Source organism: Canis lupus, chromosome 9 (genome assembly GCF_003254725.2).
Source record: "Canis lupus dingo isolate Sandy chromosome 9, ASM325472v2, whole genome shotgun sequence".
In the NCBI taxonomy this organism is placed as follows: Eukaryota; Metazoa; Chordata; class Mammalia; order Carnivora; family Canidae; genus Canis; species Canis lupus.
Genome location: NC_064251.1, coordinates 49,959,776 through 50,091,796, shown reverse-complemented (window position 1 = coordinate 50,091,796; position 132,021 = coordinate 49,959,776). Strand labels below are relative to the sequence as shown.

At 59.3% G+C, this 132,021-nt stretch overlaps 12 protein-coding genes, 1 long non-coding RNA gene and 2 other non-coding genes across 51 annotated transcripts; 7 read left to right on the top strand and 8 right to left on the bottom strand.

The window, feature by feature from the left end:
* Window positions 1-2,318: 2,318 nt before the first annotated feature.
* On the top strand, window positions 2,319-10,512 carry DIPK1B (divergent protein kinase domain 1B). 3 transcript variants are annotated; one of them, XM_025475841.3, is made up of 5 exons: window positions 2,319-2,471; window positions 5,583-5,717; window positions 8,219-8,326; window positions 8,470-8,646; window positions 9,206-10,512. In XM_025475841.3, the coding sequence occupies exons 1-5, from the start codon at window positions 2,409-2,411 to the stop codon at window positions 10,013-10,015; spliced, it is 1,293 nt and encodes a 430-aa protein (XP_025331626.1). In that variant the 5' UTR covers window positions 2,319-2,408; the 3' UTR covers window positions 10,016-10,512. The 3 variants fall into 3 exon arrangements, with proteins under 3 accessions (XP_025331626.1, XP_025331625.1, XP_048970274.1); XM_025475840.3 differs by having other exon boundaries at window positions 8,449-8,646; XM_049114317.1 differs by having other exon boundaries at window positions 2,366-2,471; window positions 5,568-5,717; window positions 8,449-8,646.
* A 1,224-nt stretch (window positions 10,513-11,736) lies between these two features.
* Window positions 11,737-14,980, bottom strand: LOC112677453 (uncharacterized). 2 transcript variants are annotated; one of them, XR_003147036.3, is made up of 4 exons: window positions 14,853-14,980; window positions 14,402-14,463; window positions 13,524-13,588; window positions 11,737-12,788 (listed from the first exon to the last, which is right to left on the bottom strand). It is a non-coding gene; the product is annotated as an uncharacterized LOC112677453 (long non-coding RNA). The 2 variants fall into 2 exon arrangements; XR_003147037.3 differs by having other exon boundaries at window positions 14,871-14,978.
* LOC112677755 (small nucleolar RNA SNORA43) lies at window positions 13,296-13,431 on the bottom strand. Its single transcript, XR_003147187.1, has one exon. It is a non-coding gene; the product is annotated as a small nucleolar RNA SNORA43 (small nucleolar RNA).
* On the bottom strand, window positions 14,176-14,308 carry LOC112677758 (small nucleolar RNA SNORA17). The gene has a single exon (XR_003147190.1). It is a non-coding gene; the product is annotated as a small nucleolar RNA SNORA17 (small nucleolar RNA).
* Window positions 14,981-33,909: 18,929 nt separating the features above from the next.
* LCN10 (lipocalin 10) lies at window positions 33,910-39,908 on the bottom strand. 6 transcript variants are annotated; one of them, XM_025475844.3, is made up of 6 exons: window positions 39,564-39,908; window positions 38,809-38,948; window positions 38,327-38,476; window positions 38,114-38,221; window positions 37,215-37,313; window positions 33,910-36,918 (listed from the first exon to the last, which is right to left on the bottom strand). In XM_025475844.3, exons 1-5 carry the CDS (start codon window positions 39,906-39,908, stop codon window positions 37,259-37,261), a joined length of 798 nt encoding a protein of 265 aa, XP_025331629.3. In that variant the 3' UTR covers window positions 33,910-36,918; window positions 37,215-37,258. The 6 variants fall into 6 exon arrangements, with proteins under 6 accessions (XP_025331629.3, XP_025331628.3, XP_025331631.3 ...); XM_025475843.3 differs by having other exon boundaries at window positions 38,114-38,178; XM_025475846.3 differs by having other exon boundaries at window positions 38,406-38,476.
* Window positions 39,909-40,901: 993 nt separating this feature from the next.
* Window positions 40,902-46,121, bottom strand: LCN6 (lipocalin 6). 3 transcript variants are annotated; one of them, XM_025475850.3, is made up of 6 exons: window positions 45,700-46,121; window positions 45,381-45,520; window positions 42,089-42,159; window positions 41,584-41,694; window positions 41,350-41,451; window positions 40,902-41,063 (listed from the first exon to the last, which is right to left on the bottom strand). In XM_025475850.3, the coding sequence occupies exons 1-6, from the start codon at window positions 45,817-45,819 to the stop codon at window positions 41,029-41,031; spliced, it is 579 nt and encodes a 192-aa protein (XP_025331635.1). In that variant the 5' UTR covers window positions 45,820-46,121; the 3' UTR covers window positions 40,902-41,028. The 3 variants fall into 3 exon arrangements, with proteins under 3 accessions (XP_025331635.1, XP_025331634.3, XP_048970273.1); XM_025475849.3 differs by having other exon boundaries at window positions 40,902-41,225; window positions 45,700-46,118; XM_049114316.1 differs by having other exon boundaries at window positions 40,902-41,451; window positions 45,700-46,118.
* A 4,719-nt stretch (window positions 46,122-50,840) lies between these two features.
* On the bottom strand, window positions 50,841-56,575 carry LCN8 (lipocalin 8). Of its 11 annotated transcripts, XR_007413068.1 has the most exons (8): window positions 55,289-56,575; window positions 54,397-54,527; window positions 53,889-53,959; window positions 53,508-53,612; window positions 53,326-53,415; window positions 53,200-53,225; window positions 51,544-51,752; window positions 50,842-51,151 (listed from the first exon to the last, which is right to left on the bottom strand). XR_007413068.1 is itself a non-coding variant. In XM_049114297.1 (7 exons), exons 1-7 carry the CDS (start codon window positions 55,580-55,582, stop codon window positions 51,669-51,671), a joined length of 801 nt encoding a protein of 266 aa, XP_048970254.1. In that variant the 5' UTR covers window positions 55,583-56,575; the 3' UTR covers window positions 50,841-51,668. The 11 variants fall into 11 exon arrangements, 10 of the variants coding, with proteins under 10 accessions (XP_048970254.1, XP_048970260.1, XP_048970256.1 ...); XM_049114297.1 differs by having other exon boundaries at window positions 50,841-51,752; XM_049114303.1 differs by having other exon boundaries at window positions 50,841-51,752; window positions 54,740-55,432.
* A 1,212-nt stretch (window positions 56,576-57,787) lies between these two features.
* On the bottom strand, window positions 57,788-79,909 carry LCN15 (lipocalin 15). 12 transcript variants are annotated; one of them, XM_049114314.1, is made up of 8 exons: window positions 79,697-79,909; window positions 74,915-74,969; window positions 60,551-60,683; window positions 60,402-60,472; window positions 60,075-60,185; window positions 59,166-59,330; window positions 58,834-58,902; window positions 57,788-57,915 (listed from the first exon to the last, which is right to left on the bottom strand). In XM_049114314.1, the coding sequence occupies exons 3-7, from the start codon at window positions 60,661-60,663 to the stop codon at window positions 58,868-58,870; spliced, it is 495 nt and encodes a 164-aa protein (XP_048970271.1). In that variant the 5' UTR covers window positions 60,664-60,683; window positions 74,915-74,969; window positions 79,697-79,909; the 3' UTR covers window positions 57,788-57,915; window positions 58,834-58,867. The 12 variants fall into 12 exon arrangements, with proteins under 12 accessions (XP_048970271.1, XP_048970270.1, XP_048970269.1 ...); XM_049114313.1 differs by lacking the exon at window positions 74,915-74,969 and having other exon boundaries at window positions 60,551-60,690; window positions 79,697-79,908; XM_049114312.1 differs by lacking the exons at window positions 74,915-74,969; window positions 79,697-79,909 and adding an exon at window positions 63,378-64,206 and having other exon boundaries at window positions 60,551-60,690.
* On the top strand, window positions 67,368-69,130 carry TMEM141 (transmembrane protein 141). 3 transcript variants are annotated; one of them, XM_025475866.3, is made up of 5 exons: window positions 67,368-67,455; window positions 67,737-67,803; window positions 67,962-68,045; window positions 68,290-68,397; window positions 68,680-69,130. In XM_025475866.3, exons 1-5 carry the CDS (start codon window positions 67,402-67,404, stop codon window positions 68,691-68,693), a joined length of 327 nt encoding a protein of 108 aa, XP_025331651.2. In that variant the 5' UTR covers window positions 67,368-67,401; the 3' UTR covers window positions 68,694-69,130. The 3 variants fall into 3 exon arrangements, with proteins under 3 accessions (XP_025331651.2, XP_025331652.2, XP_025331650.2); XM_025475867.2 differs by having other exon boundaries at window positions 67,962-68,081; window positions 68,371-68,397; XM_025475865.2 differs by having other exon boundaries at window positions 67,962-68,081.
* Window positions 71,623-78,830, top strand: CCDC183 (coiled-coil domain containing 183). Its single transcript, XM_049113791.1, is given in 15 exon segments — window positions 71,623-71,802; window positions 72,055-72,101; window positions 72,268-72,369; window positions 72,549-72,576; window positions 72,765-72,841; window positions 74,389-74,511; window positions 75,731-75,815; window positions 75,818-75,858; window positions 75,954-76,008; window positions 76,508-76,608; window positions 77,173-77,333; window positions 77,527-77,695; window positions 77,781-77,891; window positions 77,974-78,068; window positions 78,647-78,830. Coding segments are annotated over 15 exon segments (1,389 nt in total). The 5' UTR covers window positions 71,623-71,723; the 3' UTR covers window positions 78,762-78,830.
* Window positions 79,169-101,163, top strand: RABL6 (RAB, member RAS oncogene family like 6). The gene is made up of 15 exons (XM_025475852.3): window positions 79,169-79,495; window positions 88,083-88,217; window positions 89,732-89,779; window positions 91,155-91,207; window positions 91,836-91,927; window positions 94,011-94,151; window positions 94,510-94,615; window positions 96,215-96,318; window positions 97,729-98,033; window positions 98,226-98,376; window positions 99,033-99,248; window positions 99,319-99,556; window positions 99,742-99,913; window positions 100,342-100,397; window positions 100,478-101,163. The coding sequence occupies exons 1-15, from the start codon at window positions 79,366-79,368 to the stop codon at window positions 100,676-100,678; spliced, it is 2,148 nt and encodes a 715-aa protein (XP_025331637.1). The 5' UTR covers window positions 79,169-79,365; the 3' UTR covers window positions 100,679-101,163.
* A 1,265-nt stretch (window positions 101,164-102,428) lies between these two features.
* AJM1 (apical junction component 1 homolog) lies at window positions 102,429-108,698 on the top strand. Of its 3 annotated transcripts, none has more exons than XM_025475868.3 (3): window positions 102,429-102,582; window positions 104,156-104,239; window positions 104,315-108,698. In XM_025475868.3, exon 3 carries the CDS (start codon window positions 104,374-104,376, stop codon window positions 107,299-107,301), a length of 2,928 nt encoding a protein of 975 aa, XP_025331653.1. In that variant the 5' UTR covers window positions 102,429-102,582; window positions 104,156-104,239; window positions 104,315-104,373; the 3' UTR covers window positions 107,302-108,698. The 3 variants fall into 3 exon arrangements, with proteins under 3 accessions (XP_025331653.1, XP_025331655.1, XP_025331654.1); XM_025475870.3 differs by lacking the exon at window positions 102,429-102,582 and adding an exon at window positions 102,776-103,060; XM_025475869.3 differs by lacking the exon at window positions 102,429-102,582 and adding an exon at window positions 102,776-103,060 and having other exon boundaries at window positions 104,156-108,698.
* Window positions 108,699-109,248: 550 nt separating this feature from the next.
* Window positions 109,249-110,732, top strand: PHPT1 (phosphohistidine phosphatase 1). 2 transcript variants are annotated; one of them, XM_025475874.3, is made up of 3 exons: window positions 109,249-109,494; window positions 109,888-110,012; window positions 110,515-110,732. In XM_025475874.3, exons 1-3 carry the CDS (start codon window positions 109,335-109,337, stop codon window positions 110,605-110,607), a joined length of 378 nt encoding a protein of 125 aa, XP_025331659.1. In that variant the 5' UTR covers window positions 109,249-109,334; the 3' UTR covers window positions 110,608-110,732. The 2 variants fall into 2 exon arrangements, with proteins under 2 accessions (XP_025331659.1, XP_025331658.1); XM_025475873.3 differs by having other exon boundaries at window positions 109,288-109,494; window positions 109,761-110,012.
* A 122-nt stretch (window positions 110,733-110,854) lies between these two features.
* MAMDC4 (MAM domain containing 4) lies at window positions 110,855-119,561 on the top strand. The gene is made up of 28 exons (XM_025475875.2): window positions 110,855-112,624; window positions 112,695-112,868; window positions 112,946-113,071; window positions 113,191-113,321; window positions 113,405-113,489; window positions 113,646-113,771; window positions 113,874-114,008; window positions 114,081-114,169; window positions 114,246-114,419; window positions 114,707-114,791; window positions 114,874-115,053; window positions 115,142-115,270; window positions 115,403-115,534; window positions 115,626-115,747; window positions 115,830-115,938; window positions 116,070-116,186; window positions 116,314-116,448; window positions 116,560-116,696; window positions 116,774-116,993; window positions 117,062-117,199; window positions 117,285-117,403; window positions 117,486-117,576; window positions 117,784-117,930; window positions 118,068-118,202; window positions 118,298-118,425; window positions 118,500-118,608; window positions 119,072-119,250; window positions 119,380-119,561. The coding sequence occupies exons 1-28, from the start codon at window positions 112,222-112,224 to the stop codon at window positions 119,419-119,421; spliced, it is 3,897 nt and encodes a 1,298-aa protein (XP_025331660.1). The 5' UTR covers window positions 110,855-112,221; the 3' UTR covers window positions 119,422-119,561.
* A 1,024-nt stretch (window positions 119,562-120,585) lies between these two features.
* EDF1 (endothelial differentiation related factor 1) lies at window positions 120,586-124,004 on the bottom strand. Its single transcript, XM_025475871.3, has 5 exons — window positions 123,807-124,004; window positions 122,463-122,514; window positions 121,963-122,123; window positions 121,589-121,682; window positions 120,586-121,004 (listed from the first exon to the last, which is right to left on the bottom strand). Exons 1-5 carry the CDS (start codon window positions 123,882-123,884, stop codon window positions 120,943-120,945), a joined length of 447 nt encoding a protein of 148 aa, XP_025331656.1. The 5' UTR covers window positions 123,885-124,004; the 3' UTR covers window positions 120,586-120,942.
* Between the last annotated feature and the right edge of the window lie 8,017 nt (window positions 124,005-132,021).

Sequence of the window (132,021 nt, the reverse complement as noted above, 5' to 3'; positions counted from 1 at the left end):
GACCACTTGGTTGAGGACACTGAGGGGCTGAGGGTGAGCCACATGGTCTCAAGTGTAGGGTATAGTGGGTCTCAGTTTTATAAAATGCTTGGGTCCTTTATTGTACCTGATCTGTGTCAGTCAGTGCCCCGTCAGGTGACAGAGACTGCGTGGCAATGCGCACAGTAGAGTTTACACGACAGAGGCATGGCCTAAAGAGCAAACCCCCACGAGGGCTGAGCCAGAGCCCCCTGGCCCCAGGCTGGGCCGCAGTGGCGGAGAGGTCACCATGGTGCCTGCAGAATCGCTGGGAATCTGCCCAGTGGGACTTCCTGAAAACCAGTGTCCAGGCTGCTGGGGGAAGGCTGCTTGAAGCGTGGTGACCCGCAGGAAGCACTGATAGCATCACACAGGAGTTCACCTTTCAACAAATTTGCCAGAGTAACTAGACATCCATGTGCAAAAAGCCCACCAAAGAAAAATCCCTAAACACAAAACCAAAACCCGAAATGCCACCTTGCCCTGCATCCCGCACGGTTTAGAAAAGTTACCTTCGACCAGAATCATGGGCCTGCGTGCAAAACCCAAGACAGTAGCCCGCCCCTCACCCACATGGGACCTGTTCTAAGACCCCCAGCGGCCACCTGAAACCACAGACAGTGTTGACCCCATATAGGCTGTGTTTTCTCCATGACATGCATGCCTGTGACCCAGCTCATAAACTAGGCGGACAACAGCAGTGACAATAATGTAATAAAAAGGGCAGCCCCGGTGGTGCAGCAGTTTAGTGCCGCCTGCATCCCAGGGCGTGATCCTGGAGACCTGGGATCGAGTCCCACGTCAGGCTCCTGCATGGAGCCTGCTTCTCCCTCCTCCTGTGTCTCTGCCTCTCTCTCTCTCTCTGTCTATCACAAATAAATAAATACATCTTTTAAAAAAATAATGTAATAAAAATAGATTGCCGGTAATGGCATGCTGCACCAAAGTTACATGGCTGTGGTCTTGCTCTCCTGCTGTCACGCCGCCCTGTGCTCACCCCCGTGGGACACCATGAGAGGTGAGGTGCCCGCTGGACGAGAGGCAGGAGGCAGGGGTGCAGGCGAGGAGTGCTGCGGGCGCTGCTGCTGGCCTGAGCATCCGGCAGGAGGAAGGCCATCTCCTTCCAGGACCACGGCCATGGTGGCGAGTGAGACCACAGGGACACGGGGACACTGCTGTACCAAAGTCTCTAGAGGGAAACACCCAAGATGTTTGTGCAGCTGGGCTCCACAGATTTCTCCGATGCCACTGGTGAGAAACACACAAACCACAACAGGAAAAAGTGGGTCATGGGCTTGGTCAACATTAGGAGCTTGTGCTCTTTGAAGGAGACACTCCTGGCGAATCACCTGTTTGATAAGGTAGCAGCTTCCAGAAGACACAGAGAACTCCCCACAGTGAATACGAGGACACAAACATTAGCGAAGAGAAGATGGGAAAAAATATTAAATGGTCTTAGCAAAGAAGATAAATGTGTTTTAACATCGTCAGTGGATAGGGAAATGCACGCCGCGGCACCGGCACCGCCACAGCTCACAGCGACATCGGCAGGTGACACCAGCTCACGGGTCAGCGAGCCGCCCGGCGCGTCCGAGTGGAGGGAAAACCCACCCTCACACAAATCCCCTGCGAAAGCTCAGGGCCGCCGCGCCCCCCGCCGCCCCACGGCCGCCTGCGAACGCGCACGGGGCGGCGCGCGGCTCCACCGGGACCAGGTACGGGATTTCCGGCCTCCGCCGGTCAAGGGCCGGACCCCGAGGCGCCCCTGCTGCATTGGTTCCCGGCACGCGGGGCAACGACCAGCGCGGGGGCTGCAGGGCTCCACGCGGGAGGGCGCGGAGGGAGCGGCGGCTGCAGGGCCACGCAGCGACAAATGTGCGCCCCCCGCGTTCCGGGAAACAGGGGCGAGACCCGCCGCTCCTCGGCCTGGGACCCACACGTGGACCCCCGCTCCTGCTCCCCCTGCCGTGGGGCTCGGGCTGGGCGTCCGCGAGGAGGGCCCCGCAGCCAAAGCCCCCCGCTCCCAAGGCCGCCCCTCCCCCACGCCCGCCGCGCTGCCTCCGCCCCTCCCCTCCTCCTCCCGGAGCCCCTCCCCTCCTCCTCGCCGGGGCCCTCCGCCGCTCCCCTCCCCCGCCCCCCGCCTCCCTCCCGGTGCCCCTCCCCTCCCCCGCCCCTGCCCCTCTCCTGCGCCCCCGCCCCCGCCCGGGCCGGCCGGCAGAGTGCGCCCTCGCGTGGTCGTGGACGTGGACGTGGTCGTGGTCGTGGTCGTGGACGCGGGCGCGGGCGCGGGCGCGCGGGGAGGCGGCGGCGGAGGGCAGCCGTTGCGGGCCGGCCCGCGGGGCTGGGGCTGAGGCCGAGCCGAGCCGGGCCCGCGCACGCCGGGGCCCACCATGCGGCGGCTGCGGCGCCTGGCGCACCTGGTGCTCTTCTGTCCCTTCTCCAAGGGCCTGCAGGTAGGCGTCCGTCCCCGGGGTCTGCCGCGGGTCGCGGGGCTCCTACGCGCTGCGCTGCGGGGCCCGGGGCGGCTGCGGGGCTGCGAGGGCTGGGAGCGGCGCCGATGGGCGGGCGGAGGGGCGGCGGATGCTGCGGGGGCCGCCCTCCCCCGGGCTGGACCCTCCCGCAGGCCCGGAAACCACGCCGTGGCCATCAGTCTCCTCTTTCCTCACTTGAAAGAGGGAAGGTTTGTGTTTGTGTTATGGAAAACTTGGGCCACCTAGAAACGCTCTCCGGAGGACATAACGTCCCCCCTGGGTCATCTCCCAGCCAGCCCGAGTCCAGGGGTGTGCCCTGACCCCACCCTGACCTTGGACATGTCCCTGTCCAGCCTGGGGCCCGCTGTCTGCCCCGGGAGACCCCGCTGAGAAGCCTGTCACTTCTGCTTTGGGTGCTCCTAGGCAGGCCCACCCTGTGACCGAGATGCCCACACCTGGCCTCCCCAGGCTGTCTCAGGGCCCAGCCAATAGGGTCCCTGGAAGGGTGATGGTGCCCTTGGGTGCCAGCGGCCTGAATGTCCTCAGCTACCCTGTGCGGAAAAACCTCAGAGCCAGGAAACATTGGGGTTTGGTGTGGGACACCCTCCTTGACCACCTAGGACCTCGGGGTACATCCTGGTCTTGGCCCAGCCCTTGACCATGTGGGAGCTGAGGTGTCCAAAGGCCCACCCCTAGGCCAGGAAGTCGGGTGTGTACCGCCCCCTCCAGGGGCCTTGACCACGTTGCTGCAGGGATGGGGGGAGGGGGGAGAGCTTGAGCTTGACCTAGGACCCAGGATGCCCTGGTTCCCTGTGCCCTGCGGAGGCCCCACCCACTTGCTGTTGTCAGGTCCCATTCAGAGCCTCAGTTTCCCTCCTGGGCTGGAGGTGAGGTTGGTGCCATCGTGCTGGCCCGAGGCTAATGTGGCTATGACTGACCTGGTCAGTGGCTACATCAGGAACCAGGGCCAGGTGGGCCTGGGGAGCAGTTGCATGGGACGCTCCGCACTGAGGACGAGGGACTCCCGGGCTCCCTCAATGGGGGAGCCAGGCCCCCCGGGGGGTGGGGGGGAGGCAGGCAGGGGCTGCTCTTGGAGGAAGTAGGTATCTAAGATCAGGATGTTGGGTCAGTGGGAGCCTGCCAATGGGGACTGTGTCCTGGGAGAGCCTCAGGGGGTCTGGCTGGGGTGTGGCTAGTGTGTGGGAGGGCCCACTGCCACTTTGTGAGCTCCCAGTCCAGCGCTGCTCCAGCCTGCCCTCCTCTTGGCTGGGAGCCCCCAACCCCCTGGGGCCAGTCTCAGGGCCCCCTCAGGGCCAAAAGCCACACACACACACACCGGCCGCCACCTTGCAGAGCATTGTTCTGCCCACTGGAAGTCTTCTGACCTTGTCCTGCCGAAACAACACCCCTAGCTCCCCAGCCCCCCACCCACTGTTTCTCTGCTTTCCTGTTTTTCATTTTGAACAAATCTGACGGAAGCAGATGTGGTGGCCGGGACAAGTGGGCCCTAGGCCCAGCCTCTTGGCCTGCACAGGGCACCCCAGCCTACTGCTCCTTGGCCACTGAGGCTCCAAGCATGCCCTGTGGCTCTTGGGGTCCTCCTGCCGCAGCCCCCCCCGGAGGGCCGCAGTGCGAATGGGTGCCATGGAAGCAGGAGGTGAGGCCCCTGCCTCTCCTGAAGGAACGTGAAAATGGCCATAGCCCCCGTGCTGGGCCCAGGGGCCCCTACCTACCCCGTGTTCACCAGAGAGCTGGTGGCCCCATCTCTCAGAGCCAGCCAGGACCCAGAACTAGCAGGCCCAGCACTGTGGCCCAGTGGGGCACATAGGAGTTGGCCGGGTAGCTGGGGCACATAGCACCCCCCCATGCGGGTAGGGGCCTCCTGCTTTCTGGCGCTGGGGTCCAGCCACCTTGACCAGAACACTGGTGACCCTGTGCCCTCAGCTGGCTGCTCCTGGACAGCAGTCCCGGTGGCCTGTGGTTTGCCTGTAGCTTGGGGGCAGGGTGGGAAGGGAGAGGGTGCCCCTGGAACCCGGGTTTGGGAGCTGGGTGGGAGGCCACACCCTCAGTGCACCTGCTGCAGGTGGGTCTGGGCCCCTGGCCCCTGTGACTCTGCTCATCTGCTGGGGAACCTGGCGGAGGGCTGAGCCCGCAGAGACGCTGTCCCAGCCCACCGCAGACATGGGGGCAGTACTCTGGCAGTGGGGCTGGGGCTTGTCTCATTTATTCTTTGTTGCGGGAAAATACACATAACTTAAAATTTACTGTCTCAGGGGCGTCAGCGCACTCACACTGTCATGCATCTGTTCCCTCTGTCCCTGTTCTATTTCCCAGACTGGACTCTGTCCCTGTGACACACACACCCCCCACCCCCATGTCTGTGAGTCTGACTCCTCAGGAGCCTCCTGGGAGCGAGTCCTTCAGGGCTGGTCCCCCTGCACCAGGTTCACCTTCCTCGGCACTGTGTCCCCCAGGTCCATCCGCATTGTGGCAGGTGCCGGGATTTCTTCCTATTAAACAGTGAATGATTTTCCGTGCTATGGATGGACCCTGTTCACCTGCCAGTGGTCCCTTGGGTTGGCCCTTCTTTGGCTCTGGGGACAATGCCCATGGGGGTACAGTCCTGTATGGGCAGCAGGGCTGCTGAGGCCTGCCCTCCACACCAGCGGCCTCCATGCCTCTACCTGGGTCCCCGACGCTGGCCCCGCATCAGCCAGGACTCCCCACCCATCAGAGGACAGCGCGCACGGGGTGGTGGGAGGTGGTGGTGATGTTCCAGCTTGACCTTGTGCAGAGGTTAAAGGTCATCATGAAATGAGAGCAAGATGGGAGAAAAATCTCTGAAAAATACTTTTACTCATCGAAATAGAGTTGCCAATTCTGTGTCCTCCTTCCTTTTGAGGTTTATTTTTGCCTGCGCTGAGATGTAAGTCTGGGAGGACCAGGCATCTGCCCCCACCCCAGAGTGGGCGCATGGAGGGTGGAGGGTGATGGAGTGGAGCAGGGTGTTGGCCCTGGGAGAGGAAGGCTGGGAAGGCTGGGGGACCCACGCACCCCGGGTTTGGTGCATCCTCACAGGCCTCTCTCCTGCAGGGCCGGCTCCCGGGCCTCAGGGTCAAGTACGTCTTCCTGGTCTGGCTGGGCATCTTCGTGGGCAGCTGGATGGTGTATGTGCACTACTCATCCTACGCGGAGCTCTGCCGTGGGCGTGTGTGTCAGGTGGTCATCGTAAGTGTCGCCGGGGGCCGGCCTTGGGCTGACGCGGAGCAGTGAGCCCCGGGCCTCCTTCCCACCTAGTGCTGGCCACTCCGAGGTGGCCCTGGATCCTCAGAGGCGCCAGCATGGTGGACTTTTGAGATGGACCTGATGGCACTGGGTGTAGGAGAGGCTAGGGAGTGGCAGGGAGGCAGGGGGACAGTGGGGAGGCCGCTGTGGGTGGGAAGGAGGGTGTGAGCTGGTGGCTGGAATGTTCCAAGATGCCTGGGGGGAGGACTTTTAGCAGGGAGACCGTTAGTGGCCTTGAGCGCCCCTCCCAGAGTTAAGGATCGGATGCAGTGCCAGAGTCTCAGCCTGTGGCCTCAGAGCAGGCCACTCGTGAGTGCATGCAAGTCCATGGGTGTGCATGTGGGGGAGTGGGTGCGATGAGCCCAAGTGCTCATACACGTGAAGGCACATGGGCTCACGTTTGCACCCCTGGTGGTCACACTGACTCAGGCTGAGGGGACAGGACCACAGTGGCCCTGGGGGCCCCAGCAAGCCCCAGACTCCTCTGACCCAGCTCTGCGCCCTGCCTGGCCTCCCGGCGATCTGAGGGCCTAGGCTCTGCTGCCCCAGGACAGGCCTAGAGGGCCTGCAGGAGCCACCCTCTCCACGTCACCGCAGCCTGGAGCTGCTCCCCGCCGTAAACTGAAGGGGGCCCCATGTCCCAGCTTGGCAGGCCTGCTCTGGCCAAGTTTGGTGGGGTTAGAGTGGGGGCCTGGGGACCCCCGTGACAGGATTTGCAAGAGGCCGAGAGGGGTCTAGTCCCGACTGTTGGCTGCATACCTCCCCGGGGCCCAGTTAGCACCCAGTGCCCAGATGCAGGACCCACACTGGGGGAGAGGCCTCTCTGCCTCCCCCATGATGGTGGCCTCCAGGGGCCAGGCCTGAGCTGGGCACTGGAACTCAGCTCTGCCCTCAATGTCCTGGGGTCTGGGGTTTGTGTAGGGCAGACGGGGGCATCTGGCAGGGGAGGCCTTGCTGTGTGGACTGCTCAGGGTGAGGGTGGTGCTGGGGCAGCCAAGGGCCCTGAGAGGTGGGGGAGGGTTGTAGTGAGCTCTGGGGCTGGGGTGCACTGCAGGCATGAGGGCGGCAGCTGGGGGGGGGCGGGGCGCTTAGGGATGCAGGGAACAGCCGCTGGAGGCTCAGCAGGGGATTCTGAGACCCACGAAACTTGGCTAAGGCTGTCTCCCTGGGTTGCCCCTGGGCTGTGGGGGCACCCTCCCCTTTTCTGAGGAGATCTGCCTGCCTCGTGGGGGTTCCACAGCGTGTCCAAAAGCAACCAGGGTCATGGGGCAGGTTCTTGCGGGCTCTGAGGCTTTGGCAGGTATGCAGCCTCCTGTAGATGGGGAACAGGCTGGGAGGCAGGGCCCTGTGCCCCCAGCCTGATGGGCTGGAAGTGCCCTGAGGTCATGGGGCAGTCTGCCCCCTCAGCCCCCAGGGAGCCTCTCCCCAGCCTGGAGGTCAGTGTGGCCAGGAGGCTCCTTCCCTGGCCCTGGGGGGGAGGGTTGCTGGGCACAAGCGTTTTCCTGGCTGCCCACCCAGAAGGCCCTGTGCTGCTGGGGCCCAGAGCCCACTGCTGGCAGGGGGATGATTTTTCCGTGTTTCCTTTACCATCTGGGTGAGCAGCCAGCGATTGCACACCACAGCTGACGCCTCCTTCTCAGGCCTCTGGTTCTGTCCCAGGCCTGCCCTCCATCCTCCCCACACTGCGGTGGCGCCCTGCTCTGCCTCCTCCTGTCCTCCTCGTCCTCCCCACTCCTCCCTGTGCTTGCTTCCCTCTCCTTCCTCCCAGCCAGGCTCTGTGAGGGCCGGATTCCATGGCAACGGTGATGCACTTCCAGGAATGCACCCCACCAGCTCCAAGCTGCAGATGCTGGACTCCCATCCCCCCAGGGTGCCCCCACCTTCCTGCTTGGGTCAGCCCAGACCTGCAGGGCAGCCACAGCGGAGCCCAGCCTGGTTCTGGCTGCAAGCAGCTCCCACTCACAGGGCATCTAGCTAATGAGGTGGCCTGGGGGGCGGGCGGGCGGGCGGCTTGCGTGAGGGACAGCCCCAGGCCCAGAACCTGGGGGTGGGGGGAGCCCCACCACAGACTCTGCTAGTAGCCCCCTCCCATCACCCTGGGGCAGGGGCAGGGCCCCATCATGTCCAGCTCTGCTGCTCCCACTTCCTGCCACAGGGGAGAGCCCACCTTGAGGGATGGTGGGGATGGGTGGTAAGAGTGGCTGTGACTCTGCGAGGGGCTGGCAAACAAAGCCTCCTGCCAGCGGGGTGAGGTGCCCAGGCCCTCCGCGTGGCTCAGGTGTGGCCACAGAGAGCTGAGCCAAGTGGAGCAGCTGAAGAACCAGGGGCAGCTGACATGTGTGATGGGGTCACAACTTGCCCCGCACCCCAGAGGACTCAGAGCCAGCCAGGGGAGGGGCCCCTCCTCCTCAGGCCACGTCCTGGTGTCTTCCTCCCATCTCCAGTGTGACCAGTACCACAAGGGCATCATCTCTGGCTCCATCTGCCAGGACCTGTGCAACCTGCACAAGGTGGAGTGGAGGACGTGCCTGTCGTCTGTCCCGGGCCAGCAGGTAAGCCCAGCAGGCTCTGGCCGGGCTCAGCCCCGGGGCCCTGCTGGGAGGCCCTCCTGCCCTTTGCCTGGGGGCCCGGGGCTCAGACACAAGGTGCAGCGGGAGGGGACGTCTGCTCGGAGGACCCCTGTGGCCCCATCCAGGTGTACAGCGGGCTGTGGCAGGGCAAGGAGGTGACCATTAAGTGTGGCATCGAGGAGGGCCTGGACCCCAAGGCCAGGTCAGACCCGGCCCCCCGGCAGGAGCTGGTGCTGTTCGACAAGCCCACTCGGGGCACCTCGATTAAGGAGTTCCGAGAGATGACCCTCAGCTTCCTCAAGGTCAGTGGGCTCCTGGGGGCCGTGTGGAGTTCAGGGCAGGGGGAGTCAGAGCCCCCAGCCAGGCATGTGGCTGGACCCCAGCTCCGGGCAGACCCTTGCTCAGGGGGGCACCCATTGGGTACAGAGGGCCCCCCTCCGCCCAGGGGGCATCTGTGTGGGGAGAGCCAGGAGCTGTGTGTGCACAGGAGGCTGGGATTGGCGGGAGCACCTTCACCTCTGTGCTCCCCAGCTCCAAATCTCAGTGCAGATGCCGGGACCCAGAGCCCCGGGAGCAGCTCCTGGAGAAGTGAGGGGGCACCAGTGGTCAGCAAGGGCTTCCAGGGGACGGCAAGGGTAGCTTTGCACAGCCCTGAGAAGTCCCCTCCCTCTGTGTACTGGAGGTGGGCTCTCCCCAGCTGGCAGATGTGCTGGGAATCATGGGTGCCCCCCCCCCCCCCTTCAGTGATCATCCCAGGGTCTGAGCCAGCTCCGTCAGGGAGGGCGTCCTGCTACCTTAGAGACCTGCCACCAGGTCAAGCCTGCTGGCCCTCATTCGGGCTCCTTTTGTTCTCAATGCTAGGCGACCCTGGGAGACCTGCCGTCCCTGCCTGCACTGGTCGGCCAGGTGCTGCTCATGGCCGACTTCAACAAGGACAGCCGTGTGTCCCTGGCCGAGGCCAAGTCGGTGTGGGCCCTGCTGCAGCGGAACGAGTTCCTGCTACTACTGTCCCTCCAGGAGGAGCACGCATCCAGGCTGCTGGGTTCCTGTGGGGACCTCTATGTCACCGAGGGGGTACCACATGGCTCCTGGCATGGGGCCGCCCTGCCGCCCCTGCTGCACACGCTGCTGCCACCTGCCCTGCACTCAGCCCTGCAGCGGTGGCTGGGGCCCGCGTGGCCATGGAGGGCCAAAGTCGCCATCGGCCTGCTGGAGTTCGTGGAGGAGCTCTTCCACGGCGCCTACGGGACCTTCTACATGTGCGAGACCACACTGGCCAACGTGGGCTATACGGCCCAGTATGACTTCAGGATGGCTGACCTGCAGCAGGTGGCCCCTGAGGCGGCCGTGCGCCGCTTCCTGCAGGGCCGCCGCTGTGAGCACAGCAGGGACTGCACTTACGGCCGGGACTGCCGGGCCCCCTGCGACAAGCTCATGAGACAGTGCAAGGACGACCTCATCCAGCCCAACCTGGCCAAGGTTTGTGAGCTGCTGCGGGACTACCTGCTGCCCGGCGCCCCTGCCGACCTGCGCCAGGAGCTGGGCAAGCAGCTGCGCACCTGCACCACGCTCAGCGGGCTGGCCAGCCAGGTGGAGGCGCACCACTCTCTGGTGCTGAGCCACCTGAAGACCTTGCTCTGGAAAGAGATCTCCAACACCAAGTACTCCTGATGGATGAGGACCCCCACCCCTGGGGCCGCCTGCTCCAACCCCAAGTACTCCTGATGGATGAGGACCCACACCCTGCTCCAACCTCAAGTACTCCTGATGGACAAGCGCCCCCATCCTGCTCCTCTCCCTCCCAGGGGGCTGCCTGGGCCCTGGAGAGCTACCCTTGCTCTTGGTGCCCCCGTCTTCACTCTGCCTTCCAGCCAAGGACAGGAACACAGGAGCTGGAGGCCTGGCCTGCTCCAGCATCCCGAGGCAGTTCCTGTGACCCTCCTGCAACAAGCCAGGGAAGCCCTGTGTAGTCCCCCCTCACCCTCGTTCCCCAGCTTCAGATGCCAAGAACCCTGACAGAGGGCCTGCAGAGCTGGACCAGGAGAGGCTAGAAGGGGATAGGGGGCAGGAGGGAGCACGTGGAGCCTGACCAAAGGGCTGGCTGAAGGGCTCCCCCTGGGCTTTGTTACTTTGAAGAACCTGACATGTAAATAAACAGCTGTTCTGAGGCTGGAGTTCTCTCATGCCACGTTGGGGCCCTGGCTTGACACCCACCATCCATGGCCTACGGGGCTCAAACGTGGGAGCTGCCCTCGCCCAAGCTGGATGGAATGCAGCACAGTCCTTTGGGTTCACTGGAGAAGCGTCAGCAGGCATCCCTTACGGTCTCTCCTAGATCCCCATTCTGGGGGGCGGGAGGGGAGTGATGGGATGCCAGACACTGAAATGTCCCACTCCTGCTGAAGACCAGCCCCCATGCCTGGTAGTGGCAGGGTTCACGAGGAAGGTAGCAGATGGAGGCAGCTGTAGGTGAATTAAGACCCAGGTGTCCTGGTAACAAGAGGCGGGGCCAGCTCACTCTTTACAGAACCCCCTCCTGCAGGCCAGCTGCACACAACACAGCCTCAGCGTGAGCAGACTTCAGGGAAAGACTAGATGGAAACCTCATTATCCAGGAAAGAGTCAAGCATTTGCCCTCCCCCCTGCACCAGGGGAAGCTGCAGGAGCCCGATGCCCTTTTCCTTGGCAGGTGCCCTGCATTGAGGATGTGCAGGCTGTGACCTGCTGGGTGAAGGGGGCACAAGGCACCCCCATGGGGTCAACAGGTGGCTCCCTCTGCTTCCATTCTGCAAAGTGGAAACCCTGGAATCGTTTTGATGAAAGGTAAGGTTTCTAAACCTCCACAAAGTAGTCACAGGTCTTATTACTTCTCCATCCCAGATCTGGGGAGGCTCGGGGACCTGGGGGAGGAGCAGTGTCCCCATCCTGGGCCATGGGGGGAGGGGGGAGCAGAGGCCACTGATTTTTGCAGGCTTAACTCAAAGTGGTTCTTTAAAAACGCCTGGGAAAGGCAACATGGGAACCTGGAGCAGACACTCTCTGCATGTACTTCCCTGAATGTCATAGACTTGGGACCAGAGGGGCTTTCCTACCTGCATCCACAGGTGCATGCATGGACATGCACACACATGGTGTCCTGTTTGGGCCTCAGCTAATCAGTGTAAGGAAAAGCCAAGTTAAGACAATTTTTTTATTTTTATTTATTTATGATAGTCACACAGAGAGAGAGAGAGGCAGAGACACAGGCAGAGGGAGAAGCAGGATCCATGCACCAGGAGCCCGACGTGGGATTTGATCCTGGGTCTCCAGGATTGCGCCCTGGGCCAAAGGCAGGCGCCAAACCGCTGCACCACCCAGGGATCCCAAGTTAAGACAATTTATTCAAGACCAAGTTTTCAAGTTTTGCCGAGAGAAACACTTTTATTGAAAAAATCATTCAACCCTTCAGCTTACCTTAAAACTCATCCTACATACATCTTTTTCCCCAACTAGATTTTTCTTCCTTGTGGGGTAGGGGAGGAATAATCCAAATATAGCACAAAAAAGTTTAGAATTGTGGCTCCTGGGACGCCTGGGTGGCTCATTGGTTGGGCATCTGCCTTCGGCCTAGGGCGTGATCCTGGAGTCCTGGGATCGGGTCCCGCATTGGGCTCTGCATGGAGCCTGCTTCTCCCTTTGCCTATGTCTCTGCTTCTGTGTCTCTCTGTGCCTCTCATTAATAAATAAAATCATAAAAAAAAAAAAAGGAATTGGGGCTCCTGGGCGGCTCAGTCGGTGGAGCGTCCAACTCTTGGTCTTAGCTCGGGTCTTGTTGTCAGGGTCATGGATCAAGCCCTGTGTCAGGCTCCCCACAGGCTGTGGACTCTGCTTCAGATGCTCCCTCCCTGTCCCCCAGCCCCACCCAGCTTGTGCTCTGCTTGTGAAGATCTTACTTCCCCCTTGAACACAATGGCTGGATTAAGAACCAAGACCCTGCAGGGAAGATCCTCCTCATCCTCAGCCCCCGACACAAGGTGCACACAGGACACATGAAGGCCTGGCACCTCCAAGCTGGGGTGTGCCCTGTCCCTGAGGCAACTGAGAGCAGAGCCAGGGCCACACTGGCCACTGGGGGGTGCCTCTGCAAATCATCACTGCATCAGAAGCAAAGGCACAGACGCCCCATTTGTCTGGACCCCTTCCCTAAGCCTTAGCCTGCTTGGATTTCCTGGAGTCCGAACAGTCTCTACTAAGCCCTTCTCTTAAGGGTTCCTGTTGCGTGGGCCCCAACAGAGCCATCTCATGGGGGCAAACTCCAGCTGAGCACACTCAACTGCTTTTCAACGTTTTGCAAAAATGCCTTAAAAAAAAAAAAAAAAGCAACACATATTACTCTTATTCACCTGAAATCAGTGGGTCTCTCAGCCCCAGTCTTGTGTACTCATCCCGGTGTTGGGCTCTCCACCTGCAAGGAGGCAGGACAGCCCCAGTCATATCCCTCCACTCACCAGCATCCTGGTTTGGACCATGGCTTACTGGGCTCCACACAGGCCTGACCTTTACAAAGCCAGGTGCGGCCCTCTGGCCTCCCTCCCATCCCCAGCCTGACGAGACATCCTCTCCTCTCAAAGGGTCCTTAAAGCAGGGGTCTGGAGGCACAGGGAGGGACAACAGGCCACTCATAGCAGCTCTCAGCCAGGGATGCACAACACACTTGCCCAAGGACTTCCAGAAAGCCCTCTGCAGACAGACCTACAGAGGGACTGTTTTCAGGAAAGAAACCTCCTCCCGGTCAATCCCACTGTGCCAAAAGCTCATATACATGCATGGTGCACTCAATTCCCATAAAGGGTCTCTTTACAGACAAATCAGAAAAAGCGTTTGGTGCCAGGCTCCACATTCCCAGGCAGAAGCCCAGGGTAGGTGTGCCTGCCGAGCGCACGTAGTAGCAACCGCGTCCACGGCAGCTGAGGCATGTTTGGCTACAAACCATTCTTAGTGCCCACTGTTCTGAGCACTGAGCGTAGAAATAGCCACTTCCTCTTTGCCCTGACATCCCAGGTGCAGCAAAGCAGCTGTATCTGTGGTGCTAGTAGGTCCAGCACCTGCAGGGCAGCCAGTCCCTCCCACCTTCCCACCTGGCTAGGTCCAGGAATATGGCCTCCCCCCAGGGGGGAGCTAGCCTCATTTCTCCTCTTACCTTCTTCTGGATGGTGCTGGTCATTTATTCTGGCCCCCTTCACAGGCTAGCTATCACCTTCCTTCCTGTAACAGTAATAAAAATGCTTAGGCCCAAATCAGAGTAGAATACAAGCTGGCTGTCATTGTTATTGTTAACCCAACCAGGGGCCAGTAAACCACCTCTGCAGGATTCTGAAGAACCTGACCGGCTGGCCAGGCAGGTGGCAGAAGTTAACTATGAATAGCGTCCTTTACCTTTTCTGCCATCACCTTGCAGAGCCCTGGCAGACAGCCCAAAGTGGAGGTCATGGACCTGGACAGCCAGCGCTGGCACCCGGAAGTAGCTTAGTGGCTGATGCACCTGGGATGGCTTTTCTTAGGGACTCCCACACCCTCTCAACCTGAGCTTCTTTAATCTGAATTAATTTGAACTTTACTGGATTGTTAGGTTGTGGTGTTCACTTAACCCCAAAAAGAAAATATCAGGCGCCATCGTTTGTTTCATCCACTGTGACAAATATGTATAACTGAGATGTTCGGCAAGTCAGACCACCTGCACTCTGAGGGACCCACGTCCCCATCGGGGGCTACCCAAGAACTAGGCCAATCCAAGGGCTTTTACACGGTGGCCTGAGGCTGCCAGCAAACAGGCACCACCAGATGCACTGTCAAGTGTCAGACTATTAATCATCCAGACGTTCACCAGCTGAACACTGGGCGTAGATAAGCCTCTCTTCTTTCTGCCACCCAATGACACAAATGTGACACAGATGCAGCCACACCTGCAACGCCTCTGGGGGCAGTGGAGACGAAGGACCACCTACCTACCCCATTGCAGGAGATGGCACAGAAAGCGCTGAAGTTGCAAACAACAGTTAGTTAGTTGTTGACACTAACCTGTCAACTCACCCGAGATCCCAGGACGCTCTTCCAGGCCGGGTTTCCAGCAGGAAAGCTCCCTAGAGGAAAAAAAGAAACGGACCCTCTTCAGAAACCCGACACGTGCGCAAAGGAGCTCTGCACCCACACGGCTCTGCTGCGTTTGCAACCCCAAGACCCTGCCACCTGGGCCGTGTATTCCCAGAATACACCGGGCCGTTCAACTCCCACCGCCAACCCGGCTTGGCGCGCGCAACACCGGGGTCAGGGGCGCGGGTCCCGCCTGACGTGCCAGCCGCTGGGGCCGGTGCACACACTCCAGCCGGCAGCGCCCGCACCTCTGCGGCAGGCGGCGCGGCCAGGGAGGGACCCAGGCACCGCGGCACGCGGACGCCGCCCTACGTTTGGCCACAACGCACGAAATAACGACCGGGCCGCCTTTCCAAACAAAAGTACAGCAACTCCTCACCCCCGAGCGCGGACTCACGGAAAGCCGGGCCCTGCGCGCCAAACCTCGGCTAGCGAGCCGCTGCCTGAGGGGAGCCGGGCCCGCGCACCCTCCAGCAGGCACCGCCGCCCCGCCGCCGCGAGAAAGGGCGCACACCCACGCGTCGCGCCTTTTATAGCGCGTACGGCGGCCCGCGAGGGTCAGACGATACCGCCCCGAGCCCCCCGCTGCGGCGCCCTCTAGCGGGCCCTCCCGGCGTTGACGCGGCAGGCCCCGCAGGCCCTGCAGGCGGCGTCGGGGGCGGGAGCGAGGACCCCTCCCACGCCGGGGCAGCCCGGCCCCGCAGGCTGGGCTCCTCCTCCCCCAGGGCTGGACGCGGCAAAATGGAAATCGCAGTGACCCTACATCCGTGAGCGGCCGAACCGCCCGAGCCAGTCTACGCAAGGCACACCGAACAGCGCCAGGCACGCCAGCGCTCGACCCTGCCTCCCCAGGTTCCCGCCCTGCACCCCACGAGCGTCCCTGAAGCGGGCGCCACCTCCTTACTCCTGGCAGCAGGGCGTCTGGCTATGGGATCTCCCGGTGCACCGCCCGAAGCCCCTCGGGAAGACCCCTGCAGGGTCTTGACCCTCACCCACCCAGGACAGGTCTCCCGCTGACGGGAGGATCACCTTCACCGGCCAGCCCCTGGGGCAGGGTCTGGGAGGACCCGCCTGGATTCATTAGCCCCCTGCTGCTTCCCACCAGCTAACCGGTTACCTGCTCACCTGGGCAGGTGGGGGTGACGTCATGCATCCGCCTTATCTCGTAAGCTCCCGCTGCGGGGGGGCTTCCATGAAGAGCTCCACAGCATTCTCAGTGATGAGCATCTTCTGCCCTAGGGGCAAAGTGGGGCGTCCCGAGGTACACCCACACCTGCCTCCCTCTGCAGTCTAGCTGTTGGGGCTGAAGGCTCTGCTGCCTGTGACCTTTCCCTGCAGTACTGGGCAGTACTGGGCAGGTGGGCTGCTCTCCCCTTGCAGGTGCGCTGCACACTGGAGGAGCAATAGTAGTCTGGCTTCCCTGGGACAGGCCAGGCTGGTTTGAGGAAGGAAGGACACCCACCCCCATTTACCCAACAACTTGGAGGAAGCAAAATCCCAGAGGAAACAGCTAGACCTTTGCAGACATAATGCTGGGGGAAAAAAAAAAAGAGGAATGTCACACTCTGGTCTTCAAAGCAGCTGGCCACATGGTTGGACTAGGTAATGATGGCATGGACAGTGGGAGGCAGGTGCTCATTGCTCTTCTTGACCTGCTGGGACCACATTTAGCCCAGGCAGCTGTAGGGCACTACCTTCTGGAACAGGTCCTGTGGGTCAGGGCGAGTGTCCCCAGGCCCTGCCACACCTCAGGGCTCAGCATCCGCAGCCTCCCAGTTTCAGGGAGGGTCCCTGGTTAGAACTCCAGCTCAGGAAGCTGAGGATGTGGCCCAAGCTTATGGGAATCCCTGGGTTTGCTCTCGCCCACTGAGAAAACCCAGCACAGGATGACCAGGCCCCCAGACTGAAAGAAATGGAAATAACATCTCACTTCCTCCAAGCACCAGAAGGCAGCTCACACCTGCTCACCTGGAGGGGGCATCGTCCACCCATCTTCACAGGCCCTTTGCTCCACGCCCCTGTGCAGCTGCACTCTTCCTGTGGCCACAAAACATAGCATTGTTTTTCTCACCCGTAGAGTCTGGTGCACATCAGTGGTCTAATAAGTGCTGTGGCTGCAGAGCCTCTTGGGCAAATGGGGCAGGTGACCAGCGCTGGCCCCATAGGGTTTCCTTTTTTTTTTTTTTTTTTTTTTTTAATTTTTATTTATTTATGATAGTCACAGAGAGAGAGAGAAGCAGAGACATAGGCAGAGGGAGAAGCAGGCTCCATGCACTGGGAGCCCGACGTGGGATTCGATCCCGGGTCTCCAGGATCGCGCCCTGGGCCAAAGGCAGGCGCCAAACCGCTGCGCCACCCAGGGATCCCAGCCCATAGGGTTTCCTTTGCCAGAGTCCCTCCCTGGGAGCTCCCATCTCTGACACATATTCCCCGTGTCCTCCCCTCCCCTTGCTCGTGCGTGTGTTGGTCTCTGTCCCTGTGGACCCCATGGAGGTGGAGCAGTGTTTGCACAGAGGTTTGTGAAAACTTTCTCTGGCCTTGGGTTGTGACAATGCTTCTGCCCTCTGTGGAGTGTCTTCCAGCTTTCTGCATTTCCCTTGTGTCTGTGTTGGCCACAGGGAGAACCCACCGTTTCCTGCCTGGGGTCTGGCTGTGGGGTCCCAGAAAGATGGGGTCTCGACCACTAGAGTGTGCCCATATTTACTTAAGGGGCCTCTGTTATGACACCTCCTCTTTCATCCATCATGGATTTCAATACTGAATAAAGGAAATTCTGTGTTAAATAAACACACACAAATGGATCCCTTTGAAATATGTGAGCAGACACAAAGGCACCTACTGTGGGATTCCACTCACAGGAAACATCCAGAACACATAATGGGACAGAGAGAGAGAGAGCAACTTAGGGATTTCCAGAGCCTGGGCTGGGGGAGAAATGGGTTGGGAAGGCTTCTGGGTCAGGGTGTCCTTTGGGGACTGAGATGTTCTACAGCAAAGTTCTGTGATGTGGTGGCACAGTTGCGGGAACACACTTCATACTTATGATTTGTTCAATTGAAAAGAAGTAATTTTATTTAAAAGAAATAGTATATGCCACACAGAATGTGTAAAGATAGAAAGACAGTGAACAGATACCAGAAAGAAAGACCACAGGGGGAGGGGATGACATGTGGGCGGTGGGTCGAGGTCAAGTGATGGACCGAAGGGTGATTGTACAAGGAGGTCTCCTCGAAGGCCTGTGGGCTCCAGGTGTGTCTCTGGGAGCCCTGCAGGAACAGTAGGAGGGGCAGGGGCAGGAGTAGGGTCCCTGTCAAGACCAGGGGCAGGGGCAGGATACATGTCAGGACCAGGGGCAGAAGCAAAGTCATTGTCAGGAGGAGGCGCAAGGCCAGGAGTTGGGACAAGGGCCAGCCCTGGAGCAGGAGCAATAACAGGTCCAGGGTCAGTGTCAGGAGCAGGACCAGGAGCAAGGTCATTGTCAGGAGCAGGAACAGGGTCAGTGTCAGTACCAGGGGCACAGGTAGGAGCAGGAGTAGGGGCAGGGTCAGTGTGGGGAGCAAGGTCAAGAGCAGGGGTAGAAGCAGGTTCATTATCAGGAGCAGGGGCAGAAGAACAGTCAGTGTCACAAACAGGGGCAGGGGCAGAGTCATTGTCAGGAGATGGGGAAGGAGCAAGGTCATTGTCGGGAGCAGGGGCAAGAGCAGGAGTATTAGCAGGGGCAGTGTCAGGAACAGGGACAGGAGCAGGGACATGACCCAGGTTAGGGTCAGGAGTACAAGCAGGAGCAAGTTCAGTGTCAGGAGCAGAGTCAAAAGGAAAGTCAGTGTCAGGAGCAGGAGCACCAGCAGGGGCAGCAGCAGGAGCAGGTGCAGGACTAAGGTCATTTTCAAGATCAGGAGCAGGGACAGGATCAGGACCAAATTCAGTGTTTAGAGCAGGGGCAGGCACAGCGGCAGAAGCAAGGTCATCATCAGGGGCAGGGGTAAGTGTAGGGTCAGGAGCAGAGGCAAGAGCAGGATCATGGTCACAATCAGGGGAAGGATCAGGAGCAGGTGAAGGGACAGGGTCAGTGTTAGGAGCAGGAGTAGATTCAGGACAAGAAACAGTAGTGGGTGTTGGAGCAGGAACAGGAGCAGCAGCTGGGTCAGGAGCAGTTTCCGGAGCAGGGGCAGGATCACTGGCAGCCGCTGGGGCAGGAGCAGGGGACAGAGCAGGAGGTGGTGTGGGGGCAGGAACACTGGTAGTGGCTGAGGCAAGGGCAGCAGCGGGGTCAGGAGCTGGAGCAGAGTCAGGAGCTGGAACACAGTCAGGAGCAGGGTCAGGGTCAGGAGCTAGAGCAGGGTCAGGAGCTGGAGCAGGGTCAGGAGCAGGGTCAGGGTCAGGAGCTGGAGCAGGGTCAGTCAGGAGCTGGAGAAGGGCCTGGGGCAGGAGAAGATGCCAACTCCCCCTGCTTGGGATACAGCTCCTCTTCCTCGTGTGGCTGCTCTCCAAGCACCCCTGTCAGGTCACCTTCTGCTCCAGGGCCCCTGCAGGAGTCTCTGTGGACACCCCCTCTCCCCCCAGAGCTGCGGATGCAGGAACAGCCTCTGTAAGGGGCCCTCCGGCTGCAGGGGGACCATCCTTGGGCTCTGTAGGGGTGCGGGCTCCCACCCCTGCTCCTGGCTGCTCTACATCTGTAACTGGGGCCGTGGGAGAGGGCTCTGAGGGTTCCCCTTGTGAGAGGAGAGAGGCCCTCCCACCATGCCTGCCTCTCCATGAGCCCCTGTAGGGACAGACCCAGCTGAGGGCCTCCCAGAGGGGCCGCAGCCAGGAAGGAACACCCCCCCCAGGGCATCTCCCTGACGACTGTCCCCCAGCTGGGTGTCTGAGCCCAGTCTTGGCTCCTGGCCCCACCTCAGCCTCTGGGGTTCCTCCCTGTGGGGCCCAGCACCCACACCTGCCCAGACACCCCGCCCAGCTTCTCATACTCGTTCTCTGTGGGCCATGGCTCCTCGGTCGTCCCTGGTCCTAGAGACCCTGGTGCAGTCCCTCCAGCCCAGAGTCTGTGGTGGCCCTGCTGGGCTGCGGGGCACGGCTGCCCCTCTCCAGAGACATGGGGAGGGTGTCCCCTGGCCTCTCACCTCTGGCCTTTACGGTGCTCTGCAAGGACAGGGACCAGCAGCCACCCAGAGGCCTCACAGCCCCGCCCGGCCCTCCTCCCTGTGCTCCTGCCCACTCCCCCTGCTGCTCCCAGGCCACACACAGACCTGGGTGTGCACAGCCCTGCACCCAGGACGCAGCGACCCATCCCTGCAGGGCCGGGGTCAGCCCTGGGCAGAAAGACACCGCCCCCACACCCCATCCCACCAGCCAGCCTGGACCTGGGGAGTGAACAGCACCTGCCCACCAGGTTCTGACCCCTCATCAGCCTGCACCTCCTCAGGGAGGGCCCACCCCACATGACCCCTTCCCCACTCCCACATGCATCCTCTGGGAGGGGACCGGGGCTGCATAGATGGGAACAGAGCGGTATAGGGCTGGGCGGGATGGCCCTGGGGTCCCAGTGTTACCTTTCCACCCTTCCTGCCAAATGGATCCCTGACAGGACCCCTCCCATGAAAGGCACTGCTGGCAGGGCGCGCTGTCCTCAGCCTGTGGCCTCCAGACGTAGAGAAGCAGCAGGAAAGCATGCTGTTGGTTTGAGGATCTCCAACCAACTGAGCGGGTAGGGGGCTGTGTCCGAATGCGGGTGCCTGGTTACTCAGATTCCAAATCTCAGGGGACTGTATGGTCAGGGAAGTAAAGTCACTATGGCCTGGGGTCCCCTCACCTGACTTCCTCCTCACACAGAAGCCCTCCCCCCTCCGCCCCAGGGAGTTCCACGGTGGGGGCCGGAGCAGGATCCAGCTCAAAAGGTGGCTCTGACCGGAAAACTGGCAAGAGAGCTGAGACTGGAGCTACCTCAATCTCTGGGCTGGCGCAAGCATCATGTAGGACCAGGCTCCAGCTGCCGGGCAGGTGCCAGAGCTGAATCCACCTCCAGAGTTGATCTAGACCTGGGTCTGCACTTGGATATAACTCTTGAACCCAGGAACAGCCTCCTTCCCAGCCTGTTTTATGGAGGCAAAACTAGGGAGAGCGACAGGCAAGGCTACATGGGGACAATACCTAACAGGGGTGTTCAGACCAAGGATCCCGCATCCCCTACACCACAGACCCTGCCTGGTTCAGTCCTGAGCTCCCGTTAGGGACATCTGTGTGTCCCACCACCCCAGCAGCTGCTCCCACCTGAGCGAGACACTTGCCAGGCACCCTATGCCCCTCTGACCTCTGGTCGGGGCAGGCCCACGGGGGTGGGGACAGTGCTTCCTCACTGCTCTGCCCACAGCCTCAGAACAGTGCCTGGAAGGTAATAGCACCTGACATGTTATACTCATGTGACCCCCCAGCAGCCCAGGGATGCAGGGGGGTGGGGAGGGTGTCCCCAGGTGGGAGATCTGGGCATATTCTCCTGTTCATCCATCCACACCTGTGCCCGCACCAGCACCCATGTCTGTCCCTGGGAGATGAGGTGCACCCCAGACCCCTACCTGCCCTCGGGGCTACAGCCTGACCTACGGGTCAGCATCTCACCCACAGTCAGCAAGCAGGGGAGAGAGAGCTAGAGCATCTCCAGCACCAGACGTTGCATGAGCTGTGGAGCGGAGCCAGCTCTGGCGGGAGCTACGATCTAGAACCATCTGACACCCAGAACTTGCACCAGAGCTAGACTCGTACTATCTGTGGAGCCAGCTCTAGAGCCTGAGCCAGTGCCATCCACACGCGAGAGCCCCTCTGGCTCAAGCACATGGACCAGCTACACGGTTACAAAAACCCCTGACCAGAGCTTCAGAGGGAAGGCCGCCTCCACCCCCACTTCTCCCTCCCATGCTGCCCCAGTGCCAGAGTTAGGGGCAGCCTGAGAACGAGAAGTAATTCTAGCACCAGCTCTAGCCCTGCTCTGGAGGCTGTGGGCTTTTCTTTGAGAAGCCACATGGACCTGCAATTAAGTTGGTGATGTTCTCTCCTCTTGCTGCCTCAGCACCACCTCCAGATGGAGACCAGGCCACTGTACCAGCGCTGGTGAACAACCCCCCCCAGCCCGATGCAGCTGCAGAAGCAGCTACGGAACCAGAGCCCGCTCCAGAGCTAGAGGCGCTTCCATCTCCTGCCCTAGCACCTTCCTCAGGAGCTCCAGAGCCTGAGCCAAGTGTGCACCAGGGTTAGGAGGCCAGCTGCACCTACAGCCAGCGTCTGCCTCAGCCCCCAGGGAGACCTGGAGCAGGCACGGGAGCGCTTGCCACCCGGTGAGCTACAGCAGGTTCTTGTACCAGCAGCAGAGCGAGTGCACCTCCACCTACAAAGCCAGAGCCGCTGTGAGCACCTGCTCTTGGCACCAACTAAGGACTCATGTCCACCCTGGCACCTGCCGTAGAGCTAGAGGTGGGCAGGCTACGGATACAGGGCCTCCAGTGGACACTTGGGCCAGCTCCAGAGCAACAGCCATCTCTCCACTGGTTCCTGCACCAAATCTGGCATCAATGTCAGAGTAAGAGTTAGCTGAGGACTAGTCATTTCTAGAAGCAGCTTGTGCACGACTACCTGTAACAAAACCAGCCCCAGCCCCAGCCCCAGCCCCAGCTCCAGCCCCACTCCCAGCTCCAGCTCCAGCCCCAGCCCCAGCTCCAGCCCCACCCCCAGCCCCAGCCCCAGCCCCAGCCCCAGCTCTAGCTCTAGCCCCAGCCCCAGCCTCAGCCCCAGCCCCAGCTCCAGCTCCACCCCCAGCTCCAGCTCCAGCCCCAGTCCCAGCCCCAGCCCCAGCCCCAGCCCCAGCTCCAGCTCCACCCCCAGCCCCAGCCCCAGCCCCAGCCCTAGCCCCAGCTCCAGCTCCAGCTCCACCCCCAGCCCCAGCCCCAGCTCCAGCCCCAGCCCCAGCCCCAGCCCTAGTCCCAGCTCCAGCTCCAGCTCAGGCACAGGTCCTGAGCCGGGTCCACGGCCAGAGCCAGGGGCATCCCCAGCATCAGCCGCAGCTCCAGCTCCAATGCTAGACCCATCCTCGCCCAATGCCACGCATCACCTCTCTGGAGAGGGAGCAATGGTTTTTCTTCTACATGTTTCATGATTTCTCTATTTAATCACAAACATTTAGATTCAATAGAAATTAACCTTTCATCCCATCAAGCCGTACCATGGAGGCATTAACTCCGTCCTGTACTCTGCTCCCCTGTCACCGCCAGCTGGTCCCTGTCGTCTCCATCACCCCAACGGGACCCTGTACCCACGAAGCAGTCATCCTCAATCTCCTTCCTTACCCCCTGACAAAGACTACTCTGCTCCCAGTTCCGTGCACTTCCCTCACCAGGCCCGCAGCCCCCTCCTCAGCACCACTCTGCCTCACCTCCCTCGGAACTGAAGATCCAGACAATGTCAATGTGCTCTATGCCATGAACTCTACGACCAGAGTCACTATGTCTTGAGAAGCCAATCTTCACCGAAGGGGTGGACAAACCCTGGAGCCAACTCTCCCCTCCCCACCTGAAGCAGAAGGGACCTGAGAGTGCATACAGAAATTTGTAATTGGTCCCCAGAGCTGGCCAGTTCCAGGGCCACCCTCCCCACGGTCTGGCTGGCTGGCTGGGTAGCTAAACCCCTACAGACAGGAGTGACATAGACCAGCCAGGCACGTTTACCTCACCTGCCGGGTCAGATCACCCCCAGGAATAGCATCAGGCTGGGCCCGTCCAGCTGCTGGGCATGATGCCTCACTCCCAACTGGCTGACCTGGCCTTCTGTGGTCCACACAGCCTCGGGTGACTGCTGGTCGGGGATCTAAGGAGTTGCTGTCCTTCCCCGAGAGCACTGCCCGTGGGCACAGAGCCCTGCCAGCTCACTGACTGCCCACTCCACTCTTCCCTCAACCTTCCTGCTTATGGGTCCCCGGTCTGTGCCTTTGGGAACCCCAGAGCACCCACAGCCCCAGTTGGCCTGACCACTGCAGAATTCAACCTTCCCTGCATCCTCCAGGCCCTCACACAGCATCCAGGGCCTGGGCCAGGGACAAGGCCAGCTCCCACTCACAAGGCCTGGAGTAGCTCAGGTGGGACCCAGACCTCAGCACTGGGGACACTGCCACTCCATGACCTCCCCTAACTCCAACGTGGAGGAGATCGGCATGAGCTGTGACCCAGAGGTCCCAGATGGCCAGGAAAAGTGGCTGACTGTCCCATTCCTTCTCCCTGATAGCCCTTCCGAGTACCAGGGATCCCCCCTCACCTGCACAGAAGGGGCCAGGAAATCCCAGCTCCTAAATGGAGCTTCTAGAACCCCTGGAGCTGGACCCCAGCCTGGAGTGCCCTGCAGGATCCAGAGAATCTACTGATCATACCTATCCCCCACCCCAGTGTCTGCCTCCTCATCATCTCTGATGATTTTTGGCACAACCGCGCCAACACAGCTCCTCCTCCTCTTGAGCCACCACCATGTCCCTGGTGGCCACATGCACCCTGCAAACACTCTGTCCCAGGAGTCTGCAACCACAGCTCCTCTTTGCAGCTCTCCATCCAGCACAGAGGCAACATTGCATTGTTCATGTGACTCCAGTTGGAAACCATGGTAACCTGTACCCCATGGGTGAGGAGTCCCCGTGAGGCCTTCCCCTCTCAGTACAGGACTCTTCTGAAAGGCTTCCTGTGAAGGACCTAATAGGACCTCCTGGCAGCATGCCCATCCCCAGGCAGAGGGAGGCCTTAGCACCCTGCTCTGCACAGGAGGAGAGTGCGGCAGGACTCACCTAGAGCTAGAACTGGCTCTGAAACAGATTGCAGACTTACAGACAGAGCCGGGTTGGGAGGAGGAGTCAGCTGCACCATGGCTCTAGCTTGAGCCCCAAGCTTACAGCCCTTGCCCATGTTCCAGCAGTTGTCCCACCAGCTCCAGCAGACAGGTGTCCTGGGACAAGCTCTGAAGGAGATAAAGCTCCAGCAGCTGCTCTCACACAAACTGGACAGGAAAACCTCGTACCACATCAAACACGATTGCTAGAAAGAGAGGCATTTTTATCACCGACTCCTGTGAAAGCTCCAGAGATACTTCTCTAGCTTGAGATCTAGAGCTAGAGCCAGCTCAGGTCAGAGTCAGGTCCAGAACTACCTGTGGCACCAGATCCCAGCTGGAGCCTGGCAAGTTCCAGAGCCAACACCAGCTGCACATGATGCTCTAGATCCTACACACAAGTCAGCAGTAGGTCAAGAGCCTCCACCATCAGCATCTCCAGACCTACAGATGCTCCGTCACCAATTCTAGCATCAGTGCTGCTGCAGCTCTAGAGCTACCACCAGCTCCTTCACCATCGCCAGAGCTAGAGCAGGTGCAAGACCCAGAGCTAGACCCAGCTCCAAATCCAGGTGCAGCATCACCTCCTGACACACAGGCAGATCTGGCACCCACTGCAGACCTAGAGCAACTGGGCTCTGAACTGCAAGACCAAGTCTGGCACCAGCTCCAGAGCTGGAGCGAGCTCCAGCCTCACCTCCGGGACCAGTGGAGGAGATACAACCAGGGCCAATTCAGATACCAGAGTCTTCCTGTCTGCTCTGGGGAAGGCACTTTTTCTTTTCTTTTGGCTTTTTTTTTTCTTTCCGTGATTACATGTGTGTTATATTTCAAAATTAATATAAAAGAAACTTTCTTTTTAAACATTTCAAAATATTCAATTCACTGATATTACCTACATTTCCCATGCTGTGCAGCATCGCCACTATCCAGTTACAGAACATGTCATCGCCCCAGAGAGATACCTTCCACCCACTAAGCAGTCAGGCACTGGCCATTGCCCACTGCCCCTGCTCCCTGGCGACCACTAATCTGGCACCTACCCTCTATGAATTTTCCTATGCGGAGGGTCATACAGTATGTGGTATTTTGCCTCTAGTCTCTGCCACTGGGTATCATGTTTTCCAAGTTCACCCACATGATACCGGGTATGAGCACTTCATTCCCGTCATGGCTGAACGAATTCCATTGTGTGAATGTGCCACGTTGTGTTTATCCGTTCACCTGAGGATGGATGTGGGCGCCGTTTGCATTATTCAGGGATTGTGATGAGTGCTGCTATGACTGCCTCTGTGCAGGCTTTTGTTAGGGTGCCTGTATTCAATTCTCTTGGTTAGATAATGAGTGGAATGGGGTCCAATGATGACATTACAGTTAATGTCTGAAGGATATGCCACACCTTAACCATTTCCCATCTCCCCCAGCAATGTGTGAGGGCTCCTATATCCCCAAATCCTCTCCAACACTTGTTATTTCTGCTTATTCAGTATAATCCCCTCGGCATCAAAAGGTATGTCATTGTGGTGTTGGCTGCATTTCCCCACTACCTAGTGATGATCATCTTCCCATGTGCTTACTGGACTGTCTAACTACCTATTTGGGAGAAATGTCTAGTATTTTCAAGGAGGTTGTTTGTGTTCTTAATTTGTAGGAGATCTTTCTATATTCTAGATGCAAGACCCTTATCAGATTGAGGACTTGCAAATAGTTCCTACCACTCTTTGGGTTTCTTTACATTCTCCTTTGATTTATTAGGAACACCATTGCCAAATCCAAGATTTGCCCCTAAATGATCTTAGTTGACTTCTGGAGTGTTAAGAGTTTTCAGGGATCCCTGGGTGGCGCAGCGGTTTAGCGCCTGCCTTTGGCCCAGGGCGTGATCCTGGAGACCCGGGATCGAATCCCACGTCGGGCTCCCGGTGCATGGAGCCTGCTTCTCCCTCTGCCTGTGTCTCTGCCTCTCTCTCTCTCTGTGTGACTATCATAAATAAATAAAAATTTAAAAAAAAAAAAAAAAAGAGTTTTCACTCTTTTTATTATTATTATTATTATTATTATTATTATTCATGAGAGACAGAGAGAGAGAGAGAGAGAGAGAGAGAGAGAGAGGCAGAACACAGGCAGAGGGAGAAGCAGGCTCCATGCAGGGAGGCCGACATGGGACTCTATCCTGGGTCTCCAGGATCACCCCCTGGGCCAAAGGCGGCACTAAACCACTGAGCCACCCGGGCTGCCCAGTTTTCACTCTTAAAGTTAGTTCTTTGATCCTTTTGGAGTGAATTGTTTTATATGGTGTAAGACAGTGCTCTGACTTTACTCTTTTGTATGTAGATATCTGGTTTCCCAACACCATTTGTTTGGGACCCTGTTTTTGTCTCAATGAAGGATCTTGGTATTCATGTTGGGAAACACCCGACCATACATGTACCTACTCCCTGATTCTCACTGGTATTCTATTGACCCACAAGTGTTGGTCTTCTCTGCTCATATCTTGTGGATCATGTTTAATCTCCTATAGAGATTTTTAAACTCTTAGTATTTTTGCATATAAAATCATGTCATATATATATAAACACACTTTTCCTTCTTCATTTCCATTTGGGAGCTTTTAGTAATTCATCTTGTATAATTACTCTGAATAAATTCCATGACAATATTGAAATGAAGTGGTAGAAGTGGACATGCTTGACTTATTCCAGAGCTTAAGGAGAAAACTTTCAGTCTTTCACACTGAGAATGATATACATATGAGTTTTTTCATCACTAATCTTTATCCTACTTTTTAAAAGATTATTTATTTATTTATTTATTTATTTGAGACAGTGCCCACTTGTGTAGGGGGAGGTACAGATGGAGAGAATCTCCAAGCAGACTCCCCTCTGAGGGCAGAGCCCAATGGGGCCTCGCTATCAACACCCATGAGATCATAACCTGAGCCCACACTGAGAATCAGATGCTCAATCTCCTGTGCCCCCCACGTGTTCATCCTTTATTGTATTTGTATCTTCTATTTCGACTTTCTTGACAGCACCTTTCATGAAGGTGTCATGAAGGTGTCATGACCTGTCATGAAGGTGTCAAAGCTTATCCTACATTAATTTATCCTGTTTCTTACTAATGTAGCCTAGGACACTAATTAGCTATGTGGAACAGCCTTTGCATTCCAGGCCTAAATCACACTTGGTCATGATGTAGAGTCCTGTCAATGTGCTGCTTGATTCTGTTTGCTAGAATCCTGTTGGGGATTTTTGCATCTCTCTTCATAATAGATTTTGGGCTGCCATTGTCCTTACTCTTAAGGTCCTTGTCAGTCTTTGGAATCAGGATGATGCTGGCATTCTAGGGTGACCTGGAATATTCCCTCCTCTTGTATTCTTTGCAGAATTTCAGAAACATGGGTATTATGTCTTCTTCAAATATATGGGACACATCACCATGGAAAGCATCAAGTCCTGGGATTTACTTTGTTGGGAAGTTCTCAAGACTGCTTCAGTCTATGTAGTTCTTATAGGTCTACTCAGGTTTTCCATTTCTTCTGGAGTCAGTTTTGGTAGTTTGTGTGCTTCTTGAATTATCTGCTTCACCTCAGTGAGCCATGGAAAATGGAAACCCAAAAGCACCCATTCACCCATGGTGTCTGATCCATGCAAAATCAGCCCTTCAGTTCTGCCACCAGACCCCCAACACAGCACCCAAGACCTGAACGAGCCCTCACTCCAAGTCCTGTGGTCAGCTCAGATGCAGCCCCCACCTAGGCAGCAGGGACATTGCCTGCCTCAACCATCTTCCCCAGCCTGATGCAGAGGAGTAGATCAATATGGGCTTGCCCCAGGGTCCCTCAATGGCCAGGAAAAGAAGATGGCTGTCCCATCCTTTCTCCAGGACAGACAGCCCTTCCTGGGACCTGGGTCCCCAATCCACACCCACAAGGGGCCAAGAAGACACAGTCTCTAGAAGCCTCTGAGCTAGATGCTGGCAGGGGGTGACCTGCACAATCCAGAGTTTCCACTGACCTTTCCTTTCCTTGATTTCCAGAGTTGACCTCCCAGTTACCTCTGGAAACCGCAGGCACCAGCTAAGCTTCACGCAGCACCTCGTCCTCCTCAGCTTTCACCACACTCCTGGCAGCTTCAGGCTCACAGGAGCTCTGTGTCTTGGGATCTGCATCCATGGCTCCTCGCTGCAGCTCTGCATACAGCAGGTAGGCGATGATCCCTGAACCGTGTCAGCCCTACTGTGAAGATCGGCAAAAGGTACAAGAGCATCCTGGTGAACTGGCAGGTGGGGAGTCCCTCCGGTAGCCTCACTCAGGCCTCTCTGAGTACTGGTCTCACTGGAGCTGCTACTCTGACCAGAAACCATCTCTGGATCTTCCAAGCAGAATGTTCAGGGCTGGACAGAGGCAGAAGACCACATGGACACCACTCTGCACAAGAGGAAACTGAGGCAGCCACCTCATCCCTGGCTGGGGCTTGGTGATCCATGGTTGAGTGGGGGCAATAACATGCCCACCAAGCTCCCTCCACATCTAGGAGGAGTGGCTCTGGTAAGACTGTTCAAATTGTGTTCCCTGGGCCTCCAAACCTGCAATGACTCCCGACTCCTCACCCAGCCTCCAGAAAGTCCAGCATGATCTGGTGCAGACACGTTCCCCAGTGGGCACCCCACTCCAGCCTCCCTAGGGCTTCCTCTCCCAGGAAGCCCACTAAGCCCTTGCCCCTCAGAGCCCCCTGCCCCACTGCTTGACCCCATGGCCCCCTCCAGGATAGCCTGACCTGCAAACCTGGGCTCAAGGGCACTTCTCAGGCCTCTGGGCAAGCTCAGGCTTTAGGTCAGATTGCTCTGGGTTCACACCCCCAGCAGGACCATGACACAGCCCTGTTGACCGGGAAGCTCCCGTGGTAGCTCCTGGGATCTCCGCTTCCTAGTTTGAAAATGGAGTCAGTGGGGCACCTGGGAGCTCAGTGGTTAAGCATCTGCCTTTGGCTCAGGGCCCCAGGGTCCTGGGATCGGGTCCCACATCGGGCTCCCCACAGGAGCCTGCTTCTCCCTCTGCCTGTGTCTCTGCCTCTGTGTGGGTCTCTCATGAATAAATAAAATCTTTACAAAAAAAGAAAGAAAGAAGAAAGAAGAAAGAAAAGAAAGAAAAAAGAAAGAAAGAAAGAAAGAAAGAAAGAGAAAGAGAGAGAGAGAGAAAGAAGAAAGAAAGAAAGAAAGAAAGAAAGAAAGAAAGAAAGAAAGAAAAGAAAAGAAAGAAAAGAAAAGAAAGAAAAGAAAAGAAAAGAAAAGAAAGAAAAGAAAAGAAAAGAAAAGAAAAGAGAAAAGAAAAGAAAAGAAAAGAAAAGAAAATAAAATGGAACCAGTGACTCGGACCTCAGGAGGGTGTGCTGGGGACTAAAGCAGGGAGATGAAGGTGTCTGAAGTATTGGACTGTGGGACGCTTGGGGGCTGCCAGGAACAGGGGAAGGGATGTAGAGGAGGAAAAGGCAGCCTGACCTTCTCCCCGCCCAGACTGGAGGCCACCTCCACCTCCTCCGCCCCTGACCCATCCACGCAACCAGATGAACCCTGGAGTGGCACGTGGGGCCAGGACGGCAGGTGGGGGGCATTTCCTGTCTCTCTGTCCCCAGGTCTCCATGTCCACTCAGGCCAGCGGCCCTGCCTGGCAGGACTGGAGGTGGCCCCGCCTAGAGGATGTGAGGGTCACCGAGCAGGCCAGGGAGACAGGGACACGCGGGACCAACCTTTCTGCGACCCCTTGGTGGTGCGCGTGCCCGCTGCGAGGTGAGGTCCCGTGCACGCGCTTTCTGCTGGTCCGCATGCGCCTGCGCAGGATCCACCGGTCTCCTACCCCTCCTGCGGTGGGTCGGACAACAGCGTCCAACCAGAGTGCTCTGCGTCAAACCCTCCAAAAGGTGGGAGCTGCCTGGATACGCTGAGGCGGAGCCCGCTTAGGAAGTTCCTCCTCCAGCCCTTCCTGGGACAATGGGAACCTGAGGCCAGGGGAGGGGGGACTGGCCTGGGACCCACTGGTGAGCAGGGGCTGGAGGAGCAGGAGGGTCCTCTTCCTAGGCCAGGACTTCACCTTTGGGGGGAAGGGAGGGGAGATGGTCCTGTGGGAACCAGAGCCCCTAAGGTCCTGGAGAACCCTGTGCATCACTCCACGTGGGACCCTTCCCCTGGGGCATGCCCTCCCCCACCCCCTGGGCACAAACACACGACCCTGTGCAAGGGCGCCCACACCCCCACATGAACTAGCCCCCCAGGTGGGGTCAGAGGAGGCCCCCTGGAGGTGACAAGGGGGAAAGATGGAAGAGTTTGTGGAGGCAGCTGGACTGTGGGGTGAGGGCACTGACTCCTGAGAACCTGCCTGGACCGTAGCATGGGGAGGGGAGACATGCCAGGCTGAGGGCCAATGGGGCCCCAGGGTGCCCAAAGGGCACACGGTTCCCCACCTTCTAGAGTCAGCCCCGTACCTACCCCATGCACTTGGCTGGAGATGCTCCCGTGAAATACCTGCTCTCATGCTGTATCCCGAGGTCCCAACGATGTGGTCTCAGGAAAGCCTCAGTGAGAGCCTTTCCTGCACCACAGACTTTGGGTCAGGGTGCACCCCAGACCCTCTGGCCATGTGCCTGGAGGGACCCAGAGGTGTCAGTCCATCCAGACACCACTGTGATCCGACGGAGCAGCCCCAGCTCCCTCCTCCTGTGCATGTCCACGTGTGTGTGTGTGTGTGTGTGTGTGTGTGTAAGGGAAGGTCCTGGGGTGGGCTCACCCCCAACAGGAGCAGGCTGACGAGAGGTCAGAGGCCTGGTAGGGGCTCATGTTTACTCCCAGGTCAAGGCAGGCTGGGTGGAAGGGGTGGGCTGGGTGGCATCCTTCTCCCCAGGGTTGGTCCCAAGCCTATAGGTGTATCTGGCTGCATCCCAGGTGAGGGCTGTCCACACACCAGGCTGTGTCTCAGGTGGAAACAACAGTCGGGGTGGGCAGCAGAGCAGTGACTATAGCCGGGCAGGAATATGACATTGGGGGGCCCGGGGCTGCTCCCCGTCTTTGCAGAGCCCCATGGAAGAACCTGGGAGGAGGCTGGTCAACGGGACCATGATTCTCCTACTGCAGGTGTGGGGCAGGTGCACCATGACCCCAGGAAGGGCCGGAGCAAGGTCAGGGTGAGGGTGGGCATGAGGGGTCCCCAGAACTGGGCCTAGGGAGGGCCAGGGAGGGGCTCCTGCCCCCAGGTCATTCAGGAGACTGACTCCCTGGGGTTCCCCAAGGGCTTTGCCCCTCATGTGGCCTGACCTCAACCCAAGGAGTCTGGGCCACTCCCTCCGTCCACCCCTACCCTCCCCACTCCGGTCCAGCCCCAGCCCTGACCAGGTACAAATCACTCTTCACGGGATTCCTGGGTGGTGCAGCGGTTTGGCGCCTGCCTTTGGCCCAGGGTGCGATCCTGGAGACCCGGGATCGAGTCCCACGTCGGGCTCCCGGTGCATGGAGCTTGCTTCTCCCTCTGCCTGTGTCTCTGCCTCTCTCTCTCTGTCTCTGTGTGTGTGTGTGTGACTATCACAAATAAATTTTTAAAAAAATTTAAATCACTCTTCACATACGTGTAAGGATGATCCGAATCAATTGTTCACACACTGTTGCTCTTCAGGAGGCAACGGGAATATTTTACAGCTTCTCTGCTGTGAACTGTCCCTTCTGTGTCCACAGCTTGGCCCCGTTGTGAAAATGAGTCAGCCCTGCACATGGATGAGGACAGAGGGTGTGGACAGTCAGTGCTGCCACCCTGGGAGCTGCCGGAGCCCAGGAAATGACCTTTCCTGGGACATCTGTCCCTGTGCACCTCCCAATGAAGCCATCCTCCTGGGTTTCCTGCACCTGCTGCCTAAAAAGGTGAGCAGGACCCTTGACCCCACAGCAGCTCCCCACCCACCTCCTGGCTGTGAGTCTCGGGATGGCACTTGCCCTCTGAGCCTTAGGTGTCTCGTGTGGACCCCGTGTGCCATGAAGGCTGAGCCCACACGTGGAGTTGTGGTTGGGCCTTTGGGACAGGTCCCCACAGTGCTGACCCTGTGGCCGCCCATGGACAGGGGTGCCTGGAGAGGAAGTGATTCCTCTCTGCCCTGGAGAAGTTCTCTGCCTCAAGGCCCTGGGTCCTGTGTCCTCCCCTGACCCACCCCTGGGGCCACCTGCTCACATATGGGCCTTAAACTTCAGTCCCCCTGTGGCACGTGGGGACTGGACCGGGGGTGCTGCAGTCCCCGAGTCCAGTGTCAGAGAGAAGAGGAGACCCAATGTGCCCCAAAGGGAGTTAGGCAGCTGTCGGTGCAGGGATGGGGTGCCGAGGGGCCGTGAAGTGCAGGAACCAGTGGAGAGATGGCTGTTGCTCTGGAGCTGGCCCAAGTGTCCACTGGAGGCCCTGTATCCGTAGCCTGCCCACCTCTAGCTCTACGGCAGGTGCCAGGGTGGACATGAGTCCTTAGTTGGTGCCAAGAGCAGGTGCTCACAGCGGCTCTGGCTTTGTAGGTGGAGGTGCACTCGCTCTGCTGCTGGTACAAGAACCTGCTGTAGCTCACCGGGTGGCAAGCGCTCCTGTGCCTGCGCCAGGTCTCCCTGTGGGGCTGAGGAGACGCTGGCTGTAGGTGCAGCTGGCCTCCTAACCCTGGTGCACACTTGGCTCAGGCTCTGGAGCTCCTGAGGAAGGCGCTAGGGCAGGAGATGGAAGCACCTCTAGCTCTGGAGCGGGCTCTGGTTCCGTAGCTGCTTCTGCAGCTGCATCGGGCTGGGGGGGGGGGGGGGTTCACCAGCGCTGGTACAGTGGCCTGGTCTCCATCTGTAGGTGGTGCTGAGGCAGCAAGAGGAGAGAACATCACCAACCTGGCTGCCTCTCCATGTGCCCTCTCTAGGAAAACCCCCTCAGCCTTCCCCGGCAGCGCTAGGGCTGGTTCTAGAATTGGCTCTCCATCTTGGGCTGGCTCTTACTCTGGCAATGGTGCCAGAATGGGTGGGAGAACTGGTGGGGGAGATGGTTTTGGCTCTGCAATTAAGGTCAGAGCTTCTTTTACCTTTGAGGGGGTCCGGGATAAGCTGGAGAGGCTGCATTCTCTGAGGTGAAATAACGGTGTCTTTGAGCTAATTCCATAGCTGCCTAGAGCCCAGAGTTGGTGCAAGTTCTGGTGCTTTAGATTGTTCTAAACCATAGCTGACAACAGCGCTGGCTCCGCTCCACAGCTCATGCAAAGTCTGGTGCTGGAGATGCTCTAGCTCTCTCTCCTGTACTTGCTGACTGTGGGTGAGATGCTGACCCGTAGGTCAGGCTGTAGCCCTGAGGGCAGGGAGGGGGTCTGGGGTGCACCTCTTCTCCCAGGGGCAGACACGTTGCTGCTGCGGGCACAGGTGGGTGGATGGATGAGCACAAGGAACAGAGAGAGGAAGGAGCTGAGGGTTTCCAAGGACTGGGCTGGGGAAGAAATGGGCAGGGAGCGCTTCTGGGTCAGGGTATACTTTGGGGACTGAGATATTCCGGAACAATGTTCTGTGATGTGGTGGCACAGCGTTGTGAATGTACTTAATGCTCATGATTTCCTTAATTAAAAACACCAAATTTTATTTAAAACAAATAATGTATACTGTATAAGACGTGAAAAAATAAAATAACTTTAAATGTACCAGAGAGAAAACATAAAGGAGGACGCGATGAAACATTCTGTCCAGGCCTAGGGGTGGGGCTTTCCCTGCACAGTTTCAGGCTCTCCCCGCACAGGTGCCAGCTCTCCCTGCACAGGTGCCAACTCTCCCTGCACAGGTGGCGGCTCTTCTTGTACAGGTGGCTGCGCAGACATAGACCATAGCTCAGAGGGGCCTGGGTCTGCTCTGGGGTCCAGGCAAAGCCCGCTCCTCCTGATTGTGTCCCAGCCCCACAGGAAGGTTGAAAAGAATGGAGTCACACCTTGTCCCTTGGGGACACACACATCCAGGGGCCCCCAGTAGGTTTAAGTTCAGGTCTCGGGGCTTTGTCTGCGCCTATGTGCTGGGCAGTCCCCACCGTGGCTCCCAGCATTCCGAGTCCTCAGGGACATCCCTGTGGAATCCCATCCCCTCCAGGGTGGATGGTCTGGGGGACTGGGCTCTAATTGAGGGAATAGGGCCGGGTGATGGGATGTCATTTCCAGGCTGATTGAGGAATATCTGTGATGTCTCCTGGTTCCCTCTCTCCTGTGTTCATTCTTTGTCTCTGACTCTGAGTGTCTGTGTGTCTCTGATCCAGTGCTCTGGAGAAGCGAGACCAGATAGTATGACCTGCCCTGGGAGACCCCAAGTGCAAAAAACCTACAGAGGGTCCAGGCTAACAGACAGAAAAGTCTTGAGACCCCCACTGAAACCCAAATCTTGCCAATAGCAGGTGGGTGCTCTCAGAGACAGACCCTGCCCCAGTCGAACCTGAGTGGAGGCTGCAACCCCGGCCTCCTGGGGGCCCTGGAGGCAGAGGCTCCCAGCTGAGCTGAGCCGGGATTCTGCTCGTGAGTACTGAGTTAGGCTCATGTGTTTGTGTGGACTCTGGAGGACTTGCGGCATGCCACAGTCAGTTCTCGAGCTGTGCAAAAGAGCACCTAGGGTGTGGAGACCCTGTCCCTCAGGGGGCTGATAGCCAAGCTCTAATAAGGAAATCTCTAGAAAGGGGCTGTGGCCTCAGGAACTGTGGCTTCTGGCAGCTGGAAAGAAAGGGACTGGCATCCACAGAAAGCCCAGTGCTTCAAAGAGCAATGTTGACAACAGCACTGAAGGAAACGTGCATGGTTCCGAAGGGCTTGCCCTGCACAGGCGTGCCCCCCAGTGCCTGCCCCCGAAGCGCTAAAAGCCACCTGAGTGGAAAGTCGGGGGAGGAGGGTCTCAGAGGGCGGAGCTTGAGAACAACAGACCGGGAGCCACTCAGGCTGCAAGCTTCAGGGAGCTCTCCTGTAGGAACCAGGCCCCCAGGCTGCCTCCACCGGACCCCAGAGCCGCTGTGGGGGTGACCGCCCTGCACCCCACACTGTGTGGTCTAGGGAGGCCTCTGTAGGTCACAGACCCCAGATGGCATCCTACTGCCCCCCATTAGATGGTATGAGGGGCCCCGGGGTGGAGGTGCATGAGGACCCCTGGCCTGAGCAGGGTGGTGCCCCCTGGGGGACTGGGCACAATGCTGTATACGTGGGTTCAGGGCAGAGCTTGTCACAGCCAGGAGCCTACAGTCTGTCCCACTAAGGATGCGCAGGACATCTCCCAGCCTCTTCAGGACTTCGGGTCTGGCTCTGCGACCTGCTTTGCTCAGCAACTGAAGCAGAAATGCCCATGTGCCTGTGCCGAGCCCTGCAGGCCGCTGTGCCCTCAGCGCTGTTGTGTCACATGCAAGACGCGGCCGTCCTCAGGGGCAGTGGGTGCAGGCAGTGGGCGGGGGCAGCAGAGCCCTCCGAACCAGTCACCTCCTGCCAACCCCAAAACGTCTGAGTGAGCTCTGTGAAGAACCACCCCGCTCCCCACAGTACCCCGCCAGCCCATGAGCCCACGCTGACCCCAGATGGGAAAGCCAGATACGTTTCTGCTGGTTCCCAGCACAGGGTCCCGTGGGTGGCGGTGCCCTGGTGACAGCAATCTGATTCAATCCTGTTTCCTCTGTGGGTGGCCCTAACCGCGCCTGGTGACTCCCGATGCCCAGCTCCTGCCTCGTTCTGTCTTCTGGGCACCAGCTCCCCCATGGGCTCCAGCTCTATCCTCCAGCCTGCACCCGGTGCTCCCTCTCCTCACCTGAACCGCCCGTGGCCTGCCTTCCTTCCCCCACGCCTCACCCCTCTCTGCGGCCTTCCAAAACCAGTTGTTTCCCCTCTCAGGGAGGCCCTGCTCCCGCAGCCCCACCAAACTTACTTCTCTGCCACTTCTTCACCCCTCCTTTGAGCGTCCCTTCCCCCGAGAAGCCCTCCCTGACCTCTCCTGCCCCTTCTGGAGTGAGTCAGACCAGCCACTGTTTTGTTTGTCCAGACACGCTTCTCTGCAGTCTTGTGTGCAGGCAGCTGCATGCCTGTCCTGGAAGGCGTCAGCTCCCTGGAGCGGTGGCACCTATTTTGCTGACAGCCCTCTCCCCAGCAGCTGGCAATGTCAGTCCTGTCGCAGGCACTTATGAACGTTTGGCGAATAAGTGAGTGACTTCCTGAGAAAGTACAGGATGTCAGGGGCACGGGGACTGGCGGCGCAGGCTCACTACAGAGAAGGCACGTGGATGGAGGACACTGGACCAGCCGTGCTCTATTTCGCAGCCAGTAAGGGTGGCAGCCTCTTTCCACCATGTAATCTGGGAGCATGAGCACAGCTGTCCCCGCTCAGCACCTGCCCCCCATCCCTGTCTCTTGATGATCATAAAGGATCCCTTTGGAGCTGACTTCACCCCCTCAATGGCCTGGGGTCATCAAATGCGTGTGAAGAAGCTGGTGGACGTGAGGACCTGCAGTCTTGGTCAGTGATCCCGAAGTCTAGAGGGCCCAACAATGACGCCCTGACGGAAAGGGCGAGTGGACGGCTTGATGGTGCTCAGGGCCGGATGGTGTGCGCACAGGAGGCTGCAGGAGGGAGACAGGTCCTGGGGGGCTGCTCTGCGGGGCCAGGCTGCTCACAGCAGGCCTTGGCTCTTCCTGGCATTGCAGGTGTGGGTTCAGGGCTCTGCAGAGGGCACAGCCGGGCAGCCACGGGGGCCAGACCAGGGGGAGTGCCTAGGGCAGGGACGGTGATGGGGGAGCTCCCCCGTGGGGCACACCTGTCACCCTCCCCCCTCTGCCCCGAGAGTCCACTCTCAGGGGATGCATGGATGCCATGTGCGGTGTAGACCCACACAGAAGGACTCGTGGCTGCATGTTACCGTCTTTTGGGAGGACAGTCACACCATTTGCAAGCTCCAGAATCTCACATATGTCTACGAATTTTTTCATGCTCGGGAAGCTGGACATGCTCTGCCTGCCTGCAGTTGGGGAGTAGAATCCTGATGTCAGAAGTCATAGCTCCGAGCCACAGGCACTTGCAGTGCCCCCCCCCCCCCGCCCTGCCCCGAGCTGGCAGGGCAGGGAAGCAAGGATGCTGCAGGGGAGGCAGCAGCGGGACCCATGGGGAGGTGTCCTCTTGCCCCCTCCCTGCTCACACGGCCCCTCCGCTGTGCTGCCTCCTCCCCCAACCCCTCCCTGGACAGACCCTCGTGGCTGCCCCTTGCCCTCCACCTCCTGTCCCTGCTCCCCGATCCTGCCTTCAGCCTGGGATGTGGAGGGGCTCTGTCTCCATGCGGGTGGCCAGTCCCACTCTTGGTCTCTCACCCCCTGGGCTCCTCCTCTGCACTGGCCTCCCCCACTTACCCCTGCTGTGGCCCTGCCTATGTGGTCTCCCCACAGGACCCTGCTTGCTGCCACCTCCCACTTAAACCCCTGCCCAGCCCCGCCATCTGCGTGCACCACAAGGGCCATGCCCCCAGCTGCTGGGAGTGACAGCGGGAGGTGTCAGGGCCTTGGGAGGTGTGTGGGGTCAGCGGGGTGCCCTGATGGGATTTGTGTGCTTGTAGGAAGAGGAAGAGAGCAGGGCGCTCTCCCCGACTCCACACAGTGAGAGGGCAGCCGTCTGTCCACCGATCAGGCTCACTGAGCTGTGAGAATCCATGTCCCTTGTGGGCGCTGCACGGCCTGTGGCACTGCGATGCAGAGCTCCCCTCCTGCCCCTCCGCTGAGCTGGTCGCTCCTCTGTCCCCCATGACCCCGATGTCACTGCTGGACTCACTGAAGAACAGCAGGGTCCTGGAGGCGTGGCCAGCTCGGCCCAGGCGCACGTAGACCACACCAGAGCTGTAGTCGGTAGACAGCACGTGGAAGCCCTCCACCCCCTTCACTGGCCAGGAGAGAAGCACAGGGCCGCCCCTCAGGCCTACATGGGGCCGACCCCCCACCCCACCCCCAGGCCAAGGCTCCTGGGCCCCGTGGGTCCCCCACCCACCTTCCAGGGGTCTGTGGCCATGAGGCTGTGGACGCTCCCACCCTGGTCACCTCTCCGTGCCCCAGGCTGTCATACGCACAGGTGTTCCTGAACATGGCCTTTTTCCTATCTTTCCGCAGAATTACCGTGTGTGCCTGGCACCCCTGTGACCTAGGGGGCAGGCAGGAGCCCTTTGTTGCCTCTTTTTGTGGAACGTTCCAGCTTGGATCAGGGCCAGTCCCCCCAGCTTAGGAAACCCTCCAAACACCCTCTGTCCACCAGGGACCCCGTGTACTGTGCTGGCCTCTCCCAAAATCAGGCCTTGAATTTTAGGGGCAGGACAGGGTTCAGGGCAGCAGGGACCATCCCCATTAGATTTCCAGATGACCCTGGGTCTGCCCCGCCCCGCACTCCCTCCCCCTGTTGGATGGGGAGATGGCCCAGGCTGTTTGTATCCAAGGCTCTGTGAGGGCTGCGCCAAGCACCCTGTCCCGTCTGCTCACCGGCTGAAAGCCAGCACCACCCTCAGCTGGCCGGCTTTGTGGACCTTCACCAAGGATGCCCCAAGCTTCCTCCGCTCTCTGCCTGGCAAGAATCCCTGGTCATCAGAGGCGACAGCCAGAATGTACCAGAAGCCTGAAAACTGTGGAGAGCATGCTGGGGAAGCTGTCCCTTCCCAAGCCCCCAGCCAGGCCCCCAGGAGCCCAGGGCACAGGGGCCCTGGCTGCTCACCCAGGCCTAGGCAGGCAGATGACACACTGGCCAGGGCCCTGGGGGCTGGGCTGTGGACACTGTGTGCTCTAACTTCCTTCCAGCTCGGCCCTGCAGCGCTGTCCCCCTGACTCCTTGCCACAAACCCACAGTCCCTGGCACCCCCGCAGTCCACTCAGCCGGATCTTCGGCCGCCCTCACCAGAACCTTCCAGCCACTGGTGATCTTTTTATTCCAGAACAGGCTCTGCTCATTCTACCTCTGCCTACCTGGCATCTCCAGGTGCCCCCAGGCTGCATCTGCCTGGGGCCCTCTGCCCGACCCATCCTGTAGGGCCATCAGCTCCCTGGGTGAGGCCAGGGTGACAGACCCACTGGGCTGGCCAAGGCCTGTGCCAGAAACTCCTGCCAGCCTCGAGGTACTGCCCACCATCCCAGGATAGCCTTTTAAAGATTGTCAGAGAGTGATCTTCCAGCTGGCACACATGCTGCGTCCCAGCCCCGATGGCCATGGTGTCTGGCTTGGAGACGACGGGCACAAGGCTCACCTTGTTCCAGTTGAGGATGTGGGACTCCCTGGGCAGCTGCTCCTGTGGCTGGGAACCTGTCGCCAGCACAAGGGCCGAGAGCAGCCCGGACAGCAGGCTCCCAGGCCCCATCTTCACCCTCCTTCCTCGGCCACTGGGGCACTGAGTATAAATCTCCCCACCCACTGACCCTGAGCCCGCCGTGGGTGTCCAGCCAACCCAGAGCCTTGCACCAGCCTGTGGTGAGCCAATTGGAGGGACAGGGGCTTTGGACCCGTTTCTGGCCCAGGTGCTCAGCCTGCCCAGTGCTGCCAAGGTCACCCCCCAGGGCCTCGGGGCACCATGAGAGACCCCTGGGCCTCCCATCCTAGCCCCTGGAAGAGAGGCCCATGGCCAGGGAGTGTCACTGTGAGTCACTTCACAGGGATCCTTTTCTTTTTAAAAAAAAAAAAATATTTTATTTATTCATGAGAGACACAGAGGCAGGGACACAGGCAGAGGGAGAAGCAGGCTCCATTCAGGGAGCCTGATGTGGGACTCGATCCCAGGACTCCAAGATCACGCCCTGGGCTGAAGGCAGATGCTAAACTGCTGAGCGACCCAGGGATCCCCCACAGGGATCCTTGGATGTGAGGAGCAGGAGCACGTAAAGACAAGGCTCGGATGGCGCCAGCACCAACCAGGGCTGTCCTCCCCCTGACCTGAGCGGGTGCTGATTACAGGCCACTGAGCGTGCATGTGTGTGCGTGTGCACACGTGTGTGCATGTGTGCATGCGTGTGTATGCGTGTGTGCAAGCACACATTCTAATGTATGTACACGCCCACCCCCTCCCCAGGCACCGCACCTCTCCTATGGCCGGACTTCTGCCAGGACTTGAGGCAGGGCCCCACCAGACCACAGGAGGACCTAGGGCTCAGGTCTTCGGGAATCATGCCCCGTACCCTTGCTCCAAAGCCTCAGGCTGGGACAGCCGTGCTCTGTGCCCTGGACACCGGGGCCCCCCAGCCAAGCTCCCTGGTGGGCACCATGCCCACTTCCATCAGCCTGCACCTGTCCAAACTCCACAGGGTGTGCTCTGACTCAGATCATCCTCCTGTCAGCCCAGGGACTGCAGCAACTTCCGTGAGGAGCGGCTGTCCCCAGCCCAGGCCCCACTCCTGAGTCCCCCAAAGGGACTCTGTTGAGGGACACAAGCACAGCACAGCCACCCTGCCTCAGAGCTGGCTCTGCACCACGTGTCCCGCCATCAGTGGGCCTACCCCACCCATCCTCCTCGGTCTGCACCGACTGGAGCCCCAAGAGGGCAGTGCCCCAGCTGACACTGCTGTCCACCCTTGGCACACAGGAGAGAGGCATCTGCAGGGGTTTGTGGAGTCACTTTATTGGGAAATGCAGTGAGAGTCCCTGGCGGAAGTCTGCCCCACACCCAACACCCAGGCGGCCGAGCAAGGAGGCCAGCGCCCAGCCAGCCTCACCAGAACGCGTCAGGCACGGGCCTCCCAGGACTTCGAAGCACTCACTGAAAACCAAGAAGAGCACTGGGGGACCCTAAGTTCTCCCCCGAGGGGTGTCTGCCCCCACCCAGGTCCCCTTCAAGGCTGCAGAGCTCGGGGGGAGGGGGTGGGATCTGGGTGATGCTCAGGAAAGCGGCTTACCTGGAAGACCTTGTGCACACAGGTGACTAGGGGGCAAGAGAAGCCGTGAGGATGTTTGGGCCTCGCCTGGCACCCCCAGCACCTGGGACGGGGTCTGTCCACAGCCTCCCCTGATAGGATGCTGGCCCCTAAGCATTGGGCGACACTCACGGTCCCGCTGCAGAGACGCCTGCTGCTGGGACAGGAAGCCCAGGCCCCAGCTCCACCTGGTGAAGAGGCCCATGGCCTCCTGGCTGGCCAGTTCTGTCCGGCCTGCGGGACAGAAGGGGAGCTCTCGCCACATGTGCCCCCATGCCCCAGCCACCCCCCCTGCCACCTGAGGCTCTGGAGCCCCTCTCCGCCCTGAACCCTGGGGGATGTGGCTGCCCGTGGTCTCCGCCTTACTGTACAGCTCCACGGTGCTGAAGGCCTCGTCTTTGAACTCCAGCTGGGTGAACACGATGGCATAATCCCTGAAGTTGGTGCCCAGCACACGGTAGTCCAGAATGCCTAGGGCTGGGGAACACGTACCCCCGAGGGCAGCACCTGATCTCACCAGAGCGCCATCCAGCAGAGCACTCCCGGGCATTGTCCCCTGGTCCCCAGAGCCAGCTCACCGGGACCTCAGGGACAGGTGGCCGGCGGGCGAGTGCCTCACACCCCTAGTCCTGTCCCACCTCAGAGGGAGGCCCGGGGTCCCAGCTGGGCACGCTAGGTCGAGGCCTCCATCCTCAATATCAGGCTCAAACCTCTGACCAAATGAGTCCTTTCACTTCCTCGAGGAAGTCTGAGGGAGGGACTTGCCCGCTGCCCTTCCCACAGTACCCCTGCGGCAGAACGCATCAGGGACGGCCAAGGAGGCAAGCGCATCCCCACGGCCTGCGTGAGCCCATGGGCGCTGGCTCCTTACCGGGGTTCTCAAACACCCATCCCGAGTTCTGTCTGAGCAGCTCCACCACGTTCACGTCACACCTCTCCAGCCTGGGAAACACATCGCCCACACTCAGGACCGGGAGCCGCAAGGGCACTGCCGCTGGGACCTGGAAGCCTTGTCTCACGAATCCAGCCTAGGCTGAGAGTGAGCACGACAGCCCTGCACAGTGCGAATCGCGCCCTTCCACCTCCCAGGAGGCCTCCCACACCGTGGCCACAGGAACCGCACAGAAAGGGGCCTCAGACAGACACAGGGTCGCCTGCAATTTGGAGCAGAGACGCAGCCTCCAAAGGGGCCAATGTTCCCCTCCAAAGGGGCCAATGTCCCCCTGAGCAGTCAGTCCATCAAGTGAACAAACGCAGCAGAGATGGTCCTCGCTCACCAAGATGAGCAGACGCCAAAGTTCCTGCAGCAAACACGGTGAGGGTAGCTGGGAATTCTACAAGGAGGAGAAGGGGCGAGAGCCTGCCAATCAACTGACACGGAGCCACATAAAGTTGTGGCAGGTGAAACAAGGTTTTGGCAAATAAATAGACTGATCACAGGAACGAATACAAAGTCCAAAAATAGAGACCTCTGGATGGCGCAGGCTGCTAAGTGTCCGACTTGTAGTTTGGGCTCAGGAGAGGATCTGTGGTTGTGAGATGGGGCGTCAGGCTCCCTGCTTAGCGCAGTCAGCTGGAGACTCTCCCTCTGCCCCTCCCACTAGTGCTCTCTCCCTCTCTCCCTCTCTTTTTTTTTTTTTTTTCTCTCTCCCTCTCTTGAATAAATCTCTAAAAAAAAAAAAAAGAAACACCTAGGGACGCCTGGGAGGCTCAGCGGTTGAACGGCTGCCTTCAGCTCAGAGCGTGAGCCTGGGGTCCTGGGATCGAGTTCCCATCGGGGTCCCTGCAGGGAGCCTGCTTCTCCTTCTGCCTGTGTCTCTGCCTCTCTCTGTGTGTCTCTCATGAATAAATAAAATATTTTAAAAAGAAAGAAAATCCAAAAATAAAGCAAAAAGCCTGAGTCAGTGGAGGACAGGGCAATTCGATACATGATATATGATAGTTGGGTAGTAATCTGAAAAAAATGAAGCTGGTCCTCCCTTCTTCCCAAACGCGGCAAGGATGCCAGTAGCCCAGGGAGTGGGAAGCAGTTTCCTACCTGACAGGATCACAAAAGCCAGGACCCTGTGTACATCTCTATGCAAAAATGGAAAGAAACCCTTCAGGTACATTAAAAACAAAAATAAGACAGACAAAAAAAAAAGCAACATCCTCAATATTATAAGAAAAATGACAAACTGGGAAATATATTAGCGACTATGTTCGTTCGGCACAGAAAAGTGGTGAACCTCCCTAATACTTAAGGGTTCTTACAGACCAGTAGAAACACACCCAAGGGGAAAATATGCTGACAGGCCTGGCGTTGGAGGAAGCAGGAGAGGCATTTTGGCATGCATGGCAACCGTTGTCACTCCTGCTGTTGCAGGAGCACATGAAGCTGACCCAGCCATCTGCAGCCCAACAGTTGACAAGGAGCAAGAGTGAGAGAATGCAGGGTGGGGGGGGCACAGGCACGGGTCTGGGGACTGGTCACATGGGACGTGGAGCCACGGCAGCTCCTGCAGACCTATGCTTCTGGCGGACCCTGCAGAGGCAAAGGCACTGGGCCTGCCTCCCACACTGTGTCTCCAGCTACAGAAGGTTGGGGAGCGCCAGGGTCTGTGCAACAGCAGGGCCATGGTGGAGGCCAACACAGCTGTGTAAGGAGCAGCGCGCCTCACTGGGTGGGATCCCCCTGCAGGGTGCCCAGGGGGAGTGAAGGGAAAGTCTCAGACATAGACTAGCACACCCAGTCCACGGCAGCATCACTTACAAAACCATGCAACCATGTAGCCCGTCCACACCATGGAATGTAAGTCAGCCTTAAAGGAATCCCTGCACCTGCCACAACTCAGATGGACCTGGGGGACACGGTGCTGAGGGAGGTGAGCCCAGCGCAGGGGGACCAGCCCTGAAGGACCCACTCTCAGGAGGCCCCCGAGGAGTCGGACCCACAGATGCAGGGAGGAGAGGGCTGGGGCCTGGGGAAGGAGAGGGACGGGAGGGGGGATGGGTGGGGGGATAGTGTTCAGTGGGGGCAGAGGCTCCATCTGGGAAGGTGGACCGTCCTGGGGTCCACGGAGGGGCCACTGCAGGGCAGTGTGAGTGTGCTGATGCCCCTGACCTGTGCCCTTAAAAGTGGTTGCCATGGCAATCTCCACAGTGTTTATCTTACTATACATTTTTTAAAAGTTTAATAAAATAGAATAAAATTTGAAATGTCTTCTTTTTTTTAAGATTTTATTTATTTATTCGGGAGAGACAGAGAGAGGCAGAGACACAGATAGAGGAGAAGCAGGCTCCATGGAGGAAGCCCGATGCAGGACTCGATCCCGGGACTCCAGGATCACGCCCTGGGCCAAAGGCAGGCGCCAAACCGCTGAGCCACCCAGGGATCCCCCAAAATTTGAAATGTCTTAAAAGAGAGCAGAGCCTCTGTTCATGGCTACAGACCAATCCCAGCACCCATGATGCACAGCTCCATGACACACGTGTGCTGGCACATGCCTACCCATGTGTGAGGAGCCACTAGGCATCACAAATGCTTGTCACCTATGTGGAGGACCCCCCCACCCTGTATGCCCCTGGGACCCTGATTTCTGAGTCATGCAAATTTACTTCCTGTCCTAAGACCAACAGACGAAATTCAACCATAAAACACAAGAGGCCCCCTTAGCAGGCGTCCCTCCTTAGAAATAACTGGCAAGAAAAATAGCTTCATCTTTCCTCCACCTTCCAAATCCTCCTTGTTTTCCTGTTGATAGAACCCTGTGTTTTCAGTGGCCTTGCACAGGGCTTGAGGCTCTCCAGATGCCCAGTTTCTGTGTTTGGAAGCCTGATTCTACCAGCCTTACTGGGACACAACCAGGCATGTGGGTTTGGGACCACCATCATGGCCCATGTGACCGAGCTCACCCAACACAGTAGAGCTGCCATCATACCCCAGACCCTCTCTGTCCTTGCTCGTCCCATGGCCAGGCCTGGCCCAGGTGTACCCGGGGCACCCACCTCCTGCGGGAATGGGAGGGAGGGCCCCCAGGGGCCCCAAAGAACCAGTGGCTCTTAAGTACCACGAACCAACGCGTGAGCCCTCTGTAAGCAGTAGCTGCAGAGGGGCTTGTCCCAGGAGGCCTCTCCCACTTGGCACCAGTCCCACCCAGACACAGGGCGCACACCTCACTCACCTGTGCCTAGAGGACAGCAATTTCAGGTTGTTTTCTGGAGTAAGGGACACAACGACGCCCTCAATGTTCTTCGTGGCCTTCTCCAATGCAAAGCCCTTTTCACCTGAGGCCACGGCCAGAATATACCAGGACCCCAGAAGCTGGTGGAGGAGGGGCAGGTGGCGGCATTGTCCCTCCAGCCCTTCCGGCATCCTCTCTCCATCTGGAAGCCCAGGGCCCCTTCCTCAGGCTAGCCTGTCCCCCCCATAGCCAGTGCGGGTCCAAGCCAGCACTGGGAGGGTAACCCAGAGGCCCTGTGGCTCCACAGAAGAGCTGTTACCTGCTTAGGGTCCAGCCTTCCCAACCACACTGCCCGGGTCCTAGGCAATGAGACCAAAGCCACAAAAGCAGTCAGCAGGACACCCCTCATCCTCCCAGAGATGTTCATACCAGCACACATGCCTCAGGGCCAGGGGTATGCATTCCCTCCAGCCCCTGAAAACTTATTTATACATCTTTGAATGGGTCACTGTGGGCGGCCACTAACCACCAGGACAGCATTCTGGCCTCTCTTCTTGCAAAGTGGGATTACCCAAGGGCGGGTGGCATTATTATTCAGTGGTGGCCTCTGTGTCCTGCCCAGATGTGCCAGAGAATGGGGAGTGGGCCACTGGGGAACGTGTGCCAAGCTTGTTCTTGGTCAATGCTGCCATGCCAGTCCCTGTTTCTGTCTGCTTCCTTCCATTGGAACCTTCTGAAATGAGCACCCTAATCCCAGTCATACCACCTCATCTCCTCCCCTAGGGAGTCAACACCCTCCCTTGCTTAGTCTAGGAAGGCCAGAGACCCTGGTCTTTAACCCTTGCTGGCTGTAGGCCAAGGCCAAGTCTGAGGGGAGGCACAGACAGTTCTTCCAGTAGCTGCAGTTTGGATCTCTTGCTTCAAACATTAAAATTTTTTTTTAAAGAAGGAAAGAAAGAAACAAACAAACAAAAAATTTAAAGCTCCTACTCCCTCCTGACTCACTCATTATTCTGCTCTGCTAGCCTTGGCCTCCTGCTCCCACACAGTCAACACCCAGCCCAGAATGTTCTGTTCCTTCCACTGGTCCACCCCCATTGGCCTGAACTTGCCCACTCTCTGGCCAGCCTTGGCCCTGCTGCCTCCCACCTCTGTACTCCATGACCCCAGCCAGGCCCCTCAGGAGCTGCACATCCCCCGGGGTCCCATGGAGCTCTGTATGGACCTGGGTCATCTGAGCCCCTTGATAGGATCTACCTGAGCCCCTGAAGCCCAAGAGGAGGTGGCTAGGAGGATCCTTTACTGGGAAATTGGAGGGACTGGTGGTGGAAATGTGTAGACCACATTTCCAGACCCCTTTGCCAGTTGCTTCCAGGGGTTCTATCAACAAAAAACAAGGAAGATTTGGAAGGTGGAGGAAATATGAAGCCATTTTTCTTGCCAGGTCTTTCTAAGGAGGGATGCCTGCTAAGCCACCACTCCAACCTCTGCTTGGGAGATGAGTTTAGGGGTGAAAAAAGTAAACCAGTCCTTGCACAAATGTGCAACCAAACTTTCCACTACCCCGGGGTGGCCTGGGAAGTCTCAGGTTTGTTTTTGTTTTGTTTTGGGATTTTTTTTTATAGATTTTATTTATTTATTCATGAGAGACACAGAGAGAGAGAGGCAGAGACACAGGTAGAGAGAGAAGCAGGCTCCATGCAGGGAGCCAGATGCAGGACTTGATCCGGGACTCCAGAATCACACCTTGGGCTGAAGGCAGGTGTTCAGCCACTGAGTCATCCAGGCATCCCAGTCTCAGGTCTTGAGCACAGATTAGGGTGGCCCCTGACTACCAGCTTCCCCAATGCCAAGCAGAAGATGAAATACAAGGACAAAAATATCATCCTACTCTTCAAATTAATCCTGTTGACCATGTTTTTGTCATGTACAGTTTCCTGACATGACATTCGAGGAGACTAAGATGAATGGAGAGAAACATAGCTGAAGAAAGAGATAATAGAAGCAGATCCATAAATGCTCCCTGCATTAGAATTGCAAGGTAGGCTCTCCTAGTCCGCTGGGGCTGATATCACAGGAAAACACACACTGGGTGGCTTATAAACAACAGACATTTATTTCTCACAGTTCTAGAGGCTGGAAGGTCCAGTCAGGGTGCTAGCAGGGTCAGCAGGGGCCTCTTGTGGATCACAGACTTCTCAGTGTACTCATGGTAGAAGAGGTAGCGGAGCTCAGTGAGGTCTCTTTCATAAGGGCACTGACTCCATTCATGGGGGCTCCACCCTCATGACCTAGTCACCTTCCAAAGGCCCACTTCCCAATGCCATTATATTGGGGGGTTAAGATGTCAACCTGAATGTTGAGGGTAGACACACATCAAGACCACATAGGTTGTGAAAATAGCAGGATTGCCTTGCTTAACAAGTTGACGGCCACATTTGAAATTATACTTTCACAGTTCTCATAATACAGCTGGAAACCATAAGTGGTATAGACAAAAGACATCTGTGTAACCCAAAATAATCTTACACATTGCAGATTTGAGGGGTACCTGGGCGTCTCAGTTGGTTAAGCATCTGCCTTTGGCTCAGGTCATGATCTCAGGATCCTGGGATCGAGTCCCGAGCAAGTCAGGTTTCTTGCTCAGCAAGGAGTCTGCTTCTCCCTCTACCTGACACTTGCCCTGCTTGTGCTCTCCCTCTCTCTCTTTCTCTTTCTCTCTCTCTCTTTCCCCATGTCAAATAAATAAATAAAATCTTTAAAAATAAATAAATCTTAAAAAAAAAAGATGGCAATTGAGGAAAAATATGTATACAGCAGGCTCTCATGAGCCAGAATGAACAGACTGCACTGCAAAGGAGACATCTTAAATCCTGGGAAAAAATAGATTTTTATAAATAAATGCTGTCAGGACAACTGGATATCCATTTGGAAGAAGATTAAAGTGAAGCACATTCACCACATGTGTGAGAGTAAACATCAAATAGATCAGAGATCTGAATGTTAAACCTGGAAATGGGACCATATGAGTAATAAAAGAAATCATTGGTGAATTTCTCCATAATGTGGATATAGGGAAAGGCTTTCTAATTGCACCAGAGTTCACTCCTGAAGGTGGGACCACTAGGAGGCAAGTGTATTCACAAATAAGGGGTTCATGGCAGGAGTTTGATCTCACGTCGCTGTAGGAACTCATTTTACAGGCCCTGTAAAGCTCTTGCCTTCTGGAAATTCTGGGAAATCTCATGCAGCCTAAGGAAAATCAAACCACTACAAACCCATAGGCCCTACTAACTATTCATCAAAATCCAGATGTAACAAAAGAAAGTACTGATAAAAACTAACTATATTTTTAAACTTTTTATAGCAAAAATAAAGCCATTAATAAAGTCAAAAGAGGAATGATACATCTGGAGAAAGTATTTCTAACATATACAGTGTGTAAGGGATAACAGTCATAATCTATAAGAAAGTTTTTTAAATTAAGAGGAAAAAAGGCCAAAACCCATCAGAAACATAGACAACATAACCAGACAATTCACACAAAAAAGTTAAAGTGACCCCTAAACAAATGAAAGATGTTTGTTATAAATCGCATCCCCCCGCCAAATTTGTATTCTGAAGTTCTGACCCCAGAACCTCAGAATGCAACTCCATTTGGACATGGAGCCTTTTTAAAAAATATTCCTTTTTTAAAAATATTTTATTTATTTATTCATGATAGACATAGAGAGAGAGAGAGAGAAGCAGAGACACAGGCAAAGGGAGAAGCAGGCTCCATGCCGGGAGCCTGACGCAGGACTCGATTCCAGGACTCCAGGATTGCGCCCTGGGCCAAAGGCAGGCACTAAACTGCTGAGCCACCCAGGGATCCCCTGGACATGGAGCCTTTAAAGAGGCAATTAGGTCAAAATGAAGTCATTCGGGTTACATATACCTGGAGTCCTTGTCAGAAGAGATTAAGGGACAGGGACACACACAGGGATGACAATGGAGACCGGATGAGAAGATGGCCATCCACAACAGGCCAAGGAGAGAGGCCTTGGGAGGAACCAGCCCGGCTACACCTGGATCTCAGACTCATGCCTCTGGAGTTGAGAGGGAACACACCTCTGGTGTTGAAGTCTATGATACTTTGTGATGGGAAGGGGCAGGGGGAGAGAGAGAGAATCTCCAGCAGGCTCAATCTCCCACTGAGTGCAGAGCCGGACATCCCTGAGGTCGTGACCCAAGCCAAGATCAAGAGTCATGTGCTTCACAGACTGAGCCCCCAGGTGCCCCTGATGTATGTGACCTTGACTTTGGGATCATGGTAACCCATTACTCCCCCATAAACAAGTGGGATGCAGCCGTGTTATAAGGCAACGACGCAACCACATGAAGGGGGCCACAGAATCAGCCCTAGGAACCTTGGGCAGAGGACTTCTATCCTATTCTCAGGCCGAAGTGTAAGGGGCTATAAATCCCGGCTTCTGCCTTTCTAAGACTTGCTTTCAGTGCGCTCGGGGCCGGGTAGGAGCAGAATGGTTTCCCAGGGCTGGAGAGGGGCAAGTGGAAGGGTGGCTCTCTCTGCTGAGAAGGCTCCACATCATCACACCCCGGGAGAAGCCACACTGAGTGTACCAGGCATCCAGACCATGGTGTCCCAGGACCGTTCTCTACAGAAAGGAGCCAGACCCCTTGGAGATGACCCCAGGGCTGAGTCACAACGAACCTAACAGGAGCTCAGGGGGATTCTGGTGCCAGAGAGCAAACGTGTGTTTGCAGAATCAGGGAAATGGGTCAAAAAGACTTGGGGGCCATCCTGAAGGAAACCCTGCTGGACAAATTCAGACAGGTTTGTGCATCAGGATAGAGGATGGCAATACATGATGAGTTGTGGAAGGAAGGGAGGAAGGGAGGAAGGAAGGGAGAGTGAGAGAGGAGGGGAGGGAGGGAGGGAGGAAGGGCACCAGAGTTGCACAAGAGACAGTAAACACGTGCAGGAGGAGGGAAGGCTCCTGGAGGAGGAGGACAGAGGATGCTGGCCGGCTGCGCTGAGCCTGTGTCCCACTCTCCCAGTGTCCCTGCAGTCCTGAGCTCCCGTGGACCTGAGTGGGTGTTACCTGTGACATCGCTCATCCCAAGGACTGCACTAGCGCTTCCTTCTTGCACTGCACAAACTCTAGGGACAAATTTCTCTGCACTCTGATCTGTGTAAAAATAGCTTTATTTCCTAGAACGAGAGTTGGTTTCCGAGACAGCTCCCCCACCCCCACCCCCCGCTTCAGCCTGTGAGGTCGACTTCCGACTTCCATGGCCCAGGCCGGGCGCTCAGGTCTCCGCAGCCTCAGAGATGTGCTTCATCGAGGTGGGCATACTTTGGCAACTATCTCTTCCGATATTTTTCCACCTCATCTTCGCTGCCTTCTGTGGCTAGGACAAGGCTACACGCCTGGCCTTGCCCCCACCCCCCCGCCCCCACCCCAGCCATTCTCTGCTCCCCTCCAAGGCTCCGACATCTGTGTTGATTCGTCCAGGGTCACAGCCACGACCTCTGCCACCTGCAGCGTGCCAAACCCATCCAGGAGAGCCCTGGCTCGGTGCCCCGCAGCACTAGCTCCCCACCAGCTCTCTTCACAGCCTCTGCGTTGGCCCCATTCGTTGCCCTATCTGTTCTCCCATGAGTCCTCTGGCTGTCAGCGGGCGTGTAGTTCTGCCATTTCCCAGCATGTCCAGCGGCTTGGGCACTTGTGTTGTCTGGCAGAGGCCCTGGATGCCGCTGTCATCCTCTGAATGGGGTTGGCTTTTGTCAGGGACTGAATGGTGTCCCCAGGAATGCCTCACTGGAGCCTTAACCCCAACTGTGCTGTGTCTGGAGGTGGGGCCTCTCGGGCAGGTTGGAACCTGCTAGGACAGGCACCCTCCTAAGAGGAGGGGGGCACAGCCAGCTCTCCCTGGCAGTGGAGCTGAGGCCATGTGAGACACAGCGGGAAGGCCACCTGCAGCTGCAGGCAGGAGGGGCCTCTCACCAGAGACCACCCCAATGTGGGGCTTCCGGTGTCCAGATGCGCAAGGAATAAACCCCTGACGGCTCAGTGCCATGACTGGCCCGGGGACTTGGTGACTGCTGCCCAAGCCCAGGAGCACGACCCCACAGCAAGTCCACCTGCAGGCTCCTCACCTCACACTTGTTGCAAGCTTCGTCCAGAAAGATCCATGGAACATCCAAATTGTCCGCCAAGCACCCTGAAGCTGCCAGAATGCAGCTTCCAGATGTCACTCCTATGGGTCTTGTGGGAACACTGCTCAGGATTCAATCCAGCAGGTCCCAGGCAGGTTCCCCACTCCAGGCCTCGCTCTGGGCTGGTCTGCACGGCAGTCGCTGGACCCCTGAGTGACAATGGGGTTTCTGTGCTCTTGTGGGGTAGGTCTTCACCAGGCCCCCAGAACTGCTTGACCTCAGGCACCACTCTCCAGCCTCACCCACAAGGCAGCTGCTCCCCGCAAGCCTTGTCCTCCCAGCTGTGCCCAGTGTCATGGGCTCACGCTCACCCCACATGCCCTGCCCTGACCAGGCCACCCTGTCTGCCTCCGGTCTTAGCCCCCACTGATGGAAGAAAATGGGCTGATGAGATAGTCAGTGCACATTATGGGGTGACAGCGTGCGGAATGACCCTGAAAAGACTGAGCTAACCATGCAGGGGTGGGTGGGAGAAAGCCGGTGGTGGAGAGAAGAACAGCCATGACCAGGGGGCCTTGGACATGATAACCAAGGATTTGAGGTTGGGGCAGCAGGGAGCCGTGCAAGAATGTAGGCAGAAGGGCAACATGACCCTCTTTCACCTGGGAGACCTAACCAAAGCTCTACTCGAGGGCACCGGGCCTGGTGCGCTCAGGCTCAGGGAGCAGGGGGTAGCCGGCACCATGACTCTGGGGCCCACGCACCTGGGGGCCTGGCCTTGGGCTCTGAGCAGGGCAGGCTGGGTATGACCCTCAAGTGGGAAGGACAGAGAGGGCACAGGGCTCTCCCCCTGCATCTGACTGTGTGGGCCCCGGGCCCCCAAGGGAAGGAGCCCTGCCTGGCCACAGCACCCCCAGCTCAGCCCTCTCTGGGAGAAGTTCCAGCCAGGGATGGGGTGGGAATGGCTCCCGTTCACCAGCAATGCACACAGTGAGCACAGGCCACCAGGGCGTCGGGGTCACTATCACTTTCAGGGCAGTAGTGCAACCCCCCCACAGCCTCATCTGTCACCCCTCAGGCCCCGCTCCCCCAAGAAAGACACTCGGGCAGTGGGTTTGGCAGTGGGGTTTATTCAGAGCAGGTGCAAGCAGCCCCTGGGGGGGGGGGCGGAGCATCCTGGCCTGGGGTCCTCTAGATCAGCTCCTGGGACACAGAAGGGCAGGGCCTCAGGGCAGCGCCTGGCCTTCAGAGGCCCCTAAGGGCTGTGCTTAGGCGCATGGGTGGACCCGGCGTCCTAGCAGCAGAACCGTGAGCACAGCCTCCCTAGGCCTCAGTTTCTCCACATGCAAGGTAGGGTCACAGCCCCACATCTCGGGACCATGTTGTGGGGGGGATCATGCAGGGGATGTACCAGCATCCCCTGGGACACGGGGAACCAGTGCCTCCCTGCCCCCACCTGGGGGGGTGCTGGCGCCCATGGGACAGAAGGGGGGGTCCCTCGAGGGCCCAGCCTCCCCTGTCCCTCTCTCAGCCCCCAAGGGCCCTCTCGCAGCCTGATGTCAGCACCCTGGAGGCCCAGGGTCCCGAGTGCTCCGGGGCCCCGTCAGGCCGGGAGACCCCAGCTTGCGAAGCTCAGCAGACTAGGGCAAGGCTCACCTCCTTCAGGAGTTTGGCGCACCTCCCTGCGGGGCGGGGTGGGGGGTGGTCAGGTGCTGCAGGACAGGCCCCTTCCCACCTCGGGGGGGCCCCCACCCGACGCCCCCCAGGAGGCCTGGGGCTCACCGTGCCGGGCTACCAGGTAAAGCCCCGTGTCTGCGGTCAGCTCCCGGAACCTCCAGAAGCCTGGCCCATTCTCGTCCTCGAGGCTGCGGGCTGTGGGGGGGCGCAGGAGCGCTGAGCTGGGCTGTCCCAAGGAGGGCAGTGGCACGCCCCACCCCCCACCTCCCACCCCAGCCCGAGCTTACTGAAGTACTTGAGCACACGGAAGTCCTTGCCTTGCCAGTGGAGGGACAACCGCAAAATGGCATACTGCTCGTAGTCCGTATCTACCACTTGGATCTCCCTGTGGCCTGGGGAGTAAGTGGGAGGGAGGGACATGCCCCCCTGCAGGCTGTGGGGCCTGCCCCCTCCTTTCCCGGTGTCTGGACCCTCCCATCATGTGAGGCAAGGGAAAACAGCAGCCCTTGAAGGCCACCCCACCTTGTGCTGAGAGAATGGGAGCATCTGGGGCATAAGGAGGGGTACAGGGAACTGCACGGGAAACGGTGCAGAAAGATAGCAAAGCCAGTGTAGTGGGCACGCAGAGCTGGGGGCTGTAACTGTAGCAACAGGGCAACGGTTCTTACCAGGGAAGACGAATGTCCCCGACATGTCTATCTCTGAGCCCACTATGTTTTCTGTCTCACAACTTCCTGAGCTGAAAGCCAGTGAAGCACTCATCAGGGCAACGCCAGCCGGCATTCCTCCTGCCAGGCTCATCCCAGGGGTACAGAGAGAGGGAGGCCTCCGGCAGCAGGTCTGTGCCCAGGGGAGCCTGGGCTGGGACGAGGCGGGGGTTTGCAGAGCTGGGGCCAGGCCAGCCTCTCCCTCAGGGGCTCTGACCTCCTAAGAGCCAGCCACACAGGCCCATGTTTCCTTCCTATAAGTTCATGGGGCTTTATCAAAACTCCATGCTCATCTTTGGGAGATGTAGGTGTCAGGGCAGATGTCTGCAAGCTGCCAGGGGGACTGGGGGCTGAGGTCTCGGGGTTTGGACACAGGGACGACTGACACCATGTGGATCCACAGCTGCAGTTGGCGCGGCCAGTCCCTGGCACTTGGCCTCGCGCATCTGTCCCTGCCGTGGCCCCGTACCTGTAATATGCAGCCTTCACCAGCAGTTCGTGCCCGCTCAAGGTCAGGAACAAGGCTTCCAGCCTCTTTGGGGTCTTCAGTGCCAGGTTTTGGCTGGAGGCCACACCAACTTCCCTCCAGAATCCTGCAATCTAGAGAGAGAAGCCAGAGCCCCGTCCAGGAAGGCAAGCCCCCCAGGGTCCCTGAGCAGGACACTGCTGGTCTCTGAAAGGACAGCAAGCAGCGGTCATCACCCTTCTGAGGAGTCCCTTCAGCCCACCAAACAGCAGCACCCCATCCTTGGGGCCAGGACGCCGGGGGCATCCATGGTCAGAGCCTGAGAGAGGGAGTAGCAGCCAGCGACCTGTGTCACCCGCAGGAGGCGGTGGCTTCGTCCCCCACACTGGGAGCTGGGGTGGGAAGGTCCTGCCTTCAGAAACCTCCCGGAACCTGGGCTGCCGTCTGAAACGTGGAAACCGATCATTTGGCAAGAGGAAAGAACGCACGTCCCCAGTGCATGTCACCTCCAAGCCTTCGGAGGTGCTTCTGGCTTGGCCACTAGAACAGACCTGGCAAAGAAGGACCTCGGGCAAAGAAGCATCTAGATGGGAACCAGAGACCAGATGAGCCCCACCCCAGGAGAGCGGCCACACCGGAGCAAGTGCAGCAGGAAGTTCCCCGCACGGAGCCTCACGTGCCTGTTACTACCAGAGCTCCCGGGGCGGGGACCCCACTGACCCAGGAGCAGGAGGTGGCCACACTGAGCCCCGGTCCCGGGATGCTGGAAGACCACCTGGCCCACCCATAGGAGACCCTCAGGAGGGCTCTGACCCTGCCGGTCCCTGGGCGCTTGCTCTCACACCTGCTTTCAAGGGGAGGGCTGACCCGGGTGGTTCCTGGGGCCCTCAGCCACCTGCTCTGTCCAGGCTGAACCGGGTGGGTCCTGGGGCCCCTGCTGTATCTGCTCTGGAATTGGCTGGGGGTTGGAGGGACCGGGTCCTGAGTCGCTAGACCTCCCCACGTCGGAAAGAAAAGCCACCTTCTGCAGATCCAGGTCCAGCATGGCTGTCTCCCCCTGCACCGTGACAAGGCCCAGGATGGCACTCAGCAGCCCAGCCTCCATCACTGCTCCCCTGGCCTCTGCTCCTCCAGCACCAGGTTTATATTGGGAAAGCAAGCCCATTGCGCAAGAAGCTGAGGATGTCATCAGCACACGTGGCTGAGAGCACTCAGAGGAATAGCCCTGTGCCCAGGCACTGCACAGGCCCAGTGATATCCACAGCCACTAGGCTGGGGTTGGCCTGCACTGGAGCAGTGGTGCCACCACCTTCCTGGCCCCAGACGACACCTGACACCTGCAGTGGGGCAACCAGAGGACCTGAGAGGTGGAGCCCCACACACACACACCGTGGGACGGCTGGGGACACAGCTCCCACCCTGTGGGGGCCAACAGACGGACACGCCACACCCAGGCCCCACAGGCTCAGAACACCTTCCCCACAGGGTGCACAGTGGTTTTCAGGCTTTCTCCAGCCAGTCTTGGCCCAGACGAGGAAAGGCTCTGGGAGGGTGGGGGGTAGGAGGGTGGCTGGCTGAGGCAGCACGGACCTGGGGGGACCCACCCTCCTGTTGGGGGAAATGAAGGAGGGTCTCCTTTCCCTGGGCGCACCCCCGTGGAGGAGGCGCAGGGGCCGGGTTAGGGGGAGCTGCGGGAGATGGAGGTGGGGGCCACAGCGATCACCGGAGAGCTACCTTCCCGCAGTTCCTGTCCTTGCCCACTATGACAACATCCACTCCCAGGCCAGGCCCCCTGCCCATCCACCCTGGACACACTCAGGCCTTGGCGCACAGCCAGGTATGACCCACCCCCAGAAGAATGGCCTGAGAGAGACCCTGTCTTGCCAACCCACCCAGCCGATGAGCATAGCCAGGACACAAGCCAGTGTGGAGGGATGCCAGAGCCACCCCTTCCCCAGCTGTGTACCCTGCCACTCGATTTTATCCCTGAGGACAAGCATGGCAAGTAAAAGAGGAGCCGGCCTTCATGGGCAGCAGCCTGGGCCTCCTAGCTGCATGATTCAGACCAAGCTGCATGCCTGGGTTTCCCGGCTACAATGGCCACAAAGCAGAGGGACAGGCGCCATGTGGCCGGGGGGCCCAAGGGCGCCCAAAGCAATGTCTGTGCAGATCAACATCCTTGGTTCTTGACAGGTGACAGGCAGCCTCCCCAGCTTCAGCGCCAGGAAAGCCCACCCTGGAATGGCTCCAGACCTGGTCAGCTGAAGGGGAGGCCCCCCCACTAGGGGGACTGGCTGCCTTGGTTCCTGCCACTGCATTGTCTCCCACAAAGGCTGCCCAGTTTAGGGTCAGGCAGGTGTGGAAAGGTCCAGCTAGGACGGGGCAGCCCAGAGGTGGCCGGCCCAGCAGAGCCCGAGGGGGCTACCACACAGTCAGAGCGGCGGAGGCTCCAAGGAGGCTGAGGACTGGCTGACATGGGCCCCAGCCTGGTGCCAGCCCAGGCTGCAGAGAGGGCCCCCGGGGATGCGCTCAGCCAGGCAGGAGACAGAGGACAGGAAGTGTGGGGGGCAGGACGAGCACAGATGCCCCTCAGCGGGTCTGCTGCCTGCCCCTGGCTTCAACCCATGAGCAATGAAGCAGGACCCCACTCCCTTCCTGCCCGCCCCACGCCTGGCCCACGCCCGGCCCTTTGAAGCACAACCTGTCGGGACAAGACAAGAGCGCTGGCGGCCGTGCATCCAGGAGGGCTGTCTTGTACCCCCTCATGTCACAGGGGGTCAGCATGGAGCCCAGGCCCTGGAGCCTGACCACTGGCTGGAGCCTCAACCTGGACCTGTGCTGGGCAAGTCATTGACCTCTCTGTGCCTCAGCTTCCCGGGTAAGGCAGGCAGCAGGCTCCCTGTGTGTGTCCTGGGGTCCATGGTAGAACAACTGGGCCAGGCCAGCTGCAAGGGTTCCCAGGGCTCTGGCCACGACCATGACCCCATTCCAGGCCTCACCGAGGTCTTTCTGGCATGCACAAGCTCAAGGTCACCCCGCGGCAGGAGGGAACGCCCCAACAAGTCCAGTGTCGCAGTCCCCACTCTAGTGCGCCTCCGGCTCTTGCAGGCAGGGGTCTGTGCGTGCCAGAAGGAGCCCCAGCAGCAAGGCACCCTGGCTCCCTGGAGGTGCTATGACCGCATGGGGGCCGGGCCAGGTACATCAGACAGAGTACCACCCCTTGTAGGTACCAGGCTGAACTGGAACTTCCTGGCCCCTCAAGCCAGGCAGTGCCCAGGGCTCAGTATCCCCTGCACACCCACTACCCTGCCTCAGTTTCCCCAGGAGCCCTGGCTCAAGACGGGGCTCGCCGTGCCCTCTCCAAGAGCCTCTGCAAAGAGGTGAGGAGCCTCTCGACTGCAGAATATGTTTATTGAAAGGAAAGGGGGGCCCAAGGATGGGGAGGACGGAGTTACCCCAGGCATAGGGGGGACGCTGGGTCCAGAGAAGTCAGGGCGATGAGGCCTGCTGCTCCAGCTCCCTCTGCGCAGGTAGGAAAGGCACAGTAACCCCAGGTATCCCCAGTCCACAGCACCCCTCGGCCACTGCCAGCTGGACCCACGCATGGCAAGGTGCCCCATGCCTCTCTTGCTCGAGGGCCAGCAACAAGGGGCTGGCATGGCCAGAAAGTGCCAGAGGGGCCCCAGAACCACAAGACCCCCAGACTCAGCACCTGAGAGGTGGTCTGCTTGGGGCACGTTCCCTTGAAAGCTGGGGTGAGGCACACAGCTAGAGGATGGGCTCACCCTGCCTGAAGGTAAGCCACCCCGAGGGTGCTGCCCCAAACCCACCTCTCCTCCTACCCACAACCGTGTGTGTGCTGGGGGCTAGCCGTGTCCTCCAGATCCGCTGGGCAAATAGCCAGGACGGCCAGGGAGAGTGGAACAACAGTGGGGAAGCCAGATGCGCGCACTGCACAAGCATGCAGGCCTGCCGGTAGGGGCACCGGCTGTCCCTGACTGGGTGGCTGCCTTGTCACTGCTGTTCTGTAGCGTTTTACATAGGCTCCCAAATGATTCACTGTGAACTTGGTCAGGGGCCAGACAGTCCCCAAGAGTCCACCTGCTTCCACATCCCAAGGGCTCCCGGGGGCTCCAGCCCTGTGACAGCAGTGACCTGAGAGGTGGCAGGTCCTGCCTCATGGGACCCTGTGGGGGAAACCAAGGCCCAGACACCCCAGGGGGTGAGCCAGAAGCCGTGGTAATTTGTTAAGGCAGCCCTAGGAAATCAGAGGAGACTTCCTGGAAGAGGTAACATGGAAGCTGAGGCCTGAATCATGAAAGTGAATGGCCGGGCAGCTGGGTAGGGGGTGTGGGCAGTGGGATCTGTACATGCAGAGCTGGAGCTGCCCACACAGGCCCAGGAGCACAGGACAGAGGAGTCGCCTTGTCTCCCTCCTACCTGGGAGGAAGGCCAAGGTGGGTATCTGGATGGGTCAGGAAGCCTCCTTGCCTGCAGAGGAGCACACATCTGCGGGAAGGAACACGGTTCATGAGAGGCTGAGCTGCCTGGCACTGCCCACCCTCCCTGCAGCCCCACTCTGGATGCCCTGGGCCCCCAAACAGCCCCACCCACTCAAAGACTCTCCCTTCTGGGCCTAAAACCTCGTCCTTAGTGCATGCTGGGGGGAAGGAGGTGGGCCTGCCAACCTACCCTAATAAGACAAGGCCACATCCTGCCGTGCACCCCCCGGGGGAGCAGGAAGGGCCTGGGGCAGGCCTTGGTCCACACACCTGACTTGGGCAGCATGACCATCATGTCATCGGGGAGCCCCACGGTGGGGTAGAAGTCCTGGAAGGCCTTTGTGGCTTGGGGACTTGCTTCCTGGGTCCGGCCTGAGGCACAGCAGGGCCCCTGTGAGCTCCGTGGCTCACAGTGGTGAGGGGAGGGGAGGTCTCCTGTGGCTCATAGAGGGGAGGGGAGGAGGGTGGAGGTCTCCTGTAGTTCACAGAGGGGAGGGAAGGAGGGTAGAGGTTTCCTGTGGTTCACAGAGGTAAGGGGAGAGGAGGAGGGTGGAAGTCTTCTGTGGCTCACAGACGGGAGGAGAGGGGAGAGGAGGTCTCCTGGTCTCAGTGCTCCTCCTTGAAAGTTGACATCAGGTCTACCATCCAAGATTGGGGAGGCTGTGCACTGCATAAAAGTGCCTGCCTGGCTGAGGGACCAAGGCGACTAGAAGGCACCGAAAAGGGGTGTCCTTTCCTAGGTCATAACCAGGTGTCTGGGAAGTTGGGATGACCTCGCTGTTCCCCAGGGTCACATCCCCCCGGGCCCCATAGCCCTCAGGCTCCCAACACCAGCCTCCAGCCCTCACCCCGACCCCATCTGCCAAGGTTCAGAAATGAAGGCAAAATAGGATCTCAGCCCCCACTGAGCTCTCAGGTAGGGGAGGATGGATCCCCACCCTCAAAAGTTCAGGCCAGGCCCTCAGTGTCCCTCGAGTTAAGTCCTACCCAGGCAAAGATTGGGGTTCCTGCCACCCCCTCCCGGTCCTTCTTGGCTTGAACTTAGGGGTGATGGTGGGGGAGGTGGGTTCTAAAGGGGTGGGGCCCGGGGGAGACAGGGAGGGTGTCCAGTGAGGCCTGGCCGGGGCAGAGAGGGGTGTCTGGTGGGCCCAGTAGGGAAGGTGGGCAGCGGGGCCTCACTGTAGAGCTGGACCATGGTGCTGAGCGCCCCCTCCAGCTCCTTATAGATGTAGAGCACAGCAAAGGTGTCATAGTCTGTGTCTGCCACACGCACGTCCAGGTAGCCCAGGGCTGTGGAGGCAGTGGCCAGTGGCCTGGAGAAGCACGCAGGGCCCAGGCGCAGCCCCCCCCCGCCCCCACAGCCGCCCCTACCTTGGGGGAAGAGGGAGGAGGAGGGCAGGGGAGGGCAGGAGCCGGGGATGGGGCTGGTCCCAGGCAGGAGGCTGCCCCAGGTCACCCTGCAGAGAAGCTGTCAGGGGTCCCTTGAGGTGGGTGGGCGGGACCTACCTGGGACTCTGAAGTGCCCCTCAGAGCCCACCCTCAGGTACTCAGCATCCAGCTGGTGACAGCCGTCAGCCCTGGGGGGACAAACCCAGTGCTTGCCCTCGGCTGCTTGCCTGGACCCCTGTCCCTGCCACCCGGCCTGGCCCACTCACCGAGGGAACTCCATGTGGACACTGAGGTTGCCCCCTGGCATGGCCCTGATAGTCCTGCTAGACATGAGCAAGTGGTCCTTCTTGCCCAGGAAGACCTTGCAGTCGGAGACCATGGAGACCACGTACCAAAGACCTGAGAACTGCAAGGCAGATCTATGGCCGGCTTTGCCCAGCACCCTGGGCCCCAAAGCCACATGACCATACAGGCTTGTCTGGAACCACACAGCCGAGGGTCCCCCAGTGCCCAGCTCTTGGCATGAGCCCCTGTTCTTCCACCTTCCCCAGGCGGGTTGCATGACCTCAGTCCCCCCAAATGTGAAGTGGGTCAATGACTACCCTGCAGGGTTGGTCAGCAGTGAACAGAGAGGGAGTCCTGGGGCTCTCAGACAAGGCACAGGGCAAGGGCCCGTGGGCTTGGCCCTCCACCTGCCCACAGCACAGTGCAGGGGTCACTGTTACCTTTTTGGCATCAAAATCTGGCTGTACCAGGACCTCAGCCCAAGCCCCGGACAGCCAGAGCAGCACCAGGACCTGGCCCAGCAGAACACACCTCATCGCCATGCCGTCCTCCACCCGACACCTAATCTGAGCCTGGGATGCCGGCTTTATAGCACAGCCCAGCTGGGCTTAGGCTGGAGCAGTCGGCAGCCAAAGGCACGTGGCCCTGGAAACTCTGGCCCCTTTGTCCATTGTCTGACACAGTCACTCGAGATCCCCCACCAGCCCCAGGGGTCATTTCCTGGAGGGCTCCAGAGAGGCGGACTCACACCTCTCACCTCTCCCAATCTCGTCTGAGCATCTGTCCCCCAGACCCGCCAGCCAGTCACCGAGGACCAAGCAGGGACCTGGTCTTGGCCTCCAGCCACCTCCACACTGGCTGGGGCTCGGGGCCCAGGGTGTGTAAGGCTGTTCTACCAGCAGGCCCCCACTCAGGGTCTGGGTCCCCAAAGTCCTCACTTGCTCCTACCCATGCAGGAGTGAAGTCACCATTGGCCAGCCCAGCGGTGACAGAGGCCTGGGTACGTCTGCCTCTAGACCCCGCTGCCCCCCAGAGGGTGGAGCTGAGCTGCCACTTAGGGTGGATTATGGTGTCACACCACCTTATCAACAGTTGCATAAGCAAGTGGGGGAGGGTGTCGCCAGGATGGCGCCACAGACTGGTGGGGGCTCCCTGGCAAGGCCTCCACAGTGACCTCCCGTGTGCACCAGACTCCACTTGAGAAGCACCTCGTGGCTTCCGGGTGCACCACTGATGGGGCAAGCGTCCGGGGAAGGGCAGTGCTGCTCAGTGCTCCAGACTGGAAGGGCCTATGGGGTCAGAGAAAGACCGTCCTCCCCCAGCTCGTCCCCCAGTGGGGGGGTGGGGGGCAGAGGGCTTCTGAGAGCTGCCTTCTCTGGGTTTCAGGAGATGCCAGCTCTTGCCAGCTCGAGGCCAGGCCCCAGGGTCACTGCGGAGAACATGTTGAAAATCTTCCCTTGAAAACATCTACAAAACAGGCATCTGATAAAGGACTTAAATCCTGAATCTATAACGAACTCTCAAGATACAATGATAAGAAAAACAAGCAACTCTAGTTAAAAAAAAAAAAAACAGGCAAAAGATTTGGAAAACCACCTCACCAAAGACATCCAGGTGGAAAATAAGCACGTGAGCCCTGTGTGTGAGTGCGGGTACACGCCGGGGGACAGCAGTCTGGGACTGCTTACAGCTCTAGAGCCGCCCATACCCGCTGCGGGCTGGCTCGGGTTTGGTGGATCCTCAGAAAGGGCAACATCCCTGTCCTAGGACAATCTGACAACCGCACACCTCGGTATTGACACGGGAACATTTGCCAACACCTGCATGTGGATGTTCGGGGGCTTTATTCACAACCAGCGAAAGGCCGAAGCCCCAGAGCATCTCCTGTGACCAGGTGGCTGGACGGTGCCTCCATGGCAGGAGGAGCCGAAAAGAAACCGTCCACCTGGGGAGGTGCGCTCACTCAGATCCCAGGTACACCTCCGAGTGAAAGAAGCCTTTCCGGGAAGACCCCAGTGAGGACTCCTTCCTAGGACCTCCCAGAATAGGTCCCTACAAAGCTGCTTGGGGGTGGCAGGGTGGGGGTGCAGGCATGGCAGCCCGCAGAGGGGCACGCAGACCCCTTTGGAGCCAGGACAGTGGTGGCCACATGTCTGCGTCCATCTACACCCACAGAGCTGTATGGCAGAGTGAGTTCTGCTGGGTGTAAATTCTACCTTGTTGTTTTACACGCATATATATGAGCTACAGATACATGTAAGATCTTCCCCCAAACGTACGGGTGAGGGACAGGAAGGCCAGAGGGGTGCCGAGGTCCCCCTGCCCCAAGGCCAGAGCTCCACAGAAAGTGTGGGGCCAGGAGACACGCGGACGGCAGCCACAGGCCTTCTGGGCCAGGCTGAAGCATCCACCCTTCCCAGGGTCAGTGAGGGCCAAGGGACTGACTGCCGCAGCCTATGGACCCCTCAGGAGCCTCCGAGGTGAGGGGAGCCAGCCAGCCCACGTCCCTGGAAGGGTCTACAATGCAGCGCAGCCACTTTCTTACTCTGTCCACACAGTGGGCAGAGCAAACCTTAGGGAGCATAAACCTGGTGTATCCCTGCTTAAAATTCTCCAGAGTCATCATGGCACCAAGAGTGAAAACCAGGCCCCAGCCCCCAGCACCCCCAGCCCCTAGCCTTGCCCCCAGCCCCTAGCCCACCCACCCTGTGACCCTTCCAGCACCAGCCCTGGAGCCAGCCTTTCCCTGCGCAGCTTGTGGCCTCTGCCTCCTCCACAGCCCTCCTCAGACCCCAGCCTACACCCCACCTCTGGCCTCTTTCCTCCAAGCTCTGAGCTTAATCCATATTTTCCTCTGTGGTGACTTTCTGTCCTTGCTCCACACTATATATGCCATGGACTTGGTGACAATGAGAGCAGCAGGTGGCCTATCAGCTTCTGACTCCCCAGCTCTGGCCCCAGAAGGTGCTCAGTTCATAGCTGCACATAAAGAGCATGAAGTCACATAGCCCATCACTGAGGCTGCAGCACAGGGTGCATGATGGCATCAGCCTGCCCGGTCTTTGGCTACAGTGGGCACTCAGGCCACAGCCTCACCCCTGTCACCCCCAGAGTCCAGCACGGGGGTGGTTGCCAGGGCCTCCGGTGCTCCTGCTGGTCCCTGCCGCTTGGGGGCTCTGTGGCGGGGCTCCCCACATGCCTACAGAGCCAGGGAGGCCTGAGGTGGGGCATCTGGCTCACAGGCAGCATGGCGCTCCTGGGACTGCAGGTGGGCTCTGCTGCAGAGTGGCCTCGACGCGGCTGCCAACACAGGATAAACACAGGAACAAGGGCTGGCCGGCGCCAGGCCGCAGACGAATGGGGGAGAGAGACCTGTCTGGGAGGCTGCCTCCTCTAGGAATCCACGGAACCGGTGCAGAACAGGCAAGTCCTCAACCAAAGGGAGGTCAGGGCTGCCGGAGCTTTAGGGCTCCCAGACAGCAGACATCATTGTCGCTGGAGGTTGATCCTGGTCGTCCCTGCCCTCTAGGGAGACGAGGTGCACAAAGGAGCAGATCCCCCTGCCCCAGGGCCACGGGCTGCGTGGCATCCAGCGAAGGCCACCCTGGCCCTCCTAAGCAGCTCTTCACTCAGGGCTACCCCAAGGGGCTCAGCCACTTTCCCCCGAAAGCTCTGAGAGCAGGTCCCCAAGCAGGCTGAGCCCTGTGCCCTGTCTGCCCCGCCAGGGCTGGTCCACCCTCAGGTGTGAAAAGAAGCAGGGAAGGTGAGCTCCCCAAAGCTGAGGCCACGCCCTGGTCTTTTCTTGCCCTGCAAACATCCTCTCCACCTCCAAGGGCCAGGCCAAATCGAGCAGAGATGCCCTGAGGGGTGCCCCCCACTTGTGGGTGGAGGAACAGGCCCTGCAGACGGTCAAGGAAGGCCATGGCCATGACAAGGCCACCTCCTCCCCTCCCAGAGGGAAGCAGGGCCGGCAAGCTCTTCCCCTGCGGGGTTTGTGGAGGGGTGGGCTCCTCATGTCCAGCTGAAAGCCTCTCCATCCAGCTGAAGCACAACTGCCCAGGACGAAGGAACCAGAGCTCCTCCAAGCACCCTCACCTGCTCCTGCCCTTGTGTCCAGCTCAGGGCAGCAGTCACTGTCATCCAGGCACCAGCACTGGTGGGCAAGTGGGTCCTGGCTGACTGCCCTGCCTCTTCCCCTCCCAGCACCACACTGTGAAGACTAAGGGGCACAGGTGTGGAGAGCTGCCCCCTCGCCCCACGGCCCCTCTGGTCTGCCCTGGGGTTTGAGCCCCGAGAGGAGGAAGGCCGCAACTCGGGGCTGGTTGGAGCTCGTACCCGCAGCTCAGACCCAACACTTCCCCTTGGAGGTTCTTGTTCCATCCCGCTCACCAGCCCGCAGGGCTGCCCCAGTTCCCACTCGCTTGGTTCCCTACCTCCCCACTAACCCAGGAGCCCCAACATCCTTCAGTAAACTCTCTTGGCTGTGGTTGGTCAGGGCTGCTGACCATCTCCCCCAGGCCCAGCCCAGCCAGGTTCCTGCTCCCACAGTACTTCTTAATCCCAGACCACTGTCCTCAGGGGAAGAGAAAGAATCTCAGGGCTTTCGAGTCTCCACCCTGCTGACCACAGAAAGAGCCCAAACAGTGTGGATGATGTCAAGGGCCCCTGGGCCTCCTGCCCAGTTGGGCTCTGCCCCAGGGAGCCCCAGCAGGAGCTGGGAGGGGAATTGAGGTTGCTGTGTGCTGGCCAGGTCCCCCCTGTGGTCCCCGGGACCTCACCTGCACACAGTGCCCCTCTACATACTGGAACCAGTCCCTCCTCCACGCTGTGACCTGGGGTGCTCTGCTCGGCTGCTCTGAGCTCTAGCCTCCTGCCCTGGCCCTCAGAGTCTCCTATGCTCACCCTCATCTGGGTAAACACACTGTGTACTTTCTCTTAACTTGCCTGTGTCCTCCATGTCCCTCCAGGAAATGGATCAGGGCTGGGCACATCTGCAGGGCTTCAGGAGGGGTCCTGCCCCCACCCTCACCTGGAACCACCTGGAATCTAAACCAGGCAGCTGCCCTCAGTGCTCCTGTCCCTCAGTTATCATCCGTACCCTAGTTACAGGCTGTGGGCCACCCAGGGACCCTGCCCCAGCTTTCAGCTTCAGTATACAGGGTGTGGCTCCTGGGGTGGGGTGTCATGCATTTGAAGGCAGGCCTGAGAGCCCTCAGCCATGTGGACACCTGCAGGGCTCAGGGGGTGGCCTTAACCACCCAGGACCACACTTCCTGCCTCCAATCAGCCTCTGCTTCAGGCCTTGGGAATCCTCCCATTTGTTGGGGCTCCTTTGCTGGGGCAGCCACACTAAGGATGGGAATGAGAAGAGGGAGGAGGAAAAGTGGGGCAGGGGAGGGGAGGGGTGGAGGGAAGGGAAAGGAAGGAAGGAGGAGAGAGGGAGGGGGAGAGGAGGGGGAAGGGAATGCTACCCTCAGCACTTAACCTGGGCCAGCAGGGCAGGCCCGTGTCCAACTGCGTGTGATGACTGTGATTCTCCGAAGGACCCCAGATGGGAGTGGAAGGGAGGGGGGTGTTGCATGTTGGAGAAGGGCAGGAGCACACAGACTGGCTGAGGTGGAGTGTCTGCACTTTCTTGGACCCCCTTCTCACGGGGAGAAACTGAGTTGTGAGGAATGGGTGGTGCACTCTCCAGGACAGGGCATGGCCAGGCCAGGCAGGTGCAGGCTGATCCGCCATTAGTGATAGGCTCCTGTGGGGGACCCAGACACACTGGGAAACGGGGTGGCCTACTCTCTGCACCATCATGCCCTCCTCTGCCTCTTCCCTTCCTGGGCCCTGGGCCCACCTGCTCACACACTATCTAGGAGGTGGCCTGCGGGAGGCAGGTAGTTGGGAAGACAGAAGCAGTTCTTCCAGCACATGGAGCGTGGCAGCACAGGACAGCCTTCCTGGGGCGCAGGCACCAGTGAAGGTAGTGGGCCTGGGGGCTGATGGTCAGCAGCCCTGACCAGGACTAGGTGGCCATCTCCCAAGTTGACCCCAGCTCTGCTGGCCTGCAGGGGAGCCAGCGACAGGAAGGATCATCGTCCAGGCCCACCAGGGGGAGATGGGCACTGCCTCTCCCACAGGAGATCCACCCTCTGCAACTTACCGGGAGGGCTGGGGCTCAGGACAGCCCCTCCCACATCCTTCTCCATAAAATAATGTCTCCAGTCCTTGTTAGTCAGACTTGTCTGCGGTTTTGCTTTGGCTTGCACATTATAATTGCAATTCTCTGCAATTCCTCAATAAACTCATATTTGCTGGTAAAATAACTTTTATTTTTAAGGTCAACATGACCATTTAGTGACAAGCCAGAGCCTCAAAGGAGGTATCTGGCCCCTCCCAGAATGCCCAACCTTGCCCCCACCGAGGAAATGTGCCCAGGCCTGGCCTCATCCTCAGGCCAGCAGGTAGCTGGGTCCTCCACTGTGTCTGGGAGCACAGGTGAGTTATTCCTGTCCCCGATCCGCAGGGGATCCGTCTCTGAAGCCATGACCTGCCACCTAAACTGCTGTCCACTGTCCCCCAGGATACCTGGCCAGGACCCAGCCTCATTCCCCTTCTACTGCAAAGGCCATCTGGGTCGCATCTCCCAGACGACCCACCATCACGCAGACCCTCCACGTTTACCTCTCTCTCTCAGGCCCCAGCCCCGCCCCTCCCGCCTGCGTGGCCCCGCCCCACCGCCCAGGCTCCGCCCCCCGCCCGCCCTGCCCTTCAGCTCAGGCCCCGCCCCTCCGCCCGTCTGCGCAGGCTCCTCCCGCCTGCTCTTCTGGACCCGCCAGCCATGGTGAACCTGGGCCTGTCCCGGGTGGACGACACCGTGGCCGCCAAGCACCCGGTGAGAAGGCCGACCTGGGACGCGGGCCCCGGACCTCAGAAGCTGACCTGAGCGGGGCGGGTGGGGGCTCGGTGGGGGGATGCCCTCGTCAGGGAGGAGGGACCGGACAGGGATGGCGGGGACCCTCCTTGTTAGAGGGATCGATCAGGGCAACCAGGGTGGAAGCAGGTGGGATGTGTCCAAGCCCCCAGGCCTCACGACGAGTGGTCCCCTCCCCGAAGGAGGGCCAGGAGGGCCTGTGAAAGCGGAGGGAGGGGACTGAGCCTCACCCCCGCATCCAGGGTCTGGAGGAGTACGCCGCGTGCCAGTCCGAGGCCTTCGTAAAGGGCATTTTCACCTTTATCACAGGTAGGCTGGCGGGTTTGGGGAGACCGCACCCGCCTGGGACCCCTGACCCCCAACAGGCGGTGTCAGTGGGCCATCCTCAGACTCAGATGCTGGGAGCCTGCCCGGTGCTGGGTCACTCACCCGCCCATAGGGCTGATGGGGACCTTGACTCTCGGCAGGCACAGGTGCAGCCGTCGGCCTGCAGATGCTTATTCAGAGGAGGTTTCCGTACCCCTTCCAGTGGCACGTGCTAGTGGCCGTGGGTGGGTACTCCAGGGCTGCTGCCAGAGGGGATGCAGGTCTGCTGGGGGTGGGAGGCTGTGGTCTGGCCCCTCCCGACCTCCTGGGATGTGGTCCCAGTTCTGGGGGGGGGTGGGGAAGTCCTGCCAAGCCCACCACCACCACCTGCCAGGAAGAAGCCTGTGCCCAGGTCCCCATCCCCTGAGAAGTCCAGAGACCCAGGCCCACCCCCCACACCACCCGCCACCCCCCCACCCCACTCCCCAGTCACAGGCTCAATGGCCAGCTACTGGGTGACCCGAGTGGAGTCGCACAGATGCAGCAATCTCTGGCTCTTCCTGGAAACAGGGCAGCTCCCCAAGGACGGGGGCACAGGTGAGAGGCCAGGGCAGCGGGAATCAGAACCCGAGACTCTAGTGCCAGGCAGCCTGGGGCCCAGGGTGCAGGCTGCACAGGCCTCTCCGCTCCGGCCTGTCCAACCTGGAGGGGCAGGAGTGGGTGGCCTTCTGACCTCCTATGCAGGAGGGACAGGGGAGTCCGGAATGTGGATCGTGGGCCCCCCAGGAAGGGTGGTCATACAGCAAGCGTCCTTCTTGGTCGAGGCTTGGTGAATAAGCTTAAGCTGTGGTTCCAGCTGTGTCCCTTTGCCTCCTACAGATCAGCGCAGCTAGGACAGCTCCAGCTGGGAGCAGAAGACCTGGGGCCAGAAACTTCTAGAACACAGCCCTAAGGGCCTCCACACCCCACACTCCCCCGTCCCCCTCACATAGGCCCTCCTCACACCCTAAGGGGTGACCCAGCGGTGTCCCCTACATATGTGCATGGCCAGGTCTGCCAACCCTGAGCAAACCTTTGCTCATGCCCCTGCCCAGATCAGACCAGAGAGGCCATCCCTGGGGTGGTTGGCCTCCCATAGGGCAGTAGGAAGCATGGTGGACACTGAGAAATGGACAAGACCAGAGAGGCCCTGGGCACTTGGTAGAAGGGACTTCTGCATGCCCTGGGGCCTGATACTCCCTGTCTGGTCCCCGCATGCCCCACACTCAGAGGGGACAATGGCTTCGGGGGGGTTGCTGGACAAATAAATGTGTTGCCTTTTTCCTCCTAAGTTCTGAAACACTAAACATCAGAGCAGTAAGAAGCTGAGAGACACATGTCACCTCAGCACCATACAGCGGACACTGAGGACCTGCCGGGGCAGTTCTGACACGGCCCCAGAATCAGTTCTGCAGGCCCTCTGGGCTGCAGATGACCACCCCCAGGGCCTTTCCAGGTGGGGTCTGCTTCCACGAATCTAGGCATGGAAGAGCAAAGCAGAAGGTGTGTGTCCAGTTCACGCCTGGCCCTCAAGAGGCAAGACACAGGAAGTGGCCATGCGTACCTGCCTACCATTCCAAGCACACCTACCAGATAAGTCACTTCTCTCCAAGGGAGGAGGAAGTGAGGGGTGGAGGGAGGCCAGAGCTAGCTCACTGGAGTCCTCTCTGCACAGAAGAGGTCCCCTGCACATGTGCATGGCCAGGTCTGCCAACCTTGAGCAAACCTTTGAAGAAGTCCTCTCTGCTCCTGAGTGGGCATGACTACATACCCCACCTCTGATAGAGGAAGAGGCAGAGCACATAAAACCTAGCAAATCCATCATCCCATACAATGGCCTTCCCAGTCACACTGAAGGCGGACGACACAGGGCCACGCTGCTCCAGCCCCAGCTCAACTCCTGCACCTCTTGGCCTGGCCAGTCATCCAAAAGAATACTGAGCACTGACTATGGACCAGGGAATGTATTAGTGGGAAGGCAAAATGACAGGAAGCCCAAGATAATCATGGTGCAAGCAAGCTGGAGCTGGAGTGGTCTGGGGCAGACAGGTGGTCAAGGACTGTGCCACCTCCCGATGGCCTCTATTCCAGATCTGCCTCACAGTCCCAGGCAGCTGTGCCAGCTCCAGACATCCTGTCTTCATCCCAGTGACTAGGGTGGAGGACAGTTGACTCCACCTGCACTTACACTCCCTCGGCCAAAACAAAGTCGTGGTACCCCTGGTGCCAGGGAGCCTAGGGAGACAGCCTTGTTCTGGGAGGCTATGTGTCCCACTAAAATACAGGAGTTGTATATCTGAGGAAAAAGGGAGAACTGATACTAAGGCCCTGGGAGGATTGTGTAGGGAGGAGACCATGCCCATGACTGGCCTTTCCAAACCCCTGAGGTCTCAGAGGGAGGGCAGGAGGTGAGCTTGGAGATTTAAATAGGACTAGACTCGGGGGATCCCCGGGTGGCTCAGCGGTTGCACACCTGCCTTTGGCCCAGGGCGGCGATCCTGGAGTCCCGGGATTGAGTCCCGTGTCGGGCTCCCGGCATGGAGCCTGCTTCTCCCTCTGCCTGTGTCTCTGCCTCTCTCTATATATATGTCTATCATAAATAAATAAAAATAAATCTTTAAAAAATAAATAAATAAATAAATAAATAAATAAATAAATAGGACTAGACTCACTTTTTTAAAAGCTGGCAATGACAGGAAAGCTAAAAGGTCCGCATGAGGTCTTAGAGAACCTACATGTGACGGCATTTGGGTGAAGACCATCATCATGAACTGTGTCCCCAAATTTATACATCACAGCCCTGACATTAGGGCCTCAGACTGTAACCTCATTTGGAGACAAGGCCTTTAAAGAAATAATTAAAGTCGGGGGAGGTGGGGATCCCTGGGTGGATCAGTGGTTTAGTGCCTGCCTTTGGCCCAAGGCATGATCCTGGAGTCCTAGGATTGGGTCCCGCATCGGGTTCCCTGTGTGAAGCCTGCTTCCTCTGCCTGTGTCTCTGTCTCTCTCTGTCTCTCATGAATAGATAAAATCTTTAAAAGATAAAAAAATAAAATCGGGGGAGCCCTGATTTAGTCTGGCCTGTGTCCCTACGAGGGGAGGAGGACACAGACACACACAGGGATACCCCTTTGAGGACACAGCAAGAAGATGGGCATCTCCCTGCTCAGGAGGAACCCGCCCTGCTAATGCCTTTATGTCAGACTTCCAGCCTCCAGGAGAGGAGACAATAAACTTCCATTGTTCCAGCCACGGGGTCTGTGGCACCTTGTCATGGCAGCCCCAGTAAATTCATACGGCGTGGCGGGAAAACATGACCCTGGGAATCCCAGGCTGTCAGGTGTTTGGGGCATCCAACTCCAAGGAAGCTGGGGCTGCGGATGAGCCTGCCTGAAGTGACAGCTAAGGCTAGAGCTTGGAATTCCCCAAGGAAGTGGAGGGAGAGCAGTTGAAGGTCAGGGAGAGAAGGTCGTCCAGGGTGCAGAGCTTGGGGTGTGGTGAGGTAATGGAAATCCCATAGGCCAGAGAGAAGTTTCAGAAGGCTCAGGGGAGGACATCCTGGGGGTGTGGAAGGGATGGGGAGGCTCCAGGGGGCTGGTGTGGGGTACAGTGCCAAACCACCACAAATCACATTCTGGCAGTGCTCCCAGGCAGAGAGCTGCCATAAGACTCCAGCATCCAGAGGACAATCCCAAGGCTAGCCAGGGAAGGGGTTGGGGTGGGCCGGGTCCAGATCTCCAGGGCTCCCTGAACTGGACATTGAGAACCTTGGCCCCCATCACAATGGGCCAAGATTCCAGCGACAATCTGAGCCGCACAGGGTTCTGCTGAGCAGGCCCAGCACAGGGAGGGCGGGAGGTGTAGAGGGTCCCTGGAGGACCCTGATGGCCACCATGAAGATGCGAAGTGAGGCAGATATGGAAGAGCAGATCCAGGAGCTGAAGACAATCACTCGGCTCCAAGGTGAGCCCATCCCCAGGGGACCAGCCTATCTGGGCTACAGATCAGGGCCCTCGGGCCATCCGGCTACGGAGGGGAGGCCTCGGCCCTCCTCTGCAGGCTCCCACCACCTCTAAGCTGGGAGGCTGGATGGGGGCCTCAATGCTGGGCCCGCGGAGAGTGCCTGAGGCTGGGGTACCCGAGAGACCAGGGCACCCCCTAGCTCAGCAGCCGCCGCTCCGCAGTATGACCAGCGGAACATCTCCAAGGCCTGAGCGAAGGGCGCTTCCATGAGGTTGGCGCACCGCCGCTGCACCATGGAGGTGAGGTGGCCGGAGGGAGCCCTCAGCCTCGCCCAGCCAGCACCCCCACCACCACGAAAACGACGTCGCGGGGCCAGTGGCGGGCCTAGCGAGGCCCCGACCCCAGGGGTCCCGCCCCGCCAGCCCCTTGCGCACCCACGAGCGGGCCATGCCGTCCCCGACCCAGGTGGCGCGGCAGCGGGGGCAGAAGCTGGAGACCGTGCAGCTGGAGTTGGCCGCCTTGAGGAGCCAGCCTGACGCCACCAAGGAGGAGTTGCGCATGCTCCAGGTGGAGGGCGGGGCGGGGCTCTGTCGAGGGGCAGGGTTTCCGATGACAGGTGGGACGTTTGGAGGGGCGGGGTCAGATGAAAGACCACACACACACACACACACCCTCCTGGGTCAGCCTCCCAGTGGCCATCCAGGTGGTCTGTCCCCAAGCACCGTGTGCCCTCGGGCCACCCCCAGGTTATCCGCCAGCTGGAGAACAACATTGAAAAGACCAAGATACGGGGGATCCCTGGGTGGCTCAGCGGTTTCGCGCCTGCCTTTGGCCCAGGGCGCGATCCTGGAGTCCCGGGATCGAGTCCCGCGTCGGGCTCCCGGCATGGAGCCTGCTTCTCCCCCTCCTCTGCCTGTGTCTCTGCCTCTCTATGTCTATCATAAATAAAAATAAATTTTAAAAAAAGACCATGATCAAGATCACCACAAGTCAGAACATCCACCTGCTGTACGTGGACCTGCTGGATTACCTGAAGAAGGTGAGCCCCTAACCCCACACCTCAGCAGTGCAGGGAAGCCACCTGGCCATGAGTGCAGGAGTCTCAGGCCCCAGCCTAGGTGCAGGGCTAGCATCTCAGCGGGGACAGGGGACTGAGGCAGGCCCGATACATCAGAATTGTTTGAATTTTCTTTGCATTTATTTGATGGTTGTTATTTTGCCCCATCCTTTGTCATTTGCTTGGCTTCTGAGGGCAAAAGGTGGGCCCTGAACCCTCAGAAAGAGCCCTAACGTCCTAGAGGGCCAGCCACCTGTGAGCAGGCCCGTAACCCTGGGCTTGCTGTCCACCTCTTCCAAGCCAGCCGCCCTTCCCCCAGCAGGAGAGACCTGCAGTACGGCCTGGGGAGGAGGAAGACCTGGGACAGGAGGGCTGACCAGTGGTGCCCTGGTGCTGCGAGAAGCAGTGTGGCAGGCGGGGCAGGCGGTGTGGCAGCCTTATCCTGAGGCTGGCATGGGGGGAGCCCTGGAGGGCAGTGTATCCAGGCAGGGGACAGGTGGACATGTGGTTTAGGAGGTTGGGAGTGGGATGGGTAGGCATTGCAGCTCCTCCTGGCTGAAGTCCCAGCCCCCAGCTTCTGCCTGTAGCCCACAGAGGCAGGCGTTATGATCCTCCTGCCTGTCCCTCTTGCTGGAGGCCCTGCCACCTCACTGTCCTGGGCCCACCTCCTCACACCCCTTCCCCTCCGGCTATACTCCTGGGTCCAGCCGTCCTTCATTTGGGAGCATTATGTCCCCGCACAGGGCCATGTTCTTTTCAGAACACATGCATTGTTTTTCTTAAGCCAACACAGGGCTTGAACTCATGACCCTGAGATCAACACCTGAGCTGAGATCAGGAGTCAGATGCTTAACCAACTGAGACCCCAGGCACCCCCAGAACATATGCATTTTTTAAAAAATAACTCCCATGGTCAGCAAAGATTCTACATGATACTTATTAACAGCCAAGTACTAAGACTCAGATATATTGGGTATTTATGAACCTCAGGGACACTCAAGAGAGGTTAAGTGGCTTCCCAAGTTCCCAGAGCCAGCTGCTCGGGGCAGCTGTGGCTTTGAGCCCTGAGTCTCTGACCCCACGTCCGTGTTTCAAGCCTCCCTGCTCCCTTCAGACAGCAGCCACTCCCCAACAGCAGGCTCCCTGGGCTGCAACCCCTCTCACACAGTGGGACACCCCATCCCTGTCCTCGGGGCTCACAGCCTGGGGTACGTAATTGGGGGCAGGCATGGACCACTCTGGAAGGGCAGCATCTGGCTGGCTGGCCTGCGGCTCCCGAGCCGTCACTTTCTGTGTCCACTTGCTCTGGCCCCTTTCTTTTAACTTTTTTTTTTTTTTTTGAGATTTTAGAGAAAGAGGGCGCACGGAGGTGGGGGGGGGAGGTGGCACAGAGGGAGAGGGAGAGCATCTTAGGCAGGCTCCACGCCCAGTAGGGCTCAATCTCATGTCATGACCTGAGCCAAAATCACGAGTCAGACGCTGAACCGGCTGAGCCACAGGTGCCCCTGCTCTTGCCCTGTTCAATGCAGGAGCTGGCAGGGTACCCCACAGAGCTGGACAAGCTGCAGAATCTCGTGGACGACTATTGCTCAGAACTGTCAGACATGACAGTCATGTCCCAAGACGCCATGATGATCACGGATGAGGTCAAGGTGAGCTGGAGCCATAGGGCCTGGGGTCTTGCAGGGCTCCCTCACACACCCATCTGGCCCAGGGTTTGTAGGAACACCCCCAAACCCATACTGTCTGCAATTACTAGCCGCCCGCTCACTCACACACACACACACACACACACACACACACACACACACACACACGATAGCCCTGGATGGAGAGGGTCCCACCAGGCAAGGGAGCCTTGAGGTAGACACAAGAGGGAATTCACCCGGCCCTTCACCTGGTCTGTGCCAAGGCCTACTCAAAGCCCCTGCATCATCCTCACGAGGAGGGCAGGGTAGGAAGCCATCCAGTAGTCTGTGAGGAGATATCATACAGCCTTGGGCCAGTGCTGCAGAGGGAGGAGTGGGTGATGTGGGGCCACCCTGGGGCACTCACCTGCTCAGAGAGACGATGCTTGAGTGGAGCTCTGGAGGTCAGGGGCATCCGAATCCTGGAAGATGAAGGACAACAAAGGTCCCGGGGCATCACCAGGCCAAAGGAGACACAAGAGGCCAGAGCAGAGAAGATGCAGAAGAATGGAGCCTGTGAGCCAGTGAGGCCGCAGGGTGGCTCCCCACCCATCCTGAAACTCTGGGACCAGATACAGGGCAATGGGATCAGATCTGTGTTTCAAAAACAGGCTGCAGAGACCCAGGGGAACCAAGAGTCCAGATGCTAGTCACCTGGGACAGACCAGTGGTAAAGCTGGGTGCCTGAGTGTCAGGGGGCCCAGAGGTCTCTAATGGTCACCCCCTGAGGCCTGGCGCCCAGTCAGATGCGGATGGGGCGGGGGAGAGCAGTATCCAGGACACTTAGGCAGGTGCAGATAGATGATGGCTTCAGCCACCACAGCAGGACACAGGGGAAGACACGGGGTTGGGGAAGATGCCGAGTTCCCTTTAGACACGTGCAAACAGTCCCCGTGTGAGAGAGTTCTTGGTGGAACTGGCCGAGGAAGCAGGGAGCCTGGGCTGCAGGGAGAATTGGTCATCCCCAAGCTGTGACTGGAGGGGCGTCAGGTGAAGGTGCCTCAGAGGTGGGGGAGGGGGAGGAATTCGAGAGGACGGTGGAGAGCACCCAGTGTTTAGGGGAGGGCACAGCCAAGAGCCTCTGATGTTCCTCCCACATCTAGAAGATGGGGTCTGAATCTGAATACAGGATTCCATGGGGCCTTGGTGAGACATGACCCTGCCCCACCTCCCGGGTCCCCAGATGAACATGAGGCAAGGGGAGGCGACTTTCATCGAGGAACGCAAGGCACGGGAGAACCGGCTGAATCAGCAGAAGCAGCTGATTGACAGATCCATATGAAGGAGACCAATGAGAAGTACCGCCGGTAGGTCCCTGCAGGGTCCCCTCTGCAGTGCAAGGACAGCTGGGCGGGCCCCTCCCCAGCAGAGGGGGACTGCTCACCTCACATCCCCCTTCCCTCCAGGGCTGGTGGAACTTGGACTTCCCCTCCAATCTGATGGGTACAGAAATTGTGAAAGGTGACCGCTCAGCCCTCTGCCACCCCCAGCCAGGGTCCCAAGGGGCCAGCACCGGCTCAGGCCATCCTGTCAGGTCTCTGTGAGGCCAGGGCAACCCTGCCTCCCTGCAGTGCTACCTGCAGAGTGCCAGCAGCCCCAGCCCACACTGCCCTGCACTGCTCCCAGCCTTGGGCTCGCTGCCAGGAGCAGCTGGGTCCCCAGCTTTTCAGCTATCCCCTGGAACCCCAGGGCTCAATCACCCAGTGATTCCTTAAAAGAGATAAATCCAGCCCTTTGGGCCCCTGTGCTGCCTCAGAGAAGTACCACAAAGTACCCACATGGACCAGGATGCTTCTAGACAGAAGGGCCAGTGGAGGGGGGAGCAGGTGAAGGACAGGCAGCTTGCTGGTGGCCTCCCCTGATGCCTGGGCATGTACAGAAGTGACTGACAGCCCAGAGCAGAGCTTCCAAGCCACTTCTGCATGCCAGCCTCTCTTCCTTTCCCCTCTGCTCTGCCCAGTGAGGAGAAGAGAGATCTCCAAGGCCGACGTCGAATACCAGACAGAAGTCACAGCTTTGGTGGAGAAAGTGAAGTCTGCTGTGCGGTGCTCTCATTTCTGGGTACTGCCCTCAGGCTCTCCTGGGGTGTGGGTGAAAGGCAGGGAGCCCCTGCCACAGCCCAAGACCCAGCTGAGCCCGTTGAACGAGGGGACACGGAGGTGTGGCCCCTGTGGCAGGGAGCAGAGCACACTCTGGCCTGAGTCGCATTGCAGGGGGCATGCGGAGCCTGCTGGGATCCAGGATCCAAGAGCTGCCTCCTCTGCCGACAACTACATCCCTTCCCAAAGGGCTAGGACCATAGTGAGAAGCCACTTCTGCCTGGCCCTCAGTTTAATCTGATCTGGGCTTATTATTAGTTAAGCCTTAGCGGCCCTGATATAAGCTTGTCCATCCTGAGACAAGTGGCTCCAAGCCAGGCAGTCTTCCAGGGGTGGTCTTCTGGTCTCTGCCTTGGGGCATCTGTCCTCTTTGCCTGAAGCATGGGTCACATGTGGTGACTCGCATCAAGTGCTGCACCTGGTGCCTGGCCACGGTCAGCATCATCCCTGACTCAGAAGAGACCAATACTGTGGGGCTTGTGCCCACCTGGCCCACACCTGCTCCTCCCCACACGGGCCCCACCAGGACATCGCTGGCCGGTTCCTGGCTCTGAGGAACACAGAGGACAACCTGGAGCTGCAGATGGAGGACTGTAAGGAGCGGCGGGCACAGCTGGAGGCGCTGATGAAGAAGCTGGAAGTAGAGGAGGCGATGCTCAAGTTCCGCCAGATGCCCAGCTCCATCAGGTACCCCGAAATGCCTCTGCATTGTGCCAGGGCCACCCAGCTGGGTCCACAGGTCTACGGACTATGGAGGCCCAGGCAGGGGCTGCCACATGCCCACATCAGAGCTCTGGAGCCCCTGAATTTAGCGCCCAACTCTGGGTTGAGGCCACCTGGCCATGAGTCTGAGCCATCCTGCTCCCCCTCGCTTCCACAGCTTTAAGTCTATGGAGAAGAGAATGAAGGACATGCTGAAGGAGGAGGAAGAGCGGCTCCAGGTGGCCTACTCCAGCATGACCCAGAGCCAGAAGCTGCTGTTGACCATCCAGACAGGCATTGACAACCTCTCCATCCGGCTGATTGGCATCCCTCTGCTCACAGCCCAGGTACCGGCTGCAGTGGAATGGCACTGCCGGCACGAGTCCCTGGGAGGACCCAGAGGAGAGACAGGATCCTTTTCCTGGCCTACAGAAAGAAGTGGCGCTCTCTGACAGCCTGAATGTGGTCAGCAAGCTGGCGTACTGCGAAGTGAAGCTCCTGTACCTGGCTGACCAAGTGCAGAATCTGTCCAGCAACGAGGAGGTAGTTCTACCTCCTCGAGTAGGCTGGACGTGCCTACTCGTCCCACCTACCCTCAGAGCTGACAGCCCCTTGTGCCCCACAGGTCAACACAAAGGTGAAGGATACCCTGGAGTCCTCCACTCTGAAGGAGAAGCAGAACACCAGGATCAGCTTTGAGGACCTGGAAGAGGATATGATAGGTACAGGTTCATGGTTGCAGGGCCAGGCCACCCCCCGGGGTGGGGGCAGATGGCTATCTGGCCAGACAGCCTGGAGACACAGTGAGAGCCACAGGGATGGAAAAGGGTTATCCCCAGTACCCAAGGGATTTTGATTGAGGGAAGTGACTTAGTGAGGACACGGAGGACGGGGGAGTATTCGGCTTCCTGACAGGTGGGAGCGGACGTCCTAGGCCAGAGCCCTTATTGGGGTTTCTGTAGGAAGGGAGGAGGGCAGGGTGAGCAGCTTCCCATGAGTTGGGGTGTAGGGCTGTTCCCAGCTGGCCTGGCCTTGGCTGATTGCGGCAGGGGTGTCGGCGGGGGTGAGAGTTTAATAAAGCAAGTCCAGGTGTGGGCTCGGGACCGCTATTTGCTGAGAACCCCCAGCAGCGAGCTCCTGCCTTTGCTAAGCACCGGCCAGCCCTGCAGCAGCGGTGGCCTCTCCCGGGGTGCGAAGACCCCCCATGCAAGGGCCCCGGGGACGGAGGTGGGGGGCAGCGAGGACGGCCGGAGCTGCGGCTGCAGGGCCCCTTTCCTTCCCTGACCGCCCCCCCCCCCCGAAACCTTCCTGTTCACAGACGTGGACCACAGCTACGTCCCCTCGCGGGCCGAGATCAAGCGGCAGGCCCAGCGGCTGATCGATGGCCGGCTCAAGGTGGCCAAGAAGAAGTAACCCCAGGAGGGCGAGCCCCGCCTGCCCCCAGGCCGGCGCTTTGTGACACGAATAAACATTTTTCCAGGACTGCTGGGGGCACCGCGGGCAGGAGGCTCCGGCACGGAGGGGGGCCGCGGAGTGGGGGGTCCCGGATGGGGGGACCGGGAGCGCGGCGAGGAACGCCGACGGTTGTCCCGCCCGCTCCGGAAGCCCGACGTGGCTCCACGCCCACCTCCGCCCGTGCCGCCCCGCGCATGCGCACGCCCCCGCGCCGCCGCCCGAGTGGGGCCCTCACGGCGCCCCTTAGCGGCGCGCCACGCCGAGTCCGCTTCCGCGCGCGTCAGATCGCGCATGCGCGCACCGTCTTGGCCCTCGCGGCACCCCGTAGCCGCGCGCCTCGTCAAGCCAGCGCCAAGATGGCGGTTCTGACAGACGGAGGGCGATCGCGCCGGGGGTCGCGGGGGCCGGAGCGGAACCGCCGCGGCTGAGCCCGCGAGCCGCCCTCAAAGCAGGCGCCCGGCCGCCGGGACTCAGGACATGGTGCGATCCGCGCCGAGCCGCCGCCGCCGCCGCCGCCGCTGAGCTCGCGGGCCGCGCCGGGCTCGAACGTGGGAGCGGGAAGATGTTTTCCGCGCTCAAGAAGCTGGTGGGGTCGGAGCAGGCTCCGGGCCGCGACAAGAATATCCCCGCCGGGCTGCAGTCCATGAACCAGGCCCTGCAGAGGCGCTTCGCCAAGGGGGTGCAGTACAACAGTGAGTGCGGGCTGGGCCGCAGGGCTCCTGCCGGGGGAATGTGGACAGCGGGGTCCGAGGGCGCGGGCTGAGGAGGGCGCTGCCCCACGGGGTCCGCAGGTCCGGCCGCGGGGACTGGGACGTGGCGGAGACCGGGGCGCGGCCGGTGGGTGGATGTGGCAGGTCGTGTTGGTCTCTGTTGAAGATGTGCTGAGCCCTTACCTGTGGCAGGTACCCTAGGGGCGTTCACTGGGATCGGGAGTTGTTGCCCTCGGCCCGTGGCGTTTCCCTCTGACCCGTGGGTCTTTCCCGAGGAATACTGGCTCGCTAAGAACTCTGTGCGTTTAGCTTGTACGGTAAAATTAGCGCAGGCGGTTCCTGGTGCGTTCTGCGGTGCCCGGATTGGCCCGGATAACCTCGTCTAAGAGTGATTCTTACATAACGTGGGGAGAGCTCTGTGGTCTGTGACGCCTGAGGGGTGGGGGGGCTCCCCGTCCGTGAGCCACGTGACAGCCTGCCTCGGAGCCGAGATCCAGCTAGTCCTGGTGCTTTGAGCATGGGGATTTTTCTTTGTAGACTTCTATGCAGTTTGAAGGGAATATCATCTACGCCACATATTCCTGCCCCACCCCCTCCTTCTTTAAAGAAGCATTTGTAAAGGATATATTTGGAAAAAGCTCACAGAAGGCGCAAAGACTCTTACTTCTTGTAGGAGACTTCTCTTCCCCCTGAGGGAAGGAGGAGTTATTTTCAGATGCCCCAAGAGCCCAGAACGTTTCCAGTCCTGCTATAAATTATGTAAATTGCATAGCTCCTGGACACCAACCGTTCTCTTGACCTCTTTTAAGATTTTCCATCTCGCTGTCCCTTTCCTAGCATTATTTAAAGGCTTTTTATGTTGTTTTCTGCTTTCAATATGTTCCCTTTCAAATATCTTCATATATTTCTACAAGATTTTTGGACCCCTCCCATCCGACCCCCTTTGCTACTTTAATGGGAGCCCTCTGGTCTCTATGGTGACCTATTGCAAGTAGTCATGCATAAAATGAAGAGCGTAACTGGAAAGATCTCTGTGCAGGGTTTTTTTTTTGTTTTTTTTTTTGTTTGTTTTTTTAGATTTTATTTATTCACAGAGACACAGAGAGAGAATGAGAGGCAGAGGGAGAAGCAGGCTCCATGCAGAGAGCCTGATGTGGGACTCGATCTAGGGTCTCCAAGATCACGCCCGGGACTGCAGGCGGCACTAAACCGCTGCGCCACCGGGGCTGCCCCTCTGTGCAGGTTTTAAAAGAGAGGTTGTTTTAGTTGTATTCAACTCACAATTATTGTACGTATTTCTCTCACATTCAAAGAAGAGAATGGTAAGTTGAAATACTTGTACACATCTACAAAGTCTACATTTAGATTCCCTTATTTACCTTTATTACTTACAGTATTGTTTTTTTTTTTTGTTTTTGTTTTTTTTTTAATTTTTATTTATTTATGATAGTCACAGAGAGAGAGAGAGAGAGGCAGAGACACAGGCAGAGGGAGAAGCAGGCTCCATGCACCGGGAGCCTGACGTGGGATTCGATCCCGGGTCTCCAGGATCGCGCCCTGGGCCAAAGGCAGGCGCTAAACCACTGCGCCACCCAGGGATCCCTTACAGTATTGTTTTAAACTTAATTCTAGTCCTGTGAAAATCAGAGCTGGAAACTGTAAACTTTTCACCTTCTGAAAAGCATTCCCTGAGGAGTGTACTCCCTGAGGGCCACATTCTCTAGCCTTGATTGGTTATAAAGAGGGTGGTGCAGTAGAGTTGTTCCAGAGTAGTAAACCCAGCCTCAGATAGTTGGGGGACAGGTTATGATTCCCTAAAACTGCAGGAAAGGGAATGAGGTTGAGAGAAATTGCATTTACAGGGAGGTCTCCCTGTAGTTAAACAGTATGCAACTTTGAAACTTTCTGATTTCCTTTATTTATTTTTCTAAAACATTCTACCTAGAAGAGACAAGCAAGCAATCTGATGATTATACATTCAGGATTTTTTTTTAAAGATTTTATTATTTATTCTTGAGAGACACACACAGAGAGAGAGGCAGAGACACAGGCAGAGGGATAAGCAGGCTCTATGTAGGGAGCCCGATGTGGGACCTGACCCCAGGACCCCAGGATCACATCCTGGGCCAAAGGCAGGCGCTAAACCGCTGAGCCACCCGGGGATCCCTAGATTCAGGATTTCTTTTTTTTTTTTTTTTTTAAGATTTTATTTATTTATTCATGAGAAACACACAGAGAGGCAAAGACACAGGCAGAGGGAGAAGCAGGCTCCATGCAGGGAGCCCGACATGGGACTCAATCCTGGGTCTCTGGGATCATGCCCTGGACTGAAGGCGGCGATAAACCACTGAACCACCCGGGCTGCCCTAGATTCAGAATTTCTATAGGCAAGAGCCGATGGTGTCCAAGTGTAGATGTTGTCTCTTACAGAACCTAGTCCTAGGGCAGACAGGTCATTTCATATAAATTGCTCTGATAATGAGAAGTGGCATCAAAACCTGAATGAGATACTGGGCCATAAATATAGTTTGAAAGTTATTTGCATTCATTTCCTATAAATTGCTCTGATAATGAGAAGTGGCATCAAAACCTAAATGAGGTACTGAGCCATAATTATAGTTTGAAAGTTATTTGCATTCAAAGTGGAAGAAAGACTGTTACCTGACTTTGTCTATCCTTTCTATTGCCACTGGACACAATGTGTTAGCCCCACTTGGTGAAGAAGCCTTACTGGGGCAGCTTCCTGAGTAAGGAAACACCAGACCTAATGGAACTTGTCAGGATTGCCCTTGATCAGGCCTGCAATCCTCACAAAGAAAGCCTCCAGATGCTGGGACAGCCAGAGACCTGGCCAGGTGGATCTCTGTGCTAGAATTTAAAAATGAACGTAAGCACTCTCTCACTCAAAGTTTTTGAAAGGTTTTCAGGATAAGAGAATTTTTCCAGGGTAAGAAGGAAACCGCTTTAAGATTACATCAGGATTGTGAACAGATTACATCAGGTCATGTTTGAAAAAGAACCAGATGGGATCCCTGGGTGGCGCAGCGGTTTGGCGCCTGCCTTTGGCCCAGGGCACGATCCTGGAGACCCGGGATCGAATCCCACATCGGGCTCCCGGTGCATGGAGCCTGCTTCTCCCTCTGCCTGTGTCTCTGCGCCTCTCTCTCTCTGTGTGACTATCATAAATAAATAAAAATTAAAAAAAAAAAAAAAAAGAACCAGAGAACCTCTTGGAATGAAAAACATGGTCATGAAAATTAAAAAGTCCGTATACAGGGTAGCCCCAGTGGCCCAGCAGTTTAGTGCCACCTTCAGCCCAGGGCGTGATCCTGGAGACCCGGGATCGAGTCCCACGTTGGGCTCCCTGCATGGAGCCTGCTTCTCTCTCTGCTTGTGTCTCTGCCTCTGTGTGTCTCTCTCTCTCTCTCTCTTTCTCTCTCTCTGTCTCTATGTGTCTCTCATGAATAAATAAATGAAATCTTTAAAAAAAAAAAGTCAGTAAACAGGTGAATCAGTATAATAAGTAGATTAAAGAGAGAATTAGTGCCCAGAAGAAAGAAGTGCAGTCTAGAAATGAAGCAGATTCCAACACACGTCTGATAGGACTTTCAAACAAAATAGCAAGAATGAGGAAGAAGCAGTATTGGAGGAAATAAAGACTAAAGATTTTCCAGAATTCATGAAATACATAAAACTCCAAGAAGTCCAAGTCCAGTGTTTCAGAAACATACATCGCTAGACACATCATTAGAAATATTCAGAACATCGGGGTGCCTGGGTGGCTCAGTCAGTGAAGGGTCTGACTCATGATTTTGGCTCAGGTCATGAGATTGAGCCGTGTTAGGCTCTGTGCTAGCCAGGGCGGGGTGGGGAGTCTTCTTGAGATTCTCTCCCCCTCTTCTCTGTGCAGCACCCCTACCCCACTTATGAACGCATGATCCCTCTCTAAAAAAAAGAAAAAAAAACCAGAACTACAGAAACTATGTTCAGAGAGCCAAGCATCACACTGAGATGACATGGAAGATGAGGGCACTCAGCTTGCTTCCTGCACTTACTTGGTAAAGCTGGTGCCAGAACAGAGAAGGACAACACACAAGGCTGGGTGACCATCCAGTCCCGTCGGTGAGCACAGACCGAATAATCTAGTGAGAGGTCAAGAAATGAGATCTAGAGGGCAGCCCCGGTGGCTCAGCGGTTTAGTGCCGCCTGCAGCCTGGGTTGTGATCCTGGAGACCTGGGATCAAGTCCCACATCGGGCTCCCTGCATGGAGCCTGCTTCTCCCTCTGCCTGTGTCTCTGCCCCTCTCTCTCTCTCTGTCTCTCTGTCTCTGTCTCTATGAATAAATAAAATCTTAAAAAATGAGATCTAGAAAATCATCAGAATATTCATAACAAATCATTGCACTGAGACCAAGTAGGGTATTCCGGGAGTTCAAGGATTAACAGAATATATGTATTCTGTGCTTTACTGGTGGACTCAAGGAGAAAAGGCAGGTGTAAGAGAAAGGGTCTGATAAAATTCAACACCTATTCATAATTTACCGAAGAAGATAAGAGAAAACCCGCTTCTTTTTTTTTTAAGATTTTATTTTATTTTTTTAAAGATTTTATTTATTTATCAGAGACACACAGAGAGAGGCAGAGACATAGGCAGAGGGAGAAGCAGGCTCCCTGCAGGGAGCCCAATGGGGGACTTGATCCCTGGACCCTGGGATCACACCCTGAGTGGAAGGCAGATGCTCAATCACCGAGCCACCCAGGGACCCCAAGATTTTATTTTACTTTTATTTTATTTTATTTTTTTATTATTTTATTTTTAAGTAATTGCTACACCTAACATGAGGCTCAAACCCACAACCACGAGATCAAGAGTCACACACTCCACTGACAGAACCAGCCAGGCACCCGGAGAAAACCCATTTCTAAACAAAGCAGGAACAGAGGGAACTTCTTTTACTTGTTCAGAGGTGTCCATCAAAACCTGCATTTGTGGGATCCCTGGGTGGCGCAGCGGTTTAGCGCCTGCCTTTGGCCCAGGGCGCAATCCTGGAGACCCAGGATCGAGTCCCACGTCGGGCTCCCGGTGCATGGAGCCTGCTTCTCCCTCTGCCTGTGTCTCTGACTCTCTTCTCTCTCTCACTGTGTGCCTATCATAAATAAATAAAAATTAAAAAAAAAACCCTGCATTTGCATGTACTAATAAGACAGGAAGTGTTTCTTTTAAAATCCAGACCAAGGCAAAGACTCCCCACTTCCATTGAGCTTTTCTTTTTTTTTTTTTTCTTTTTTTTTTGACTTTTTAAGATTTTATTTATTCGTTCATGAGAGACAGAGATAGAGAGAGGCAGAGACACAGGAGGGAGAAGCAGGCTCCATGCAAGGAGCCTGACATGGGACTCGATCCCAGGTCTCCAGGATCAGGCCCTAGGCCAAAGGCAGGCACTAAACCGCTGAGCCACCCGGGCTGCCCCATTGAGCTTTTCCATTGGTAAATGGAATTTATCCCAGCACAAGGAAAAATAAAAGTGGGGAGGGGCAGATATATGGCCTTCCTCAGGGAAAAGAAATTAACATAAAATCAAATTTACTAAATTTTCCCTTTGTTGGGACACTTTTAGGTGTAGGAAGCTGACCACTCATGGCTTCTTTACCACTCTCCCCAACCTCCATTTCTAGCCATGTGTAAAGTTGATAACCTGAACAGCCCTTCCCCTAAAACCATTTTAAATGTTTGAATAAAGCATTTAGAAAAACAGTGTATCACACAGTTCTTGAACTTGAATAAAGTTTGTACAGGTGTTCATTGCTCTTTTCTCAAAAGCAAAAGGGAGTAAATACTGGGAGGGAAGCCAGCTGTGAAACTAACTTCACCCTGAGGGCATCTGCCTGACCCTGGCAGGTGGTATCTGGTTGGGGCAGGAAGAAAAACAGCTGAACCCATTCTAGAAGGGCGTCTCCCAGGGGTTCCTGCATAAAGCCAGGTCTCTGGTAAGCCCATGGATGACTGCCCCATGGGTTTTCCTTAAAATCATCAATGTGGTCTTAAAAACCGCAGGTGGAAAATTTACTTAAGGTCTCCCCAGGTGGTTAGTGTTCTAGACAGCAGGCAGAAATGTTATAGGTGCCTTCTGATGAATGCAGCTTCAACCGCGACCTTAGCGGGACCCTGTAGGTAAAGTTCCAAGAAATGATGAGCTACCAGTGGAAGATCAGGAAACCCAGGAAATGAAGCACCCAGAGCAGGATCCAGCAGACACAGCAAACATCAGACCCTGGCCTCTGGAGATGTCAAGTTTCACAGAATGTCAAGTCAGCACACAGTCACTAATGTAACAACTTTGGTGGCAGATGGTAGCTGCCCATAGGGTGGTGTCACACCAGTATGTTGTATGCCTGAAACTAACATGTTATACATCAACTATGCTTCAATGACAAATAAAGTAAGTATAATATGTTCAAAGGAATAAAAAAGTTAGAAAATATAAGTAGGAATTTGAAGACTATACAAAAAGACCTAGTAGTTTGGAAAAGGAACTTGTCTGGGCAGCCCTGGTAGCCCAGCGGTTTAGTGCCGCCTTCAGCCTGGGGTATGATCCTGGAGACCTGGGATCGAGTCCCACGTCCGGCTCCCTGCATGGAGCCTGCTTCTCCCTCTGCCTGTGTCTCTGCCTCTCTCTCGCTCTGTGTCTGTCATGAATAAATAAATAAAATCTTAAAAAAAAAGAAAGAAAAGGAACTTGTCTCTGGAAAGCTAAGAGAAGGTAAGAAACTACAACCATAAAACAAGAACATGACTAGTGATATCTAGAGAATAAAAAGAGTGCAATCCTGGCCCGTGGTCAGGATGGTCTGGGGACTGGTGCTGTGGATTTGTCCTCCTGCCTTCAGCCTGGCCAGGGGTCTCCTGGGGCCAGGAGCCTGCTGCCTCCAGGGAGGTAAGCGGCACATGGCCTCTGCCTACCTCATCCTCACTGAACGAGGGAAAGGGACAGAGGCCCCTGTGTCTTCTCTGGGTCCCACCTGTTGGGAGACTGCCCTAAACTGGCACACTTCCTGCGGGGTGTTCAGGCTCATGATGGGGACTCAGGACATCCCCAGAGCTGCTTACAGCATAGACCTGCCCTGACCTTTCTCCCAGGTTCTCCTGGGTGTTGGCTTCTGGCTGCAATCAAGTCTGGCTTGCCCAGGCCTTGAGGGCAGTGGCTTGTATCCGACCTGGTGAGATGGTAGAGCTGGTGGAAGAAGAGTGGCCCTGAGATCTGACCGGGGGGGTTCCAGTTAAGAACAACTAGCATGTCCAGAGACTACAGCTGGGACTCGGGGAGCATGAGATGGGAAGAGGTTGATGTGACCTAGTTTCACAGGAGGAGTAGTGAGTGTTTGAGAACATAAGGGCCTTGGGCGCAGGAGGGGGTGCCAGGAGGGGATGGCCAGGGGGGCCAGACCAGGCTCTAAGGTAGCTCCCCCAGCCCCAAGGCATGAAGCACCAGCCCCGCCCCGCCCCCCCCCACACCGCTCCTTTGTGCACCTGCTGAGGGGCCAGGACCATTGCAGGCCCCCCCCACAGGCTGCCCACCCACACATCTTCTCAGGCCACAGCCGGCAGTGGTACAGTCCACTTTGCTCCCATTCTTGCCCCTGCCCCCTGGCTCTACATAGCATTCCTGACTGTTCTTCATCTTTCTAGAACAAACCAGACCGTGGTACTCTTTTTTTTTTTTTTTTTAATTTTTATTTATTTATGATAGAGAGAGAGAGGGAGGCAGAGAGAGAAGCAGGCTCCATGCACCGGGAGCCCGACGTGGGATTCAATCCCAGGTCTCCAGGATCGTGCTCTGGGCCAAAGGCAGGCGCCAAACCGCTACGCCACCCAGGGATCCCCAGACCATGGTACTCTTAAACTGAACCCTGTGCCATCTCCCAGAGGCGGCTGGAAGTATATCCCACTACATGGTGCTGCGGGATTTGGCCCTGGCCTGCCCAGAGTCCATGTACTCTGCTGCCTGCAGGCTGGTTCACTGCCACATGTACACACTCAGCAAAAAGGGCACTATGTAAACTCATGTGCAGCAAGTAAAATACTGGCTTTGCTGTAACCCCACATGTGTGGCCTTGAAAATGGTGGTGCTCTGCAAAATTGTGTGCTAAAAATACCAGGGCTATGAAAAAGTAGGTTAGGAGCAAGCTATGGAAATCTAGGGAGATGACTGAGAACACCAGCCTCCAACCTCTCCCGCGGCCTGACTCTGACTGTGTGAGTCAGGGGTTCCCAGGACATCCAGCTCCAGGGGAGGCTACTTTCTTGCAGGTGCAGAGTCTGAGCGGGGTTTGACTCCATCAGCCGGGGAGGAAATGCCTCTGGGGAACAGGGAGGGAGAGCAGGGGCCTCGGCCCCTCAGGGGTTTCCCAGCCAGCCCACGCCCAGCACTCGGCTTAGTCCCTGCTCACCAGCCATATAGGCCATGCTCTGTGTGAAGGAGAACCTGTGTGGCATATGGACTCCATTGGTGAAGTTACAGTTTGCCCCTGGTTTGATTTGCTTACCCAATCTATCCTTTTTCCTCACCAGTGAAGATAGTGATCCGAGGAGACAGGAACACGGGCAAGACGGCGCTATGGCACCGGCTGCAGGGCAAGAAGTTTGTGGAGGAGTACATCCCCACACAGGAGATCCAGGTCACCAGCATCCACTGGAATTACAAAAGTGAGGGCGGGGTGTGTGTGTGTCAGTGGGGGGACGGGGCAGGCAAGAGGCAGAGCTGGAGTGCAAGCCCGTGCCCCTTATGCGGTGGGGGCTTTCATTGGTTCTCCCCAGGCCTGGCTCCTTAGAGACCCTTCCCCAGCTGTGGTGTCACCACGGAAACCCTGTAGACAGGAGGGAGCCTCCTTGAACTCCAAGGTGCTATCATGGGGGCGCCCATTAAATCTGCCCGTGAGTTGCCCCGGAACCCCTCTCCCGCGGGACCCTGTCCAGAGAAACACCCCAGGCAGTGGCAGGGGCTCTACATAGAGAGCTGTGCCAAAGACCAGCTGAATTCCAGAGACCAGCAAAGGCAGAAAGTTCCAGGTTAAACACCTGAGAGCCTGGTAGGCTGGTACTTCCCTGCTACAACCTGTGCCAGGCCCACGTGCACTCCGCCAGCAGGAGGGACCCCTCAGTCCTTTTGAGCCTCCACACTTTACCTCTGCAAGACCGCTTCATGGTGGGATGCACCTCGCAGTCCCCGGTTGCAGCTGGGAGCAGCAGGCCCTGTTGTTCTTCTGTCACCGTGGCAGCCCCATGAGCAGTGGATGTCATTTTCCATGTCCAGAATTCATGAAAGCAAAAGTCCTTTAAACTGTTTCAAACATTCCTTTTTACTAGGGAAAAAAAAAATGAAGTTGTCAACAGTAGGGCACATGAGGCCTGTAGAAGTTGTGATTCCCACTGAGTGATGGCCCAGCCACACCCTAGGACAGCTGCTTGGACCAGTGTTACCCCAGCTCACCAGCTGGAGCTGATGGAGCCTTAGGGCCACCTCCCATGACACCCCCTCCCAGTTGAGGTGAAGCTGGTAGTGCCAGTGTGCTCTTGTGCCCCTCAGCTTAGGGACAGGAGCATGGCAGTTCCCCACCTGTCCCTTCAGAATCCTGAGGATGGAGGGATGAGCCTAGCACTCAGACCCACCACGAGGAGACATAGCGCAGGCCCTGGGTCCTGATGTCCATCCCTGGTGAGAATCACTGAAGAAGGGCTAAGGGTCTCCTTTCTGTAAAGAAAAAGCACAGAAAGACAAGCAGTTCTGAGAAAGACTGGAACACAGTCGAGGCTGGTCACTGATGAGAGTCAGGCCAGAGCCTGCTCCCTGGGTGCACCTACACAGGGTACCCTGGCTGTGTAGACCCGGCCGGGGACCCGCCTGTCCCAAGGACACCTGCAGGAAATGGAGGGTAGGTCAGCTGAGGATGGGCCAGGGCCATTCACTGCAGCCTGAGCATAAGCCTAAAACAGTGATGCACCTTGCTGTCCTCCGGGGGCGGGGAGAGGGAGAGGCTGCCATTTGTGTAGAGGCCGTGGGTGGGTGTGAGGCGTCCTTGGAGACGGTGCTGGTGGGGAGCCTCACCCACCTGGGGAAGAGTGGTACGCAGCAACTCCTGGACAGCCCCTAAGAGCCTGAGTGTGACCAGAAGGTCAAAGGTGGTGGTGGACCCTAATCTTCATGTCTTCCCCCATTTTAGCCACTGATGACATCGTCAAGGTAGAAGTCTGGGATGTAGTTGACAAAGGTGAGTCGTATCTTTTTATCATGAATACTTTTTCCCGACGCTTCCTTCCGTGTTGTGTCTTGGGTCTCTCGACAGAAGGGCCGCTCACAGAGGCTGTTAGAGGCCTGGGTCTGTGCTGTTCCTTTTAGTTTCTGGGTCTTAGATCAACTCCCTCCTGCATCTGGGGCAGAGGAGGCGGATGCACAGCAGTGACCAGTCAGGACCATGGCCTTTGCTGTTTAAATGCGTGTTTGACCCACTGAGACAGCGCCTGGCAGTGGGGGACTCACAGGGGCTGGCAGAGGAGGAGGGTTCCAAACCCAGGGGCCTGTGGGGCCTGTCCCAGGAGCCTTTCCTGCAGCACTGTCTGCGCAGTGTCCCCGGGCCCTGAGCCAAGAACCAACTTGCTGGCTTCCGAAGCCACCAGCCCTTGGGGGGACGGGGCCCCTTCCCGTGAGCGTGTTATGTTGTCACTGAGGTGGGAATGCCCTGTGGTGGGAATGCCCTGTGGTGCAGCAGAGACACATTTCCACCCTGGGGATCATTGACATGTCCTGCTTCTGCCTGTGGGAGGCACAAAGCCCACCCACCACACGCAAGGATGGCTACAGCAGGGATCCCGTGGTGGTGCTGGAGGTACTGTCCTGTGGCCCCAGAGCAGCACCCAGGAGGGTGTGCATGGCCAGCCCCTGCTGACCCGGGATGCCCGCTGTGCTCACAGGGCTCTGAAGGTGGCCAGAGGGTCAGAAAGAAGCTGTGGAGACCAGCAGTAGCAGGTTTTTAAATAAACAAACCCAGTGTGTGGGGAGGGAAGGGCTTTCTTAGTTTAGCCCAGGCTATTCCTAAGATGGAGGGACCTAGAATTCCCAGGGTGACACACAGCCCTTCCTTCTCCCTTAGAAGTATCTCAGAGATAGAGGGGAGGTGACAAGGATGGTCTGGAGCTCTTTACGGCTCAGGAGCCCCTAGAGCTGTGCCAGCTGCTGGTGTGCTCAGGGCCTGGGCCCAGCCTGGGAGGCCTGGGAGCATCCCTGGCCTCAAGGGCAGCACCTGAGAGGCTGGGCTGGGCGCTCCATCAGTCGGGGAAGGAAATGGGGGGGACATTAGGGCCATCTTGCTGAGCAGCCCTACTGTACCTGCCGGCACCTTCCAGTTTAGGCCAAACTGTAGCAACCCATCAGGGTCTCTTTCCTGGCTAGGACAGAGTGGCTCCAGCTGTCAAGGTCTCAGTGAGGTTGTGGTCGCTTCCTGCCACCAGTGGGGTTGCTTGAGTGCCAGCTGTGGGGGACGTGGCACCTACCAGAGGTGGGGGCTGGTGGGTAGGACGGGGGGAAGAAGTGTCCCCACCCCCGGGGCCATGATTCCCCCTGTAACCCTTGTCTGTCATCCTAACAAGGGAAGTGCAGACGACGAGGTGATGGCTTGAAGGTGGAGAATGATCCCCAGGAGGTGGGTAAGCTGCCCCCACCCCCCGCCACCATGGGGCCCACCACTCCAGGTTGGGGGTTGGGACCCTCCCTGGTATTTCAGTGGTACCAGCTGGCCCCACTCCTTATGGGACCCTGTGTTGCCTACTGGTATATTTTGGGATGGCTGGGCTTGCCTGAGCTGCTGGTGGTGACACCTGCCAGGCCCCTCCTACGTGGTCCAGGTCTGTCTGGCCCTCTGTGTGACCCTTTGCTACTGCCCCCAGCACTGCAGTCACCTGTCTCTGTGCTCTAGAAGGTTCTCTGCAAGTGCTTTCCTCAGGTCTGGAATGTACACTCTTGGCCCTCTGAGTGATGGGAAGTTTGTGAGGCTCACAAGTAGGATGTGGTTGGTGAGTGGAGAAGGCCCTGAATCAGGGGCAGAGTTGATGTGGTCCTGGAACCTGAATGGTTTACTGCTAGACCCTTTTAGGCAAAGTTTTCTGACCTGAGCTCTAGATCGTCTCATTCACGTGTTTTTTTCCAACATGAAAATGGCTGTTATCTTTCGGGTTGTGCAAGTCCTTTTCAGCCTTCCCCAGGAGACAGGGCTCACAGCTGTGGGAGCCTGGCCAGAGCAGTCTCTCATGCCAGTTGTGTCCTGTCCCCAGGTGGAGTCCGAGATGGCCCTGGATGCCGAGTTCCTGGATGTATACAAGAACTGTAATGGGGTGGTCATGATGTTCGACATCACCAAGCAGTGGTAAGGGGGCGCTGGCTGGAAATGCCCATCGAGGCTCCTAGTACTCCACCACTTGGACGGCCACCCCAGTGGTCCGTCAGGTCGTGGTGACGCCTGCTGGTCACTGCTGGTGCCACACAATTAGAGGCTGTTCTTGGGCATCGTGCACACCAGCAGTTCAGCCACATGGAGGCCAAGGCTCGGCCATCTCTGGGGAGGTCCATGAGCACAGACGGGGAACGTGTGGAGGGCGGGCTGAGGTGGTACAGCACTGCAGCGGGGGGCACACCTTCCACAGCCCTGTGGCCCTTCCTGAAAGTACCATGCAGAACCAAGCGGCCACTTGTTTGGGGCTCCCCAAGACACTTCTGACGTTCTTTGACTAAGGGGACTCAGCTAAGATCCCAGGGAAAGACTACGTCAAGGCGCAGGGGTGTGAATATGGGGGTGGCCAGGTGCCAGCTCCCAAGGGGCCCCTCCTCATGGAGTCACGTGGGCAACATGACATGTGTCAAGTGGGGTCTGCCAGGGAAGAGATGGGACACACTTGATTCCCCAGGCCTGCCTGGCGCCAGTGTTCCCCCGCCCCCCCGCCCAAGCAGAAGCACAGTATGCAGGTGTAGGGGTGTTGCTCTGGCCAGGTAGCTGCTGGCTGAGACCACCAGGAGTGGAGGCCCTATACCAGTGGGGACCAGCCTCCCCCGCAGGCCTTTCCAGGAACCACGGCCTCAGGCCTGCTGCCAGAAATGAATGTCTTCAAAGATGCTGAAGGAGGAACTGACAGAAGCCTGATTTAGAAATGGCCTGTGGGCCTCTACTCCATTTTCCCATTTTCAGTCTGTTTTTAAAGGGTTTTTTTTATTATTGCATATGTAGTCCACATTCACCGTAGCAAAATTGATCCTGCCATCAGAAGCTGGCACGGGTGTCGTTTGGTGGGAGCCAGCCAGGTTTTCCTCCGGGTGTTCCACATACAGACTTCTGTTTTCAGAACACTGGGATCTTTCTACCTTATCTGTATAGACGCTGCTTTTATCCAAGAATAGACTCACGCACAGTTGCGGCCGTCAGCCTTCCATGCGTTCACACGTTAACCCTGAGAATGCCCACAGGGTTCAAGTCTGAGGGATCTGACGGGGTCTCCCACTGGCCCACCTCGGGGGCAGGGACTGCCCACCAGCACAAGCAGGAGAGCCCCTTGGGTGGCAGCAGGCAGCATAGCCCTTGTGGCATGGTCATGCCTATACGAGAGGCAGCCACCCCACTCTCCTGGGGTCAATACCAGGGATGACCTGCGCTTCTCCCATATGAGCTACAGTGGTCCCCTCAGCCGGGGAATTAGAGGTGGCTTTTCCTGCACAGAATCTGGTACAGGCGCTATTAGCAGCCGCTCAGCTTCAGGCAGGTTCTTGGCATCACTGAAGGCAGGAGGACTACAGGAGCAGGTGGGCTGCACAGAGCAACTCTGGCCTAGGGAAAGAAAGGTACATGTGGGTCAGCCTGCTGGTGCTCAGATGCTGGGTCATTTCTTGGCAGCCTGGGACCCGAGAACACTCCCTGTAGGTGGTGCCAGTCTGTCTAGATCCTTGCTGTGGCGAACAAAAACCCCCTCGTGGGTCAGCCAGCATTTTTAGTGGACAGTACAGGCCAGAACAAGGCCCAAGGGCAGGAGGGCAGGTGCCGTTAGCCCTTTGTTAACATTTCCAGTGACTGTGAGTCAAAAATAAAGCCCAGTTTGTCGTGCGGATGTGCATGTCTGCAGTTCCCACTGACCGTCTCTGGATCGGACACCCTTCACAATGCCCGTCAGTGACTCCCTGACGTGCCATCTGAGAGCAGCAGCTGTGGGTCCAGGGGACTGGACAGCAAGCCCTGGGAAAAGCCCTGGGGAAGCCCCAGGGACTGCAAAGACACCTCACCGGAGGGACCCCCAGGAAGGGAACTGGAGATAAAATGGCAAAAGCAAGGGCTGTCCTACAGGGTGTGGGCACTCGGCCCCCATGCTCTACGTGCTCTGGGTCCTGGGCCCAGGACACTCGACCTGGTGGCATGGGGGTCTCGCAGTTGACACTAAGGACGTCTCTCTCCACCTGTGCCTCCTAAGGACCTTCAACTACATCCTCCGGGAGCTTCCCAAGGTGCCTACCCATGTGCCAGTGTGTGTGCTGGGGAATTACCGTGACATGGGCGAGCACCGGGTCATCCTGCCTGATGACGTGCGTGACTTTATCGACAACCTGGACAGGTGGGTGGGTGGCCCACTCCTGGGACAAAGCCCCGGCCAGGACCATGCTGTGGGCAGTGAGGGTCCTGCAAGAGGTCTTGGGATGAGGACAGCAGAACCAAGGGCTGGCAGCTGGCTTCCTGGCACTAAGCAGGCCTGTGGTGGTGGGGGAGCGGGGACCTCTGTCCCTCTCTGCAGCGGGGACAGGGGGGTTGGGGCAGATGGCAGCGAGGGCACTAGCTCTAGTCTGTCCCCTGGGGACTGGGCCCTGGCACCGAGGGCAGCCGGCCCAGGTGTGGCCTTGGCCCAGAGGGGCTGCGCCCTGCTGTCCACTGCCAACCAGCAAGCCTCCAGACCCACTTGTTCTTTTTGCAAACAGGCCTCCAGGCTCCTCCTACTTCCGCTATGCTGAGTCCTCCATGAAGAACAGCTTTGGCCTAAAGTACCTTCACAAATTCTTCAACATCCCATTCCTGCAGCTTCAGGTGAGCCCGTACCCCCCCACCCCCCATGGCGGGGGGCAGCGAGTAGCATTTGGTTTCCCAGGGCCGCCCTCCCGAGCCCTGAGCAGGCTGCTTGGCAGTTCACCTGGACTGTGGCCATGGTCAGGACTTCCTGTGCTGGCATTGGTGGCCGCAGGATGGCCTACTCCATCCCATCCCCTCTACTGGGCTAGCCTGAGACCCAAGTTCTAGAACTTTCGCCGACACAGCTGCAGAACAGAGGGATCCTTCAGATGCCGTTCTCGGGCCACTTCTGACTAACGGGGCAGGAACTGGAGGTGAACACCAGTGGGTGCCTGGGCCCTACTCCTTTCCAGCCCACACCGACCCCAGATGCCCTGAACATGCCATGCCCCCGCTCCTTGTGGCTGGATGGCTGCCCACCCTTAGGTGGACCCAGGCCCCTCTGAGGTGTAGCTACAGGAAGAGCCCCACCAGGTCCCACCCTTGCTGTGCAAGCACAGAGCCTGGTTTACAGCCATCTGAGCCCAAGTACTGGCCTGCTCCATCTTCTCTGAACATCTTACTTTGGAGTGATTTTAGGTTTACAGAGAAGGTAGAGGGCTTCTGGGTCCCTTGCTCAGTTTCCCCTGGTGCCAGCCTGTCGGGTTTCCATGGTGCTTCTCTCCAAAGCCTGGAAGCAGCGTTGTTGTACCAACTGATGCAGGGCTATTCCCCAGTTTTCCCTCCCAGGCCCAGCCCCGGCCTCCATATAGCCGTTCTGCTGAGCCTGCTCGGGCTGAGTATCTCAGGTATCCCCATCCAAGGCCCGTCTGACATGGGCCAGATATTCAGGGGGAAGACCACAGAGGCCCCTGCCTTTCTTGCCACATCATGGTGGGGCAGGCAACGTCTTGTCAGCAGGATGCTGGCCTGTGGCGCCTCTGCAGCCACAGTGGCTTCCATTCTTCCTCCAATATGGGTACAGGCCTGCTCAGGGAGTGGTGGTCTTTCCTCTTGTGTCTTTTTCTCTGGAAGGAAACAAAGGCCCCACAGACCGAGTGGTTGGTGGCGAGTTCCATCAGAGGGAGGTTGGTACGGGCATACTTCTCAGCGGTGCCAGCTGCCCGTGCACCCTGCTTTCCCTCAGGTCCCCGGGTGTTGTGTGCATCCCTCTTAGACCTGTGTAGCTTCTTACCCAAGTACAACAAGCACACCAATCCCAAGGGGAACACCCCAGGTTTCCTGTACCTGGCAGTCCGCACCAGCCATGCTGGAGGAAGCAGCAGAATGTTCTGTGGGTCATGGCTGTGGCTGCTGCACCTGTATGGGCCCAGTTCCTGCCCCGGAGGTGGTGTGTGCTCCCCTCAGCATGCTGAAGGATGCAGCAGGGAGCCTCGTGTTTAGCATGTCAGAGCTGCCTCCCCTTCTGGGGGCACCACGTGTGGAGGGGCACAGTCGTTCTAGGTATTGCTCACGTCACCGACCCTTAGAGCCACACTGAGCTGCTTGGGTGGCACGCTAGCCCTCTGGCCAAGGCCAGGTGGCCTCCCTGTACCCTGATGCTCAGCTGCTGTGAACCCCTCAAGGGCTGGCCAAGTGAGGACACAGGGCTGAAGGGGTCTGTGCTTCCTCCTCTAGAGGGAGACGCTGCTCCGGCAGCTGGAGACGAACCAGCTGGACGTGGACGCCACACTGGAGGAGCTGTCAGTACAGCAGGAGACAGAGGACCAGAACTATGACATGTATGTCAGCCCAGGGGCGGCCCTTGGAGGTCAGCCCTACAGGCCATCTCTGTGGGAGGCGGCCTCACTTCAGAGGCCTCTGAGCTGGGGGCTCTGCCCAGCAGACAGCAATGAGGAGTGCCCCCACCTGGGCAGAGCGGACAGCTCACAGGGTGGGGGGGGTGTTAGTGTGCTGCTCCAAAACCCACAGCATTTCAGCGTAGATGCGGGCAGGGAGAACCCAGGCTGCTCCAGGCGGGGGGTAAAAGTGGCCCTCACGGTGAGGTCACCCTTGCGGCCTATTCTGTTCTCTGCACCAGGGTGCTTTACCCTCAACACTCAGGAAAGTAAGTGCTTGTCCGGAATAAGCAGCTTGAATTTTCAGTGGTGCCCATTTCACCTAGGGAAGCAGGCACTCCCTGCAGCTGGGCCTTCTTTAGCTGGCCTGACCAGCACCCAGGGGGCCCCAGCCTGATGGGCACGACTGGGGCCCGGCTGACCCAGGCCAAGGGTCCATCTCGGGCCCTGCTGACACTGGCTCCCAGGCCTTTGCGTTTGGGCTCCCAGCTTGCTGCCATTGTACAGTGGGTCTTCAGAGAGCTACTTAACCTTGGGAGGGTCTGCTGGACGGGCTAGGGATGGAGCCTTCCAGGTGGGTGGTGGGCAGGCCTGGGCACTGCCTGCTCAGGGTCCCAGGGGCACCGAGAGTTGGGGGCCCTGTCTGCCCTCCACAGCTCCCGGGGAGGTACTCTCCCTTTCAGGAAGGTGGAGGCCAAACTACCCGTAAGGGCAAGTTCATCTTAGATTTTATTTGGTTCCCATAGGGAGCACCTAAATGTCAGAGATCTGGGGCGGGGGGGTAGGCTGGGGTGGGGCTGCCAACCCCCACAGGTCTGTCCCCAGAGGGACTTGCAGAGGGCCTTTGGGTCTCCTTGGAGCCAGGTTCATTTGTTGGTTCTGGAACTAGTAGTTGGTTCTGGGGGAGTGAGTTTTCCTGCATGTAGGCTGCTTGGCTGGTGAGCACCACCCTTGCTGTGGAACCCATCCTGGGAATGCCCAGCTTCTATAAGCTTGGGTACGTGGCACTGGCTGGCATGTTGCCCCCTAGGGAGATGGCCCCTGGAGCCTCCTCTCCATACGTGCCCCACAGCCAGCCCTGGGACCAGGCTGCAAGATGAAGGCAGCACTGCTGGGCAGGGGGCTTGGGGCCCTCTCCACAGCAGGTCCCATGTGTGCTGATGGATGAGGAGCTGCCAAGCCTGCCCATCAGCATTCACTAGCCCCTTCCTTCCGGGGCACCCGGCTTGATGTGATAGAGCCCATGAGGTGTGAGGTTGAGGAGCTTGGGGACCAGGACACTGCTGTCACCCTGCTCTCAGAGAGGAGACCAAGGGGAAGGTGGCTGCTCACTGCCTGCTCTGTTTCCCCCAGCTTCCTTGAGATGATGGAGGCACGCAGCCGTGGCCATGCGTCCCCACTGGCAGCCAACGGGCAGAGCCCATCCTCAGGCTCCCAGTCTCCGGTAGTGCCTCCCAGCGCTGTGTCCACAGGGAGCTCCAGCCCCAGCACACCCCAGCCAGCCCCACAGATGCCCCTCCACACGCCCTCAGCCTGCCCCTGTCCCCTGCCCCCCACGGAGGCCCCACTGCCCCCTGCAGCCCCTGCCCCACGGCGCAGCATCATCTCCAGGCTGTTTGGGACCTCACCAGCTGCTGAGGCAGCCCCTTCAGCCCCAGGTGAGCCCTGGAGTGTGAGTGGCCCACGGCGGGAGCGCCTGGTCTCTCTGGCCCTGGGAGCTTGCAGACTGGGCTGGGATCCTCCTCCCTCCTGGCAGGCAACCCCACAGCCCAGTCACCTGGGTACAGCCTGTGTTGAGCCTGGCAGGAGTGGGCACTGGACACATGGGAAGTGGCTTCTGCTGTCCACAGAGCCAGCCTCAGTCCCAGAGGCCCCAGTGAAAGTCCAGAACGTGGAGGATTTTGTTCCTGAAGAAGGCCTTGACCGCAGCTTCCTGGATGACACTGGCCCCCAGCAGAATGAGAAGAGAGTCGGAGCTAAGGTCCCACAGGACAGTGACAGGTAAGGGCAGAGGCCAGGTGGGCCATGGGTGAGCCAAGGGGACAGAGGGAAGGACTCCCTGAAGGCCTGCACCCCAGGAAGAAGCCTGCATGGACCAGGGGTTGGGCCAGGCAAGACACAGGGACCAGCATTCAGGCCTGGCCTCCCACCCCTGCTGCTCCCTCATCACCGGTTCCTGAGTATCTGCGGTGCATACCTCCCTGCACTACACCCAGGGGACACCTGCTGGTCTCCAGCATCCCCATGTCCCTCCAGAAATGCAAAGTAGCAGAACAGGGCCAGCGCCAGGCTGCTCTCCCACCCCCAGACAGCTGAGCCCATCCCTGCCCTGCACCCCACCCGGGGGCACAAGGGCACCCACTTCACACACTCTGCTGCGTGGCAGCATCTCCATCCATCTCCTTGGCCCCACCTCACCCCCCACAGTCTGTGCCATGTCTGCCATACCAGCGGGTTCCCTTCTCAGAGGGCCCCCAAAACCTATACTGGTCCTGGACAGGTCCCCCTTGCTGTCTGTTCTCCCACACATGCTGAGTGCCAAGGATAGAGCAGCCCTGCAGCCAGTGCCCATGGGTGCCCCAGGTCTGGGGCTCAGGGTGGGGAGGGGGCTCTCTGCGCCCCCCTGTGACCTCTGACCCCCTGCCTCTCTTTTGCAGCGATGAGGAGGTCCCAGGCGGGAACCCACTGGTAGCAGGTTTCCAGGATGATGTGGACATTGAAGATAAGCCACCTAGCAGGCCCCTGCTGCCCGTGGGCCCCATCACCAAGGAAAACATCACTTCTTCCAGTGAGGAGGAAGCAGAGAAGGTGGCAGGGCACCCCAAGGCCACTGTCCCCATCCCCCAGAAGTGCTCTGAGCCAGAGACCAAACGGTATGTGTATGGGATCCACCCTGGGGGTGGTGGCAGCCAAGGGCACCCTGACTTCTCCTTTGTCCCAAAGGCCCTCCACAAAAGCTGCCAGGCTGCACAGGGGTATGGCTCCCAGGGCTGCAGAGTCCCGCCAGCCAAGCACCCGCAAATCCCCCGCTGAAGGCCCCTCTGGAGGCCGTGAAGAGGGCAAGAAGGAACAGGCAGCGTCATCAGAGAGTGACCCCGAGGGGCCCATTGCCGCCCAGATGCTGTCCTTTGTCATGGATGACCCTGACTTCGAGAGCGACTCAGACCCTCAGCGGAGAGCGGTGAGGAGGGTCTGGGGCCCACTCCAGTGACTGCACAGCACAGGGGCTGCCATGTCCTGGCTGCCACATCGGACCCTGCTGGCCACCCGGACCCCAGGCTTATCACCTGCCTGAGAGATGCAGGAGCCATCCTGCAGGGTCCCATGACAGGGCGCCAGCCACCCAACCTGCCCACTCTTCTGCAGGACGAGTTCCCGGTGCGAGAGGACCTCTCAGAGGAAACTGATGAGGATGCTGCTCCTGCCCAGCCCCCCCCACTCCCCAAGCCCCCTGTGGCCTCCTTCAGACTGAAGAATGACTCGGACCTCTTTGGGTTGGGACTGGCAGAAACCAGCCACAAGGATATCAGCGATGAAGGTACTTTGGGGGCCTGGGTGGGCTGGGGGCACCTGGCTGAGTGCATCAGGGCCATATGGGGGCTTGGCAGCGTGTACTTTGAGTCAAGCCACCCCGGGAAAAGTTGCATGGTCAATAGGCCTGTGGAACACTCATGGTGCCATGTGGCCCCGGGCAGCCACATGCTCCCTATCCCCTGAGCCTAGCTCGCCCCAATGAGCAGTGTTACCAGAGACATGTCCCAGAAGTTCCTTGTCGCCAGAATGCAAAGAAAAGGACCCTCCCAGGCTCATGCTGGGGCTGAAGGTCTGCCTGCAGGCCAGCATGTGCTCCTGGCCGAGCAGAGGCCGTGGTGTCACAGTCTCTCTTCTGGGTGGTGCCAGCAGCCAGGGGGACCCCTCCCCACACCTCCCCAGGAACTGCAGGCACGTGCTGTCTTGTCTCCACAGATAAGGAGGGCAAGCCTCCCACGAAAGAGAAGAAGAAGAAGAAGAAAAGCAGAGAGGTAGGCACTCTGCCTCCTAGGTGCCCATTAGGCAGTGTGGGGTCCCAGGGCCCCCCCAACCTGAAGTGCCCCTTTCCCAGGAGGAAGAGAAGGCTGTGAAGAAGAAGGGCAAGCATAAGAAGAGCCGGGACAGGGAGGAGGGCAGGCAGGAGCGGCGGAGGCGGCGGCCCCGGGGCACCGAGAGGACAGAGAAAACAGCAGGGGACGAGCTGGAGGCCTTCCTGGGGGGCGCAGCCCCTGGCGGCCACCTCCGTGGGGGTGGGGACTATGAGGAGCTGTAGGCCTCGCCTTGCTGACCACCTGCACCGCTGACCACCTGTGCTGGATGGGCCACGGGCCCACTTGCCACTCACTGGGGCTGCTGGGCCTGCCCGCAGAAAGGGGGCCAGCGGGCAGTGGGCGGGGCTCTGCAGGCTGCAGGGCCCCCCAGCGCTTCTCAGGGATGGGACTGAGGCCCAGGAGGCCGCAAGGCTGTTTACAGGGCGGGGCACATCCTCGTCACTGGCCTGGCTCCTGCTTGCCCCCAGCCCGCTGCACTGGCTCTCCCAGGCCCCCTGCACACCAGGTGGGCCCTGCTTCCTGCCCCTGCCGGCATGGGGGTCAGACGCCAGGCAGCACTGGCGCCTCTCCCGGGCGGGCTCTTCCCGGGCCTGGGGTCCAGCTTTGCACTGCGCAGGGCTTGCTGTTGACCCAGCCAGGAGGCCCTCACTGTTTGCTCTCGTTTTCCTTCAACACTCCACCCATAAAGCTCTCCTGTTTTACTGAGTGTCTGTGTGTACTTCTCCCTGTAAGGCTTCGGGGGGGTGGGGGTGGGGTGGGGGGGGTGCTGGGCTGTTGTCACTTCCCTGCTCTTTCCCATGTGGTCCAGGGAGGGGGTCTGCAGAGGCCTTCCCAGCAGGCCCACTCCAGGTGACCTGTGTGTGCAGGCTGCCCAGCATCACCACTGCCCTCCACCCCTGTCCCAGCCCCCCTAGGGCAAGTGCAAGTCTGCTCTACTGGTCCCTGCTCTTCCATCTGGTCCTCAATGCCTCCCCTCCCTGCCTCTACCCAGCATCTCCCTGCAGACCCTGCCCCCCTCCAGCTGCCAGTAGGGCCCAGCCCCCACCCACCACCCACTGTTGCCATGAGAACCAGGCCCACGGAGGGAGGGTGGAGGTGGTAGGCCTCCCCTCAGACCTGAAAGCTTCCCCTTACCCAATTCCTGTGCCTACACTACACAGTCTGCTCCCTAGAGGCTGTAGGGCAACTGTCACTGGGCTGGGGGCCAGGCACTAAACTGACACCCTAGGGACTTCCCTGAGCCCACAGCCTGCAAGATGGACTGCCCAAGTGGAGCCCACTAGAGGTGGGGACCAGGCTGACAAAATGAACTTGCTCAGGGTCCTAGATCTACTGGATTTACAACAGGGTGGATCCTGCCCTTGGGAGCCAAGGGCATCTGTGAATCAATCCTCTGCCAAGTCAGACTGTGCCCGGGCTCAGCGTCTTGCTTGGGAGGGGCTAGAGGGCCAGAGGATGGAGGTTACCACGTGGTTGGCAAGTGGGCCATGTACAGACCAGCCCTCCACCCACCCAGACGCGGGTCCCAGGGGGCCCAGCAGCAGGCCCTCACCCAGGACAAGCTGAGCATCCCAGGCCTCCATCAGCGGTGCCCATCCGGCCTCAGGTGCCTACAGAGTTTGGCACCTGGAGCGCCGCGGAGCAGAGTACAGGCCAGTGGCCCGGAGCGGCCCATCTGCTCCTGCGGGGGCTCAGCGGAGGCGTCAATTCCGGAGCTGTCAGGATTCCCAGAGCTTGGGGCTCCTCCAGGGTCCTGCCCCCAGGCCGCCGCCAAGCCACCGCTGCGTACGGCTGGACCCGGGGGCTACAGGACCCGCAGGGTGCTCCCTGGGCGCAGGCACCCCGGCTGCGCCCTCTGCCTGCGCCCTGGACCGAGGGAGGGCTCCTCACTTGGCGCTGGGCGCCACCACAGCCCCCACCCGCCACGCGGGTCCCAGGCCCGCCGCACGGCCCCTTTAAGTGCAGCCCCGCCGGCCACCACCGGGGGCAGCACTGAGCGGCCGGCGGCCTCCGCGCCGCTGCCTCGAAGCTTCTGCCGGTGCCGGGGACGCCGCGGAGTGGGGAACACGGAGCGGTCGCGGGCCTGCGCAGCCCACCGGGCGCGCGGCGGGGAAGCGGCGTCCAGGTGAGGGATGGGGGCCGCTGCCCGCCGGGCGCCATCACGAGCGGCGCACCTGCAGGGACGGGGGCCCACCCCAGGGCTACCCCAGCGGGTCCCCGCTCGGGGCGCTCAGGGCGGGGGCAGGGCTGTGCGGCGGGGAGGGCCGGGCGGGAGGGGCGCGGGAGGCCTGGGACCCCTGCCAGGGCCGGCCATCCCCACAGCCGCGGGAGGGGCGTCAGCCGGGCCAGCTCCTGGGCGCTGCAGAGGCCAGGCCAGCTGTTCCCTCCCTGGGGCGGGGCCTCGTGCCCTGTCATCGGACCCCCATCGCGGGGCGCTTAGGATGGACCCGGGAGAGCAAGGGGCGAGTCCTGTGAGCAGGCCGCAGTTGGGGTGGGACAAGCATGGGGATGTGGTGGCCCTGCCCCAGAAGAGCAGCCCTGCTGGCAGAAAGCCCCGGGCACACCTGGACGCCGAGGGTCCCCTAGACCAGAGAGCCTGCCAGGTGAGGGCCCAGGTCACTGCTAGGCCTTGCTTAGCCCAGGGCCCGCTTTCCCTTGGCGGAGAGCCTGCCCAGCCCGTGCAGACCCTGGGCACCCCGGGGGTGGGGGTGGGGTTACAGATGGCCCAAGTGGACCCCTGCCCAGCCCCCGCTGTGGGGGTAGAGGAACCTCAGGTTGCCATGGAGCCTTCCTGAGCTGCTGTGGAGATGGCCCTCTCCTGAGGAGCTGTAAGGGGGGGCTCTCCCCACCCACCCCAACCTCTCCTGCGTGGTGTGGCCTGGCTCAGGGAAGAGGGGCAGCCATGAGCTCGGGCCTCCAGCCCCCACGTGGGCCTGCAGCGGGTGACTGGCTTCCAAGCTGCGGTGTTCAGGCTGCAAAGCCAGGGACCGTCTCCCTGCGCCTTGTCAGGACAACCCCAAGAAGCTTGGTGGCTGTCAACCACTCAGAGATACTGGGGATCAGGGAGGTTTCTGCAATGAGAAGGGGTTTCTAGGGGCCAGCTATGCTCTTTGTGGGGCATTATTCTGGCCCGGACCACACAGAGGGTCAGGAGTGGGGCAGGCCAGCCCATCAGCCCAGGGGCTGTGCCAGGACCTGACGGGGTCATCTTGGCGCCCACTGGGGCCTTATGACTGGGGCTTGGTCCCAGTGCAGCTGCCACAGCAGGACCCCATGCCCCACCTGGTCAGCAGGTGGGCAGGGAGGCACAGTGACTGTGCAGAGCTGGTTCAGGCTAGGGGCCAGGGATGCCCTCTCAGCACCGCCGGAGGGCTTGCTCTGCACTGGCCACTGGAGGGGGGTCTTCAGTCACCAATGGGTCTTGAGATGCCAACACCTTAAAGAAATCTGTAAATCTCATATTAGGATTCAGTTATTCCTGCTGGGACCACCCCCCCCCATTTTTCCTGCCCCAGCAAAGGGGTTCCACCCAAACCTGCCCAATGGTTATTAGTGGGGGCAGAGGAGCCAACCAGGGACACAGGCCCCGGGGAGGAGCTTGGGAAGCACAGCAATGGCACAGCCTTTCTGGCTGACTGGCTCCACCCCAGCAGAAAGGGGCAGCAGCGGAGTGGCCAATGACTGAGTTCCTCCTGCAGGTGCCTCTGATGCCGGCATGGAGCAGGTGCCTGTGGCCTCAGCCAAGGCCTGCAGCCAGGACTGCTGTGTCCCCGGCGTCCCAGGTAAGTCAGGACAGTGCAGGGGTGTAGCTGGACCCAGGCTGCAGGGGGACCACCCTGACCCGCATCTCCCACCAGGGCCAAGGCCCCCCAAGGCAGAGTAGGCTGCAGCCGCCAGCCTGGGGACCTCTTTTAAGATGACCCGCACGGACCCACCAGACCTGTTGGTGTCGACCGTGTACCAGGACATCAAGGTGGCGGCCCCGGGGCCCGCATCGCGGCGCCCACCATGTGAGCGCTCCGTGGCCCCGCCGGCTGTGCCCGCGCCTTTCAACAAGCGCCACTGCCGCAGCTTCGACTTCCTGGAGGCGCTGGACGGGGTGGCCATGGAAGCCCGCATGGAGCCGCCGCCCCCGGAGCCCGCCGCGCAGCGCTCCCGGCCCCGCGACGCGGATCCCCGGCGCCGCGCCCGCTCCAAGAGTGCGCCCCGCGCGCCCCCGGGCCTGGCGCCCGCTCCCGCCTCACCGCCCGTGCTGCCGCGCCGAGGCCGGGAAGCCCAGCGGACTGCGCGGGCGGAGGCTTCGCCACACCGGGAGCCAGCGTACCCCGCGCTGCGCGCACTCGCCAACGAGCTGCACCCCATCAAGCTGCAGCCGCAGCGGGGCGTCCCTGGCCGCATCGCGCCCCTGTGCGCCGCCACCGGCCGCTGTGCGCCCCCGGAGCCGCCCGCCGGGCCCGCACCCCACGTCCGCTGCCGCCTGGACATCAAGCCCGACGATGCGGTGCTGCAGCACACTGCCCGGGGCTCGCGGTCCTGCGGGCCGACGGAGACCACGCCCTGGGCACGCGCCGCCCCGCAGTTCCACGGCCTCACGGTGCCCGGGCCGCGTCACATGGCGCTGTCGCGCACCCCCACCCCCAGTGACACGTACTGCGCGGATCCCCGGGCGCTGTACTGCGATGGCCCGCTGCCTGGGCCCCGGGACTACACAGAGCGCCGTGGCCCGTCCTTCACCACGCCTCCAGGCCCCACCCAGTTCTTCTACACGGAGGAACCCGAGGGCCACCCCGGCAGCTTCCCCGCCAGCCCGGGGCCGCCCTTCGACAGCTACTACGGCAGGCCCTTCCCGCCGGAGGAGCCCCCCGTCCCCAGCCCCAGGCGCGGCAGCAGCTACTATGCAGGGGAAGTGCGCACCTTCCCAGTCCAGGAGCCGCCCTCCCGGTCCTACTATGGGGAGGCCACCCGAGCCTACGGCCCTCCCTGCGGCCCACGCTATGCTCCCGAGGACCCGCGGGCCCACCCCGCTCTCCACCACTTCTACACAGAGGACTTCGGACGGTACCGCGACCGCGACGCCCTGGCTCGGACTTACCCACACCCGCGCAGCAGCCCCGCCTGGGTCGACTGGGGCCTGCGGCCTTACCGCACCCTGCAGGTGGTGCCTCCCCCGGACCCTGGCCCCCTGCTCGCCTCTTGGCACGGGGGCACCGGCACCAGCCCACCCCGGCTGGCCACTGACAGCCGCCACTACTCTCGCTCCTGGGACAACATCCTGGTGCCTGGGCTGCGCCGGGAGGACCCCCTGGGCCGGGGCCGCAGCTACGAGAACCTGCTGGGGCGCGAGACACGGGAACCGCAGGGTGCATCCCCTGAAGGCCGGCGTGCCCCGGTTGTTGTGAACCTGTCCACCTCGCCCAGACGCTATGCAGCACTGTCACTGTCCGAGACCTCGCTGTCGGAGAAGAGCCGCGTGGGCGAGGGCCTGGGCCGCAACTGGTACGTCACACCTGAGATCACCATCACCGACAACGATCTGCGCGCCGCGGAGCGCCCGACTGCCAGGGGCTGGGAATTGCCAGGGGGGCGAACCCGGCCGACCCCACCCGCCGCCCCCGAAGCCCCCACCGGTGGCCGCCAGCGCAGCCTCGAGCAGCTGGACGAGCTCATCACCGACCTGGTCATCGACTCTCGGCCCCCCGCCGGCCAAGCCCCGGAGCCCGCGGCGGATGGGCCGGGCCGCCAGCTGCGCCGCCTGCTGGACTCTCGGCCCGCGGGTCCCGGGGCCCCCGCGCTGGCTCCGCGATCGCCCCCTGCGTCAGCCGGCAGCGCCGAGGAGCCCGCGGGCTCGGGACAGGCGGCCGACGCGTCCCCGGAGCCCAGTGCGGATGAGGATGACCTGATGACGTGCTCCAACGCGCGCTGCCGGCGCACCGAGACCATGTTCAACGCCTGCCTCTACTTCAAGTCCTGCCACAGCTGCTACACCTACTACTGCTCGCGCCTGTGCCGCCGCGAGGACTGGGACGCACACAAGGCGCGCTGCGTGTACGGCCGCGTGGGCAGCGTGTGTCGCCACGTACTGCAGTTCTGCCGGGACAGCGGCCCAGTGCACCGCGCCTTCTCGCGCATCGCCCGTGTGGGCTTCTTGTCGCGCGGTCGCGGCGTGCTCTTTCTGGGCTTCCCGAGCCCGGGCTCTGCTGACAACTTCCTGCGCTTCGGCCTCGAGGGGCTGCTGCTGTCGCCCACCTACCTGTCGCTGCGCGAGCTGGCCACGCACGCAGCGCCCCTGGGCAGCTATGCGCGCGAGCTGGCGGCCGCCGGGCGCCTCTACGAGCCGGCCGAGTGCTTCCTGCTCAGCGTGTCGGTGGCCGTGGGCCCCGGCGCCGCGCCCCCCGGCTCCTCCGCCCGGCCCGCGCCCGCGCCGCGCAGCCCTGGGCCCACCGTACGCAAGTTCGCCAAGGTGGCGCTGGCGGCCGGCAGCCCCGCGCGTCCGCCCCCGGCTCGGGGTCGCGAGCCCGATATGGAGACGCTGATCCTGACCCCGCCGCCCGGCACGGCGGGCCTGGACCAAGACGGCGAAGCCGGCCGGCGCGCGCGCGAGGTCGCCTTCATCCACATCCAGCGCGAGCTGCGGCTGCGCGGCGTCTTCCTGCGCCACGAGTTCCCGCGCGTCTACGAGCAGCTCTGCGAGTTCGTCGAGGCCAACCGGCGCTTCACGCCCACCACCATCTACCCCACGGACCGGCGCACCGGCCGCCCCTTCATGTGCATGATCATGGCGGCCTCCGAGCCGCGCGCGCTCGACTGGGTGGCCAGCGCCAACCTGCTAGATGACATTATGTGAGCCGTAGGGTCGCGCCCGGGCTCGGTCCAGCCCGCTCAGGGCCAGCCCACCCCGACCCCGCCTGGTCCACGTAAGGCCCACCCCCCAGGCCCACCCCCCAGGCCCACCTCGAGCCCCACACAGCCCGCTCGGGGTCCGCGCAGCTCCCGCAGGGCCCGCCCCCGAGCTCCGCCCGCCCGCCCCGCCCACCAGGAGCCCCGCCCAGCCCCCGGGCCGTCCTCTTGTTCGCCACAAGCTCCGCCCAGACCCCGCCCCCTCGCGTTCTCCACAGCCCCCCCACAGCCAGCCCTGGGGCCTCCCCGAGGCCGGTCCTCGGCCGCTTGGTGCTCCCCGCTGGGAGGCGGGGTGGGCCCGAGGACCGCCCGGCCCTGCCTTCTCGCGGAGAGGTCACTACCGCAGACCCCCCGCAAAGATCGGTCAGCCCATTTCCGGACGTCCGCAAGGCCTCCCTGGACCCTCCAATCCTGGTCGCGGGACCCAGGATCCCGGGTTGACCAAAGCCAGTCCCATCCCTTGAACGTGCCCAACCAGCCTCCTGTGGGTTGGGGCGCGTGTCCTCTCTGGAGGACACCCTGACCAGTCCCGCTGTGTGTGTGTCTCTGCACGGCTGTTCCCTCTGGCTCAGGCCCCGGATGGAGAACCGCAAGCTCCCGAGCCCGCACATCGGCGGCGGCGCTGGCCGCCCTCCTGTCCTGACGGGGCCCTGCAGGAGAGTTTGGGATAAGCAGCTATGGAGGGGCGGAGGGCTTCAGCCCAGGCGCAGGACACCCAGACACAGGAAAGGGGCACCTGGGAGGGGGCGCTGGCAGGATCCAGCCCGGCCAGGGCAGAGGGGAGGAGGAAAGACGCATGGGATGGATGAGCGCGAGGGACCCTCAAGGCCGTCCAGAGGGGGGCTCCAACAGGGCTGGACATTCCCAGTGGGAGCGGGTGCCCCCGGGGGTGTCCCATGGAGGGGTGGCCTTACCCTAAGCCGTGGGCTGGAGACACGAGGCCGGGGGCCGGGCTCCACTCATCCGCCTGGCCCTAGGTCCATAGCGCGAGTGACCTGAGGGTACTAGGCCGGGCCTCGCATGAGCCCTCCCGGAACCCCCAGCACTCCCCATGGGGCCAGGAAAGGACACCATCCCCACGCCCTTGCTCCCGGCTCTTCCCCGCTCGCCCCCGCCCCCTGCCATCCTTGCACTCCCGTCCATCCCCCAATGCCTGCGCACCTGCCTCCACCTAGCGCGTTTGCACCGGCCACGCGCCCCGCTCACCCCACCCGCCTTCGCGGCCTCCTGAGGTTTCGGCCCAAAGCCCAAAGCCCAAGGCCTGGCTGGCCAGGAGCGACCCTGGACGGGATCCCTGCCAGGGGGCGAACGCTTTGGAACCAAGTAAAACAGAACTCGAATATAGCCCTTGCTTCATCTTTGGGGGTGAGGGGAGCAGGGGGTGGGATGGGAGGTTGGCCCTCCGACCGGCTGGGCTGGGTGGGCACAGGAGGGAAGGGAGGAGGGCCTTGGGGCGCGGTGGGAGAACACAGAGGGAGGACTTGGGACATAGTGGGAGGATAAGGAAGGAGGACTTGGGGAGTGGTGGGAGGATGGTGAGGGAGGCTTGGAGAGGTGGGGGGAGGACGAGGGGAGGACGAAGAGTGAGGCCTTGGGGACGCGGGGGTGGGGGACCGAGGAGGAGGGGCCAGGGCCGGCCCGTGTCCCAGGCCTTCAGGGATGCCCCCTCTCGACCCCTAGATGGGAGTCCGGCACTGTCCGGCTAGGACAGAACTGCTGGGCGGGCTGCAATGGTCACCACCCATTCCCGGGCCTGGCCCCTTTAAGAGGGCGGGCGTGGCCTCAGTTGCAAGGAGCTAGGCTGCCATTGGCCAGCTCGCGCGGCAGGTCGGCCGCACGATTGGCGGAGGCTCTGGGCTCGGGCAGCATGCCCCCGCGCGATTGGCCCCGGGGTCCCAGGGCCCGCCTCCCGCAGGTTGACTCGACCCGGGACCGCGGGGGAAGGGCCGCGGCGTGCAGGGGCGGCGGGCTGTGGGGAACATGGCGGCCGCGGACCTCGCCCAGATCGCCGATGTGGACATCGATTCCGATGGCATCTTCAAATACGTGCTAATTCGAGTCCATGCGGCGCCGCCTTCCGAGACCCCGGCCGAGGAGAGCAAGGAGATCGTGCGCGGCTACAAGTGGGCCGAGTACCACGGTGAGGGCGGAGCCAGCCGGCTGTTGGGGGCGGAGCCAACAGGTTCGGGGTGGGGCTGAGGCCTGGGCGGGGCCAACAGGGTCGGAGCAGAGCTGATGACCCGGGCTGTGTCCACAGGCTTGGGTGGGGGCGGGGCCAACAGGGTCGAGGTGGGGCTGAAGGGCGGGGCCAGCCGGCTGGGGGAGGGGCTGAGGGGTTGGAGAGCTGATCCCCCACCCACCAGGTCTGATTCTGGGCTGGCTTGAGGGGGGCTTCTGGCGGGCAAGGCCCGAGCCCTCTCTCCTAGACCCCGCTCTCTTGCCCGGGTGCACGCCTGCCTCCCCTCCTGGGGTCTCGGCCCGGAGGGGCTCCTCCGGTGGCCGCGGCCCGTGCTGAGCCGCCTCCCCTGTCCAGCCGACATCTATGACAAGGTATCTGGAGATATGCAGAAAAAGGGCTATAGCTGTGAGTGTCTCGGAGGCGGGCGCATCTCCCACCAGAGCCAGGACAAGAAGATCCACGTGTATGGCTACTCCATGGTGAGCCCACGCCCCGGGCAGGAGGAGAGACCAGCTCTCAGGAGCCCTCACACCCTGTAACCGGTTGGGGGGGCGGTGCCAGCCCAGCTGCAGACCCTTTCCCTCCAGGGACTTGCCCGTTTCCCACGGGGGGTGAGGGGCGGGGAGGCCACTGCTGGGCCAGGGGGCTTGTCTTGTTCCTACAGGAGGCCTGGCTGGGCCGCCACCGTCCTCCGGTTCTTGGGGTGAAGCTCAGACACCCCTCCCTCTTCCTTCTACAAGCTGCAGTGACAGCCTGGGCTCTCTGGGCACCTAGGCTGCACTCTAGCTCAGGGCCCATTCTCCAGGACCTCTCACCCTATAGCCGCCTTTCCCCAGGAGAGCTTCATGGGCTGCACAGCCAGTGGGGGACAACCGTGTTTGGCTTCCCCCCGGGGACCCCGCCGCAGGCCGGCTCCTGGGTGTTGCTACTGGTGGATGCCCAGGGCCAGGAGGGGGCTGTGAGATTGGCTTCTCTCTTCAGGGTTATGGCCGCGCCCAACACTCCATCTCCACCGAGAAGATCAAAGCCATGTATCCTGACTACGAGGTCACCTGGGCCGATGATGGCTACTGAGGCCTGTTCCACGGGCCAGCTTTCTCCCCTGGCCAGGCAGTGGAGACCCACAGTGGCCTGGCCCAAGTGCCCAGATTTGCCTCACCCACAGGAATTAAAAATGTTATCGCTCCTGCTGTTCCCCAGATGCTGTGTGTCTTGACTCTTCTGTTTCCCAGTCAGCCCTGGGGACCCCTGACCAGAGAGGGTAGACGGCAGAGAGCTGGAGGCAGCCCTGGAAGCAGCGAGGCCCCTGCCGACTGCTCCTCACCTGGCTCCACATCAGGGGGGCCCCAGGGAGTGGCAGTGCACACTCAGCCCTTGTGGTCTGATAAGGGGCCCTGCAACACTGCCCCCATTTATGACCTGATTGCTCTTCCACGTGGTTCCTTTGTCCAAGGACACCTGGGAGGAAGCGCTCGGAGCCCTTGCGCAAGGAAGTAGCACCAGGTCCCTCGGGGCCAGCCGACATCAGGGTCCCCTCGTGATCTGCTGTTTGAAGTCACGTGTGGAGCGACCCAGGACCCCTTCCAAGACCGGTCCCATGGCACCTGCCCTGCGGCCACAGGCTCCAGTCTCCCAGGGCCGTGGGGAGATAAACTGGGTGTAGGGGGAGTCAGGCACAGCTGAGCGGGGCTCGCCTTGGGGCTCCCCGTGAACGTGGGTGCATCTTGTGGCGCCTGCCTTGCATGAGCTCACGGGGCCTCACGGGAGCTGCTCCAGGCCGGCACTGCTGTGACTACATCTCACAGATTAGGAGACGGGTCTGAGGGGATGAGCTCCTGGGGGCACAGTGGTAAACGGGACCCAGACATCAGGGCCTGTGCCTGGCAACACCAGCCACACTGCCCGAATGATTGTTGCCAGATTAACAATTGTGATTTCTACGGGAATAAGCCGACAGGAGGCCAAGGACTAAACACTGAAGGGTGAAGACCCCAACTGCTTGGGGCAGGGAACTAGGCCACGCTGGGTACCTGCTCCAAGCTCTGGGAGACCTCAAGGCCTGAGTAGGGGCAGGGTGGCCATGGCCCGTGGCACCACAGTGCTTCTTCCAGCGGGGCCTCCACTGAGCAGGGCTGGGCAGCAGAGGGCACAATACCTGGGGCCTGACCTTTGGTCTGAAGGCACTGGGCAGGTGGGAGCCTACCTGGGCCAGGGGCCCCTCTCCTGGACACTTTTACAACCGGATGTTCATCCTCAGCACCACAGGGTGGGGCCTGCTAACAGGCAGCAGGTACAGAAGGGGCTGGGTCCCCAGTCTCCAGGTAGAGCAGAGTCAGCCTGTGGGGCCACAGGCAGACAACCAGGCAAAATAGCCACCAGGCTGCCCAGCAAGCACCCCGTCTCTTGGCCTCCTTCCCCCTGGGAACCCACCATGCCGCTGCCTGGCCACCTCCTACCTGCCCTGGTCCTGCTCCTGGGTGAGTTGTCAGATCTAGCTGCTGAAGCAGGGCCAGCCCTGGGCATAGATGCTAGCCCTGCAGGGCAGGAGGGTGCAAGGGCCTGGGTGCTGGGGGAACAGAACAAGCTTTCGGGAAAGGGGCAAGAATTCTGTTTCCCCTGGCCCCAGTGTCCACAGGTCCCAAGGCAAGGGGGCCCTGGAGGCAGACCTTACTCCACCAGTGCAACCAAATGGAGTCTTGGGTCCAGGGCAGCCTGGGCTCTGCTCCCCCTTCAGGGGGCTCCCATGTCGGGGGCCCTTGGTCCCGTGCACACACCCTCCCTGATCCCGACATGCTGCCACCATCTCCCAGGCCAGATGTACTCTGCGGGGCCCTGACTGGGAGCCCCAGACAGCAGGACCCAGCCCCCTCCCCTACCTGCCCTCTTGGCCCCCAGGGCCCCAAAGCAGGTAGACAACACTGTGGGTTGCCTGGGTTTGGGGGGCATCCTGACTCCGGCCACCTGGCTGTCTCTCTGCCAGCAGCAGGGTCCCCAGGCCGGGCCTGGACCCCCAGCACCTGCAGGGCCCCTGGTGAGGCCACGTGCAACTTTGTGTGTGACTGCCCGGGCTGCTCCGACGAGACCCAGTGCGGTGAGCTGAGGCTGGGCAGGAGGCAGGTGGGCCAGCCCTCAGCAGGCACTGCTGACCTCGTGCTCCACAGGTTACCACGCAGCCTCACCTGCCTTAGGTGTCCCGTTCGCTTGCGACTTTGAGCAGGACTCCTGCGGCTGGCGGGACATCAGCACCTCGGGCTACAGCTGGCTCCGGGACCGGGCAGGAGCCACGCTTGAGGCCCTGGGGCCACGCTCTGACCACACCCTTGGCACAGACCTTGGTGAGGCCTGGGTGGGTCTCCAAGATGCGCCCCCACACCCATTCTAGCCCCACCACCTGACCTTTCTGCTGGGCCAGGCTGGTACATGGTTGTTGGCATCCACCGTGGGAAAGAGGCCGCTGGTGCCACCCTGCGCTCTCCTGTCCTGTGGAATGCGGCCCCTACCTGTGAGCTGAGGCTCTGGTACCATGTGGCCGCTGGAGGTGGGTGCCCTGCAGGGAAAGTCCAGAAGGAGGGAGGGCTGCTGCAGGGCCTGGGGGGCACCCCCCGAGGGACAAGCGGCCAAGGCCTAAGCCTCCCCAGGACCGTCCTCCCATTACAGCTGTGGCTGAACTGCGGCTAGAGCTGACCCACAGGGCCGAGACCTTGACCCTGTGGCAGAGCTCCGGGCCCTGGGGCACAGGCTGGCAGGAGCTGGTGGTGACCACTGGCCGCATCCAGGATGACTTCCGGGTGAGCTGGGGGTGCTCTGGGTGGTGGGGGTAGTAGGGAGGGTCTGACCTGGACTTAAGTCCTAAGGACCCCACTCTTCTCAGGTGACCTTCTTTGCCACTCGAAATGCCACCCACAGGGGCACCGTGGCCTTGGACGACCTGGTCTTCAGGGACTGTGGGCTGCCTGGTAAGCCCCCCACCGCAGGCTGTGGACCCACACCTGGAGGGGCAGTGGCTCAGCAGGAGCCCCTCACCTGCTCACCCCCACTGACAGCCCCTCCCCCAGCTGCCCCACCCCCCAGGGTTTGGGGTCAGGGTGATAGGCTCCCCTCCCTGACCTCAGCCCCCCAGGCCCACTGCCCCCTGGGGCATCACCACTGCCAGAACCTGGCCTGTGTGGCGCCCCACCAGCTGTGCGACGGGGAGGACAACTGTGGGGACCGCTCTGACGAGGACGCATACTCCTGCCGTGAGCTGCAGGGCCCCCTGAGAACCTGGTGGGGCGGGAGCGGGTGGAGGAGAGGCCCTGCTGGCAGCCTGAGACCTGCTCCCCTCTCCCCACCTGCCCCAGGCCACCACATAGCCACCGATTTTGAGATGGGCCTGGGTCTGTGGAACCACTTGGAGGGCTGGGCGCGGAACCACAGCACAGGCGCCTGGCATCCAGCCTGGCCACACAGGGACCACAGCCAGAACAGTGCACAGGGTGAGTGGGACCCACAGGCTGGGGCACCCCCAGTCCCCCCACCCCCCCTTGCCCACACCAGTCTCTCCCCAGGCTTCTTCCTGGTCTCCGTGGCCGAGCCCAGCAGCCCTGCCGTCCTCTCCAGCCCCATATTCCAAGCCTCGGGTGCACACAACTGCTCGGTGAGGCAGGTGGCCCCCACCTTCCCCCGGGGCCCAGGCTCCAGGGGCCCCCTGACCTTCCTGGGCTTGTCCTCAGCTCGTCTTCTATTACTACCTGCACGGATCCGAGCACGGCTCCCTCCAGCTCTTCTTGCAGATGGAGAACCCAGGCTCACCCCAGGTCTCCATCCTGCTGCGCCGGCGCTGCGGGGAGCTGGGGGCTGCCTGGGTCCGAGACCGGGTCGACATCCAGAGCGAGCACCCCTTCCGGGTGAGGCCTGAGAGAGCAGCAGGTGGTGGGGGAGGGGGTCCAGGGGTCCCCACAGACACTGGCTGCTGTCCCGGGAGCTACCTTAGCGGGAAGCTGGTTTGGTGGTCAACGAGCCCAGGGAAGAGGCCTTTGGGAAGGAACAGTCACTCCCACCTCTTGCAGGGCTGGCGGGGGGGGGGGGTCGGGGGGGGGGCGGGGGAGGACAAGGGAGGTGGGGAGAGGGCTGGAGCCAGCAGACCTGGGAGGACAGAGGCGCCGGGGCACACCCTGACCCCCTGTGTCCTCAGATCCTGCTCACAGGGCACACGGGCCCAGGGGGCGTCCTGAGCCTGGATGACCTCATTCTGTCAGAACACTGCCAGCCAGTTCCAGGTGGGCCGTCGAGCCCTCTGTCCATCCCTCCATCCCCAGGAGAAGCCCCACCCCACCCCTGACTCCTGGTCTGCCCCCACAGAGCTGTCCAGCCCGCCTCGTGGGCTCTGGGCCCTGGCCCTCCAGCCCCAGCCATCCAGCCTGCCACCTCAGGACTTCTGCGAGCCCGGACATCTTTCCTGTGGGGAACTGTGCATCCCCCCAGAGCAGCACTGTGACTTCCAGCAACAGTGTGAGGGGGGCGAGGATGAGCAGGAATGTGGTGAGTGGTGGCTGGAGCCAGGAGGGGGGGGAGCGCCTCTCATCCTCTGTGCCCTCCCGCCACCACTGGGTGCTGGCTGCTGTTCCAGGGACCACGGACTTCGAGGCACCCGCCGCCGGGGGCTGGGAGGATGCCAGCGTGGGGCGGCTGCAGTGGAGGCGTCTCCAGGCCCAGGAGAGCGGGGGCCCAGGCACAGATGCTGGCGGGGTTGCGGCTGGTGAGGCCCAGGGCCCTGCCTGTGGGCTGTGCCCCCCAAGAGGTCTTTGCTGGCCTCTTCCCCCAGGGACTGTGTCCGAGCTGGGGGGGTCCCTGGCGGGAACTGTCTCTGACAAACCTGGCTCTTTCTTAGGGCACGTCCTGTCCTTGCAGAGGGCCTGGGGCCAGCTGGCGGCAGAGGCCCGGGTCCTCACACCTGCCCTGGGCCCCTCAGGCCCCCGCTGTGAGCTCCGTGTGGCTTACTATTTCCATGGTCACCCTCAAGGTACCCCAAGGCCAACAGGAGCTCCTGGGTGTGCCTGCAGGAGGGGGTCGGGGGACGGTCTGGGAGGACCCACCATGATCCCCTCGGCCAGGCTTCCTGGCCCTGGTGGTGGTGGAGGGCGACAGCCGTGAGCTGGTATGGCAGGCCCCGAGCGGCGACAGGGGCTGGAAGGTGGATACCATCCTGCTGGGGGCACGCCGCCGGCCTTTCCGGGTGAGCAGGGCAGCCTGGGGGGCAGGGGGTGCACAGAGCCAGGCCTGACCTCACAGCCCCCTCCCTGCTGCTTCTCACAAAGCTGGAGTTGGTTGGGCTGGTGGACTTGGACGGCCCTGGCCAACAGGGTGCCGGAGTGGACGACGTGACCCTGAAGGACTGCAGCCCCGCGGCAGCCATGCAGGACTCAGGTCCTAGTCCCAACCCCGGGGCCTACCACCCAGACCACCCCAAGCAGGACAAGTCTCCCACCCTCTCAGGACACGAGGGGGGCAGGGGGATGCTCGAGGGTGCTGACCCCTCCCTGCCCCACTCCCCACAGAGATCTCCTGTAACTTTGAGCGGGACACGTGCGGCTGGCACACCGGCCACCTCACCGATGCCCACTGGCGCCGAGTCCAGAGCCGTGGCCATGGGTACGACCACACCACAGGCCAAGGTAGAGTGAGGGCACCCACCTTGGGGGTCAGCTCTCAGACTACAGGGGGAGGGGAGGCCCTCACACTGGGCCCAGTCCTGCCTGGAACCTGGCATCTCTGCAGCTCAGCCCAGTGTCCCCACTGCAGGCTACTTCTTGCTCCTGGACCCAACGGACCCCCCGGCCCGGGGCCCTGGCGCCCATCTGCTCACCCAGCCCCAGGCCCCCTCAGGCCCTCAGGAGTGTCTCTCCTTCTGGTACCACCTCCATGGGCCCCAGATTGGTGAGTGACCCTGGTGCTGGGCAGAGCCTCCACGGAGGCCTGGGGGGCTCTCTGTTCTGTCTCTCAGCCCATCGGAGGCTCTGGTCCCCTCCTGCCCTGCCCTCCATGTAGGGACACTGCGCCTGGCAGTGAGACGGGAAGGAGAGGCAGAGGTACTGCTGTGGTCGCGGACCAGCACCCAGGGCAACCGCTGGCACAAGGCCTGGACTACCCTGCACCACCAGCTGGGCTCAGGCACCAAGTACCAAGTAAGGCCCCTGCCTGATGGGGAGGCAGGAGGGTGGGGTGGGCCAGGCCCACAACCACTGACCCCCTCTGCCCCCAGCTGCTGTTCGAGGGCCTCCGGGACGGCTACCACGGCACCATGGCACTGGACGATGTGGCCGTGCGGCCCGGGCCCTGCTGGGCCCCCAGGCAGTGCTCCTTTGAGGACTCAGCCTGTGGCTTTTCCAGTGGGGGCCAGGGCCTTTGGACACGCCAGGCCAATGCCACGGGCCTCGCCTCCCGGGGCCCTCACACTGACCACACCACAGAGACCGCTCAGGGTACGCGTCAGGGGTGATGGAGGGTTGGGCAGAGGGGTCAGATGGAGGCTGACACGGACACTTCCTAGGGCACTACATGGTGGTGGACATGAGCCCCCAGGCCCTGCCCCGTGGCCAGGTGGCCTCCCTGACCTCAGAGGTGCACCAGCCTCTGGCCCAGCCAGCCTGCCTGACCTTCTGGTACCACCTGAGCCTCAGAAACCCAGGTGAGGGGCTGCGCCAAGGCTGCCTGGGGGCCCCCACGTGGCCTTTCTTCCTCGGCTGACTTAGGTTGGCCCCTGGGTGTGACAGGCACCCTGCAGGTCCATGTGGAGGAAGCCCAGAGGTATCAGGTGCTCAGCATCAGCGCCCGTGGAGGCTTTGCCTGGCGCCTGGGAAGTGTGGATGTGCAGGCCGAGAGGGCCTGGAGGGTGAGTGTTGGGGGCAGGCAGCCCATTGCCTTTGAGGGCCGTGTGGACCGCATGCGACGCTGCCTGCCCTGTACCTGCCCAGGTGGTATTTGAGGCGGTCGCCGCCGGCACAGAGCACTCCTACATTGCGCTGGATGACCTGCTCCTCCAGGATGGGCCCTGCCCTCAGCCAGGTGGGAGCCTCAGCCAGGCGGCCTGGCCCTGGGCTCTGCTATGCCCCACAACTGCTACTAGCTCCATGCCAACCCCAAGATGCCTAGCCTGGCCCCCCATCCCTGGCAGCAGACTAGAGAGGGGTACAGACTGCACCGCTCAGTGGCTGGGCTCCGTGGGTGGGGCTGGGGGGGGTGGCCCCCACTCACCACCCAGCTTTCTTGCAGCTTCCTGTGACTTCGAGGCTGGCTTATGTGGCTGGAGCCACATGCCCTGGCCTGGCCTGGGAAGCTATAGCTGGGACTGGAGTAGTGGAGCGACACCCTCCCGCTACCCCCAGCCCCCTGTGGACCACACGCTGGGCACAGAAGCAGGTGGGTCTGGGCAGGGGAAAGGGCCTCAGGTCCATGCACCCCATCTCAAGCGAGGCTCCCATCACAGTCAAAGGTCACAGGTCAGGGGGGCCAATTCCATCCAGTGAGCAGGGCGCCCTGCCCTCTGTTGTTTCTAGGCCACTTTGTTCTCTTTGAAACGGGTGTGCTGGGTCCAGGAGGCCGGGCAGCCTGGCTGCGCAGCCAGCCCCTGCCTGCGACTGAGGCCTCCTGCCTCCGCTTCTGGTACCATGTGGGCTTTCCGGAGCACTTCTGTGAGTGAGGCTGAGGCAGCAGCGCCTGGGCATTGGAGGGGGCAGGGGAAGGGGCAGGGGCTGGGGACCTGATTCGCCCTGGCCCCCTACTACAGATAAGGGTGAGCTGAGGGTGCTCCTGAGCAGCGTGCGGGGCCAGTTGGCTGTGTGGGGCACCAGTGGGCACCTGCGGCATCAGTGGCTGGAAGGCCAGGTGGAGGTGGCCAGTGCTGAGGAGTTCCAGGTAAGGCCTGGAGGCCCCAGACACGTCGGGCGGGCCCGTCCTCCTCCAGGCAACCACTTCTCTCTCCTGCTCAGATCGTGTTTGAAGCCACTCTCAGCGGCCAGCCGGCCCTGGGGCCCATCGCCCTGGATGATGTGGAATACCTGGCAGAGCAGCACTGCTGGCTGCCTGCACCCACCCAGGGTAAGCCCTGCCTGGTCGCACCTCTAGTCGGAGCCTCTGGCAGGCTCAGCAGCTCGTGGCCCACATGGCTGCCAGCAACCCTGCCTCAGGCCCAGGAGGTCAGGACAGCGACCAAGGCCCAGCCCTGCACCAGCGCATCCCTCCACCAGGTGCCTGTCTCCTCCCCTTCTGGGCTAGGCCAAGTGGGCCCCGCGTCTCCTTCCTCTAGGCCGTCCCTCCCAGGTGGGGCCAGACCCCAGAGGAAGGCCTGGTCAGGCCAGAGATCACCACCAGCCTGCCCGGAGCCCCTGCCGGCTGCTGTCCCTTCATGACCAAGAGCCAGTTCTCACTCAGGGGTGATTGGGGGCTGAGACGAGCGGCCTCGGCCAGGAGCCCTGTGCTGGCACGACTGGCGGGGCCTCAAGGCCAGGCCACCCCCATGCTCCGGTGTCAGGGCAGGGCTGACATATGCCACGGCCCACAGGGGATACATTACTGGCCGCCTCAGTGCCAACTATGGTCGGCAGTGCCCTCCTCATCCTTGTCCTCCTGGTGCTGCTCGGACTCGTGGGGCGGTGCTGGCTGCAGAAGAAGGGGGGCTGCCCCTCGCAGGGCGAGATGGCAGCCGAGGCCTCAGGCTTCGACAACATCGTCTTCAATGCGGTAGGAGCCCCTGGGTAGGGACAGGTGGGCAGGGGCACTGGGGAGAAGGCTTCCTGGCCGGCCCAGGGCTGTCCACCTGCATGCGCCTCTGTCACACACCGCTCAGAAGCCCCTCTTCCCCCCACCTAGGATTGTGTTACCCTGCCGGCTTCGCTTACCGACAACCAGTAGATGACTGAGAGAAGCCTGCTCCCATCAGCCCTGCTCCGCAGAGTAACACCTGCCCCTCCCCCAGAATGCACCCACACTGCCACCCACGAGCCTGGGAATGGTCCCCACCCCAACAATAAATGCCCTGGCCTATGAGGGCAGCCCCTGCTTATGGCCTGAGGTCTGTGCATTGTACTATCAGCAGGAAAGTGGGCTCTTGGGGTCCTCAGAACCAATCCAACCTGCCTGAAAGGATGTGCTTGAGGGTACCTCCCACACCTGTCAGTGACTCAGGTGACAGGTAACAGGCCACACAGGACGGGGCCAAGGGCTAGAGGACCCAGAAACAGACAGTGGGACCCTGATAAGCCCTGCCCCAGGCCAGGCGGGCACCCCAAAACTCAGGCGGCCCAGGCCACCCTGTAGACTGACCTAGGCACTGCCCTGTTGGATGATGCTGCATCTGATTTAGGATAGGGAACAACCCTGGTGGGTGCAGGTGACAGACTAAGTGGAACATAACCAGGTGTGAGGTAGTAGAGAGCTGGGGGGACAGGGGGGTTGTCCCGCTGTATCCACGGTTCCACATAAAGGTTCCATGGTAAACATCCTGTGTTTCAGGGTATCCACTGTCCCATGGAGTCCAAGTGCTCCCCAAAATGATGCCTAAAGCTGAGGTCACAGCTTTGAGGCACAGCTGATGCCAAGCAGCTCAAGGGTAGGCTAAGTGGAGGTTCCTGCCCTCCTGGCCTCATGGGCTCAGAGGATAAAGGCAACTCCCTGCCTGAGGCGTCATGGCCCCTGGCATGCCCACATTCCTTCCTTAATAAACCGGAAATATATTTTTCTGACCCAGGGAGGGTCCCCTGGGCACGGCCATCTGGGGAAAGAGGAGACGTTCACACTCTCACAGCCAGGGGCTCCCCTCCTGCCTGCAGGAAGGCTCCCCTGCTTTGCCACCCCGCCAACTGACTCCATACCAGGGGAGGGCATGGGTCTGGTGCCGAGGCCAACGCCCATGAGCAGCCCCGCAGACAGCAACAAGGAAGCAGTGCTGCACACTGACCTTCAGGCTCACTCAGGCACCCCTCACCCCATGGCACATCACGACTTCCCTTCACTGGGCCAGAGAGGCACGTGGGGGGCACAGCCGACCGCCCTGGACAGCAATGACTCCACCAGAAGGAAGGGCAACAAATGTTTATTGGCTTCTCTAAAAGCCGGACCGGAGACGGGTCTTCTCTCCCGATCAGGTTGCCCCATCCCACAGCCCCACCAACCTGAGGTAGTCCCACTCAGAGGTCCCCGGGGAGCCACCCCGTCTGGGCAGACACTGGAGATGGAGAGGAAAAAATTTCAGGAGAAGCAATGCTATACAAGGTTTTGTTTGTTTGACAGCAGGTATGGGTAAGGGGGTTCCTGGGCAGGGCTGGCGCCCCGCGTTCCGCGCGGCCACGTCAAGAGACCCGCACTGGCGCTGGTGGTCAAGGGCAACCAGCCAGGCGACATCAGCCGGAATGCACTGATTTCGAGGCTTTGTGTTCATTTCGCCCTTGGCCCCTTCTCAATCGGCTTCCCGATATCCTTCCCCCGCAGCTTGAGGCCTGAAAGAGCCATTGGCCTGCTCACCGCCACGGTGGCCACTCCAGGACCCAAGAGGCAGGGCAGTGCCACGGTGCCCCCACCCCTCCACCTTGAGGAGGCAGTAGTGCCCACACTGCCCTCTGAGCACTAGCCCCTTCCTCCATAGGAAGGAGCGGTGGGCAGAGGAGGGAGCTGTGGACCACACCAGTCCTGGCCAGCCTCAGCCCACTGTCCTTGCACCCACTGACCTTCCAGGGCAGAGGGGAGCTGTCACCCCCAGAACCAGACTTGAGTGCTCTGGGAGCCCCACGTACTGGTGCCACACCGACACCAGGGGGGAGCCCAATACCCGAGGGGAGGACACCAGGGCCTGAACAGGATGGCCTCTGAGCCTTCTGTCCATGGGCTTGGAGAGCACTGGCCAGCCAAAAAAAGGGGACAGAGAAAATGTGAAACTGGCGGGGGGGAGGGATTGTGAATGATACTCCTGAGCTCCCTAAGGCTCTGCAGAATCCTGCAGCCTCAGAGGCCCTCCTGTGCTTTAGCTGCTCTGCACCTGGTCGGGCAGCAGCAGAGACCCGATGAAGGACCCGAGGACACTCACCGATGGCTCTCTCGATTTTGCCCAGAACCTGGTTATTAGGAATGGCCCGTCCGCTCTCATAGTCCGCGATGACCTGCGGCTTTTCGTTGATTTTCTAAAGGTACGTATTTTGTGGATGGTAATTCGGGAAGGCGCCACAAGACTAGCACACAGCCGAGGGAGTCGCCCCAGGCTCCCCTCCCAGGACAACACCGGGGCCAAGGGCCTTCCTGGGTGTGCCCGCAGAGGATCTGGGGTCTATGTACACTCAACAGGAAGTTACGGCTAATCTGATGTGGCTTCCCCAGGGAATCCCAGAGCAAGCAGGAGTCCCCAAGCTGTGCTGCAACCCCCGCCCGCCTGCAGCCTGGGAGGATGGGGCCCACCACGCTCACCGTTGCCAAATCCTTCTGGGTCAGCCCCTTGCTCTGCCGACCCTGCTGGATCACCTTGCCCACCTCCAGAGTCACACGGTCATGATGCAGCTCCTCAGTCTCCCGGTCCAGCTTGGCCGTGTTCTTGGTGATTGAATGCTGTTTGTTCTGGCCAGCAGCCCCTGGACCGCACGAGGCAAGATCATAGCATGTGGTTTGCAACAAACCCAAAAAAAGCCAATTCAGAACAGGAAGCAGGCCCCACAGGCACTCTGTGCCACGGTGACGTGGGAAACCAGGTGACGAGAACACAGGGAAGCTCAGAAGCTGGGAGCACAGGGCACCTCCTGCTCCCTTGCTTGCTGACTACACCTAGCACGCTGCTCCTCTAAGGTCCCAGCCTGGTTCCAGCTGCGGCAGCCGCCTCAACACCCCTGGTGCATGGCGGGTGCACTAATGCCTGTCGCAGGGAGAACCCCAGCAGCACACCCCTCCCTCCATGAGGGAGCACCGGTACTTACATTTCTTGGAAGTCTCCACATCTTCTCCTCGTCTCTGAGCTGCTAAGATGGCCTAGAAAACGTGGACACAGTGTTTGGTCAAACTCAGATCTGGCAGGGCTTGTCCAGCACTGAGAAACGAGGCCGGTCTTAAAACCCAAGCTCAGTTCACAAAAACCCTCTGCCGTCAGGTACCCAGGTGCCTGTCCATAAGGTGCCAACAAGGAAAACTCAGCCCACTTCTCGCTGCTGAGAACCCACGCTGACCACAGCCCTGCTCCTGCATCAACAGTAAGGAATGCCTGCGCCGGCCTGCCACAGCCTCCCTGGGCCAGTCCATCCTAGCATCGCCCCCCAAACACCGTCAACCAGACCCATACCCTTTGACCTCCACCTGCCAAATGCTAGTAAGATGTATTCCTGAGGACTCTAGCCTTAGAGTGGTGACCGGGGCTGCGCCACGGCTGCTGTGTTCAGAGATGCTTTCTACCCGCGTTCACGGGACTCCTAGCTCCTGACTATTAAGTTTCCACTGGAAAAAAGGACAGGGACTTTAGCTCAGATCCTGCAGGCCTCAGACCAGCTCCAGGCAGGTCAGGTCACTAGTTCTGGCTCAAACCTGACAGGCAGGGTAGGCCCTCCACATTGGTCTCATACATGATCACAGGTGGACCAGCCAAGCTAGAGACCTTCTATCCCTTTCAGGGCACGTCCCCTACGCTCCCGACACCCAGAAGCAGAGTCCACCTATGCCCTGGGTCTCTAGGCACCTGGGCCTGGGGACAGACTGCAGACAGCCAGAAGCAGGTTTCAGAGCCATTCCCCAACCAGCTTCGGACCTCGGGGCGCCTGGACTGCCCCCTGCTCCCTAGTCCCCCAGTCCCTGCCCACCAGTCCTCCCCTTCAACCTCCCCTGGTCCCCTGCTCCACCCCGCTGTCACTGGCCACAAGCCCACCCTGCGCCCATTCCCAACCTCCGTGACCTGGGGCCTCACCCGGGCCTCCCTCCCAGGCCTATATCACTGGCCCCAAACACTGCGAGGCTCCTGCACACCCAGCCCCGCGCAGCCAGTCCGCGGCCGCGGTCTTGCCCCGGTCCTCCTCTCTCCAGCCCCGGCCTCCGCCGCCGGCCCGCTCCGCTCCCCCACCCTCTCCCGTTCGCACACCGTCCCCGCCCGGCCATCTCCCTCGCCCAGGTCTCCCGTCTCCCGTCTCCCATCCCTGGTTTCGGGCTGGTCCTCCCGCCCCTCCGCCCCTCGGGCCCCCGGACCCCCCCGCCCCCAGTCCGCGGCCTCGCCCCGGCCCCGCCCCGCGTCCCCGGCCCACCGGCCGCCCCGGAGCCCCGAGGCCCGCACGGCGCCGCACCTGCTTGGACTTCGCCTGGGCGGCAGTGGGGCCCTTCTTGCGCAGCACCGTCACCGTGTCCCAGTCGCTCTCGGCCATGGCGGGCGGGCAAGTCCGGGTCCGTCCCGCGGTTCCGCGGCAGCTGCTCGAGACCCGGCGGCGCGACGTCCCCTCGTCGCTCGGCCGCTTCCGGCGCCGGCCGCCGACCCGGCCCTGCCTCCCCATTGGCCGGCGGCCGGAGGGGGGCGGGCACTTCCCGCGCCTCTGAGCCAATCCGCGCTCGGCTCGTCCAAGCGAACGGCGGGCGGTGCGCGACGTGGGGCGGGAGACGTCGCGGCCGTGCGCGGAGGGGGCGCGGAGGGGGGAACCCCGCTGGGGAGCCGGGGCGCAGGCGGTGGCGGGGAGAACGGAGCCCCGGGAGCGGGGGCGCTGCGTGCTCGGGGACCGGAGCCGGGTCGGCATTCTCGGGCACCCGGTCGCGCGCTGGGTCCCTGTACGGGAGCTGGTGGGGTCCTAGCACCACCATCTGAAGTGCGTCTCCTCCGCAGCCGAGCTCACTTGCTGCTGCAAAAACGTAGGGGGCGAGGTGAATGCGGGTTTGGGGCGCCTCAAGCATGGACAGTTTGGGGAGGGCTCTTTAAGAAAAAAGTGTAAAAGGATAATAAGGTAGTCATAAAAGTTAATATTCTTGTATAACGTGTGTCGTTTGCATAACATTAAAAACGTGCTTGATTTTACAATACTGTAATATTTTGCCGTTCTCTCATGGTAATAGATAAAACGAGAAAAAAAAGTATCTTTAAAAACGGACAAACGCCACAAGCATCACAAAATTTGGGAAAAAATAACATTTGTATAAATTAACAAGTGCATCTCTTCCATGCTTTTCCTTACATTGTTTTTGGCTGTATTCTCTTTGACTGCCATATCATGACTTTGCAGAATTGTTTCATGAAAAAAACAGAAGGGCTATTCAGACATTTCCCTAGGGCATTTGATAGAATTTGTATCTGATTGTTGGAATTGACGTTGGTTTGGGTAACACTTGGGGTTTTGCATAGATGTTCCTACAGATTTATGCTTCACAAACCCAGGAATTGGGCAGCCCCGGTGGCGCAGCGGTTTAGCGCCGCCTGCAGCCCGGGGCGTGATCCTGGAGACCCTGGATGGAGTCCCACATCAGGCTCTCTGTATGATGCCTGCTTCTCCCTCTGCCTGTGTCTCTGCCTCTCTCTATGAATAAGTAAATAAAATCTTAAAAAAAAAAAAACACCAGGAATTCTGATAAATGCAATCTCCATCTAAAAAGAAAAAAGCATGTGGCATATTCAATTGTTTATACTTTGTTATGAAATACATTTATCAAAGGAGACAACTTTTATCCAGCTCTTGGGGAGAACCAAGCCCCCTGCTCCCAATTTGCAGACTCATTTCTGGTTCATACTACGAATTGTTTCTTCACTTCCACAAGTTAATGCTCTGCAGGTGACTGATTGGCAGCCAAAGAAGACCCACCTGCCCCAGGAAAGGCTGGCAAGACTGAACATCATGAGAATATCCCATAAACCCTAGCTAAGTGCATCCCAACTCAAGGTTGCCTTAGCAAGGTCCCAAAAACGCCTGTGTTCACCCCAGCGGGTCCCAGAAAGAGTGATGAAGCCCACCTGAAAAGAGGCAGTGGTCCCAACCAATTGTGGTTAAAATCCACGAAGTTCACCAACATTTGGCCAGGTGAACCCACTGCTGGGATGCTGGCAACAGAAGTTACATCAGCTGCATCATGGTGTTGCAACTGCCCTGGTTGGCTCAGACCCAGAGGACGGTTATTGAGACTTCAGTGCCGTCCGCCAACACGGTGTCTGCCGTAGTCAGTCCCATCTAGCCTTGGACAGGAGTCCAGGCCTGAGGCCACAGAGAGCTCCTTGTCCTTGTGGCACTCCTACCGGAACACAGGTGAAGCAGGTGTCTGTAGCTCCACGAACACTGACCCTCATTGGGGCACACCCTCCCCCTACTCTGAGTGCTGTCCAGGGCCGAGTAGCCTTGGGTGTGGAGCCACAGCAGGTGTCACAGAACCAACTCTAGGAGGCCTGGTGAGCAGCCCATAGTCCTTCCAGAGGTGCCATACCACTCACCTTAATGGTCCTTTGCCTGCATTGTTTACAGTAAGTCCACCAGTGGCACCCATCTACCTTCATATCCAGAGGAGAGAATAAACAATTCTAAAAGCCTTCTGGGAAACAAAATACCCAGCAATTTCTGTATTTCTAAGATAAAGTTCAAATGTTGTATCCCTAACGAAAAACTGACATCAAAGGTTATCAACTATAAATTGTCTAGTAAAACCTAATGAATGAGTGAGTCTGCGCTATCATGAAGGAAGGATTCCTCACACATTGGTAGAATCACAATTCCTGTGATTCTACCTCCTGGCTGTCCAGCCATTGTGTGAGCCCTTCTGCCTCTAAAACATTTTTTTTTAATTGTGGTAAAACACACTTAAGATTACTGTCTTAACCATTTTTGAGTGTACAGTTAAGTACTATTAAATACACTCGTACTGGGGTGCCTGGGTGGCTCCGTCGGTGAAGCATCTGCCTTCGGCTCAGGTCGTGATCCCAAGGTCCTGGGATCGAGTCCCGCATTGGGCTCCCTGTTCAGTGGGGAGTCTGCTTCTCCTTCTCCCTCTCTCACGTATGCATGCTCTAATAAATAAAATCTTTTAAAAAGTACACTTGTGCTGGTGTGAAACCATTGCCATCCGCCATCTCCATGACTTTATTTTGTAGAATTGACACCCTGTCTCTCTTAATCACTAACATCCCTTTCTGCACACCCCCCAAGCCCTTGGCCATCCTCCTTCCTGTGATCTCAGCTCCTCCAGGGACCACCTAGGAGTGGAATCCTACAGTATTTGCACATAGGTGACTGGCTCTCTCAGCGGCATCCTCAAAGCTCATGTCTTACAGCAGGTGTCAGAACTCCCCTCCTTTTTTGGGTGAATACTATTCCATCATGTGTCCATACCCACGTGCTGTGCGTCCATCCATCCATGGACATGGGCTGCTTCCCCTGTTAGCTCTTCAGAATAAGGGTAGAATTTCATGATTTTCCACCCCAACCATTTGGTCAGCATGTCGGGCCCTCTAGGTTTAGAAAATAGCACCCTTGAACTTGGGGATATTTTCTTTTTTTTTTAATTTATTTTTTATTGGTGTTCCATTTACTAACATACAGAATAACCCCCAGTGCCCGTCACCCATTCACTCCCACCCCCCGCCCTCCTCCCCTTCTACCACCCCTAGTTCGTTTCCCAGAGTTAGCAGTCTTTACGTTCTGTCTCCCTTTCTGATATTTCCCACACATTTCTTCTCCCTTCCCTTATATTCCCTTTCACTATTATTTATATTCCCCAAATGAATGAGAACATATAATGTTTGTCCTTCTCCGACTGACTTACTTCACTCAGCATAATACCCTCCAGTTCCATCCACGTTCTTGCACTATTTCTTTGATAACTTCTTCCCCTCTCTTCTCTGCTTTCAGTCTCAGGAACCCCCGTCACTAAGATGATAGATCAAGCCCATCATTGAGTCTCTAATGTTCTTGTTTCTATTTAAAAATTCCTCTCCAGGAGATCCTTGGGTGGCTCAGCAGTTTGGCGCCTGCCTTTGGCCCAGGGCGCGATCCTGGAGTCCCAGGATTGAGTCCTGCGTCGGGCTCCCGGCATGGAGCCTGCTTCTTTCTCTGCCTGTGTCTCTGCCTCTCTCTCTCTCTCTATGTCTATCATAAATTTTTAAAAATCTTTAAAAAAAATAAAAATAAATAAAATTCTTCTCCAGGGGTGCCTAGGGTGGCTCAGTTAGTGAAGTGACCGACTTCTGATTTTGGCTTGGGTCATGAGATGGAGCCTGCTTCAGATTCTCTCAAAAATGAATGAATGATTGAATTCTTTTTCTTTCCGTTCTATTTTTGGGAGGTTTTCTCAATTTATGGCTGTTTTGCTGACTTTTTATTTTATTTATTTATGATAGTCACACACACAGAGAGAGAGAGAGGCAGAGACACAGGCAGAAGGAGAAGCAGGCTCCATGCACCGGGAGCCCAATGTGGGACTCGATCCCGGGTACCCAGGATCACGCCCCGGGCCAAAGGCAGGCGCTAAACCGCTGCGCCACCCAGGGATCCCTGACCTCTTTTTTTTTTTTACTTGACAGCACATCTAGAATTTCTAAGTGCTCCCTGTTATAATCCACATGCCCCCCTTGTAGCATCCTGTTTCACAGAGTCTGATCTCTTCTCCGAATTTCAGGTCTATTCATATTTTCTTCTGGCACCTGCTCCCCCACCCCCCATCAGTTCTGGCGTCTTTCTCTCAGGCCTCCAATGCCCCTTGGCTACCTGTCATCCTGCACAGCCACAGCTAGGAGCCTCATGTGCATGGTAGGATCTTCCAGGGCGGGCTCCTGGTCTGGGGGATCAGGCAAGGGCAGGGTAGTTTCTTCTGAGGGTCCCACAGAGCAACATTCTGCTGACCCACTGTCTCCTGCTTAGCCTCACTGCCATCCTCAAAGGGGAGCCCAGCATCCCTGAGGCTTGAGAGCCCGTGCACTTATCATCCACTGCCTGCCAGTGAGGAACGGGGTGTCACCTGCCTGTGCTGGCTGGGGAGGGGACTCAGGGCCCAGCTGTCCTTACACGGATCTCCTTGCAGCCCAGCCTACTCAGACGTGTGGGCTTCTGGGTTTGCCCAGTGCCAGTGCACCGTGCTCCTGATGACTCCACCTCATTCTGCAACCCAAACCAAGAGGTAGATTTCATGTAACAAAATTAGCTAAAAGTTCATTGGTTTCTTTCTTTTCTTTCTTTTTTCAGATTTTAGTTATTCATGAGAGACACAGAGAGAGGCAGAGACACAGACAGAGGGAGAAGCAGGCTCCACGCAGGGAACCCGATGTGGAACTCGATCCCAGGATCCCGGGATCATGTTCTGAGGTGAAGGCAGACTCTCAGCTGCTGAGCCACCTGGGCGTCCCTCCCCTGTGTTTTAGTAGCAAAACAGACCACATTGCTGCAGTGAGGGCTTGAGTTACTTTCCAATTGCAGGGATGTCTGAAAGCCATGAGGATTGGCTTTGGTCACACAAAGACATGAACGGAATAGAATTTCTAGAATGTAGCATGAAGTGGAATTTTTAGGACTCCCTACCAAATGGATCCTGCATAAAGTTCTCCCAAATCTGTGGCTTCAAGGGAAAGTAAATTACCAAAGTGAAGGTTAATAAAGTGTTTTTTGACCAACGATAGCAAAATAGGTGAGCAAATATGGCTGGGCTGGGAGAAAAATATTGACAAAATCACTATCAAATTTGCAGACGTTGAGCCTTAAACACAGAGACTGGGCTATGATATTGTTCATTACTGTTAAAAACATATATGTTGGGCAGCCCAGGTGGCTCAGCGGTTTAGCGCCGCCTTCAGTCCAAGGTGTGATCCTTGAGACCCAGGATTGAGTCCCACGTTGGGCTCCCTGCATGGAGCCTGTTTCTCCCTCTACCTGTGTCTCTGCCTCTTTCTCTGTCTCTCATGAATAAAAAAATCTAAAAAAACCTCGTATATGTTGGCGTAAGTATTCCTTTGTTTTTTTGAAAAGATACAAAGTTTTAATCCTTCATTTTTCCCTCTTTTAAAAAATTATTTATTCATGAGAGACATGGAGAGAGAGAGAGAGGCAGAGACACATACCAAGGAAGAAGCAGACTCCATGCAGGAAGCCTGATGTGGGACTCAACCCTGGTACTCCAGGATCATGCCCTGAGCTAAAGGCAGACGCTCAACTGCTGAGCCACCCAGGCAACCCACTCTTTTGTCTTTGTTTTTGTTTTACTGACATGATGTGTACACAAAGTTCAGCCAAAGAACATTTTTACTGCTTGCTTTCTGGCCACTGTCGTCCCTGAATGTACCTCGTGCGGTGGCAGAGGAGGATAGTAAAGGACCTGTCCATCTAGCCGTACATGCTGGAGGGGAGAAGGCAGGGCTGTCACCCTGGGAGGGAGCATGGGCAGCTGGACTTGGCATTGAGGAGCAACTCCCATCAGCTCCACTCAGCTTAAGAATCAGGAGCACGGAGATCAAGCAGGGGGCCAGGCATCGGTGGCTGGTCACTGGGAGAGAAGGGAGGCCAGCTGGCCAGAGAGGGTGAGGGCTGACTGTGTGGCCTGGGGTCTGGGGAAGCAGGGAGGGACAGTGGACAGGAGGTTGGACCAGGGTCCGAGTCCCAGTTGGGTTGAAGAATACTGGCGTACTGGACCAGGGTTAAAGCCAAACAGGTGGGAGCCCCGTTGCAGAGGGCAGCAGTGGTGGGCTAGGGAGTGCCTGCCTGGCAGGGAAGAGGAAGGACCCTGGGGGTGGGGCACTTGGAGCCTCCCAGACATGGGGGGGAGGGAGGGCAGACCTAGGCCAGGTGATCAACTTGGCGGGTCGAATGTGAGCAAAGCCACCCCCAGTTTGCAGGCTCCCAGTGAGGCCACCAGAGCAAAGTTCCTGCGGAGAGCGGGTTGCGGTGCCTCCCCGGCCTGGGTGGGTGGCAGTTCCTGCTGAGGCCGGCAGGCGGCGAGGCAGACCCGCTGCTGTGCTGAGTGGGAGGGGGTGAGGAGGGCCTTGAGGAGAGCAGTGGGGTCTGGCTCCTAGGAGGCCCTGGGGACCTCAGCTCTGTCCGCCTATTAGTTACCCGATCATGCCTTCATCTATCCAACCAGGAACCGAACCCTGAATGAGGCCAAAGGGACCACTGACCTCCACAGACCCGCATCTGAGGGAGGAGACAAACTCACAAAATGATTAGAGTCACATGGGGTGAGGGAAGGGGGAACCCTGTCAAACCCAAGGCCACCAGGAGAGAGACTCATCTTCATCTGGAGACCTTAAGGCCTGCAGAGGGCCCAGGCAGGTGCCAAGTTTGGGGCTGGCGAGACTGGGGACCTCAAAACAGCCGACCCCAGGCCGGCAACCTCCCAATAACCCTGCCTTGCCGCCCCAACCCCATCTTCCCCCCAAAACTCTTTATAGATCCCCCCTGCCGTTTGCCTGGTCAGGACTTCCCCAGCCCATGACTTCCCCGCTCTCTCCCTCCCCTGTGGGCCGTGGAACCTCGCCAGAGAGCGCATCCTATTAAAAGCCTGTTTCTTTTCTCCTCTTTTCTTTTTTTTTATGATAGTCACACAGAGAGAGAGAGAGAGGCAGAGACACAGGCAGAGGGAGAAGCAGGCTCCATGCACCGGGAGCCCGACGTGGGATTCGATCCTGGATCTCCCGGATCGCGCCCTGGGCCAAAGGCAGACGCCAAACCGCTGCGCCACCCAGGGATCCCTAAAAGCCTGTTTCGATCAACTTTTGCCTGGCCTCTCTATTCCATTTCACTACCGATGGAATTAAACCTGACACCAAGTACCTGGGAGAGGTGGGAGGCTGGTCCAGGTGAGAGCCTGGCTGGTGCAAAGGCTGAAGGGCCAACCCTGCCTGGTGAGCAGAGGCTAGGGATGGCTAGGGCAGCCTGAGCATTTTTTTGTTTTTGTTTTTGTAGATAACCTCTATGTCCAATGTGGGTCTCAAACCCCAAACCCTGAGATTGAGAGATGCAAGCTGTACCAACTGCACCCTCTAGGCGCCCCAGCCTGGGCATGTTTGATTGTGTAGTGAGGCTGGCTGAAGGGAGGTGGTTGAGGAGTAGGGAATCTGCGAAGTTTGCTCCTGTCCTGAGTGGGGGGATTTGGGGCGCTCTTTGCTTTCTTTATGGTACTTTTCTGTTTTCCAGAGCTCCTGCTGCTCACAACACGAATGTTTTTCAGGCTATAGTAACGTCATCAGGCGGGGGTGTGGAGTGAACATGTCCCCTTGTCTCCCCTCCTCAACACTCGTTACTTTCAGTATATCTTTCCGAGTCTGCGGAGGTACGAACGGGCCTGGCAACAGTCATCTGCCTCTGCTGACAGGGACGCTGTGTCCCGCACACGTTGGACACCTTCCTGCTTCTTCACCATGAGTGAACTTCAGCTTGGGCCCCGCTGCTGGGCAGGCTTCCCCCTCCCTACCACCCTGGGACGCCCCCACCACCCGCCTGTCCCAGTGCTGGCTGCCGGCAGGTCAGCCACAGGCCTCACCACCCCGTGTGTTTCTTCTTTTTGAGGGGCTGCCCTAGGGAAGGGCCGTGCACACTGTGGAGGCGGGGGGAGCCC

Coding starts and splice junctions, on each gene's coding strand:
- LCN6 (XM_049114316.1), bottom strand. CDS start 45,819: ATGTGTGCTGGTATGAACATCTCTGGGAGGATGAGGGGTGTCCTGCTG. Junction 41,695..42,088: donor ATGGGTGTTTGAGAACCCCG/GTAAGGAGCCAG, acceptor CGTGTTCCCCAG/CCCTAGGCATTCTGGACTAC. Junction 41,452..41,583: donor CAGCACCGTGGAGCTGTACA/GTAAGGCGGAGA, acceptor TCTGTCCCGCAG/GCCGGACAGAACTGGCCAGC.
- EDF1 (XM_025475871.3), bottom strand. CDS start 123,884: ATGGCCGAGAGCGACTGGGACACGGTGACGGTGCTGCGCAAGAAGGGC. Junction 122,124..122,462: donor TGTGGAGACTTCCAAGAAAT/GTAAGTACCGGT, acceptor CGTGCGGTCCAG/GGGCTGCTGGCCAGAACAAA. Junction 121,683..121,962: donor CCCAGAAGGATTTGGCAACG/GTGAGCGTGGTG, acceptor ACGTACCTTTAG/AAAATCAACGAAAAGCCGCA.
- LCN8 (XM_049114297.1), bottom strand. CDS start 55,582: ATGACATCCTCAGCTTCTTGCGCAATGGGCTTGCTTTCCCAATATAAA. Junction 54,528..55,288: donor GTTCAGCCTGGACAGAGCAG/GTGGCTGAGGGC, acceptor TTCTCTCTCTAG/ATTGCAGGATTCTGGAGGGA. Junction 53,613..53,888: donor GGGGACATTCGTCTTCCCTG/GTAAGAACCGTT, acceptor CTTACTCCCCAG/GCCACAGGGAGATCCAAGTG.
- PHPT1 (XM_025475873.3), top strand. CDS start 109,417: ATGCGGCGCCGCCTTCCGAGACCCCGGCCGAGGAGAGCAAGGAGATCG. Junction 109,495..109,760: donor CAAGTGGGCCGAGTACCACG/GTGAGGGCGGAG, acceptor CTGGCGGGCAAG/GCCCGAGCCCTCTCTCCTAG. Junction 110,013..110,514: donor ACGTGTATGGCTACTCCATG/GTGAGCCCACGC, acceptor TTCTCTCTTCAG/GGTTATGGCCGCGCCCAACA.
- LCN10 (XM_025475843.3), bottom strand. CDS start 39,908: ATGGGAGGCCCAGGGGTCTCTCATGGTGCCCCGAGGCCCTGGGGGGTG. Junction 38,949..39,563: donor ACATCCTCAACTGGAACAAG/GTGAGCCTTGTG, acceptor TGCTCTCCACAG/TTTTCAGGCTTCTGGTACAT. Junction 38,477..38,808: donor GTGGTGCTGGCTTTCAGCCG/GTGAGCAGACGG, acceptor CCTGCCCCCTAG/GTCACAGGGGTGCCAGGCAC.
- LCN15 (XM_049114305.1), bottom strand. CDS start 61,667: ATGCAACTGTTGATAAGGTGGTGTGACACCATAATCCACCCTAAGTGG. Junction 59,331..60,074: donor CACCATGGTCCAGCTCTACA/GTGAGGCCCCGC, acceptor TATGAGCCACAG/GAGACCTCCCCTCCCCTCAC. Junction 58,903..59,165: donor GGTCATGCTGCCCAAGTCAG/GTGTGTGGACCA, acceptor TCCTTCCCGCAG/ATGTGTGCTCCTCTGCAGGC.
- DIPK1B (XM_049114317.1), top strand. CDS start 2,409: ATGCGGCGGCTGCGGCGCCTGGCGCACCTGGTGCTCTTCTGTCCCTTC. Junction 5,718..8,218: donor GTGTGTGTCAGGTGGTCATC/GTAAGTGTCGCC, acceptor TCCCATCTCCAG/TGTGACCAGTACCACAAGGG. Junction 8,647..9,205: donor TGACCCTCAGCTTCCTCAAG/GTCAGTGGGCTC, acceptor TCTCAATGCTAG/GCGACCCTGGGAGACCTGCC.
- RABL6 (XM_025475852.3), top strand. CDS start 79,366: ATGTTTTCCGCGCTCAAGAAGCTGGTGGGGTCGGAGCAGGCTCCGGGC. Junction 89,780..91,154: donor CTGGGATGTAGTTGACAAAG/GTGAGTCGTATC, acceptor CATCCTAACAAG/GGAAGTGCAGACGACGAGGT. Junction 100,398..100,477: donor AGAAGAAGAAAAGCAGAGAG/GTAGGCACTCTG, acceptor CCCCTTTCCCAG/GAGGAAGAGAAGGCTGTGAA.
- MAMDC4 (XM_025475875.2), top strand. CDS start 112,222: ATGGAGTCTTGGGTCCAGGGCAGCCTGGGCTCTGCTCCCCCTTCAGGG. Junction 115,535..115,625: donor TTTCCATGGTCACCCTCAAG/GTACCCCAAGGC, acceptor CCCCTCGGCCAG/GCTTCCTGGCCCTGGTGGTG. Junction 115,748..115,829: donor CACGCCGCCGGCCTTTCCGG/GTGAGCAGGGCA, acceptor CTTCTCACAAAG/CTGGAGTTGGTTGGGCTGGT.
- TMEM141 (XM_025475865.2), top strand. CDS start 67,402: ATGGTGAACCTGGGCCTGTCCCGGGTGGACGACACCGTGGCCGCCAAG. Junction 67,456..67,736: donor CCGTGGCCGCCAAGCACCCG/GTGAGAAGGCCG, acceptor CCCCGCATCCAG/GGTCTGGAGGAGTACGCCGC. Junction 68,082..68,289: donor TGCTGCCAGAGGGGATGCAG/GTCTGCTGGGGG, acceptor CCCACTCCCCAG/TCACAGGCTCAATGGCCAGC.
- AJM1 (XM_025475868.3), top strand. CDS start 104,374: ATGACCCGCACGGACCCACCAGACCTGTTGGTGTCGACCGTGTACCAG.